Here is a 144179-nt window from a genome sequence, read left to right on the forward strand (position 1 = left end):
TAACTGACTTCTATCCATCTCAACTCTGGCTCTTTCTGCTTCAACTGCAATTGAAGTAGGTTGTAGGGTTTTTCCCTGCACATTATATTAATGTAAAACACTGCACAGGAATTAACCAGCATGTGCAGATTCACTTATACTTTTACATTTTTTTTATGTCGCCTAAAAGCTGGTTCTAGCAGCTCTGTTGTTTTAGTGAGTTAAAGGCAGTGCCCAGTGGGGGATGCAGACTAGAGGATGTCAAGTTCAATCCCCGTCTGTGCTGAGTTGTTGATCTCAGCCTGGATAGCAGTTTTTTTTCTCAAAAATATATTTCATTCATAAAAATTTTGTAAAGGTACATTACAATACAATTCAAATGTTACAATTCCCAGTGCAATACGGATTAAATACAGTTCATGGCACTCTAGCGTGCCTCATTCCAGTTACAGTGCTGTTTACATCTACATTTATATTGCATTAAACATTTTCTGCTGCATACAGCCCGGGGGCAGGGGGGTTCATACTGGTTCAAGCCCCTCGATGTACAATGGCGGGAGGGCCTTAAACTGTGGCCCATTGAGCCTTTATGGTGGCTGCACCAACCTTCAGTGCTGTTCAACTACAGCTGATCTCAATGCCCCTGAGCTCAGGAGGGGCAAAAAAATCATCTGGGCCTCCCTGAGCATTGACTCCAGCCTTAAAGTGCACGTATGTGGGCGTCAGCCGAAAACAGGGTGAATTCAGCTTTGATGTTCTCAAATAGCCTGCCGACACTTGACAAACCAATTCCTCACTGCTACTTACTTTGATGCAGAAACTGCGATCTTAACTTTTTTCCTGCCATTGTTTGCTTGGATTGGCTCGATAGCGACTGTGTCCATGTGGGCACTGCTCTTCCACTCAAGCCACTGAACTGATTACTTTTACATTGTTTGATTTTTATTATTCACACAGTGTCCGATGGATAGGTCCCAGTAAGGTGATATCATGTATCCAGATAACTTATCCTCCATCACTGTCTTTTTTTATTACCAAGTATATTTTTTCTGTTTCCTATTATTTATTAGATTAATTGGGGGGAATTTTAACCCCCCAGGGCAGGCGGGGGAGGTGGGGTTAAATTCTTAAAAATCTGGAACCCGACCTCAGCCCACCTCGATCGTGCCTAATTCTGGTTTAACCAGGGCGGGTTGGGGGTCGGGCGAGTAAGCTATTCTCGAGAGGTAGGTCAGTATTTTAAATATGTTAATGAGGCTGTGCACCTCAGATTTTAGAAGCCTTTAAATTTAACGTCAGTGGGCCATTTTTCCCAGGGCTTGGGAAGCCCAGCAGCTGAAGGGAGGCGAGAACTGCCAGATCCAACAAGTAAGTGCTTTTAATAACAACGCTTGTGGGCCAGGAGGGGCAGAAGTGCTTCCCTCTGGCCGCCCAATGTAACCTGACTCGATCAACCTCCCTCCCTGCGATCCGCCAACACCCCCACGATCCAATGTCTCCCCCTCCATGATCTCCCCCTCCATGATCTCCCCCCCACCCCCCCTATCCCATCCCCTTCCGCCCCCCTACCCCCACGATCTCTCCCTCCCTCTCTCATCTCCGGTCCCTGGCTGCGTCCTTCTACAACAGTCTTTCCCGCCCCGGCAGCTGGCCAACCTCCCAATCTGGCTGAAATGAAGAAAAAAAATGTCAATTGAGTCCTGCCATTAAATTCAGCAGGCCCTCTGCTTTCCCAGCAAGTCTGTCTCGCTTCCACGGAAAAGCGGGGCCATTGTGTCTCTGGGTGACAGCTTGCTATTTTAGGTTTTATGCAAGTTAGTGAGATGTGAAACACTTAGGGCTGGATTTTCATTGAGGAAACGGGTAGGAGGCGGGACTACAACATTCGGGGTTGTAGTCCCGCCTCCATCAAGTTGTGGCCAACCCACACGATTTAGACTTGATTGACCTTGTTGAGCCCACCCAGCGGGCCCAGCAGGCCAATTAAGGGCCACCTGGCAACAGGTGACGTCACAGATTGAAATTTCATCTGTCAAGACCCTTTGACAGATGAAATATCAGCATTTCACAGCTGTTTGAAGCTGTCAAACACTGACAATCTGTGTACTCCAGGTTAATTCCTTTCTCTCTGGATGATTTAGATATCTCCCCGGAACAGAAAGCAGAGGCTGCAGATTTTGACAGCTCGCGGTCATTCTGCTTTCTGTGCTGGTGAGATAAGGGACTCCCGAGACCTGAAGGAAGGAAGGCTGTAAAGGCTGTAAAGGTAAGTAAAGAACTTCTTTAAACACTTTAAACACACCAAACACACTTACCTCTGCACTCATGCACCCATCACTCACCTGAACACCGGACATCTCGACCCCTCCAAGCCCTTCATCCCGATGGCCTGCCTCGCTAACTTCGCGTGGTTTGGAGCTGTCGGGAATCCCACATTTCAACAATGAAAATAGGGATTAGGCTAAAAACTGCCTGTTAACTACCTGTTAACAGGCAGTTAATTGGCACTAATCCCCTTCCCGCCTCGGGGAGGCGGGTCCCAGTGTGGGGCGGGTACCCGCCTCCTTTGAAACTGGCATGGAGGCGGGTTGGGGGCGGGATGGAGTCGGGACCCCCGATTTTGGGATTTTAAACCCCCACACACCTCCAATCCCGACTCCACGGCCCAATGAAAATCCAGCCCTTAGTGGGGAATAAAATACAATAATTTCATGTGTTTTTGAGATTATTTATGATGAGGAAGGAATAAGGACAATGTTAAATTCTGCTTTTATTACATAGAATTCTGGGATTTTTTGCCCCTGTTTTGGGGTTCATGGGGTAGAAATTGGTATTTGTTGCATCCTTCTTTTTTGGCGTGAAACGGTCACTACACTAATACCTTTAGCAAAGGGACAGAGGAGCAGCAAGAGTGCTCCATGACTCCACAGTTGTTACGCAGCCTGTGAGGAAAGTCTAACACTGAACATTTGCAATGAGTCAGCAGTTAATGAGGCCTGAGGCCTAAGTTTGTGCCGACCTTGGAGCTCCTGGGTAGGGCATGTGTTGCCTACGCAGCATCCAGTCTGGGCTCGAAAACAAATTTCTACCTCCGTGTTCTGTGATTCCGTCCATTTTGCCATGAAAAATTCCCGTGGACTTGATGACGAGATCTTGCAAGTGCAATTAAAAGAAACCTTTAAATCAAATTTGTTTTCCCATATGTTGGTTCATTTGAATCTTATACCATGTCCTGACTGTAAATGCTGTACGTTGAAACACAATTAATATAATACTTACAGTAATGATTTAAAATCGTGCTCAACTTACGGTGAATATTTCTATACGGAAAACTGAAAGAGAAAAAGCTGCTGTGGAGGGTATTCTCTGACATTTTGATATTTAATCTGCATGGTAACATCCAATATCTTGCTTGCACTGACCTTGTAAAATGTTTCTGTGTCTGAATGACTTTTGAATAGCTAGAATTTTTTTTTTGAGTGAGCTAAAAGGATTGCAGTCAGCATTAGCGAATCACGTTCTCAGGTACCAAACTGCTTACTAAGCTCTGTATTTTGAATATTTCCCCCCCATTCCAATTCCTAATTTGGACTGGTGGCCACGGAGATAGTTTATCCATGACAGAAGGACTTGGTTAAAAGTGACTCAGACCACATGAAAGGAACCAAATATTAGTCATTACTTTTCAAAGGGTATTTGATAACAGATGAAAATAATTTTCAAAAGCTCTTCCACTTTTAAGATACTTTTTTAATTTATAATTTTGTGTCATCTAACCCTCTAATTAAACCAGTTACCAATATAATTATAACTGGATGGTGGATGGTTCCACATGGTTAGAATTGGCCAGGAAATGTCAATTTATAAATGGGATTGTACACAGCATTCCCCAAAGGTGAAGTTCAAGCTCCATTTACACTTCTCACCCAAACGTAGCGTATATTCTAAATGGCCAATGGTTTCCCACAACAATGACAGCTGTCCCCATTCACACCGTAGTCTCCCATTTTTTTTATTTATGAGAGCAGGGGAGTTATCCCTGGTGTCCTGGCCAATATTTATCCCTCAATCAACATCACTAAAAAACAGATTGTCTGGTCATTATTTCATTGCTGTTTGTGGGAGCTTGCTGTGCCCAAATTGGCTGCCGCATTTCCTACATTACAACAGTGACTACACTTCAAAAAGTACTTAATTGGCTGTAAAATGCTTTGGGATGTCCTGAGGTCGTGAAAGGCGGTATATAAATACAAGTCTTTTTTTTTTACTAAGATTTCTGAGTTGCATGGGTTTTATTGGGCATAGTCTGGGCTGTGCCTGTGTTTTTACATGAACATGAGAACAAAAGAAATAGGAGCAGGAGTAGGCCATTCGGCCCCTCGAGCCTGCTCCGCCATTCAATAAGATCATGGCTGACCTTCGACCTCAATTCCACCTTCCCACACAATCTCCATATCCCTTAAATTCTGGCCTCTTGCTCATCCCCGATTTTTAATTGCTCCACCATTGGCGGCCATGTCTTCAGTTGCCAAGGCCCCAAGCTCTGGAATTCCCTCCCTAAACCTCTCCGCCTCTCTACGTCTCTTTCCTCCTTTAAGACACTCCTTAAAACCTGCCTCTTTGACCAAGCTTTTGGTCATCTGCCGTAATATCTCCGTAATATCTGTTGTGCCCATGTATCCTGATGCTCGGATCACTGTTAAACCAATCACAGTTGTTCAGTTTGAATTAGTTGGGTATACCAAGCAGAATCAGTTCAAGGATGCATTAGCTCTAATTCAACACCTTTCCAATGTTACTGTCAAACATTGAGCAGGTAAATTCTTACATAATATGTAGAGTGATATTTGGAATTGAAGGTAGTGGTGGCAACAGTAAGAAGAGGATACTGTTCTGTCATTATCAGCACTTTATTCTGGTCTACCCCTGCCAGTGCACAAAAGACTTTAAACATGGTTTCTAAATCAGAACAAAATGACACTTCTGATATAGTGAAACCATTATTAGTGAAAATCCAAACATTACTCAAAGAACAATTGAATGTGAAGGATCAATGTAAACCAGGAACTACAACCATAAAGCACCAAATCTTTGTCTGAATAGTGTCTTGATCGTGTTTTGTTATGGAACCACGCCAATCTCCTGCCTCCATCCTGCTGTCTTTGATTTTAAACTGCTCTTCTGCGCAGGAGGCAAAGGCGCCTGCCTGAAACCAGCGGGCTGATGATATAATTGGGCCCTGACCGCGATTTTAACTCTGACCTGAACGGGGGAAGCTGCTGCAGCTTTCCTACCAATGGAACTCAAACCAGAAGAGGATCAGAAGCAAAAAAAAACTCATTCAAGAATAAGTTTTTTTTAACTTTCCTTTGCGGGGCCAGAAGTAGCAGTAGTGCTCCTCGGGGCCCCACAAGGAAGGTTAAGGCCCCTCCCCGTCCTCGTATCATGAGACCCCCCCCCCCCCCACCACCATGTAACCCTAATCCCCACACTTACTACAGGCTAGCAACCCCTTCTTGACTACTTCCTGCCCAGCGACATGTTAATGAGGCCCAGCAGTTAAAATCACCTTGGCCCCATTCTGCCGTGGGCGGGAATCTAGCTGAAACCTAGCAGTTAAAATCCCCCCATACAGTTGGTTTCAGGCCAAACTCATTACCTGAAGGAGTGGAGGATATCGCACCTTAAAGAGTCTTTTGATTTTAAGCCAAGCTGATCAGACACTATTGCTGAACCAGAACTGACTGCTTTCTGTGGTTTAGCAAACCATCGGTAACACTCAGTCAGCTGTTTTCTGATATTGTGAACATTTTTAAAACAAACACAATTTCACTATTAAAGGTTCAACTGCACTTTAAAATAATCATTGTTTACTTTAATCATCATACTCTTTCATCGGCATATGGGGCTTTTCAAGTTTTTGTCCACAGTACTGTGAAGGAATAAGCCATAAAACCTGTTCAGAAAAAGACACCATTCTAGGAAAGAATTCTGGCCTTATTGAAACATGACAAACTGGGTCTGGAAATCGAGAAACCGAACGATGGAGAAGCTGTGATATCATTTTGGCTATTGAGATAAGATAAGTTGTTGACACTGAATCAATAACCTTATTGAAACAGAAGGTTGGAGGCTCCTGATGGTCTGGATATTTGGAAAGGAGACAATGGTGTATCCTGGTTAAGGTGTTCTAAGTTACACCTCGTAAAGAGGCACATAAAATTAAGAAACATATACCTTCATAAAAATGACATCAAGTAAAAGAAACACCTGCTGTCACACCGTTTTTGTGTTAAACTTAGAACACCTACGGAGGAGAGACACGATTCTGTGTTACAACCAGCTGAGGTGACTAAGAATTGCATAGATCACCCTAGTTAAGGTGTTCTAATTGCAAAAGCACAAACAGAAGGCCTTAGTAACAATGACATCAAATAGAAACACCTGCTGTCACACCGTTTTTATGGTAAGCTTGGGACACCTGGGGTAGAGATATAAGTCTGTAATGCTACCAGATGAGGTGACTGTAAGAATAGCAAGGGTCAGCAGAAAAATGACTAGAGATAATTAGCTTACATCAGCAGAAAACTTCAAAGGGAATACCACTGAAAAAGAGTATAAATATTGAACTTTTAAATGGGATAATAGACTCGCTTGAAGGGGCAAAGCAATTCTCAGCTTCATGGTTAGCTCTGTAATTCTTCAACTCTTTGTATCTCGGGGATCAAGGTACTGTATTTGATTTTGGTGGATATCCTGAATAAAACTAAGAACTGTAAAACCTGTAGCGAAGTTAAGATTTGAGAATAAGGATCTCTGATAATAAGATTGAAAAGCTTTCTCTTTTTGGAACTGTTAATGTTGCAATTGACTCACCAACTGTAAAATACATGTCGGTTCTTTAATAAATTTATATATTTTTAGAATTGTCTCACATACTACTTCTGTATCAAACTTGCAAACTCAATCTCTGTACACTCTTTGGTGAGGAGTTGCAGAATTCTGGGGGAGTTTTCCGGACCCTCATAATATCCGGAACGTTACAGTCTAGCTAAACTTATTAAAAGTGCTATCTGGAGGAGGTAACATTTTCAGGTTGTTCCTTTCCTTTAGGGAGAGATAGTCCGGACCTTTAGACCCAATTAAGTGTCTTTAGGATTTGGATACCTCAAACTTTAGTTGAAAGTGAACATCTGAGGAATACGCCTGATTCGGGGTAGCCCTAAAGGGGCTAGGACTAGTAATAATCCTTTCAGTACTTCACTTTTCAATGTCATGCTGTGTATGCAGTTGCCATGTAGTTTGTTTAAATTGCAGTGCATCAGTCAGTATGTTATTGATCTACATGTGCTAACAGTAGCCTCAGTGTACCTTGCTGTAACTCAGCCTTCCACTCTGTTTAAAGTGTTATGCATGATGTGCCTATCTTGGCAAGAAGCTATGCAAATTGGACGTGTAACAGCTTAAATATCACAAATCTCTGCTCCTCATAAATGAACTTCTCTGTATCAGTTTTCTTAAATTTGTATTGACTTCCTAAGATGAGTATATTTGGATTATTGGTATACATTTCACTTGATCAGAAGTATATTCATAAATTACAAACTTAATGTTGAACACATGGTAGAAACCTGCAACAATTACAGAAAACTGCAAACTGAAGGATTAGACACGACCTTTATAAACTGGAAACAGCGTGAGCAATCACTGTACAGTGTGCAGTTTGAGGCTCAGCGTACACAGCATGCAGGTGGAAAAACTGGGCAGCGTACGGAAAGAGCTAGCAGAGCATCAGAGCGGCCCCAGAGCACAGTGGAACCAAGAGCAGGTCATGTCATCTCAGTGAGATCCAAGGGCGTAACTGAGCCAAAAAAGGCACTCAGTTAATCTTATAAAGATCTTACAGAAGTTTATTCAAAGAAAATTAAGCATAGTGAACAGTGAGGAGGATAGTGATAGACTTCAGGAAGACAGAGACAGACTGGTGGAATGCGCGGACACATGGCAGATGAAATTTAATGCAGAAAATTGCGAAGTGATACATTTTGGTAGGAAGAATGAGGAGAGGCAATATAAACTAAAGGGTACAATCATAAAGGGAGTGCATGAACAGAGAGAGCTGAGGGTATATATGCACAAATCGTTGAAGTTGGCAGGGCAGGTTGAGGAAGTGGTTAAAAAAGCATATGGAATCCTGGGCTTTATAAATAGAGGCATAGAGTATAAAAGCAAGGAAGTTATGATGAACCTTTATAAACCACTGGTTTGACCTTAACTGGAGTATTGTGCCCAATTCTGGGCACTGCACTTTAGGAAGGATGTGAAGGCCTTAGAGAGGGTGCAGAAAGGATTTATGAGAATGGTTCCAGGGATGCGGGACTTCAGTTACGTGGCTGGGTTTGTTCTCCTTGGAGCAGAGAAGAGATTTGATAGAGGTGTTTAAAATCATGAGGGGTCTAGACAGAGTAGATAGACAAAATTGTTTCCATTGACGGAAGGGTGGAGAATCAGAGGACACAGGTTTAAGGTGATTGGCTAAAGAACCAAAGGCGACATGAGGAAAAACTTTTTTACGCAGTAAGTGGTTATGATCTGGAATGCACTGCCCGAGAGGGTGGTGGAGGCAGACTCAATCGTGGCTTTCAAAAGGGAATTGGATAAGTACCTGAAGGAAAAAAATTTGCAGGGCTACGGGGAAAGGGCGGGGGAGTGGGACTAGCTGAAGTGCACATGCAGAGAGCCGGCATGGGCGCGACGGGCCAAATGGCCTCCTTATGTGCTGTATCCATTCTATGATTCTACGTCATTTTACCCTAAACAGTTCCAGTCATGCACCTAACTTGAGCACAAATCTAGGCTGACACTCCAGTGCAGTACTGAGGGAGTGCTGCACTGTCGGAGGTGCGTCTTTCAGATGAGATGATAAACCGAGGTCACATCTGCTCTCAGATGGACATAAAAGATCCTACGGCACTATTTTGAAGAAGAGCAGGGAAGTTGTCCCTGGTGTCTTAGCTAATATTTATCCCTCAATCAGCATAACTAAAAAAAAAACAGATTATATGGTCATTATCACATTGCTGTTTGTGGGAGCTCACTGTGCGAAAACTGGTTGCCCCGTTTCCTACAGTATAATAGTGACTACAATTCTAAAAGTATTTCATTGGCTATAAAGCACATTGGGATGTCAGGTGGTCGTGAAAGGTGCTATATAAATCCAAGTCTTTTTTTTAAAAAGAGGCCTTAGTTTATCTCATCCAAGAGTGCACCTGGGACAGAAGAGGGTGCTCCCATTTGCTTTTAGCAGAACAAAATAGAAAATTAGCTGCAAGAGGTCAATGCAATGAAGATTTGAAAATCCTGGGCACAGTTCTACATTTCCGATGCGTACTGTTAGTGTGCAAAAAAAATAACAATGACACTAACAGGACAGTTACAATATTAAAAAAATTGCTGTATTGATTCTGAATTCAGAAGCTGGACATTAAAAAAAAATAAGTCAAAGAATTGATGTTGCTCACAGCTTCAATGGTAACTAAACACCATTTCCTCATAGCCCATTATGAAATATTACACATGGACGATGTGTGCATTTTTCAGGACAGCAGGTGTTTAATACTGTATGAGTAGGAACCATAACTAGCCAAGCATTAGAACACAGATGGTGCTCATTCTATTTACATTAAAACCAAGTGGAACAGTGCCATTCGAAAGCTTAGATATTTTGCCATTGTTCCATACTGTTGTAAAATGTTATAAAAAAAGATGAAGCACAATATCAGATATTTTTTTTTGGGGTGTTGTGTTGTGTGTTTTTCTTTCAAAAGTGTGTTTACAGTTCACTGGATCAAAGATTCTTCAGTGATCTACATAATTCCCAATCGTAATCTCATTGCAGTCCTTTTGCATGGTTATAGCAAATTAATTATGCCTGCGTAATGTAAAATATTGCTATAAGGTTAAATTCAGCACTTTTTCTCAACAATAAGCCAACAGTCACGATTGATGATTCGAAGTGTTAATTAACTATTCAAAGGGCGAGGGGATCATTATGTACAATCGCAAACATTTCAGGCTATTGTGAGAAGAAGACTCCTTGCTGTACCTGAGGGGACCAGATATCCTTCCATTCCATTCACACAGCTGGGGGCTTAGCTAAGGTAGACGTTTGGGAGTCTCCTGCTCACACATCAAAGGGCTGGCATTACCGCTTGATTGCAACTTAGACCGACAGCTGGATGGGCCAAAACCCCCATCTCAGAGGCTCAAAGCAAGTGACAGAGAAGGGATCATTTTAAACTCACCCCCCTCCCCCGCCGCTCCCCCCCCACCCCCAATTGGGGAAACTGAAGGAATCAGGTGGAATGCCGCTTTTAGAACCCCCGCCCAATATTATTCTTCATTGACTTCAATGGAGAGTGAAATCAATCAAGTTGCACCTGATCTCGTCAGTTTCCCGATGGGCAGGTTAGGCTATAATTGCCCCCCTAGAGTGATTTGTGATCTAGCAGGCAGAAGCTGAAAGTTGCCTGCATTTTACAAATGACCGAACCAGCTAACTTTGAATAGCTTATCTGGAGAAATGAGCCTATGTTTACAGAGTCAGTAATTGGGGTTTTTATTATTTTCCATACTGAGGAGCAAAGGATTGTTCACGCTATGAAAGCTGTACTATGGCACGTGTAATAATTCAGTAGCTGGCCTATGGAGCAAGGGTCTCTTTTTATGATCCCTGAGTCATACGGTCATCTATTCAGCTATTGGATGAAAAATGGTGCACCCCAGATTGTAGGGGACACATTGTCCACTTACAGAAGTGACTGGTGACACTGAACCTGAGAGAATATCTAACACAAAAAGATGAAAATTGTGACAATGTTTTATTTTGAGTAACATTACTCTTACAAGCACAGTTACTTCTCTCTAAAGGTTTTATGATGGAATTTGGATAGCAAAATATCTTGCTTACAACTGGACATGATATAATTGGTGATGAGCAACAATTGGTCCTTGGTGAAAATTAGTTTCTCCAGTGCATGAGCATCCTACTTTACTTGTATTACTTCACCTTACTTAATGGTACAAAGTTAGCTTTAACAAATTTAAACCCATTTTAGTTACTTTTTTCTCTCTTCCCTCACCACGAGGCTGTTCTGTAGTGGTGTAAACTAATGGAAGTAGTGAGAAGGCACCAGTGGGTCTATGTCAGTGGGGAGGGTGGGGAGCATTCTTGTTGTATCACCACTTTTAATAATCATTAAATGTAGCAAACTGGAGTTTACTAATTTTACAGAGGCCAATTTTACTGACCTTTGTCCCCTGGGACGCTCAGTTACCAGGCGCAAAAGTCAGAAAAAAAGGGAGGAGACCCATCTCACTCTGCCCCCTTTGTTTTGTCCTGGGATTTCAGGGGCTTGCCCAGGGTTGTGGGGTGGCCCTGTACCTCCAGTAGGTGCAGGCCCATTGCAGACATGTAAATGGGAGGGGGCCTTTTTCTCCATGGCATCACTTTCTTGTCCGCTTGTTGGACACCCAACTGGAAGGACGCCTGAAGAAACCAGGTGTTGGGGCTAATGCAGACCTGCAGACTGGAGGGTCTTATAATGTCAAGTATTTGCTTACAATAAACCTAGATAAGTGATGCCAAATATAATAATGAACAGGAATTTTATGTAGACAGTGATTAAACAGAACAATGATATCTGTATAAAACAGCAGACTCTACCAGTAAACTCATTACATTTGCAAAGGTACTTGAAAATAATTCTAACACAGTTTTGTCGGAACATACAGCTCCTGTCAGGGGAAGAAAATGAGTAAATATGGTCAAACCTAGAACTGGCACAGTGCAGTCAAACCTGTTTTACAGGCTCAGCTTGCAAATAAGGATTTTATACATCCTGACTTACTGTACAAACACTGACATATCATGAAAGAAAGCTCCTATTGTAATCTAATTCTGAGGAGGTTGCAGTAAAGGATATTCATTTGAACACAAACATTTCTAAATAAACTGGCTTTACTGTGGCAAACAATCCCATAATAGTAGGTTTGTTGTATCAACCAGGGAAACATGTGTCAAGAACTAGATTAATTTGTTTGCTGGGAGTGAGAAACAGGCACAAATTATCACGCATAGCTGTGGATATGGAATGAAGCTACGTTGAATTCTATTGAAGCTGCGGTGAATTTTATTTGTGCTGTGTCTTGTAGAGTAAATCCCTTGTACAGCTTAGATCCTTTACAACTGCAGATTTTCTTTTTGAATTCCTGCATTGCCTTCTGATCAAAACCACATTGGTTTTTCTTCCATTCTTTGCAGTTTGAATTAACAGTTTGTTGTACATATAGTGACTAAAACTACTCTATGTAGAATCTATATCTATTTTTATGCCATTTCACATGGTAACTTTGGGTGTCGGTCCCTTTTCTATATGGAAAATGTGCATGGTAAAAATTCTATTAATGTAACAGCAATTTATGTGGGCAGAATGGTGCCTCCATGTGCAGTATGCTTGCACTTACAGTTCCCCATTCAGTGAGGTACTGGTCTAAACAGTGCCGTTGCTGAAAGGCCGACCGAGGGACTATCAGAGAGAGGGGTAGTGGTAGGGAGTTACCTGCTAATAGCCACTTCTAAAACAAGATTGGTTGAGCTGTGAACTAGTCTTGGAGAGACTGCGACAGGGAAGGAGAGAACACCTTGTTAAAAAGGTAATTTATGCACGTTAAAGATGAGGATTTTTGATAGGCTGGGGATGATTTTCATCTTGAGAATATCAGATGGGCAGGGTTATTGCATGGCCCTGCTGAAGTCACCGGCGGGAGGCCCGATCAATTTTGATGATCAACCTTCATTAAAATAAAATCAGCAAGCTGCTAGCGCTAAATGAACGGAATCTGACATCTCTTCCATGGAGCTGAGCTGGGACACCTTGAGGGGAAGTGACAGCAAGGTGGGGGGGTGCAGACAGACTGACAATGGGCAGGATGATTGGCCCCACAAAATCATTAAAAAAAACTTACCTTCAATGTTTCCAGAGCAGTCTCCAATAGTCCCTTGGTGGTGGCGGTAAGATGCAAATTGCCCCAATGTGTTTTTATTGAAAATGACACACACTTCTGTTTTTGTTAGAGCATAGTGGAATTAAGTTAGGTGATAATGATTTGTATGTGTGTGCTTTTTATTTACACTACTAAAATTTACCAGCATTACTATTACATTTATGAAGCAGATGGATTCCAATAAGAATATTCATTGTGAAACATTCTTTTTAAAGTGCTATCATCATTACTGAGCACCCAGTACTGTAGGTAATGAAAGGTGACACTTGTGCCAAGCGGTGTTGCTGGGATTCTCTGTCTCTTTCCTATTGGTGGATTTCTCACAAATAGATTCTAATGTTGATTAGGGCCTAATTATTTTGCACAAACTATTAAAGGTACATTGCTGTCAGGGTGCCTTTATATAGAATAGAAACTCCTATGTAAATACAATGAGCCAGCATTTGGATTCAGTAGTGCGGAAATACAAGCCTCTCCTTTTTTGGAAACACAAGGTTTGAGGAGATTAAACTGTAAAGGTTTGGAACAACCAACCGTAGCCAGATGAAAAAAGACCAAGGTCTAGTTTGCCTTCTATCATCCTGGTAGTTGCATGATACAACGATAATGTCCATCAACATTGTCAATACAGAAGTTGATTTAAAATCAGGTGTTTCTGCTTTATGTTGGAGAGACCTTGTTGACAATGGACTTTTCTAGTGAATATTTATACTCAGCAAGGTCGTGTTGGGGAATGGCTCCCAGTGTTAGCAGCAAGCACTTCCAGGTCATGTACAGCACAGGATAAAGATTACTTTTCTCTAACAATATGCCCTAGTGCCAACCTCTAAAAAGCACTCGCTTTTACTCCAGTGTGAATTTTCTACTTCCCACATCAGGTATTCTAAGTGATTGCTAATTTAGTGCTAAATTACAAGCAGTTTTGTTCTGTGGGCCCCACATCTACAAAAAACGGAATTGAGACTAGTCTAACTCATTTCATATAGAACCATACAGCTATCAGAGAGAGGAGACTTTCATCCCCATCAGTCTGCCTTGGATTCATACCCAGGTCAAGGAACTGAAGGGACAGTGCACTAACTCACAGTACCATTAACTCCCAGACAAAGCAAGATGAAGCCCTATTATCTGCACTTGCTTGAGATTTCCAGTTGATTTCAAATGAAATTTCTTGTTAAAATTCCTCCTCTAAATATCAGATTTATAGTCTGCTGAGTGTGAGGAAATTTATATTATTCTGTTCTGAATGCCTAATGCAAATCTCCTGTGGCCTACTGTGGATAAGAAAAGCAAAAAAACATGCCAGCATGTAATTCAATAAACATAATTGAGTCAGAGATGAATGTCACTGCTGCAAGAACATATTGAGATTGGACCTGAACTGAATATGATCTTGTAGTATAAATACAGCTCCAAGGTAGCAAGTACAGTCAGCTCCAGATTAAAATATGAGCTTTAAAATTGCTGTTGGTGACATTAGAGAATGAACACTCAATACATTTCTTTGCCTGCTATTTTAATACTTATAACCTGTTCATTTTAAATCGGTTAATGCCTCCACTGAAATAGTGGACAAAAGAATGTCATATGAATCTGTTAAGTGTGTGGCTACTAATACCTTTTAATCTTCCTCACTTTCTCCTTTTCTCTTCTGAAGTCGCTGACTCATTCTGAGCTAGGGTTTCATGATTGCAGCAGCTTTTCGATACTATTTCCAAGTAGCCATTCCTCACCTGAATCTAGACAGTGAGCATTGGCAGACTATTGAACAGTTGGCGGGGGGCGGGGAGGAGGGAGGGGGAGGGAGAAGGAGTAGTATTACAACTGAATCTCATCCTATTCTCACCCAATGTCCAGACCAGTAGACTTTCCAGTAGTGGTCATTGAATAGCAATCAGGAGCAGGAAGCCTAGCTGTTTCTCCCCCTTTCAAGCTCAGAGGCACTTGCGACCAATTACAGCAACCCTACTACTGCTTTGGCTGAAATCGGTTAACTCAGCATAGACCACTCCACTTTCCTTATATTTCCTTCAGTGCAATGGATCATCCTCAGCTGGGAGGCTCTGAGGACTTTTTCATCAGCTGATGGTGCTCAAGAGCATCCCAGTGTCACCCTCTCTTTCAGCCTTTCTTGCCTATGGGAAAGTCCCTGGTCTCCACTGGAGTCTCCCCACAATGGCATGGCTGAGATAGGTAACTCATCCTGTGAAGATTCAGTGAGACCCAGTGTCCCTGCATCGTCGAAGTACCTGGATATTAATGCTCAGCACATGCTATTCACTGCCAACTTTCATCAAGAAACAGCAATACATTTTAGGGATCTATTCACTTTTGTGTAAAATGTGTGTTCTTTTTTAAGAATAATTTTTTAGATTGTATTGTTGAATAAATAATTAAATGATCTGTGGTACAAAGATGAGCAAATTGGTTATTTATATCCATGATGTTAAGAAAATTTAATATAGGAATTACCCGATCTAACCATAACAGTCCTGGCAGAGTATGCTGAAAACTTTCTGCAGGTCAGCCACCATTCTTGGAGAGAATAGATCAAGACTTTTTGGATATGGACCTTCCCGAGGAAGGCCCCAGTCCTGTCTGTTCTCTCCACAGATGCTTCCTAACCCAGAGTGTTTCCAGTCATTTCTGTTTTTGTTTCAGATTTCCAATATCTGCAGTGTTTTTCTCTCTGGCACAGTACACATTTGGCAAGATTTTAATAAATACCAAGGAGTTTGAGTGACTGTAATTCTGTAACAGAATGCTGTGTTGCTTGGGTTATGAGATAAAAATACCATCTGCCCACTATTTAGCTTGTGGGTGTAGCTTGGCAGCAGATCCCACGCCTTTGATTTTTGTGCATCTTCTTCAGGTTGATGCAAAATCCTGTACTAGCCTTTCCTCATGGTTCATTATTGATTTTCAGTTGAGTCTGTTTGTCAGGAGATTGGAGGCTTTGCAATAAACAATTTTCTTTGACGTTTCTGTGTGCCCAGCTGTGGATGTAAAATCAGTAGCTGCAGAGTTGCAACTTCGATATCTTGTAAGATGGTCTGATAGATTCCTGGGAGGGAGATTGCTGCTGATGAGAACAAATTGTACAGCATATGGAATCTTGTACAATGCTGGATTTCCTTCGCAGGGAGCCAATCTGTTGCCTGAGATTTGTTTTCAGTGTATCTGGTGCACAGTACTCCTTACCTCGATGAAAGTGAACGCATTTTTCGCATATTGATTTAATTGGTAACCTACCTGATTTAAACTGTGGATCAACCCAACTTGGTTGAATTCTCTTGTGTCTTTACAGCAGTAACCAGGAAGCATATTAATAGTTGTTTAAAGAAAGATTTCATGACCTCAGGGCATCCCAAAAGCATTTTACAACCAATGAAGTACTTTTGAAGTGCGGTCACTGTTATAATGTAGGAAACACGGCAGCCAAATTTGTGCACTGCAAGGTCCCACAAACAACAATGTGATAATGACCAGATAAGCTGTTTTAGTGATGTTGGTTGAGGGAAAAATATTGGCCAGGACACCAGGGAGAACTCCCTTGCTCTTCTACTAAATAGTGCCATGAGATATATTACATCCACCTGAGAGAGCAGCCTCGGTTTAACGCCTCATCCGAAAGATAGCACCTCTGACAGTGCAACACTCCCTCAGTACTACACCGGAGTGTCAGCCTAGATTTAAATGCTGACTGAGCAGTAGTAATGGGCATTGAACCAAACACTCAAAGTGACCCGAAGTGGACCACTTCAGGTTTATTCATGAATATGTGAATTTGACCAACTTCAGACCAGTTTGAGTTTGGGTGCCTATCCCACTGGAAAGTGAAATAGACACCCCTCTCATGCTACCAAAATGTCGGTTGTGGCTCAGTGGGTAGCACACTCGCCTCTGAGTCAGAAGGTTGTGGGTTCAAATTCTACCCCAGTGCAGTATTGAGGGAGTGTTGCACTGTTGGAGGTGCCGTCTTTTGGATGAGACGTTAAACCGAGATCCTGTCTGCTCTCTCAGGTGGATGTAAAAGATCCCATGGCACTACTTCGAAAAAGAGCAGGGGAGTTCTCCCCGGTGTCTTGGCCAATAGTTATCTCTCAATCAACATAACAAAAACAGATTATCTGGTCATTATCACATTGCTGTTTGTGGGAGCTTGCTGTGTGCAAATTGGCTGCTGCTTTTCCTACATTGCAACAGTGACTGCACTCCAAAAGTACTTCATTGGTTGTAAAGCGCTTTGAGACATCCGATGGTCGTGAAAGGCGCTATATAAATGCAAGTCTTTCTTTCTTACCACTTAACAACTTTTGTTTTCTGGGTGTTCTGTTGATAAGAATTTTTTTGCAAATTTGAACTGGAGGCCTATTTCGGAAGGGCAGACTTTGATCCCTGACAGCCTAGTTACAGAATATGCATGTAATCATTAGCCGTTTGACAGTGGAATGTGCATGCGAGCCCTATTGAAAATAAATAAGTAAGAATTATTTTTAGACCTGGTGGTGTAGTAAATGCACATCTGATCTCAGCTGGATTAGTGTGAGTGTGTAACTGAGTATCGTTCTGATACAAGATGGCAGATGGTGTGTATGTGTCCATTCCTAGCCGTTTAGAAGGGAGGGGAGAAATGCACCCTTATTCCTCAGTGGCCTCGTGGTGAGCATATCTCTAATGTCTGGGAGGGGCTGTTGGGGGATGGGCCGGGGGCAATCAGACAAGCTGGTGCATGAGCCTGGAGGCAGTTGCATGAATACCAGCATTTCTCTGCTATAGAAGTCAGAAGCTCTGTGTTGAGTTATCTGACTTTAACCAGGGCAGTAATGAGGCACTACAATTGTCCCAATGGTTGGGTGAGGAAAACAATCAGGCAGGGTTCCCAATCCTGACCTCTGTCCTGTGACCCCTGCTGGAAAAGTGCATATTTGTGATCAGGTTCAGCTGTAATGCCCCATGGTTGTCCAGCCTGCCAACACTCATTGTTTGGCTTCACACTAAGAATGGAGGACAACCAGCATCTGAGGAACCATAGCCCAGCACCTACCCTCAGGGGAAGAGGGGAGAAATCTGGTGGTACTGGGGGAAAAAACATAGGCCTCGATTTTCATTGGGCCGTGAGGCGGACTTTTAGGCGTGCGGGGGGTTAAAATCGCAAAACCTAGGGGTCGCGACCCCCCCGCCTGGTTCCCGCCTCCACGCCATTTTAACCTAGGTGTGTCTGATTGACCTGAAAAAATCCCACCTGCAACAGGCGGGACTGGTCTTTAGGGCCCTTAAACAGCACTGATTGGCCTTTATAATCCCATTTTAACAGGCCCTTGCCTGTTTAACCCTTTTCCCACGTAAAACGCACCTGGTGGGGATGACGCCTGTGAAACCTGGTGTGAACGCTATTGGCTTGCTGACTATCAGCTGCAGGTCCAACATTAAAGAGGATATTTGATCAGTCATCATTTGCAGGTGGCAGGACTTTGTTGTCTCAGGTTTGGGGCAACTTTTACCAGGCCTAACCACAGCTGTGGAAGTTTGGAGCCTGACACCCATCTCCAGTGTGACCTTCTGCGAGATCCCTCTCGCCACCCTCACTCAGCGCTTCCTCAACTGAGGCACCTACCAGAAGCATGGGAGGCCTTTTTTTCCTTCCCCTCTTGGCATTAGAGGACCTCCAGCCCCATTCGCGAAATGACACACGCCACAACTGCAGAATTTGCCATCAGAATTTTTATGAAAAACACACAACTGATGGCATTTCCACAAAATACACAGCATTTCACCCAAGTGACTACCCTTGTGACTATTTGTGCTTTATTTTCCTCTTACGCGTGCTCCTATGTAGTGGTTCCCCTGTGGCTTCAGCAGATGTGGAGGCCCCTTGCTCACTTTCCTGCTGCTCCTGTCTCGACACCGTTGGCGGGCGTCCTCTGGGATGGCGAGCCTGTGAGGGCTCGCCAGCCGTCTGCTGCTCCTGCGGCTGTGCAGGAGTTGAGATGTCTATCTCAGTTGGGTGTGGACTCTGGCGGGGCTCTGACCGAGGGCTCTGCAGTGGCATGGAAGTGTGAACGCTTGGCAAGGAGCCCCCACTTCCTTGAGGTCTGCCACCAACCTCCCTCTCATGGGTCAGGACCCCCTCAGTGCCTGCAAGTGGCTTGAGAGCAGCTTGCTGCACAATTAGGGGGGCCATGGGGACCCGTATCTGCAATGGCAGTCCTACTCAGAAGGACTTCCATGAAGGTCTGGTTTCTCTGTTCAATAGATGCCCATCACTCCTCAAGAGATGTCATTCTATTCTGAACACTCACCATGTTTTCCATACCCTGGCGACTAACCTCCTCCATGGCCGTAGACCTCCTCTCCTCTACCGTACCCAGCCTTACCACGGAGGCAGCAATCATTTCCACGTAGGTAGCCATCCTTTCCGTGTTGATGCGTTCATGCGCCAATGACTCCACAAAGGCTCTGCTCATGTTCGCAATGGACTCCTCCATTCGCTCCACAATCTCAGCGACCCTAGAGACAAAACCTGCCAGAGACTCCTGCATCTGTGCCTGGAGTGCCATCACCTCTGATCTTACGGATGGACCCAGAGGCAAAGGGTCGACATGCAGCTGAGCCGAGCTGGCAGAGTCCTGCGCCCTCCGACGAGGACTCTCCACTGCTGTCCCTGTCTCCACAATCTGCTGATGCTCACTTGTGAGCTGTAATACACCAAGTGACAACTCTACTCTATGTCCCGAAGGTCCCACCGAGGTGTGAGTGTCTGCGCTGGTGCTGGGTGCGCTTATTTTTGCTGACGCTGTGCCCTCAGAGGTTGCAGATTCCTCTGAGGAGTCCGGCTACTCAGGCTCTTCCTCCTGCACCGTGGGGACGGGGACTCTTGATTGTCCTGTGGGGGAGTCAAGGAAAAAGTTAGAGATGTGATGCCAAGGTTACATGCACATTGCATTTTGCAGATGATCATAAGTCCATATGATGTAGCTTCAGAATTATTATCAGTGACTCATGCAATGCCAATGAGAGAGATGGAAAACTATTCTGTCACCAGCTTGCGGGGATGCTCCTGCCTGTCCTTCCCCAACGTCCACATCTCGGTCAGCCCCGGCAATCTCCAGGACGCCTTCCTCCCAGGGGGTGAGCTAGGTTAATGAGGGCCGCCCTCCTCCTGTCCTGGCTCGCTCTCTCCTGTTGTGAGCTCTCTTTTCCTGCAATGAGGGAGACAAGTGGAGGTTGAGTGAGAATGAAGGAGTGAGTGCAGAGATTGCATAGCATAGATACTTAGAAGGAGACAAAGATGGAGTGAGGTTGCAATAACAAGGGCCCTCCCTGTGTGTTGTCAGTTGTGTTCCAAGCATCAGAGTGAGAGGGAGTGTGAGGGCTGCATGGTGGAATAGTTATGTGAATGTGAGCATAGAGAGAGTGGGAATGGGTAAGGGTGCATGGATGTGAGTGTCTAGTGGGATGTGCAGGAAGAGATTGCTAAAGCTGAGTGCTGGTGAAGAAAGGCAATGGGGATCAGATTGAGGGTGATGGAAACATCATACAGTACTTACTTTTCCAGTGCAAAGAAGATCATGGAATCTTTTCCTGCACTGCAGCCACGTTCTTCGTGTTAGCCCCAAGGAGTTGACTTGACCTGCCACCTCTAGCCACACAGCCTTGGTCTGGCTGGGAGGCCTCTTCCTTGGTCTGGCTGGGAGGCCTCTTCCTCCCTGAAGAAGGGAAGAGGACCTCCCTGTGGGCCCTAGCACCATCCAATAATGCCTGTAGTGAAGCCTCATCAAATTTGGGCGCAGATCTGGCCCTCCTGCTGGCCGTTCCTCCTGCAGGCTCCTGTGCCATCTTAATGTTGAAGGTTGGAAGCCTGCAGAGGAAGCAAGGCTTGCTGTGGACCTTAAAAGCAGCAGCAATGATGACGTCATATTCTGCGACTTTCTGGCTGGAAATACTCAATTGCCAAGGCTTCCCACATGCTGGAAATCAATTGGCCAATTGTGTTAAATTTGCATCAATCTCACAGACCCATTTACAATCGTGTCGGAATCACTAAATTCAGGGAACCCGCCAATTCCTCGCACCTGAACTAAAATCGAGCCCATACTCTCTCTTCAATTCCTAGTGGCAAATACTGAAGACAAGCTACACTTTTCAGTATGGAAGTATGTGCAGCTGTCAGGGAGCCTGATGAGAACTTGTCCATGTTAAGGTAGCAGGCCAGAGAAGTCGCATGGAAAATTCAAGCTCAAAATCATCCCCATATGGGTGGATTTCCCAGCATCCCTTGCAAGAACCTCACATACAGTACAGTTCTTCACTTACAACAGTTCCATCCATTCAGCGAGAAGTATCAGCCAACATCTGAGAAAGCTTAAATTCATCCACAAGTAAAATGTTTTCTTTTACTATCTTCCTGTGACGCAATTGCTTTGAATTCCCTCAGTTAATTTCTCACACTCCAAGCATTGCAATATATGCACTTAATCTTTTTTTATTCGTATTTTAACACTACTCCTTTTCTCTTTTTTCATCTCTAATTTGGTGATGGTAGCCTAACCACCCTGACAGGGGAATCAAAAGAATTTAACAAATAGAACAGCATGCAGAAGGTGTAGAGGGGGAAAAGTCAAATTAACCAGTTATGAGCAGGGAAAAGACTGAAATAAAGGAAGGTGTTAGCCTGGACAAGAACTCAAGGGAAACGAAGTAATGCTAAAATACGAACAAAAACAGAAGAAACAAAGTGCATGTATTACAGCGCTCAGAGTGTGAGAAATGAACTGGGGGAGTTAAATGCAATGATGTCACAGGAAAATATAGATTTAATAGATAATACTAAAGTAGGAAGAATAATAAATAATCCTGAGGACCAAAAGGAAAATAACAGCAGAAAACGCTGGAATAACTCAGCAGGCCAGGCAACATCCGTGGAGAGAGAAACAGAGTTAATGTTTCAGGTCGAAACCCTTCTAAAGCTACAAGGGAATATTGATAAGCTGGTGGAATGGACAAAAAGGTGGCAAAAAGAATTCAATGTCAGTAAATGTGAGATGGTTCTTTTTGGTAAAAAAAATGTAAGAATTTACTTTGAATGTGGGAAGAATGTGGAAGAGCAGAGGGATTAAGGGTTTCAGGTTTACCAGGCATTAAATGCAGCACATCAATGACCATAGTCCGTGTAGTCCGTGGCCAGGGTCAGGATGGTGTGACTAGAAGTGAGGCAGGTACGGGGATTCAGGAGGTAGTGTTGGAGGAGCTGCAGCCCTTGCACTTGTCCAACAGGTTCGAGGCTCTTACTCCCTGTGAGGATGGGAACAGGGACTGCGGGGAGGATGAGCAACCTGGCCACAGCACCGTGGAGCGGGGGGCCATTCAAGTGGGGGGAGTTAAAAGAAATGTTGTAGTGGTAGGGGATAGTATCGTTAGGGGGATAGATAGAGTTCTCTGCAGCCGAGAGCGAGAGTCCCGAAGGCTGTGTTGCCTGCCCGGTGCCAGGGTTAAGGACATCTCCTCTGGACTGGAGAGAAACTTGGAGTGGGAGGGGGAGGATCCAGTTGTCGTGGTCCATGTTGGTACCAACGACATAGATAGGACAAGGAAGGAGGTTCTGCTGAGGGAGTTTGAGCAGCTAGGGGCCAAACTAAAAAGCAGAACCACAAGGGTAATAAACCTGAGCCACGAGCGAATTTGGCTAGGACAAATAAAATTAGAGAGTTAAATGCGTGGCTCAAAGACTGGTGTGGGAGAAATGGGTTTTGCTTCCTGGGACACTGGCACCAGTACTGGGGCAGGAGGGAGCTGTTCCGTTGGGACGGGCTTCACTTGACCAGTGCTGGGACTAGAGTCCTGGCGGATCATATAACTAGGGCTGTAGAGAGGGCTTTAAACTAACTAGTGGGGGGGAGGTTCCTAGAGAGCAAATAATACAAATGACAACAGAGAAGGTCATAGACTTAGGTAGCAGTGGGGAAATTAAAAACCAGAGCATGTCAGGAAGGGGCAGAAGGTATGGAGTAAAAGGTAAAGTAATAAAAAGGGCAAAAGCAGGAACAAAGTGTCACAAAACATCTTTGAAAGTTCTCTATCTGAATGCACGTAGCATTCGTAACAAAATAGACGAGTTATTGGCACAAATAACTACATATGGGTATGATCTTGTGGCCATTACAGAAACATGGCTGCAGGGTGACAATGCCTGGGAATTAAACATACCAGGTTATTTAACGATCAGGAAGGACAGGCAGGAAGGAAGGGGAGGTGGGGTGGCTATGTTAATAAAGGAAGGAATCACTGTAATACAGAGAAATGATATTGGGTCAAAAGATCAGGACAATGAAACAGTTTGGGTGGAGGTAAGGAATAATAAGGGGAAAAAAACACTAGTGGGCGTAGTCTATAGGCCTCCGAACTGTGGCAACTCTGTTGGATGGAGTATCAATCAGGAAATAGTTGAGGCTTGTAATAAGGGAACATCTATAATTATGGGGGATTTTAACTATCATATTAATTGGACAAATCAAATTGGGCAGGGCTGCCTTGAGGATGAGTTCATTGAGTGTATTAGGGATGGGTTTCTTGAGCAGTATGTGACTGAACCGACCAGGGGGCAGGCAACCTTAGATCTGGTCATGTGTAACGAGACAGGATTAATTAAAAATGTCCTAGTAAAGGATCCCTTTGGAATGAGTGACCATAACATGGTTGAATTCCATATTCAATTAGAGGTTGAGAAGGTTGGATCTCAAACAAGCATGCAAAGCTTGAATAAAGGAGATTATGAAGGTATGAGAGCGGAAGTGAGTAGAGTGGATTGGTTAAATAGATTAAAGGGTAAGACGATACATGATCAGTGGTGTACATTTAAGGAGTTATTTTACAACTTCCAAAAAATATATATTCCACTGAGAAGAAAAGGGTGTAAAAGAAAAGACAGCCATCCGTGGCTAAGTAAAGAAATTAAGGATAGTATTCGACTAAAAACAAGGGCATATAAGGTAGCCAAATCTAGTGGGAGGATAGAGGATTGGGAAAACTTTAAAAGACAGCAAAAAATAACAAAAAGATTGATTAAGAAAGGGAAGATAGCTTATGAAAGTAAATTAGCAAAAAATATAAAAACAGAGAGTAAGAGTTTTTATAGTTATATAAAAAGAAAAAGGGTGGCTGAAGTAAATGTTGGTCCCTTAGAGGGTGAGACCGGGAAATTAATGGTGGGAAATATGGAGATGGCAAAAACACTGAATGAATATTTTACATCAGTCTTTACAGTAGAAGACACTAAGAATATCCCAACACTGGACAAACAGGGGGCTAAAGGGGGGGAGGAGCTAAACACGATCAAAATCACTAAGGAAGTGGTACTCGGTAAAATAATGGGACGCAAGGCGGATAAATCACCTGGACCTGATGGCTTACATCCTAGGGTCTTGCGGGAAGTGGCGGTAGGGATTGTGGATGCATTGGTAATAATTTTCCCAAACTCCCTGGACTCGGCAATGGTCCTGGCAGACTGGAAAACTGCTAATGTAACACCCTTATTTAAAAAGGGCAGTAGACAGAAGGCTGGAAACTATAGACCGGTTAGCCTAACATCTGTGGTAGGTAAAAGTTTGGAGTCCATTATTAAGGAGACAGTAACAGGACATTTGGATAATCATAATTTAATAGGACAAAGTCAGCATGGTTTTATGAAGGGGAAGTCATGTTTGACAAATTTGCTGGAGTTCTTTGAGGAAGTAACATATAGGGTGGATAAAGGGGAACCAGTGGACGTAGTGTATTTAGACTTCCAAAAGGCATTTGACAAGGTGCCACACAAAAGACTATTGCTTAAGATAAAAAATCACGGGATTGGGGGTAATATTCTGGCATGGATAGAGGATTGGCTATCTAACAGAAGGCAGAGAGTTGGGATAAATGGTTCATTCTCAGACTGGCAATCAGTAACTAGTGGTGTTCTGCAGGGGTCAGTGCTGGGTCCCCAACTCTTTACAATCTATATTAACGATTTGGAGGAGGGGACCGAGTGTAACATATCAAAGTTTGCAGATGATACTAAGATGGGGGGGAAAGTAGTGAGTGAGGAGGACATAAAAAACCTTCAAGGGGACATAGACAGGCTAAGTAAGTGGGCAGAGATTTGGCAGATGGAATACAATACTGGAAAGTGTGAGGTTATGCACTTTGGCAGGAAAAATCGTAGAGCAAGTTATTATCTTAATGGCAAGAAACTGGAAAGTACTGAAGTACAAAGGGATCTGGGTGTCCTGGTGCACGAAACTCAAAAGGTTAGTATGCAGGTGCAGCAAATGGTTAAGAAGGCCAATGGAATGTTGGCTTTCATTGCTGGGGGGATAGAATATAAAAATAGGGAGGTATTGCTTCAGTTGTACAAGGTATTGGTGAGACCGCACCTGGAATACTGCGTACAGTTTTGGTGTCCATACTTAAGAAAGGACATACTTGCTCTCGAGTCAGTACAAAGAAGGTTCACCCGGTTAATCCTGGGGATGAGGGGATGGACATATGAGGAGAGGTTGAGTAGATTGGGACTCTACTCATTGGAGTTCAGAAGAATGAGAGGCGATCTTATTGAAACATATAAGATTGTGAAGGGGTTGGATCGGGTGGATGCAGGGAAGATGTTCCCGATGATGGGTGAAACTAGAACTAGGGGGCATAGTCTTAGAATAAGGGGCTGCTCTTTCAAAACTGAGATGAGGAGGAACTACTTCACTCAGAGGGTGGTAGGTCCATGGAATATGCTGCCCCAAAAAACTGTAGAAGCTGCATCATTACATAAATTTAAAACAGAAATAGACGGTTTCCTAGAAGTAAAGGGAATTAAGGGTTACGGGGAGCGGGCAGGAATTTGGACATGAGTCTAGGTTCGGATCGGTCATGGCCCTGTGGGTAGCGGAGCGGGCCCAGGGGCCGTGTAGCCTGATCCTGCTCCTATTTCGTGTGTCTATTTCTGTTAGATGCAGGAGATGTTTCTGTGATAGTGGATTGGCAGTTAGGATCAGATCAGCCATGATCTTATTGAATGGCGGAGCAGGCTCGAGGGGCCGATTGGCCTACTCCTGCTCCTATTTCTTATGTTCTTATGTTCTTATAAAAAGCTAATGGAATACTGGGTTTTCTGCCAAGCAACGCAGAATATAAAAGTCAAGATGTAATGGTGAATCTATTTATAATCTATATATGAATTTACATAAAACCTTAGTAAGACCATAGTTGGACCACTGTGTCCCATTTTAGAATGAGAAATAAGAATGAGATGTGAGACATAGATATAAGATTAAATGTAAGATTTATGACAGACACCAGGAAAAATATTTATACATAGAGGGTTGTTAGGCTGTGGAATGCACTACTGAAGTTAGTGATTGAAGCAGAGATTGTGTCAGCATTCAAGAATAAGTTAGATAGGCAGTTGAAGGAAAGGGGGATAAAAAGGATACAGGCACATGGGCTTAAGATTACTGCTCATGTGGCAGATAAGCACCAATACAGACTGTTTGATCCGAACTGCCTATTATCATGTCAGAATATCTATGTATGTAATTCTATATGTAAGTCATTAGTGGCTTGATAACAGGGATGGTTCAGGCAGCACAGTTGTTGCCCAACCTTGTAAAAGAAAGCCTTGTTAGTCAGTGACTCAGCAGTCACACATTATCTGCCAGGAAATATTATTCAGTAATCTGTGCATCTGGTGCTGACAAGGGCCTTAATCATACAGTGTGATAAGTCACTCCCCACTTCCTTTCAAAACTCTCCTTTATAGTGACACAAGGAGGAGACCATACTAGTTACAAAATCTATCCTTCGTTTGTCACTATAAGGCACTGGATGGCAGCAGAGTAAGCAAGGACCACCTCGGCTGTAAACATTGGTACATCTCACTACAGTTGCCATTTTAGTTAGGTGTGGACATCTAAAACTGTCAATCAGACTCATGTCCTGAAGGCTTGTTATTCTTGTTCTATCCATGGTTCCACCCCTCCTGCCGTCATATACATCTGCACGCATCAGGTGAGAATTTGTAAAAACATATAACAACATCATAGATTTAAAAACAAAAGTACAAGTCCAGCCATTCATGTTCAGATTGCTGAGACCAGCTCACAGTGCCTGATCTTAGCATAATTATGTGCTTAAATTCAGCCTCAATTCACTTAAGTATGAGCTCCTATCGATAGTTGAATTCTGGAAACCTATGAGAAACCGTCTGAATTGTTCTTTTGAACAACGCAATTATAAAAAGTGTCAATGGTAATCATTGAGGGTATTTTTTGATGCACCAGTCAGCAATTACGTCACTTAGCTGGAAGATAAAATTATTGGGTAAGGAACTTAACAGCACTTTTACATTAAATCTGCAGCACAGGTTTGGGCTATCTTCACTGTCATAAATTTCTATTACATTCGCCATCAAATTAATCCTCTGCACTATGTTTGACAGGAGAGTGAGCTGGGTTTAGCCCCATGATGATCCTTTATCAGCCAAGGAGGTGGCAGACTCGACCGGTTGAAGCACAGGGCTCCCGTGCAAATCTCGCTTCAGCTAAGACTGGAATAACTTAGGGGCTGAAAAACCACTCGCATGTGCTGTGGCACAGGTGCATGCTGGATGCAGACAGAGCAGAGACCGAGATCAGAGTCAGAGGCCTAGAAATTGGATCGCGCAGCGCCCGTTTTTCGGGATCCATTATGACATGCGGCGCGCGCACTCATTCCGCGCCGGGTATATGCCGCACACCGTATTGGTTAGGGCGCCACGTAGTCATCCAGGGTGTCTGCCTGAAATGGTGTAATGCCCTTGAGTTGCATAGGCAATAGACCTAATGCCTATTTCAGGCCCCCTTCTGATATTAGATCACGACCAACCACAGCACGTGCCGTGCATGCTGCAGTCAGTTTGCTCAGGCGAATAGCAGCCAAGCGGGAATAAGTAAAAAAAAAAATGACTTACCTGAATGTAGAGCCAGAAAGAGCAGGCGTGCTCCTCCTGGCTCCATATTAAAACTGCATGCCACTGCTAGCCTCCCCCTGCCCGCCAGCCACCCCTATGATCTCTTCCCCTCCTGGACTCACAGTAGGTCTAATGCTGGCATCCCTGCTGGCCGATCATGACTGCCGCTCTGCCTCTTGGGGCTTGGCTAGTGTCTCCAGCATGCTGGTCTTGCCATGATGCCACAGGAGGACCAATTTTGCGTGGTCCATCCTCTTGCTCATCAGTTCTGGCGTGTCAGTTTGTAGTCCCGTCTGTGGACCAGGAGCACAAAATCACCAGGTAAAATGCTCCAGCACTGCTGATGTGCCAAGAGAATTTCAGCTCCATAGGGCTGGATTTTTATAGCGGAGGCGGGTTGAGGGTGGGCCCGCTGCTCGGCAGCTTTCCGACCCGCTCCCGGATGCCACCGGCCCGCAGTTCCGATTTTTGCTTGATTGGCCTCGTTACGGCCGACGTGCGGGTCCCTCCAGGCAATTGCTTGGAGCATGTCGGTTTATCGCGTCTCATGTCACATTTCTGGAGTAAAAATTTAAAGGGGCCATGTCACCTTTGCAAAAAATGTAACTGGAATGGCTTGGTTCTGTTTATCTTGAAAGGGGAGTTGACAGCGGTTGGTGTGAACACAAATAATTGAATGAAATTGCTGATCATATTATTCCAGAAAGACATTTATGATTTTTTTATCTATCAATGTAGTATATGACTAAGAAATGAAAAATATGCCAGTTATGTTCCAGTCATTTGCTTAGTAAAATTAATGCTTTTTTCTCTGAAAGGTGCTGGCTGCTGCAGGAATGGCAGCCCCAAAAACTAAGGCTGCACCCAGGTACAATGAGGGCTCCCTCCATGCTCTTGTGGAGGGATTGAGTGGACATCAGGAGCTCCTCTTCCCTGAAAACGGAAGGAGGAGGCCATCTCAGCTAACCAAGGCAGCTTGGCTGCAAATTGCTAAGGAGGTGGGTTCGAGGTCTGTGTGCAGACGCACATGGGTTCAGTGTGGAAAAAGGTTTAATGATCTGCTGAGATCACCTAAAGTGTGGCGTCTGTGTTCTGGGAAATGGAAGTTCAAGAGTGAGGGCTCAGGGCGAATGCCATGTAGAATGTTGGTGGTGACACTGAGCGCTTTAGTAGACAGATGATAACTGGGGTTTTGAGGATGTTGGACTTATATTCATCACCATGTGCCAGCCACCTGTGGTTGAAGCATAAGCTTACGCAAATCTGGCATGGATGAGTACATCCCTTGCCTGACAGCCAGCAATGTGTTTACCTGCTGCTGGATTGGCCAAATCCGGCCCCGCAAAACATTGCTCCCCGTCCTCCTCCTCATCCTCTCCCTTTTCCTCATCCTCTTCCTCATCCTCTGAGGAGGCTGTGTGCTGAGCCACTTGTTCATGCGGCAGCACTAAGCCGCGCTGCTGTGCGATGTTGTGCAGGGCACAGCAGACCATGACGATTCTGGACACCCTGGCTGGTGCATACTGCAAGGCTCCTTCAGATCTGTCCAGGCATCAGAAGCGCATTTTGAGCAAGCCGATGGGTTTGCTCGATGAAGCTTCTGGTGGATATGTGGCTCAAATTGTACCGCTCCTCAGCATTGTTTGATGGCCTTCTCATCGGTGTCATAAGCCACTTTTTCAGGGGATAGCCCTTATCACCAAGAAGCCAACTGGAAAGTTGGTTTGGTGGATGGAAGAGCTGAGGCACAGTAGACTGGCGCAGGATGAAGGAGTCATGGCAACTGCCAGGCAACTTGGTGCAAACATGCATGATGTTCTTCTTGTGGTTACACACCAGCTGGACGTTCAGGGAGTGGAATCCCTTGCAGTTGACAAATACAGCTGGGTTGTGATAGGGGGCTCTAATGGCTACATGTGGGCAGTCAATGACGCCCTGCACCATTGGCAAGCCTGCCATATTGGCAAAGCCAACAGCACGCGCCATCACACTTGGGCCATCCGTGGAGAAGTGGATATAATTGTGGGCCTTTGCAAAGAGGGCATCGGTGACCTGCATGATGCAGGTGCGTGTGGCCGACTGGGAGATGCCGCTGATGACTGCAGCTGATCCCTGGAAGGAGCCCGAAGTAAAGAAGTTGAGTGCGGTGGTGACTTTGACAGCCACTGGTGAGGAGTGTCCACACGCTCCAGGTGTTGGTGCAACATTGCGCAGATGTCAGCGACTACGTCTCTCAAAAGTCTCAGCCTCTTTTGGCACTGCTGCTCAGTCATGCTGAGGAAGCTGATCCTCTGCCTGTAAACCCTGTGTTGGCAGTATCTCCTGTGGCAAGGTGCAGCCCTGTGCTAAGGCCTTCTGCCCTGTGCAGCATCAGGTGGGTGAGGAGGAGGATGGCGCCCCTGGTGCTGGTGCTGCTGTTGTGGCTGGTTGTGGTGCTGCCGTGGCTGCTCTTCCTCCGAATCTGATGACCAGGATGAGAGGATATAAATGGTCCCCGTAGCTATAGATCTCACTTGAGGCAAGAAGCTCGCAAGCGCACACTAGAAGTGGCCTGAAATTATTCCAATCAGGTCACATAGAAACATAGAAGATAGGAGCAGAAGTAGGCCATTCGGCCCCTCTAGCCTGCTCCGCCATTTAATGCGATCATGGCTGATCATCCAAATTCCGTACCCTGTCCCTGCTTTCTCCCCATATCCTTTGATCCCTTTAGCCTTAAGAAATATATCTAACTCCTTCTTGAATATATTTAATGAATTGGCCTCAACTGCCTTCTGTGGTAGACAATTCCACAGGTTCACCACTCTCTGGGTGAAAAAATTCCTCCTCATCTCAGTCCTAAATGGCTTACCCCTTATCCTTAACCCATGACCCCTGGTTCTGGACTCTCCTGCCATCGGGAACATTCTTCCTGCATCTAGTCTGTCTAGTCCTGTTAGAATTTTATAAGTTTCAATGAGATCCCCTCTCATTCTTCTAAACTCTAGCGAATATAAGCTTAATTGACCCAATCTCTCTTCATGCGTCATTCCTGCCATCCCAGGTATCAGTCTGGTGACTCTTCACTGCACTCCCTCCATGGCAAGAACATCCTTCCTCAGATAAGGCTGCAGCTCACACTGCAGATGGCTGTCAGCTTGAACAGTCACAAGGTCAGTAGATTTGCAAAATCTTATCCCAAATGTCCAACAAGGAGGTTGTTGCAGTTGAGTGTCAGCCATGTTACAGGAGCGCTTTTCATGTCCTCCAGCAACTCGTCTCCTTGTTTCTGACAAGACGGGAAACAGGAGCCAAAGGCACGAAAATTGGAAACCTCTATCAAAATAGGATTAACAAGGCAGTTAACAGGCTCTTAACTGCCTTAACTCCCTGTCCCACCAGTCGGGTCAGTTAGGGAGCAGCTGAACAGACACTCACGAAAATTGCGTGGGGGCGGGATGGGGGCGGGTTGGGTGTCTGAAGCCATTTTTTCTGATTTTCGCTGCCGGCCCGCTTCCAAATCCGCCTCCTCAGGGCTATTAAAATCGAGCCCATAATGTCTAAGGGAAATCTGAGGGGGGGAAATTTCTCCTATAAATAATTTTAGCGGAAAAGTTGATATGAGTATAATATTGGAAATCCCGTTTAGTATTTTGGCTGAACTTTTTGCTAAAATTATTGACAGTAGAAATTTTTCCGAGTGCGAATGCCAGTTGAGACTGAACTGAATATTAGTCTTCAAGCAGGAATCCAGCATTCTAGCATGGTAGCTGCTGGCTGCCCTCAAATTGTCTTTGTTAATTACTTTAATGATGAAAAACAACCACAAAACAATGCTCAGCTCTGTTTTAGAATCTTATCCTGGAAAACTGGCTTGTGCAACAACAGCAAAGTGAGACTGTGTTCCAACATTCTCATTATCTGGATACATCTGTTTAGCAATATTTCATACTTATCATAGTTAGAACAAAAAAACATAACACTTAGGAAGAGGAAAGGCCATTGGACCCAACAAGCCTGCCCCATTTTGATAGGTCTCCAATCCTGCCTTATCCTCACATTATCCCCAAATCCTTTTCTCTTGAGGAACACCTCTTAAACCCTTTTAATAGTATATCCTTAATGGTCTTTTCTGACATCTCATTTTCCAACATTTTGGGGTTTTTTTTAGATGAAAATGCTCTACCCAACTTCCCTTCTTTCTCAAAACTTCCTAATTTTTAGTTGTGACCCTTAGTATATGAACCCTTTGCCATTGAGAGCAATTTGGATAAGAAATTGGCTGAAGGAGGATGCAGTGTGTACTGGTTAGGGATCAATGCTGGGGTTCCTATCTACATACCAACCTGGATTCAGAAGCAAAATGCAATTTGGTAAAATTTGACCAACCTCAACCTTGAAATAAGACAAATATGAGTGTCCTTATAGAGGAATATAAAATATTAAGCAAAATAAAAAGGTAAGTCGGAGCACTATTTTAATTTAAAGCATCATTGCTGAGAAGAGGACATAGGTATAAACAAGTAAAAGGCCAGTTTTGGACAGATGTCAGGAAGCACCTCTCAACACAATGAGCAATCACTACCTGGAATTATTTTCCAGTTACAGTAGTGTAGTGAAGGCATATCTCAGTTAGATGTGGTGGGGAGACTATAGGTATCTCTGGAGGAATGAGCTAGATGGGCCAAATGGCCTACCTCATCTGTACTTATTTTTGTGAATTTTCTGGATTTACTATGTTGACTCCTTCCATAATCATGAAAACTTCAATTATGGTACCTGAAGTCTTCGCTTTAAACACAATTCTATGTTGTGTCTAACTTCCATCTGAAAGCACACTTGATGAACATTGTGTCCTTTGCACAGATAGGGTTCTTTATTGCACCTTTATGTGGTTAAGGACGGTTTCACTTTCAACAGCTTACTAAGTAAGCAAAGCATCTTCAACCATTTCATCAATGAATTTCCCACCATCATAAGATCAGGAGTGGGCTGGTTCGCTGATGATTCCACAGTGTTCAGCTCCATTTACAACTCTTCCGATAATGAAGCAACCCATGCCCAGCTGACATCCACACTTGACCTGACAAATGGCCACTAACCTTCATGCCACATAAGCGTCAGGTAATGGCCATCTTGAGCAAGAGAATGCCCAGCCATCTTCCCATGACCTTTAATGGTACCACCATCGCCGAGTCCCTCACCATCAACATCTTGGGGTCACCAATGACCAGAAGTTTAATTGGACCAGCCACATCAACACCATAGCGACATGAACAGGACAGAGGCTGGGTACTCTAAGATGAGTGGATTACCTCGTGAACCTCAAAGCATCTCATCAGCTATAACGCTCAAATCAGGAGTGCAATAGAATACTCACCTGGATGGGTGCAGCCACAACAATGCTCAAGAAGCTCGACAACATTCAGGACAGAGCAGATCGCTTGATCGGTATCCCCGCCACTGGATGCAAAATCCACCCCCTCCACCACTGGCACACTATGGCTGCAGTATGCAATATCTATAGGATGTACTGCAGCAACTCACCAAGATTACTTCGGCAGCACCTCCTGTAATGATCAATAACATGTCATTCTATAGTGGACACTAGGTGGAGCCGTAGAGCTGTATATAGCTGTATGTATAAGACTACACTACCCAGCTGTATGTATATTAAGACTACATTACCCATGAGGCACTAGGCTACCCACAAGGCAGCAGTCAAGATGGAAGCCTCTACAGATACTGTACCTAGTCCACATGTGCTCAATAAAAGTGTCTAGCAAAAGCTAGCTGTGTTCATAATAAGAATGTCTATTTATTAATGAACATAAGATGGTACCAGGATGGTGAAGATCTGCTGAAAATTGTGAAAAGCGACATGGAGAATTTGAAGCCACCAGAGCGTTTGAAACTCACAGGAAAAATCAACTACAATTGGCAGACTTTTAAACAACAATTCGAACTCTACATTGCAGCCATCGGATTCGGTATGAAGCCAGACACAAGGAAGATAGCGTTGCTGCTTATGGTTGCAGGCCCACAGGCGATAAAGGTATTTAATACATTTGTATTTAATCCAGAGGAGAACAGAGAAAAATTAGAATATGTGCTAAAAAAATTTGATGCACATTGCTCTCCCAAAAAGAATGAGACCTATGAAAAATACATGTTCTGTTCAAGGACACAGCAGCAAAATGAGACTTTTGATAGCTTTATAACTGATCTGAAACTGAAAGCACAGACATGTAATTTCTCTGAGCTGAAATCATCCATGATTCGTGACTAGATTGTGTTTGGTATTCATGATAAAAAAAGTCAGGGAACGTCTGTTGAGAGAAACTGAACTAAATTTGGAAAATGCAGTGAAAATATGCCAAGCCAGCGAGCTAGCTCAAAAGCACACGAAGACTTTCAGTGAAATCAATAATGATGCGATTGTAATGAGTAATAATGCTGCTGTCGGTGCTGTGTCCTACAAGGTGAAGAAACATGGACAGAACAGAAATGAAAAGCAATCGGAGGATGACATTTTTAATTGTAAACGCTGTGGTTACAAACACCAGTTAAGACAATGCCCAGCGTTTGGAAAAATGTGCACAAAGTGTAATGGAAAGAATCACTTTGCCAAACAATGCTTTTCAAAAGTAAAAACTAAGAAAGGGCAACGAGTTAATGTAATTGAGGACACTGATTTAAGTGAGACATTTTTTGTAGGAATGGTGTCATGTGACAATATCAAAAAGGATACAGAAAATGTGCAGCCCTCAGAAATGGACAATGCTGAACATAAAGTTAATGCAGTAAAAGAGGACAAATGGATGATCCCACTGCAGGTAAATGGAGCATTAGTTACCTTGAAACTAGACACTGGGGCAAAAGCAAACTTAATCAGTATGAGTGACATTAATAATATGAAAGAAAAGCCCAAAATACAGAAAAAGTCAGTACTGCTGAAGGACTATAATGGACAGAAAATAGATAGCTTAGGTGTATGCAGACTCAAAGTGACAGTCAAAGACAAAGTGCATCATCTCATGTTTTCTGTTGTGGCTGAAAGACTTGATTCACTGCTGGGTGACAAAGCTTGTGAGGACTTAGAACTGGTCAAGAGAGTCTACCGTATAAACTGTGCCATAAGCAGACCAGATGACTCGGTGGATTCTGTAGTGAATAATTTCCAGGATGTGTTCAAAGGATTTGGAGTTCTACCATTCACTTACAAGATCCAGCTAAAGGAGGATGCTCAGCCAGTGGTACATGCTCCACGAAGAGTTCCAGCACCCCTGCGTGACCGGCTCAAGAATGAACTGGACAGAATGACCACACTAGGAGTCATCAGGAAAGCCGAAGAGCCAACAGACTGGGTTAACTCCATGGTATGTGTAAAGAAAAAGAACAATGATCTAAGAATATGCATGGATCCAAAGGACTTAAATGCAAACATAAAACGTGAACACTACCAGATTCCCAAGCGAGAAGAAATCACCAGTGAAATGTCAGGTGCCAGATACTTCACAAAGCTCGATGCCTCACAAGGATTTTGGCAACTAAAACTGGATGAAGAGAGCACCAAATACTGTACCTTCAACACGCCATTTGGCAGGTATTGTTTCCTCAGAATGCCTTTCGGGATAATATCTGCATCTGAAATCTTTCATAGAGCGATGGAACACATAATTGAAGGTCTGGAAGGAGTTCGGGTCTATGTTGATGACATCATCATCTGGGGCTCCACACTGAAAGAACACAATGAGAGACTGACTAAAGTGCTACAGAGCATACGCCGGAATGGACTGAAGCTCAACAAAGCCAAGTGTCAGTTTGGCATCTAGGAAGTCACTTTCCTAGGAGATAATCTATCTGGTAAAGGAATAGAGCCAGATATGGAAAAAGTAAACGCCATACTCAAAATGCCCCGACCCACTGACAAAAAAGGAGTGCTACGCATCATGGGGATGATAAACTTCATTGGAAAGTTCATTCCTAACTTGTCAGCCAAGACAGCCTGTCTGCGAGACCTGCTACATAAAACAAATGAGTTCGCATGGACAGAAAGACATGAACAAAAGTGGATCAACCTCAAAACAGTGCTGACTACCACACCTGTACTCACCTTCTTTGACCCAACTGTAGTGTATGTACCCGTCTACCTTTAAGAGAACTATTGTATGTAACCGTTCACCTTTAAGAGAACTACTTTAGGTGTGGCACTACTTGTTTGGCTTCTGTATACTGTAATACCGACGGTGACCACACCGGTATATAAGTGTTGTGGCATGATTCCTTGGGCAGATTCGCCCTGACCTTCGAATAGTAAAGACCTGTTTGTTTGTTATTCCTGAAGTCTGTGTCGCTATTAACTGTACAACCCACAGACTTTACAGTGGCGACGAGTCCGATCGTACCCTGCGGCAAGACTACCAAAGCAACTAAAGAGCGTCGAAGAGAGGCAACCGCCCTCGTCGTTCTGCTGGAAGAAAACACGAGGCTGCAGCAATAGAAAGGAGGAAGACTTTAGCAACAAAAGCTTCCATCAGCAACAGGCACTGACTACCCTTCTACCACGGTGCGGAGTGAGCCGATCAGCAGGAAATAAGGCGGCCGCGGAGACTGTGAGTAGGGAAAAGTGTAACGAAATCCGGAGGATAAGGGCTGTGCACTCGACCACGGTCGAGGGGGAGCAGAGCTGGTCAGGAAGGCGGGTCCAACGGCGTCGTGAGATAGCCGGACCGCGATCGGCGGGAAAAGCCGGGCAGCGACCGAAGCCACGAAGCGCTGAGACCGGGAGCAGGCGCGGGAAGAGAGAAACTCAGCCGCAGCCGGGGAGGGAAGCACCGGACTGCGTGAGGGCTGGGAGACGAACGGGAGCCGGGCGTGTGGGAGAGGCAGAGCCGACCAAAGGAGGCTGCGCGAGAGCCAGTCCAGCGGCTGAACTGTTCTCCACCAACGGGGTACCCAGCGCCGGTAGAGCCGAACGTGGGGGAGAGAGAGACAGAGCCGAGCAAGGGGAGAGAGACTGCGCGAGAGCCAGTCCAGCGGCTGAACTGTTCTCCGTGAACGGGGTACCCAGCGCCGGTAGAGCCGTGCGAGCGGGAGAGAAAGACAGAGCCGAGTAAGGGGAGCTGTGCGGAAGCCAGCCCAGCGGCTGAACCTGTCCACTGTGGGGAAAGCGTACCCCTCCCACCAGGGAAGAAACGCGGGAAGCCGCCATTAGGCGGAGAAGACGACAGACGCGGGAGACCGCCATTGAAGGGGCGGGGAGAGAAGGAAAGAGCGGGAAACCGCCATTTTCGCGGGAAAAACCGCCATCTTAGAAATAAATAAATAATAAATAAGAATTTAAAGAAATACTTGTGCTGCTCCCAAGGAAAGGAAGATGCCTAAGCGAGGGAATATTAACGATTTTAATTCTGAGATAGAAGACTGGGCCACGTACGTGGAACGCATCGAGATCTATTGTGAAGCCAACAAAATAGAGGAAGACGACAAAGCGATAACATTGCTAAACTCGATGGGCGCAAAGACATACGGGCTCTTGAAGCATCTACTAGCACCAGCTAAACCGGCGGATCAGACTTTCGAAGGGATTGTGGCTGTTCTGAAGGACCACTTGAACCCCACACCGTTGATGTTGGCTGAACGATTCAAATTCTATGCAAGAACGCAACGGAAAGACGAAAGCAACGCGGAATATTTGGTCGAACTGCGTAGGCTAGCGAAATGCTGCCAGTTCGGAGGGAATCTGACAGAGGCACTGCGAGACAAGTTCGTATGCGGATTGTCCAAGGAAGGGACACAAAAGCGACTACTCGAAGAGAACAACCTCATACTTGACAGGGCTGTCCTTATAGCCGCATCGCACGAAGCCGCAGCGAAAGGAACGGCGGAAATGCAGCTAAAGGCGGCGGCACTCGGGGTGGACCAAATTACCTCAAGTACAACAAAATGCTATCGTTGTGGGAAGACAACACACGACCAGAATCAATGCTGGTTTAAGAACCAAGAATGTAGGAAATGTGGCAAACTGGGTCACATCGCTAAGGTATGCCGGTCAGGGAAGAAGACCAACAACCAAAGGAAGCCACCACAAGAAAAGTACAACAAGGTACACAAGGTGGCTGAGAAGAGTTCAGACGAACAGAATTCAGACTCAGACCCAAACAGCCAGGAGCTGGGTAGTCTGAGAATTCACAATGTGAGTAAGGAAGCTGACCTACAAACTATCTGGGTCATACTAAAAATAGCTGGAGTCCAAGTAAGAATGGAGTTGGACACTGGATCAGCTCTATCAGTCATAAATCGAAGGGACTACCACCGGCTATTCTCTCACATACCCTTCAGAAATACCAAGTTCATATTGCAGACATACACGGGGCATAAGGTATACCCCATGGGGAAGATAAGAGTCAAGGTGAGAGATAGGGGTAAAGAACACCCAAGAATGAACTTGTACGTATTGTCTGAGGGAGGACCACCACTTCTAGGACGAGAGTGGATCAAGAAAATAGACATGGAATGGCACTATCTAAAAGCCATAATGAGTGAGGACTCGGTGCAAGCTATCAGCTCAGATTCTGAAACGGATGACGATAAGACCAACTCAAATATGGAAGACAAGGCTAAAATGAACTTGCCGACTATGGTGGAGAGAACGAAGACATGCATAAAGGCTTATGCTACCGAGAAGAATAAAGCTTCAGAGCAGAGCTCCAGTTTGACAGAGAATTCTGAGCCTGTTCAAGTTAAGGACTTATCCACGACGGAAGAACACCGAACTCGGACTCAAACTTATTTCAAAGTACGACAACAATTAGAACAGTTGAGTTACCGTCTCGTACAAGAGATGAAAACAATGGAAAAGTTCTGGGACACCGAATGGGAGAACCTGGAAAGACAGCAGAGGCAGCTAGCTCAAGCAAAGAGCGACCATAGAGCCATCGTGACCAATTACCGATCACATCTCCCTTATGATGTTCAGGAGTTAGAATATTTGCATGATCTAGAGATACAGCATAAAGGCAAACCACGCTACACTGAGGATTTTGTTCTGCAATTGGAGACGGAGCTAGTGCAAGCAAGGTTAAGAGAAGCTGAATCGCAGTGTGCACTTAAAGATATGCAGAAAAAAATCTTGGACATGGAAAAGAGAAACGCTTCTTTACCTGATGTGAATAATGTGGCCATGTTGCAAGAGGAGCTTATAGGGGCGAAACTGAAAGAAGCTAAGCAAAGGATGTTGGAACTTGAAACACAGAACCAAATCAGCAGTAACCAGCTATGTCGAGCAGAGAAGGAGTGCTATGGTCTACATGAGAAGGTGCAATATCTCTCAGCCCAGAATAAGGGACTACTCACTCAGTTAAATGAAAGTAATCGGAAAATGGCTGAGATAGACTGCAGGAATAAAGAAGATTTGATGGCAGTGAGACTTCGAGAGGCAGATAGCATAGCAGCCTTGGCTGAACTCCAACAGGAAATTGCGAAAGAAGCAAATGAAGAGGAATCTTCAGGAAGCCAGGATGTTATTCCAGTTCTTCTCTACGACTCCTTACAAGCAGAGTGTGAGAAGTTGAAAGAACAGTATGAACAGGCCCAGGCTACAATTCTGGAGGGGGTTAACTCGGCAACCTCCGAAAAGCTAGTTTCAGTAGAAGCATATGAACAACTAAAGGTTGAACATGAGCAAGAAGTCCAAAGGCTGCAGGAAATTCTTGAGGAGCTCAGGGCCAAGACAGACTCATCGGTAGAAGTTCCATCCATAGATGAGAAATTAGAGGTGAAAGACATGGCAGAACATGAAAGACAAGATGTCCAAGAACTCATAAAAATATTGAAGGAAACCCAAGACAAATATGAGGCGGCAATGTCCGAGGTTCAACAACTTGAAGAACAGATTCAACTGGGAATCCTTTCAGTGGAAGAAAAGGAAACTGTAAGAAACACAGAGACTGTAAGAATGGTCCCTGGACATGAGCTAGAGAGCATCAGGGCGCAACTTTTCCGAGCGCTGGAAGCCAAAGTACAAGAGGAACAGAAGGTGGAAGCATTGGAGGAAAAGGTGGATGAAATGGAGAAGACTCTGATCCACAGTGTTCCCGTGGAAGAGTTAACAGTCAGCCAACTCCTTCATATGCTGAGGGAAAAGACTCTGCAATGGGAACAATCTGAACACGAGCTTCAATCTTCAACGGGAAGGAGTTCGGAGCTCTCAAAAGTTTGGGAAATAGCTGAGGTTGCAAAACAGACTTTACTGGGATGCCAAAAGTACGTTGAATCGCGTCTATGTGAACAACAGAATGTTGAAACAGCTGCTCCAGTAGAAGGATTGAATAGCCCGATCAATCAATCCCCGAGGGAAGGGGAAGTGTTGAAATCACAAATGAGGTCATTAGTGAAGGATTTGCAGGAAACCCAGGAAGAGCGGGATGAAGATGAATGCATGAAGAAGTCTTTTCAAGAAAGATGTCTAGGGAAGGAACCACAGTCAGCTAACGTCCAGATGGGTAAGGAGGAAGTAGAAGGCCCTCTCGCTGGCCTAACTCAGGACGAACCCGAATATTACCATGACCTGTTGAGTGACACTGAATATTACGAGGATGTGGTCTGCCCAGTTTGTGATGAAAACTCCCAAAGTGCCGAAATCAGGATGAAGCACTTAAAGTCGAACGAGCATAGAGAGTTGGTGGCGCTACAGCTGGCAGCTGATAAGGGAGCCCCGAGAGTCTCCAAAAAGCAGAAAAGAAAAAGAAGAAGCAGAAGATGATAACTATCGCAAATATTATCACTTCTACCAGATCATGCGTGGACCCTACGAAAGGAGTTAAATCAGTTGGGAAGTAGGAAAATATCAAGGCAACCCAGTTGTTGTAAAAGTCAGCACTGCTGGTTCAGCAGGACGAAAGTTCAAGCTGTTACGTCAAGAAAAGGATATGGAGGAGTCACGCTAGCAATGTGAACCATCTACACCAAAGAGATGTTGTTCGGACCGAGTCAAGATCAGAGACTGAATCTGTGAACTGTTCCCGCAGAGACTGAACCTGTGAACTGTTTCCCACCGAGACTATGTCTGTAAATTGTTTGATATGAAGTTGAAGATATGTTATGTTTAATGGGGACTCTGTATGTAATAAGCTAAAAAGGGAGGATTGTAGTGTATGTACCCGTCTACCTTTAAGAGAACTATTGTATGTAACCGTTCACCTTTAAGAGAACTACTTTAGGTGTGGCACTACTTGTTTGGCTTCTGTATACTGTAATACCGACGGTGACCACACCGGTATATAAGTGTTGTGGCATGATTCCTTGGGCAGATTCGCCCTGACCTTCGAATAGTAAAGACCTGTTTGTTTGTTATTCCTGAAGTCTGTGTCATTATTAACTGTACAACCCACAGACTTTACACCAACAAAAAGAATCAAAGTGTCAACGGATGCATCAAAAGATGGCCTAGGTGCGGTCTTGCTACAAGCAGAGGGTGAAGATTGGAAGCCTGTTGCCTATGCCTCCAGGTCTATGACTGATACTGAGTGTCGATACGCCCAGATTGAAAAGGAATGTCTAGGCTTGGTAGTTGGACTAGAAAAGTTTCATGGCTACATATATGGACTTCCCACCTTCACAGTTGAGACAGACCACAGCCCTCTGGTTGCCATCATAAAAAAAAACCTGAATGAGATGTCTTCAAGGATTCAACGACTCATGATGAAGCTGCAAAGATATGACTTTGAACTGATCTACACACCAGGCAAATACATAGTGTTAGCAGATGCACTATCCCGAGCACCCACAATGAGTCATGTGAGCTCTACTGAAGAAGACGTGGATGTTCATGTGAGTATGGTCACTGCTGCGCTGCCCGTGTCAGACACAAAATCAAAGCAAATAGCAGAAGAAACAGTAAAAGATACAGTATTACAAACAGTAATAGAGAACATTCATCATGGTTGGCCAAAAGGTTCCTGTCCAAAATATTTTCACATAAGGTCAGAATTGAGTGTCACAAGTGGACTATTACTAAAACAGAACAGAATAGTCATTCCACAGGCTCTACGTCAAGACATGCTCAAAAGGATTCATGAGGGACACCTCGGAATTGAAAAATGCAAAAGGAGGGCAAGAGACACTGTTTATTGGCCTGGCATAAATAAGGACATTGAGAACATGATAGGCAAATGTGAGACATGTCAGAAACACCAAAACAAACAAGCAAAGGAACCAATGATAGTAGCTGACATACCAACAGCACCATGGCAAAAGGTTGGTATGGACCTTTTTCATTTAAATGGTAAAGACTATCTAATAGTGATTGACTACTATTCTAACTATCCTGAGATGGCGCTGCTCTCAAGCACCACAGCAAGCAGTGTCATAATGCATGTGAAATCCATCTTCGCCAGACATGGAGTTCCCAGGATTGCCGTTAGCGACAATGGTCCGTGCTTCAACTGTAAGGAGTGGCAACAGTTTGCAGCACATTATGACTTTCAGCACATCACATCCAGTCCTTTGTATGCTCAGTCAAATGGTAAGGCAGAGAAAGGTGTTCAAGTTCTCAAGCAGCTACTGAAGGAAGCGACAGAAAGCAAGTCTGATCCTTATCTCGCCCTGCTGAGCTACCGAGCCTCACCTTTAGACTGTGGTTCTTCACCTGCTGAACTACTAATGGGTCGCAAGTTGCGCACCACGCTACCCTGCTGTGCAAAAGAACAGCAAAGTGAGGAACTGAGACAGAGACTTCAACTGTTAAAGCTGAAACAGAAATCATACTATGACAAGTCATCCAAAACTCTGAAACCATTGACAAGGGATGATGTTGTCAGGATTGAGGATCCAGATGCATGGAACAGGAAAGCTACAGTTCTTGAGGAAGTAGGACCAAGGTCATACACTGTTAGAACTGAGGAAGGACAGATTCTCAGGAGGAACCGCCGTTCCCTCCTAAAAACACAAGAGACTATTCAAGAGCAGATTGATGACAATGCCGCAACTGCATCTTGTCATTCACCGCCAGAACAATCTCATGAAGACACATCAGACTTACCCGTGTTGAGAAGATCCACACGTGAAGTAAAAAAGCCTGATAGACTTAATCTTTGAGTACAATGTAAAGCTTTGAAAATGTGTTGACTGTTTTGAAAATGTTTATGTTTATAGAGCACTAACAAAAGTGTTACTGATATTATCTTTATTGTTTTCTTGAAAGTTGATTGATATTGATTTTGTTAAACCTCAAAGAAAGGGGGATGTAATGATCAATAACATGTCATTCTATAGTGGACACTAGGTGGAGCCATAGAGCTGTAAATAGCTGTATGTATAAGACTACACTACCCAGCTGTATGTATATTAAGACTACATTACCCATGAGGCACTAAGCTACCCACAAGGCAGCAGTCAAGATGGAAGCCTCTACAGATACTGTACCTAGTCCACATGTGCTCAATAAAAGTGTCTAGCAAAAGCTAGCTGTGTTCATAATAAGAATGTCTATTTATTAATGAACATAAGACCTCCCACCCTGCAACCTCTACCACAAGAGCAGCAATGTTGTGGGAATACCATCACCGCCAAGTTCCCTCCAAGTCACACACCATCCTGGCTTGGACAAATATGGCTGTTCTTTCATCGTCGTTGTGTCAATATCCTGGAACTCCTACCAAAGATGCCTCCGTCTTTTGGAGGAGACGTTAAACCAATGCCATACGTCTGCCCTCTCGCGTGGACATAAAAGATCTCAGGGCACTATTTCAAAGAAGAGTAAGGGAATTCTCCTGAGTGTCCTGGTCAATATTTATTCCTCAACGAACATCACTAAAACAGATTTCTGGTCATTATCACATTGCTGTTTGTGGGATTTGCTGTGTGCAAATTGGCTGCATTTCCTACATTACAATAGTGACTACACTTCAAAAGTACTTCATTGGTTGTAAAGTGCTTTGGGACATCCTGAGGTTGTGAAAGGTGCTGTTTAAATGTAAGTTATTTCTTACTTTCTAACACTATCATGGGAGCACCATCAGTACAAGGACTATGGCAGTTCTCTCAGGGCATTAGAAGTGGGCAATAAATGAAGAGTAGCCAGCCGCACCTATACCCCGAGAACAAACAATAATACAGGAAATCAGATTGTTAGTCCTATCCCGGTAATCAAATTCTAGATTAAAATGTTATTTAATTTAAAATAGCTTCATCTCAATTAACATTTCACAAAACTCAAAACAGACGTCTGAAATGCATGCCTGTGGCGAACAGCACAGTGTGGTAGTATGCAAGTGTAATACTCTCACATACCTCCTGTCAGATGCTTCAAGAGCTGCATTGGCACTAGACCAGGAGCTGGCTGTCTTCCCACCCTCTTGACTAAATAATAGTGTGTGCTGCAAATAAACCTAAAGTGGGGATGGGAGGGATAGGGCAGGAAGGTAAAAATAGTAGGGGCAAAAAATAAACCTTACAGAGTTAACCCTGCTTTTCAAAAATGTAGGTGCCTGCCCACCATCTGTATCCCTTCGGAGCAGGCCTCACAAACCCATTAATCTGGTTGGATTCAAACCCTGGTGCTGGGGGGCAACTTAAGGTTCAGACCCACTATGTCAATTCCCCCATTAAGTAGCACAATTTTTTTTAATGCCAATTTTTCTCCCCTCTCCCATAATCAGTGACTCCTTACTGGGATGTAGATAACAGATGCTGAGGGCTGAATTTTGCCAATGAGGAGCTTTTGGAGGCGGGAGTCCCACTTCAGGTTTTCAGTCCTGCCTCCATCAACTTCTGGCCAACCCACGCTATTTTCCTTTGACTGACCTTGTTAAGCCCGCCCAGCGGGCTTAGCAGGCCAATTAAGGGAAAGCCAGTTACATAGAACGTCAATGTATAACGTTTCATCTGTCAAAGATTTTTGACAGATGAATTGTCATCGTTTGACAGCTCTGTGAAGCTGTCAAACACTGACAATCTCTGTTGTTTGGTGAGTTCTTGAATTCAAGACTCATCAAACCGCTTTCTTTTGCAGAAATTCGATGGTTGTTGCACTGGAGAATGCCATCTGTCATCTCTGCTGCGGAGGTGCGAGACTCTCCGCATCCCCAACTCTTGAAGCCTGCAGGAAGAAACAAAGGTAAGTAAACTTTTTCTAACACTTTCTACAGGAAACTTTGTGATATCCGGCACCGACGGGACCGAGCTGCTGCCGTCCCATCAAAACTGCCGGACAAACCAGCGCTAATGTTAAAACATACGAAGCTTTTGAGCTCCGTATCTAGCAACAAACCCTGTTGCTTAGCAACAGCTTCTAAACAGTCGGCCATAGCTTGCAAGCGTCTCTGTAGCTAAGCAACAGCTTTAGCTAGACCTTGCAGAGCCTGACTGGTGAAAAAAAAGCAACGAAAAGAAAAAAAACTTACTGAACCGACTCCTGAATTTTGCCGGTGGATCGAGCATTCCGGACAGTTAACCTCCGGATAAACCAAAGTTTCCTGTACTTACCTCACATACTCACCTCTACACACTTGCACCCATCACTTACCTTCACAGAATACTTTTGCAACCCCCGACCCCCGCAGACCCACTACTCGCCTCGGTGACCCTGGTGGGATTCGGAGCCTTCGGGAAGCCCGCACTTGTGTGGGCAAAATGGGGATAATCCTCTTATCTGCCTAACAGGCAGTTAAGTGGCACTAATCCCCTTCCCGCCTCATGAGACGGGACCTGGCGTGGGTTGGCTACCCGCCTCCTGGTAAGATGGCACGGAGGCGGGTTGGGCACTCGCCCCCAAATTCTACCATTTTCTCGGCAGTCCCGCCTCCATAACTGCCTCCCCAGGACTGGCAAGATCGCACCCTGAAGATCTCCAGTACCTCACTCAAGTGACTGTTACTCATGTATGAACCTCAATAGTGAGTGTTGGTAGTCTATTTGACTCCAGTGATACATTATAGTCAAGCCTGATCCAGAAGTCCACACACACACATGCACTGTCACCAGAAGTCATTGGATAACAATCAGAAGCAGGAACATCTCCCAATTTTCCCTTCCCAAACCCAGGGCCACTGAGTCCAATTGGAACACCCTTGCTGCTACCCTGGCTGTGACCAGCTAACTCAACAGACTGGAGGACAAACCTGGAGCTTTCCCAGTCTGTATGGCTCAGCTACTCACTCAATAACCCATCAGGAGAATCTACATATTAAAAAAAAATCTGACACTATTGTTTAAATGAAGGCAATGTGTGATCCTGAGGGAAAAAATTACCATTTCTATTTAAATACCAACAAGATTTTGCAGTTTCCAAAAAAATTATTATAATCGTTCTGAGAGCTACAAAATCACCCTTTAATTTTTACCCAAAAAATTATTTGGACTGCAGTGAGGCAATGCTTGATTAGATTTTCTGTCTGAGTGGTTAATAAACATTCCTTGTTGCCTCCAAATCACCATGACCCCAGACTGTGTCTCAGTACATATGTCTAATCTTTGTCTCTCTTATTTGATGATTATTACACTAATTTGGTGCCCAGATCACTGGAGGTGAAGGGCAGTGTCCGACATCTGTACACTAAAGCAATTTATTGCTGCAAGTATATACTGGTAGAGGTCACTATGGCTCAGTTGGTAGCATTCCTGCCTCTTAGTCAGAAGCTCATGGATTCAAGTCCCACTCTAGGACTTGAGCACACAATCTAGGCTGACAGTTCAACAATGCAGCACTCCCTTAGTACTGCACTGGAGGTGCCATCGTTCTGATGCAAATTCAAACTGAGGCCACTGATCGGGTGGATACAGAATATCCTGTGGTACTATTCAAAGAAGAGCAGGAAGTTCTCCCAGTGTTCTGGCCACTATTTGTCCCTCAGCCAAAACCACCAAAACAGATGAAATGGCCAATTGTTTCATTTTCTGAATGGGGTGGGCGGGCAGGGGGTGGTCCTGGCTGTGCAAAAAAATTGCAGCTACATTTGCCTAAATAAACAACAGTGACCATACTTAAAAAAGTAATTAATTGGCTTTAGAGCATAAGCATTTTGGGACATCCTGAGGGTGTAAAAAGGCTTATTTAAATACAAGTTCTTTTGTTTTCTTTTATCAGCAGACGATAGTTAGTGCGGAGATAGTTATTTAGTCCGGCTTTGTTATTTCCCATTGAGGAGGAGCCTACACAGCTGTGACGTACTGTACGTCCTCAGCTAGTTTCACCATGTTAGCACCTGGAACTGGAATCATAAAAACGCAAAGGGAGGAAGTGACTAAAAGGGACAGTCATCATGTAGGAGTATTTGACCAGCCATTTTTATGCAAAGACAATCACACATTGATATAAATTGCAGTGAAATGCATCATCATGTCACTTGCATTATATATCATCATGGTGAAAATAACACAAGGTTCTTCCAGATCTTCTCCCCGTCTGTACAAGGAAAGATTTGTCCCTTTAAATATTTCAATTGTTATCACTCATTTAATTTAGTGTGTGGGTTTGGGAGCGAAAAGCATGGAACAAAGGACTTCCTTTGTGTTAATGGAAACATTGTGATAATCTTGAACTACCTCTTACAGAGCCCTGGCTCAAATCAGAATCAAAGTGTTAACAAGGCTAGGTTTGAAAACTGTGCAAATTGATTAATTTAGTGATCAACTGTTCTAAAGATTAATAAAATCTGTGAGGACCAGAGCCCATCATAAAAATGACACAGGTCACCAGTTAAATGTTTGTTCATTGTATCCTCCACAGTTTTACATTGACGTCAAACTGAACAAACTACACTGCATTCAAATTAGATTTTCCAGCCATCTCATATGTCAGTTGCGTAGCTAATAATTAAACAGCGGAAATCATTTTCATCATCTGTGCTGTTACTGCTGCATTAATGTTGACATTTTTATGTGGAATTGAATTTAAATGACTGGATCAGCTGTCTGCAGGGTATTACATTAGTTGCATCAATGAGAAGTAGATTGATTGCTTCATTTCCTGCTTATTTAAAGACCCCCCTCCCCCAGTTTTCCATGTTTTTTTCTCCCATCTTGGCCATCTTATATAGCATACTAATTCCTGGCTGTGAAGGTGAACGTACACAATCTCATCCCAGGCCACTGCCAGTGCCACTCTTGAGCTTCCTGCTGGGAAATTCTTCCCTTCCACATTGGAAGAGTTTGACCTCTGCTCGCTGCCTCGCTCAGATAGCCTGGCTAGGATTATGAACTTGTCTGAACTGATACCTGCCAAAAAAAGGTTATCGGTTTGACCTGGTTGCTCTAATGATACAGCTAGGTCAAACATCTACTGGATGAAAAACATCTATAGAGAACCAGTTTTCATTCAGAGACCTAGGGCTGGATTTTCCTAAGCCCCTGGAGTCGGGTTGGAGGCGTGCGGGCGATCAAAATCGGAGATCCGGGGGTCCCGACCCCATCCCGCCTCCAACCCGCCTCCATGTCAATTTCATAGGAGTCGGGTTGCCGACAAGTGCTGGAACCCGACTCCCAGAGGCAGGAAGGGATTAAAGGCAATTAAACTGCCTGTTAACAGGTAGTTAACAGGTAGTTTTTTGCCTATTCGCGATTTTTATTGCTGGTTTGTGGGCTTCCCGACAGCTCCAAACCACGAAAAGTTTTCGAGGCGGGACGTGGGTCTGAGGTCTTGGAGGGGTCGAGATGCCCAGTGTTCAGGTGAGTGAGGGGTGCAGGAGTGCAAAGGTAAGTGTTTTGCAAGTGTTTAAAGTGTTTAAATAAGTTTAACTTACTTTTACTTACCTTTACAGGAGTCCTGCATTCCGGTGTCGGGAGTCGGCTGCAAGAACCGCAGAAGCTCCGATTTTTAAAAAAAAAATCAGCTTCTTGGTTTCTGCAGCAAAATGATTTTAAAGTTATCCTGAGAAAGGACTGAGGCTGAATTAGCAGTTTTTCAGTGCTTGACAGCTTCAAACAGCTGTTAAACACTGATATTTCATCTGCCAAAAGCTTTTGACAGATGAAATGTCAATCTCTGACGTCACCTGTTGCCGGGTGGCCCTTAATTGGCCTGCTGAGCCCACAGGGCGGGCTCAACAAGATCAATCAGAGGAAAATCCAGTGGGTTGGCCACATCTCCATGGAGGCGGGACAACAAGCCCGAATGTGGGTTTCCCACCTCCAATCCGCCCCCGTAGCAAAATCCAGCCCCAAATGTTACCAATACAGGTTCCCAACCTCAGGAAGTGGAGAGATTCAGGATTTATCAGGATTTAGTTTTTGGTTTCAGAAGAGGTCAAATTTGGTATTCATGAAGCTGGCGATCTGATCCCAATCCACACGACTTCCTGGACAACCTTGAAAGTGGAATTATTGATAAGCGTATCACCCCTTCTTCACCATGATCTAAAACACATTTCTAAACAGACAGTGGCCAGATGCAGACCCCATTCTCAGAATCGAACAACGAGGAAAACATCACCAAACACTTATGTTTTCCCCACTGGAAGCGCATACACATGAATAGACCACCAAAAAAATGCACCCACAAAGAGTCTCACCTCCCCATTAAACTGGCAGGAAAAACAGACGCATTCTGGTCACTTGGCCAGTTGGAATCTGGTAACACCACTAAACTACTCATTTAAAAATATCTCTCTTGGATAATGAGGCTTCACCCACAGACTATAATCATTCACCTACTGCCTGCCACTCACCATAGCAACAGGAGGTAATTGGAAAGAGATACACAACAGTGCTGCACATGTGAAGAGAGAGATCATTTAAAGGGGTAATTCAATCCAAACCAAAATGATCTAAGTTGACCAAGTTCGAAGATTCACAAAGTAACCAAAACTGATTCAATTTGGATAATTTCATGTCATGAATTCCGTTCAATGGATTTCCCTAATATATTAGATAAAATAACAATGGAATGAGCTCATGTGTGGAGTCAAATGTAGTTCATAAATTGAGTGAAAAAGCAGAGTTTCCCATTTTATGAACATGTCTACTTTTTGCTAAGACTAGTGAGCAGAGGAAAACATAGCGCTAGAAGAGCAAACTTAGGGGCTTTGGGAAGTGTATTGCAGAGGTTTAAGAGGGAAGCAGAATTAGTAAATATAATAGAAACATAGAAACATAGAAGATAGGAGCAGGAGTAGGCCATTCGGCCCCTTGAGTCTGCTCCGCCATTCAATGAGATCATGGCTGATCATCCAAACTCAGTATCCTGTCCCTGCCTTCTCCCCATATCCCTTGATCCCTTTAGCCTTAAGAAATATATCTAACTCCTTCTTGAATATATTTAATGAATTGGCCTCAACTGCCTTCTGTGGTAGAGAATTCCACAGGTTCACCACTCTCTGGGTGAAGAAATTCCTCCTCATCTCTGTCCTAAATGGCTTACCCCTTATTCTTAGACTGTGTCCCCTGGTTCTGGACTCCCCCACCATCGGGAACATCATTCCTGCATCTAGTCTGTCTAGTCCTGTTAGAATTTCATAAGTTTCAATGAGATCCCCTCTCATTCTCCTAAACTCCAGCGAGTATAAGCCCAATCGACCCAATCTCTCCTCATACGTCATTCCTGCCATCCCAGGTATCAGTCTGGTGAATCTTCGCTGCACTCCTTCCATGGCAAGAACATTCTTCCTCAGATAAGGCGACCAAAACTGCACACAATACTCAAGGTGTGGTCTCATCAAGGCCCTGTACAACTGCAGCAAGACATCCTTGTTCCTGTACTCGAATCCTCTCGCTACGAAGGCCAACATACCATTTGCCTTCTTAACCGCCTGCTACACCTGCATGCTTACCTTCAGCGACTGGTGCACAAGGACACCCAGGTCTCGTTGCACATCCCCTTCTCCCAATCTACAGGAAACTTTGTTATATCCGGTACCGACGGGACCGAGCTGTTGCCGATCTATCAAAACTGCCGGACACACCAGCGTTAATGTTGAAGCATACGGAGCTTTTCATCTCCGTATCTGACAACAAACACTGTTGCTTAGCAACAGCTTCAAACAGTTGGCCCGTACCTTGGAAGCGTCTCTGTAGCTTAGCAACAGCTTCAGAGAGACTTTCCAAAGCCTGACTGTTGGAAAAAAAAGCCACGAGAAGAAAAACAACCTAACAGAACGGCTCCTGATTTCTGCCGGTAGATCGAGGTTTCCGGACATACAACCTCCGGATAAACCAAAGTCTCCTGTATTGCCGTTCAGATAATAACCTGCCTTCCTGTTTTTGCCACCAAAGTGGATAACCTCGCATTTATCCACATTATACTGCATCTGGCATACATCTGCCCAATCACCCAACCTGTCCAAATCATACTGGAGTTTCTCGGCATCCTCCTCACAGCACACATGCCCACCCAGCTTTGTGTCATCTGCAAACTTGGAGATATTACATCTAGTTCCCTCGTCTAGATCATTAATATATATTTTGAATAGCTGGGGTCCTAGCACCGATCCCTGCGGTACCCCACTAGTCACTGCCTGCCACTCGGAAAAAGAGCCATTTATTGCAACTCTTTGCTTCCTGCCTGCCAGCCAGTTCTCTATCCAAGTCCCATCCTAATCCCCAATCCCATGTGCTTTAACTTTACATGCTAATCTCTTATGCGAGACCTTATCGAAAGCCTTCTGAAAGTCCAAATACACCACATCCACTGGTTCTCCCTAATCTATTCTACCAGTTACATCCTCAAAAAATTCCAGTAGATTAGTCAAGCACGATTTACCTTTTGTAAATTCATGTTGACTTTGTCCGATCCTGTCACTGTTTTCCAAGTGCTCTGCTATTACATCTTTTATAATGGACTCTAGCATTTTCCCCACTACCGATGTCAGGCTTACTGGTCTATAATTCCCCGTTTTCTCTCTACCACCGTTTTTGAATAGTGGGGTAACATTAGCTACCCTCCAATCCATGGGAACTGTTCCAGAGTCTATAGAATTTTGGAAGATGACCAGCAATGCATCTACTATTTCTAGGGCCACTTCCTTAAGTACCCTAGGATGTAGATTATCAGGCCCTGGGGATTTATCGGCCTTCAATCCCGTCAATTTCCTTAACACCATTTCCCTACAAATACTGATTTCATTCAGTGCCTCATTAGACCCTATGTTCCCCGACATCTCTGGGAGGTTATTTGTGTCCTCCTTTGTGAAGACAGAACCAAAGTATGTAGTTAATTGGTCAGCCATTTCTTTGTTCCCCATTATAAATTCCCCTGATTCTGACTGCAAGGGACCTACGCTTGACTTCACCAATCTTTTTCTCTTCACATAGCTATAGAAGCTTTTAGTCAGTTTTAATGTTCCATGCAAGCTTACTCTCATACTCTATTTCCCCCCTCTTAATTAATCCCTTTGTCCTCCTTTGCTGAAGAAAATGGAATTGTTTTAAACAATACTTTAAGGGGTGTGGAATGGGAGCAATATCTCCGTGAGATTAGCAAGCCCAAGTAGGTCAAAAATAACCTAAAGGTTAAGGAACATTAGATTAAAATATACAAGTGTTATGGCTAGGATGCTCCCTGCAGTTGATAACCAACCAACACTCAGTGCTAGGCTAACATGGGAATAATAGCCACTTAGATGGGGTACCAATGTGCTGTGAAGCTGCACCCCAGCAAGGAGTTGCTGCCTTCGGGAGGGGAGAAATTGGTGAGAAAACCAACTGGGAGTCATACAAAAGTCATATGAGCATAACTATGGGGGTATTAGTTAGGATAAAGGGTTAATAAAATTAGCAACAAGAGGATTCCAAAGATGTTTTTCAAGCTATATACACACTGGACAAAATGTTAAAGGGCAGCTAGGTCTATTTAAGGTACATGTTAAGTAGAAATTTAAGGAAAAGGGCCAATGTGTAAAGGAATTCTTCATGTCAGCGTTCACAGATGGAAACCCTAAACAAATTGCAGATTGAGTTAATTGTCTCAGGAATCTATAATATATGTGGAGGTCAGTAAAGCATGTTATGAAGAAACTTGAAGAATTCAATGTCTATGGGGTACAAGGACCAGACGCGACACAGCCTATAACCCTGAAGGAAATGAGTGAGGAAATAGGTGAGGCTCTTATTATTATTTTCAGCCGTTCCATAAATATAGCATGCCATCTTCAAAAGGTTGTAATGCCTTGGAAAGCGTTCAGAGAAAATGGACAAGGAAGACACAAAGACTTAGAGCTCTGAGTAATGAAGGGAAACTTACAAAACTGAATTTGTTTTTGTTGGATAAAAGACAATTAGGTCAGGGGATGATATGATTCAGGTCTTTAAAATGGAAAATGTAGATTTAAGTCAGCTATTGAACTTTGATGGTGATTGTGAAACTGGAGTACAGGAGTATCAAATGAACAAGCTTCAAGTAAGACAGTAGATTTTTTTCCTCAGAGTAATAAATATTGCGATAATAAAATTAATAGTCTGTCAATTAACTCCTTTAAAAGAAAAGCTGGATAAATACCTAGTTAAGGCAGAATTGAAGGTTGGAAGGATAAGTACACATACATAGAGAGTGGTACTCTGTGGAACATAAAGGCTCATATACTGTTGGGACTGTTGAAATATTTGTGGAATGTAACTAGCTAGAGTTGAATAGACTATTATAATGCCAGATTGATATCCTGGAGTGATAGATTACTTGTGGGGGGGGCGGGGGGTGGGGGGGAACATCAGGAGGAATCTGAGCTTTAATTTTTTGGCAGTTTCTCCTGTAATTATTCACCTCCCTTGGGGGATTAAATAAATGGGTTAGATTGTGCTGCAAGGCAAATTATGTGTGGTCTGGAAAAGCAATGGGTTAAATGCTCTTCTCTGAAAGTTCATGGTGTTACCTGTACTCCTAGATTAGATGACAGCTTTGTAACTCCCATCTATGTGCTTGTTATTCTACATATAATTGTTTAATTGGTGACGGCTCTTGTGAATTTGGAACTCTCTCCAGAATCTAAGTTTTGCAGCTTATTAGTCAGCCTTGAAACAGCCCCAGCTATCCAAATAATAAAAGCTTAGCTGGCCTTGACAGAACTGTAAGTAACAGTCTTTCTGGTTAACTGCTTTTGGTGTAAGTTGCCTGAGATACTATACTCAATGAGTTGGAACCTTTTTCATTGATCTAGATGAAATGGCTTCAAAAGTCTAAATCGGTCCAACTTGCACACCATTCACCATAATGCAGTCTTTTCAAGTCTTCAAAATAGTGATTCTTATGCGAGCCTTGCAAAGGTTTCTATTAGAAATCACAGTGTAGAGCTTTTGTAAGATCCTCTCATTGCTTTCTTCTGCCATTCTCCTGCTTTAATAAAGGGGCGTTGTTTTCATGGAAGAAGTGTTTGGCCAAGCAGATTTTGTAGGGGAGGAGAAATGCCAGAAGAGCTGTACATCATATTTACGACGATGCTTCATTTGCAAGTCATGCAACAATGTATTTTGGCAATTTATGTCATCAAAGTGCATGTTAATAAACCAAGAGAAAAAGTTGTACAAAGTACTTAAAAAAAAAAAGTAAAGTACCTGCCCCATTGAAATATAGTTATAGCACTGCCACCAAAAATGTCAGCAAAGCTGTTCTAAGATTGCAACTGGAAGGCAAATTGACATGAAATAGCTTGATAGGAGAGTTAGAAAATTAAAAAATAAGGAACGATTACAATACTGATGCTGCACTAAATTTGGCATGTCCAAAACAAGTATTGAAAAACCAGATCAATACATTGGGCATTTTATGGCAGGATGAAATGCCCTTGTTCTTGTGTAGATTTTGATTGTATGCGATTGCTTTAGCTTAAAAAGCACCATCGGTGCTTCAGTCTTTGGAAAGGTAGTGAGTAGTTAATATGTACTTCATCACCTCAGTGTTGAGATTACTTTACGAACACTAGTAGACTGACCAGCTTCAGCCTCCACAGCCATGGGACTCGGTGTGAAATGAGTAATCAGTGGGCGCACCCACCTTCATAAGATAAAAGTGCATACCTATGGCTGACCTCCCGATATAGTCCTGATTTCAAACAGATGTGTTGACACCTACCCTACTGCTCACCAATTTGTCCACAGGACCGACTGACTGTTCCAGACAAGGACAGCTTTCAAAGCAAAATTCCTCTTAAAATTATTTTCCAAAAATTGTATATTCCTCAGTTTGTATTAATTTAAAAAAGAATGATTAAATAACTTTGTTTGTTTAGGGCATAATGTGTTGGTTGATGAGTGAGAGTGACTGCAAGATATTAATCTCATCACGAGATTTAATGTCTCTATGACCTAGGAGATCTGACTTTGAGTAGATTGTCATCTCGACACTAAAATATGATTTCCATTACCACCATTCTCTGCAGCCTATTTTTAAGTAACATATATAGCAGTGTTATTTATGACATATAGAGGGCGATTTTGTGAATGGGGGCGCGTTGGAGGCGGGACTGCTGCTTGGCGGGTTAATGTCCCGCCTCCATCGATTTGTGGCCAACCTACGCTATTTTCCCTTGATTGACCTTGTTAAGCCCACCCAGCAGGCTTAGCAGGCCAATTAAGAGAAAGCTGGTTGCAGAGCATGTCAACGTATGACGTTTCATCTGTCAAAAATCTGTGAAGCTATCAAACAGTGACATTCTCTGCAGTTTGATGAGGTCTTGCATACAAGACCTCATCAACCTTCTTTCTTTTACAGAAATAAGATGGTTGTTGCATCTGAGAATGCAATGGCCATCTCTCATCTGCAACACAGAGGTCCGAGACTCTCCGCATACACACCGATTGAAGCCTGCAGGAAGAAACAAAGGTAAGTACACTTTTATAAACACTTTGCACTTACCTCAGATACTCACCTCTACACTCTTGCACCCATCTTCTTCTTAGGCAGTCCCTCGGAACCGAGGATGACTTGCTTCCACATTAAAAATGAGCTCGCAGGTGACTGATGAGTCCAATGCGGGACCTACAGTCTCTGTCACAGGTGGGGCAGACGGTGGTTGAAGGGGTGGGTGGGTGGGGTGCTTGGGTTGACGTGCGCTCCTTGCGCTGCCTGCGCTTGGCTTCCGCTTGCTCCTGGCGAAGAGACTCGAGGTGTTCGGCGCCTTCCCGAATGCTTCTCCTCCACTTTGTGCGGTCTTGGGCCAGGGATTCCCAGGTGTCGGTGGGGATGTTACACTTTTTCAAGGAGGCTTTGAGGGTATCCTTGAACCGTTTCCTCTGCCCACCTGGGGCTCTCTTGCCGTGCCGGAGCTCCGAGTAGAGCGCTTGTTTTGGGAGTCTCGTATCGGGCACGCGGACATCACTTACCTTCACACTACACTTTTGCACCCCCTGACCCCGACCCCCGCAGACCCACTACTCGCCTCGCTGACCTGACGGGTTTCGGAGCCTTCGGGAAGCCCGCACTTATGAGGGCAAAAAGGGGATAATCCTATTTTCTTAACAGGCAGCTAATAGGCTTTAATCCCTTCCCGCCTCCAAGGAGACAGGACCCGGCACGGGACGGCCACCCGCCTCCTGGCAAGATGGCATTGAGGCAGGTTGGGGAGCGGGTTGGGCACCCGCCCCCAAATTCTGCCATTTTCCCGGCAGTCCCGCCTCCATACCCGCCTCCCCAGGGCTGGCAAAATCACGCCCATAATTACTGAATGACCTCAGAAACCTAACCTGAATTGGACTACTCCATAAAAAGTATTATTCTGTATACCACTACTATATGTAATAATTGGCCACTAAATCATTTAGATCTTGGGGATTACTTAGAAAATAATATTCTAGAAGCGATTTAAATATATTCTACAGAAGTGTAGCCCCAGCTGGGAGGCCAGCCATAGACACATTGGGGGAGAAATTGGGGGGAGCCGCAAACGGGGCGCCAAGCTCGCCTGGGCGCCGGATTTAGCGCAGCGTTTGGAGCAGTAGCAACCGCCGCAAATTCAGCTTGAGCGCCCCAAGAGGGACACAGGGCGAGGCTCGAGGCGCTCCGCGTCCCTCTTAGGGCGCTGAAACTGAATATCGCAGCACAATGTGCCGCAGTGCCACACGCTGCGGCATGGCGCGCTGCGGTACTGCAGGCCTTCCTCCCATTCTTAAGGGGGAGGGGCCTGCACCAGCGCGAGCGGAGATCGCGAGTGCCGGCAAAAGAGCCCGGCACCGAGGAGAAGTGCCGGGCTCTCGGAAAACAGCCGGCAATGCCGTGGGGGGTGATCAGGAGGCCGGAGACGGAGGTGCTGGCAGGCGGCCGCCGGAAAAAACGGCCGCCCCGCACCTCCACCTTAATTTGCACCACTGCCACCACAGGAAGGCCCCGTGAACCGGGCGCCATTTGCGAACGGCGCTACAGAGGCGGTCGCTGCCAAATATCGCGATCGGGGTGGTAGCGGGGCGCAGCGCACACCGATGACGTCATCGGAGGCGGCGCAGCGCAACAGGTTAACGTCGCCATTAGCGCCCCAGCTAAATGTCGCGGGAGGTGCGGCCAGTGGCGCTAAAGCCACTGAGTGCCCCCTTTAGGCGCTAACTGGTGGCGCAGCCCACCGAATTTCTAGGCCATTGTTTATCTTTAAACAGAGTTGCGATTTTTAGGGTTAAAATGGCAGGATTAGATCATTGTTGAGCCCTATCCTGGGAATATTCCTTTTAGAATCATTATTAGATTAATCTCTGCAAATAAATACTTTTACTTCCTAAGGGAAGAATAAAAGGAAAATGGACTGAATAATTACAATGAATTCCGAGCGCTGGGGCTTTTGATGCATTTAGTGCCTGCCTTGGTTTATACTTTATATACTGAGCTACACTACTGATAACAATACAGAGCCTGTGCACGTGTATTGTACCTTTTGAGCTTTGTTTGTGTTGTTCCTCATCAGGGCCACAAACCTCCATTTGTAAAACCTAGGAAGTTTCTCCATTTTGCAGGCAGCGTTCTGGGGCCAGTGCTGAGGATTGCTATGCAAGTGAGGAATTCTGAAGGGTTTCCATGACCAGTGCAGCAGCACAGAGCAGTCCCAGCATTAGCAAGTCAGATAGCTGTGCTGAAATTCTCAGCCAGTGCCAGTCACATATACCCATCCATTTTAGTAACAAAAGTGATTTCTAAAAAATTATCAGCTGTGTTTGGCACCTTCATTTCAAACCATGGGTGAGAAATCAGTATTTAGGTTGGGGGATGCGGAGGGGGGTGGGGAGGGGAGTGATGATAGAACAAAATCAAAGAAGCCCCATGGGAGAAAATATGGATTTTAATTTGTCAATGAATATTATTATGGGCCTAATTTTTGGGAGTGAAAACTTGCGTTACAATCCACCAAGAACTTTGTATTTGTGGATAAAGGCCCAGGGTAGTGGAAATATAATTTTCCTTTTTGGGTGGCCTGACTGAAAATGTCATTTTTGCGCCAGGATTGTAGTCACATTACCTGAAACATTACCTGAGAACCTGTTTTAGTTGGACCTATTCTGAGTTTAAAATGCTGACTTGAGTAATAAAAAAATAAACTGAGCAAGTCATGAATCTGCTGGTTGGTTGGACAGTCTCATGTTCTTCAGCAGCAGCACTTTTAAATCAAGTGCCATCTACTGGAGCTCTGTGTATATTGCACAGTGGAGGCTATTTTTTTCCCCGATTGCACATGACGTACGAGATAACCCAAATCCGTACGCACTCGTTGACACAAGTGAATTATTTTTAATGGGAGCAATTGCTGACCCACCAATCCGCCAATGCTTTCTACCATCGCAGTCTGCCTCCCTGACCTAGAGGTCAGAGTGCAGAGGCAGGCAGTGATCTAATGCCTTTGATTGGTTCATGACACTGTCAGTTACTTGACTTGTTGAAAGCTGAGTTCTGCTGTTGCTAATGTAGTGCAAGGCTTTGCAGCAAAATGAAGACCTGTTCCAATTTGCCGTGTTTGGTTGACATTTGGATTTTTTTTAAAGGAAAGGACTGGGTCTAAATTGGACAAAATTAGTGTATTGCTTGCACAGTGACAATTAATTACTGATTATGTAAGGTGCATCTATATTATACATAGGATCTGTACTGCCCCCTAGAGAATTTAGTAGTCATTATCCAAATCTATGAGAGGATTGACAAAGTAACAAACCAATAATAAAAGGTTAGAATAGGCACAACATCACTGCTATCCTTGGCAAAGCCTATCTAAACCTATTGCAATGTGCTTATTTCTGAATGCACCTAGCTTAGGTAAATGATATAAATTTTGCAAGAGAAATGTTGTTTAGAGTAAATCAAATGAACATTGCAACATTCTTAATTACCTTGAATGCTGGAAGTAACTAATACTGTGCTGCAGTGTTCAACTCATTGCCAGAGAGTTTACAATTCACTAATGCAATTCAAAGTCAAGAATGTTAACTATATTCCCAGGGGCCAAAAAAAGAACTGTCAATACTGATTTCAGGGTACCATTGGGCTGTGTACTGTGTGCATCCAGTGTACATTTTGTGCTATGTGCAGACTGTCCACTCCAGACTGAGAAAGAATGGATTTGCTCCAAGTTGGATCACTTGCTAATTGCTGACTACTCAGATGGGAATAAGTTGCAAGAAAGCCAAGTGGCAGTAAGAATTCCACAACACATGAGCAAATAACTGCTGGAAGTGCAGAGATCGACTGAACATATTCCATTTTGAAATTGAAATTCCAACTGTCCAGCCTCTGGCCCTCCATTCACCATGACATTTCTGCAGCTACCGATCTGCTCAACTACACCCTCACCACTATCTTTGATGCCCTAGTCCCTATTAAAACAATTACTCTCTCTCACCCTGGCCGTTCCCCCTGGTACGACCCTCATCTTCACTCCCTTAAGTCCAAGGGTCGCAGACTTGAACGGATATGGCGGACAATTGGTTTAGCCATTCACTGCCAGATCTGGCTGGACCACATAAAGCATTATCGGGTCCTGCTCTCGTCTGCCAAAATTGCTCATTATTCCAGAATCATTCTGGAATGCAAAGATAAACCCCCGCTTCTATTCTCTACTGCTAACTGTCTTCTTAAATCCCTCTCCCCTGTCTCCTCCACCCTCACCTCCGATAATAAGTGTGAGGAGCTCATGGACTTCTTTGTCTCTAAGATTGAGACCACCCATTCAGCTGCATCTGCCTCTTCCCTTCCTTCCCCTAGCTCACTGGGCCAAACTTCCTCTAAGGTTCCCCCCTGCCCTAGCCCTGAACTCACATCTCCAGTTTCTCTCCGATCTCCCCTCTTGACATCTCCGTGCTCAGCTTGCCCATGAGACCCACTTCCTGCTCTCTCGACCCTATTCCCACCAAACTGCTGACCACCCAACTTCCTTTTCTGGCTCCCATGTTAGCTGACATTGTTAACGGTTCTCTCTCCTCAGGTACTGTCCCCCTCCCCCTCAAATCTGCCATCATCACCCCTCTCCTCAAAAAACCAACCCTTGACCCCTTCGTCCTTGCAAACTACCGCCCCATCTCCAACCTCCCTTTCTTCTGCAAGGTCCTTGAACGTGTTGTCGCCTCCCAAATCCGTGCTCATCTTTCCCGCAATTCCATGTTTGAATCCCTCCAATCAGGATTCCGCCCTTGTCACAGTACCGAAACGGCTCTCATCAAAGTCACAAATGACATCCTTTGTGACTGTGACAAAGGTAAACTATCCCTCCTCGTCCTCCTTGACTTGTCTGCAGCCTTTGACACGGTTGACTACTCCATCCTTCTCCAACGCCTCTCCATCGTCGTCCATCTGGTTCCATTCTTATCTATCAAATCGTAGCTAGAGAATCACCTGCAATGGCTACTCTTCCCACACCCGCATCGTTACCTCTGGTGTCCCCCAAGGATCTATCCTTGGCCCCCTCCTGTTTCTCATCTACATGCTGCCCCTTGGCAACATCATCCGAAAACACAGCATCAGTTTACACATGTACACTGACGACACCCAACTCTACCGCTCTACCTTTTCTCTCGACCCCCCACGGTCTCTAAATGGTTAGACTGCTTGTCCGACATACAGTTCTGGATGAGCAGAAATTATCTCCAATTAAATATTGGGAAGACCGAAGCCATTGTTTTCGGTCCCCACCACAAACTCCGTTCCCTAGCCACCGACTCCATCCCTCTCCCTAGCATCTGTCTGAGGCTGAACCACACTGTTCACAACCTTGGTGTCATATTTGACCCTGAAATGAGCTTCCGACCACATATCTGCAGCATAACAAAGACCGCCTATTTCCACCTGTGTAACATCGCCCGTCTCTGCCCTTGCCTCAGCTCATCCGCTGCTGAAATCCTCATCCATGCCTTTGTTACCTCTAGACTTGACTATTCCAACACACTCCTGGCTGGCCTCCCACATTCTACCCTACGTAAACTTGAGGTCATCCAAAACTCGGCTGCCCATGTCCTAACTTACACCAAATCCCGTTCACCCATCATCCCTGTGCTCGCTGACCTACATTGGCACCCGGTTAAGCAGCGCCTCGATTTCAAAATTCTCATCCTGGTTTTCAAATCCCTCCATGCCCCTCCCTATCTCTGTAATCTCCTTCAGCCCCACAACCCCCGAGATATGTGCACTCCTCTAATTCTGCCCTCTTGAGCATCCCTGATTATAATCGCTCAACAATTGGTGGCCGTGCCTTCTCTTGCCTAGGCCCTGAGCTCTGGAATTCCCTGCCTAAACCTCTCCGCCTCTCTACCTCTCTTTCCTCCTTTAAGACGCTCCTTAAAACCTACCTCTTTGACCAAGCTTTTGGTCACCTGCCCTAAGTTATCCTTATGTGGCTCGGTGTCAAAATTTTTTGTCTTAAAATACTCCTGTGAAGCGCCTTGGGACATTTTACTATGTTAAAGGTGCTATATAAATACAAGAAGTTGTTGTTGTTGGAAATAGGTTCTCCTTATTTACTCTATAAAAACCCTTTATGATTTTGAACACCTCTATCAAATCTCCCCTTAAACCTCTCTGCTCTAAGGAGAAAAACCCCAGTTTCTCTAGTCTCTTCACATAACTGAAGTTTTTCACCCCTAATACCATTCTAATAAATCTCCTCTCCACCCTCTTTAAGGCCTTGGCATCCTTCCTATCGTGTGGTGCCCAGAGTTGGCCACAATACTCCATCTGGGGCCTAACAAATGTTTTTTCCTTGCTTTTGTACTCTATACCTGCATTGATAAAACCAAGGGGCCCTTATGCCTTATTAGCAGCCTTCTCAACTTGTCCTGCCACCCTCAAAGACTTGTGTACGTACACCCCCAGGTCTCTCTGTTCCTGCACCCACTTTTAAAATTGTACCATTTAGTTTATATTGTCTCTCCTCATTCTTCCTGCCAAAATGTATGACTTCACACTTCTCTGTGTGAAATTTAATCTGCCATGTATCTGGCCATTTCACCAGTCTGTCCACGTCCTCCTGGAGTGTGTTACTATTCTCCTCACTGTTTATTATGTTTCCGAGTTTTGTGTCAACTTCAAACTTTGAAATTATGCCCTGTATACCCAAGTCCAAGTCATTAATATGTATCAAAAATAGTAGTGGTCCCAACACCAACCTCTGGGGGACACCACTGCATACTTCCCTCTAGTCTGAAAAAAAACTGTTCACCACTACTCTCTGCTTTCCGTCACTTAGCCAATTTTGTATCCATGCAGCCGCTGCCCCTTTAATCCCATGGGCTTCAATTCTGCTAACTAGTCTATTTTGTGGTACTTTATTCAACTCCTTTTGAAAGTCCATATACACAACGTTAACTGCATTACCCTAATCAATCCTCTCCATTACTTCATCAAAGAGCTCAATCAGTTTGTCAAATATGATTTGCCTTTAACAAATCCGTGCTAGCTTTCATTTATCAACTCATATTTTTCCAAGTGTCAATTAATTTTGTCCCGGATTAATATTTCTAAAAGTTTCCCCACCACCAACGTTAGGCTAACTGGCCTGCAGTTGCTGGGTTTATCCCTGTCCCTTTTTTCAACAGGGTCGTTGTAGTGTCCGCGTATCAATAACACACAGACTGCAGGAGAACGGTAATAACAGGTGTTTACTGAACAGAGGGTATGCTGGAACTGAAAGTACAGAAGCCTGCTACAGCTTTATATACAGGTGTGGTCACTGCTGGTACTACAGTATAAAAGCAGTTCTCTCTTAAAGGTACATACACAACAATTCCTCCCCTTTTAGATAAACAGTACATAACATTCATTTAACAATTAAATAATAACTAATTACAATTACAATTTTCTCTGTACAATATACATCAACTGAAGTAATCATTTATAAATTCAGTCTTTGAGGAGGCTTCCTGATCCTGTCTGGATAGCGCCTTTCTCGAGTATCCTGTTCTTGCGGCGGAGTCGATTCTGGCTCATTGTCATTGGTTGGTTCGTCAGCTTCCAATACCACTGATTCTGAGGTAGACGCAATCTGTACTTCGGGTTCATCACCAGGTGCGCATGCTCGTGGTATGGGTTTGACTTGTTCCTGTGACTCTAGAATCTGGTCAGCATGGCATCTCACGATGCTCTCTCCAATGTCCACTGTGTACATTAGTGGTCCCTGCTGTGTGCATATCGTTCCTGTTCGGTAGTCGTGGGCCAAGACTGGTTGCCCTATCTTGAAGTTCCTGGTTGGCTTCTCATTGATGTGCTGGAATTGCTTATCCTCAATGTAGTGTATGTAACTGTTCTACCTTTAAGAGAACTATTGTATGTAACCGTCCACCTTTAAGAGAACTATTTTAGGTGTGGCACTACTTTATCCTGGCTGCTGTATACTGTAATACCGACGGTGACCACACCGGTATATAAGTGCTGTGGCAGAATTTATTGGGCAGATTCGCCCTGACCTTCGAATAGTAAAGTCCTGTTTAAGTTACTCTTGTAGTCTGTGTATTACTTCGCTATACAACCCACAGACTTTACAGTGGCGACGAGTTCGATCTTACCCTGCGGCAACAATACTTCTGAAGAAGTAAACGAGCGTCGAAAAGAGGCACCCGCCCTCGTCGTTTTGCTGAGAGAAAACTCGAGTCTGCAGACCAAGAAAGGAGGAAGATTCAAACACGAAGTCTTCCATCAGCAACAGGCACGGATTGTCCCTTCTGCCACGGTGGCGAGTGAGCCGATCAACACGAGAAGCAAGTCAGCCACGGTGACTGTGAGTAAAGGGAAAATAGAAACAAATAAACGGAGGATAAGGGCGGTGCACTCGACCACGGTCGAGGGGGAAAGGAGCCGGACAGAAGTCGGGCCCAGAGGCGCTGAGACTGGGGCAGCGTGGAGCAGAAGCCGCGGTACAAGCGGGCTGGGGAGCGTCGTGAGACGACTAGACCGCGACGGCGAAAAAGGCCGGACAACTACCGCGACCACGAGGCGCTGCGACCGGGATCGTAAGGCGCGGGAGGATATAAAAATAAATAAGCCATGGAGAACTCAGCCGCAGTCGGGGAGGAAAGCACCGGACTGCGAGAGGGCTGGGAGGCGCGATTGGAGCGAAAAAGGCCGGGCACCTACCAAGGCCGCAAGGCGCTGCGACCGGGATCATAAGGCGCGGAGGCAATAAATAAATAAATGATATACCTATCAATTCATCCAATGAAAAGCGACGAGTTAAGAAAGTAACTATAGGTTTTTATTGGCTAAATAACAGAGCCCACCCTCGTGGGTGATCGGATACAACAAGGAGGAATGCCAGCCAGTCGACTACCTTTATACCTGGGCAGGTAGGTGGAGTCATGGGCGGAGTCAGCAGTGGTCAGCCCAGGTATAACAGCGTGACAAGAGGCGACCTCGTATAGTGATACAACAGTGTGAACAGTGATAACCATAGAGTAACGATATAACAGTGATAACTATAGTGTAATGATAGTGAACGATAAAAGTGGTTTACCACATTCACCCCTTGTTTAGATTTGAGTCCGGCGGGGTGAAGTGTACTACCAGTTCTGGTATGTCAGTCTGTCCGGAGGCCTCGTAAGCCTTTCTGATCGTCGCAGCGGCGGTGTTGCATTATCCGGTGTTAATGCTGGTGTCTGCGTGGTTGGCGGAGGCTCGTGGGGTTCCGGCATGCCGTCTACCTGGTCTGGAATTGGGGGGGTGGTGGGGGGGGGTGAAGGTGGTGTCTCCGGAGTGCCCGAGGGTGCGAGGTCTCGTAAGGAGACTGTGTCCTCCCGCCCGTCTGGGTATGCCACATAGGCGTACTGGGGGTTGGCGTGCAGGAGGTCCACCCTCTCGACCAGGGGGTCCATTTTATGGGCCCTCACGTGCTTTCGCAGCAAGACGGGCCCCGGAGAGGTCAGCCAGGTTGGTAGCGTGGTTCCCGTAGTCGACTTCCTGGGGAAAGCAAACATTCGTTCATGGGGGGTGGCGTTGATGGCAGTGCAAAGTAGTGACCGGGTGGAATGCAGCGCTGCCGGGAGGACTTCCTGCCAGTGGGAGGTTGGAAGGCCCTTAGACTTTAAGGCTAAGAGGACGGCCTTCCATACCGTCGCGTTCTCTCTTTCTACCTGGCCGTTCCCTCGGGGGTTGTAGCTGGTGGTCCTGCTTGCAGCAATACCTCTCGCTAGTAGGAACTGACGGAGTTCCTCGCTCATGAAGGAGGAGCCCCGGTCACTATGTATATAGTTTGGGAACCCGAACAAGGCGAAGAGGTCGTTCAGGCATTTAATGACCGTGGTACTGGTCATGTCTGGGCAGGGGAAGGCAAAGGGGAAACGGGAGTACTCATCAACAATGTTGAGGAAGTACACATTACGGTCAGAGGACGGGAGGGGCCCCTTAAAGTCGATGCTCGGGCGCTCGAAGGGGCGGGTGGCCTTGATCAGGCTTGCTCTGTCCGGCCTAAAGAAGTGCGGTTTGCACTCGGCACAGGTCTGGCAGTTCCTGGTCATGGTCCTGACCTCCTCGATGGAGTAGGGCAGGTTGCGGGCCTTAATGAAGTGGTAAAGTCTGGTGACCCCGGGGTGGCAGAGGTCGTTGTGGAGGGTCTGAAATCTATCACTTTGCGCGCTGGCGCATGTAATTCGTGACAGAGCATCAGGGGGTTCGTTCAGCTTACCTGGCCGGTACAAGATATCATAATCGTAGGTGGAGAGCTCGATTCTCCACCTCAAGATCTTGTCATTCTTGATTTTGCCCCTCAGCTTGTTATTAAACATAAAAGCGACCGAACGTTGGTCGGTAAGGAGGGTAAATCGTTTGCCTGCCAGGTAGTGCCTCCAGCGTCGTACCGCCTCCACAATCGCCTGGGCCTCCTTCTCGACCGACGAGTGTCGGATCTCAGGGCCCTGTAGGGTCCTTGAGAAGAAGGCCACCGGTCTCCCCTCCTGGTTAAGGGTGGCGGCTAGGGCGAAGTCGGATGCATCGCTCTCGACTTGGAAGGGGATGGACTCATCCACTGCGTGCATAGTGGCCTTGGCAATGTCTCCCTTAATGAGGGAGAAGGCTGTGCACGCTTCCTCCGTAAGGGGGAAGGATGTGGACTTCATGAGGGGTCTGGCTTTGTCCGCATAATTGGGCACCCATTGGGCATAGTAGGCAAAGAGCCCCGGGGTTCTCTTCAGTGCCTTTGGACAGTGGGGGAGGGGTAGCTCCATGAGGGGTCACATTCTTTCGGGGTCGGGGCCGATGACTCCGTTCTCTACTACACAGCCGAGGATGGCAAGGCGCGAGGTGTTAAACACACATTTATCCTTATTGTAGGTGAGGTTCAGCCGTTGGGCCGTACGGAGGAATCTCTCCAGATTAACATCGTGGTCCTGCCGGTCGCGGCCGCAGATGGTGACGTTATCTAGATAGGGGAACGTGGCGTGCAGCCCGTTCTGGTCAACCATCCGGTCCATCTCCCTTTGGAAGACTGAAACCCTGTTGGTGACGCCGAAGGGAACCCTAAGGAAGTGGTAGAGGCAGCCGTTCGCCTCGAAGGCTGTATACTGGCGGTCCTCAGGGCGGATAGGGAGTTGGTGATAGGCCGACTTAAGGTCGATGGTGGAGAATACCCGGTACTGCGCAATCTGATTGACCATATCAGATATGCGGGGAAGGGGGTATGCGTCCAGCTGGGTGTACCTGTTTATGGTCTGGCTGTAGTCGATGACCAGGCGGTTTTTATTGCCGGTCTTAACGACCACGACCTGGGCACGCCAGGGGCTGGTGCTCCCCTCGATGATGCCCTCCTTCAGGAGACGCTGCACCTCAGAGCTAATGAAAGCTCTGTCCCCGGCGCTGTACCGCCTGCTCTTGGTAGTGACGGGTTTGCAGTCGGGGGTGAGGTTAGCGAACAGGGAAGGTGGCGGGACCTTGAGGGTGGATAGGCCGCAGGTGTTACGCGGTGGGCGGTTTAAAATCTGCTGGTTGTCGACTGTGAGTGGGGGGAGGGGTCCGCCGTATGCTAGCGTGACGCTTTGGAGGTGGGATTGGAAGTCTAGGCCTAGTAGGACGGCAGCGCATAGCTGGGGCAGGACGAGGAGTTTAAAATTTTTATACTCCGTACCCTTAACCGACAGGGTCACAACACAGTAGCCGCTGATGTCTGTGGCGTGTGACCTCGATGCCATCGAGATCCGGTTGCGCGTTGGCAGGACAGGGAGGGAGTAGTGGCTCACCGTGTCTGGGTGGATGAAGCTCTCCGTGCTTCCGCTGTCGAACAGGCAGGTCGTGGCGTGGCCGTTTACTTTGATGTCCATCATCGACTTGGACAGGTGATGCGGGCGGGCCTGGTCCAGTGTGACGGAGGCTAGTGTATAGCTGAGCGAGTTGTTGTAGTCTGCGGTTGAGGCGGTAGTCGGGTCTAGAGGCACGGTGGCGGTCGGGCGTGGTGGGTAAAATGGCGTCTCCCACGAGGTTGGACAAAATGGCGGAGAAGGTGGCTGCCCCCATAACTCACATGAGGCACTGCTGGTGTCGGTTGCCTGTATCAAAGATGGCCACCCCCATGACTCACATGTGGGGATGCTGGCCTCTGTTGCCTTGAAGGAAGATGGCCGCCCCCACAGCTCGCATGAGGCACTGCTGGCCTCTGATGATCCACCTCTGCAGGCCTTAGCGAAGTGGCCTTTCTTCATGCAGTTTGAGCAGGTAGAGTTCCTGACTGGGCAGCGCGACCTCGGGTGTTTCGCCTGGCCGCAGAAGAAGCAGCCGGCGGCCCGATCGCGGGGGTCCGATGTCGATGCCGGTACCGGGGGTGGCAGTCTCGATCGGGTCCGGGACACCGACGCTGAGGTAGGTCCCAGGGGGGTTGCTGCGGGGGGTATCGCGGTCGGGGTCGGTCCCAAGTCCCAGGGTCGCGAGTTACAGTACCTTGAGTATGCCTCGAGGTCCCGATGGGCCACCTCTAGAGAGAGAGCGAGGGCTGCAGCTTTGTCCAGGTCGAGGTCCCTTGCTTCCAGTAGTCTTTGCCGTGAGTAGTCGGACCGCAGGCCTTTCACGAAGGCATCGCGGACATTGTCTTCAGTATTTTCTGCCGCCGTTACCGCTTTAAAGTTACAGTCTCTGCCGAGTGCTTGTAGCACCCGTAAAAATTCCTCCACGGGCTCTCCTGGCTGTTGCGGGCGGGATCTTAGGAGGTGTCTGGCATACATGGAATTTACCGGGGTTTGGTACTGTCTTTTCAGCCGGTTGATGGCGTCCTCGTATGTTTTAAGGTCCCGGATGAGTGCGAATACTTTAGGGCTCACTTGGGTGTTCAGAACTCTTAGCATGGATTTCTGAGGCACGCCGGATTCTCCCAGGTAGGCTTCGAAGCAGCTCAGCCAGTGTTCGAAGTCGAGGGCTGAGTTTGCTGCCTGTGGGTTTAGATCCAGGTACGGTGGTCTGAGGGCTCGCAGCCAGGCTGGCTGCTGTGGCTGTTGTAGCTGGGCGTCTGGCTGGTCGCTTGGCTGGTCGTTTGACTGCTCAGGTGTCGACATTTTAAAATTTAGCCAATAAAATTGATATACCTATCAATTCATCCAATGAAAAGCGACGAGTTAAGAAAGTAACTATAGGTTTTTATTGGCTAAATAACAGAGCCCATCCTCGTGGGTGATCGGATACAACAAGGAGGAATGCCAGCCAGTCGACTACCTTTATACCTGGGCAGGTAGGTGGAGTCATGGGCGGAGTCAGCAGTGGTCAGCCCAGGTATAGCAGCGTGACAAGAGGCGACCTCGTATAGTGATACAACAGTGTGAACAGTGATAACCATAGAGTAACGATATAACAGTGATAACTATAGTGTAACGATAGTGAATGATAAAAGTGGTTTACCACAATAAATAACTAAATAACCCGCGAAGAATCAGCCGCAGCCGGGGAGGAAAGGACCGGACTGCGGGAGGTCTGGGAGAGGCGTTTAAAGCCGCTGAGGGAGAGCCGCGCGAGCGGGAGAGACAGAGCCCGAGAGAGAGCGAGCGAGAGCCGAGCGAGCGGGAGAGACAGAGCCCGAGAGAGAGCGAGCGAGAGCCGCGCGAGCGGGAGAGACAGAGCCCGAGAGAGAGACCGAGCGAGGTTCCGGCCAGCGGCTTGCAGCAGCTGCCGTGAAGGACCAGGAGCTGGATCTGTCCGACGCCAACTGGTTGTCCCCAGCGCCGGTTGCCCCTGCCGAAAAGAAGAAGGGGGGGGAACAAGCAACGCGATCGGCTTTTCTAGCGCGCGCTTCAGAATAAACTGAAGCCGGCGCACAGGCTACAAACCCCGTAAACCAGCGGTCGTCGCCCGAGGGCAAAGCTTACCCCTCCCACCAGAGGAAGAAGTCAGGAGCGGGAAACCGCCATTTTGCCAGTAGGGGGGAAGAAGACAAGCGCGGGAAACCGCCATTTTGCCAGTAGGCGGGGAAGAAGACAAGCGCGGGAAACCGCCATTTTTGGAAAAAAAAAAGAAAAAGTTAAAAAGTTAAAGAGAAATCCTGTTGTTTCGCAGAAAGATAGTGAGAGATAGTGAAGATGCCTAAGCATGGTAACATCAACAACTTCGATGCCGAGGTGGAAGATTGGGCCACGTACGTAGAACGTATCGAGATATATTGTGAGGCCACTAAAATAGAAGATGATGATAAAGCTATAACCTTGCTAAACTCGATGGGCGCGAAGACATACGGGTTATTGAAGCATCTTCTATCACCAGCTAAACCGACGGATCAGACTTTTGATAATATTGTTGCTGTTCTGAAGGATCACTTGAACCCCACACCGCTGATGTTGGCGGAACGATTCAAATTTTATGCGAGAACGCAACGGAAAGAGGAAAGCAACGCGGAATACTTGGTCGAACTGCGTAGACTAGCGAAATACTGCCAGTTTGGAGGAAATCTGACAGAGGCATTGCGAGACAAGTTCGTGTGCGGGTTGTCGAAGGAAGGAACGCAAAAGCGACTACTCGAAGAGAACGACCTTACACTTGAGAGGGCTGTCCTTATTGCAGCATCGCACGAAGCCGCAGCGAAAGGAACTGCGGAAATGCAGCTAAAGGCAGCGGTACTCAGTGTGGATCAAATTACTTCGGGTACAACGAAATGTTATCGTTGTGGGAAGACAACACACAACCAGAACCAATGCTGGTTTAAAAACCAGGAATGTAGAAAATGTGGCAAACTGGGTCACATAGCTAAAGTATGCCGGTCAGGAAAGAAGACCAACAACCAAAAAAAGCCATCACAGGGAAAGTACAACAAAGTACACAAGGTGGCTGAGAAGAGTTCAGACGAACAGAGTTCGGATTCAGACCCAAACGGCCAGGAACTGGGTAGTCTGAGAATTCACAATGTGAGTAAGAAAGCTGACCTACAAACTATCTGGGTCATGCTAAAAATAGCCGGAGTCCAAGTGAAAATGGAGTTGGACACTGGATCAGCCCTATCAGTCATCAATCGAAGGGATTACAACCGGCTATTCTCACATATACCCTTGAGAGATACCAAGTTCGTATTGCAGACATACATGGGGCATAAAGTATACCCCATGGGGAAGATAAGAGTCAAGGTGAGAGACAGGGGCAAAGAACACCCAGGAATGGATTATATGTACTACCTGAGGGAGGACCACCACTTCTAGGACGGGAGTGGATCAAGAAAATAGACATGGAATGGCACTACCTAAAAGCAATAACGAGTGAGGACTCGGTGCAGACAATCAGCTCAGACTCTGAAACGGATGACGATAAGACCAGCCCAAGTATGAAAGACAAGGCTAAAATGGACTTGCTGACTGAGGTTGGAAAAACGAAGGCGTGCATAAAGGCTTATGCGCCAGAGGAGAACAAAGTTTCAGAACAGAATTCCACTGAACAACAACAACATAGTTTGACAGAGAATTCTGAGTCTGTCCAGTTTACAGACATATACATTACTGAGGAACACCGGGCTCGAACTCAACTTTATTTCAAATTACAACAGCAATTAGAACAATTGAGTCGCCGTCTTGAGCAAGAGACAACAGCAATGAAAAAGTTCTTGGACACAGAGTGGGAGAATCTGGAAAGACAACAGAAGCAGCTGAGGGAGAAAATGGAGCAGGAGCACACAAACCGTCTGCGCGAGGAGGCCAAACGAATCAAAGCTGATTCGGTCTCTGAAGGTGCGTGCTCTAATCTGGTGGAGCAAGATGTTCAGCAACTGAAGGCGCTTGTTAGCAGGTTGCAGGCAGAAAAGGCTGATTTGGTCGCCATGAATTCCGAGCTCCTACTGAAGTCGGGTGCAGCATCACCGGACGATTCAATTGTGGAAATTCGAATGGTGGGGGCTGCGGATGATGGCGAAGTAGAAACAGCAAAGGAGCCCCAGGGCAAGGTTCTAAACAGCCCTGCAGCTAATGGGAAATGGATGATGGCAGAAGAGTTAACAGTCAGCCAACTCCTCCAGGGCAAGGTTATAAACAGCCCTGCAGCGAATGGGAAAGGGATGATGGCAGAAGAGTTAACAGCCAGCCAACTCCTTCATATGCTGAGGGACAAGACTCTGAAATGGGAAAAACTTGAACACGAGCCTCAATCTTCAAAGAAAAGGGGTTCGGAGCTCTCAAAAGTTATTGAAATAGCTGAAGTGGCAACACAGACGGAGAAGACGGCAGCAGAGCAGCCCTTGGATGCCAAAAGTACGCTGACTCACGTCAATGTAGAACAACAGAATGCTGAAACAGCTACTTCAGTAGAGGGATTGAATAGTCCGATCAATCAATCTCCGAAGGAAGTTGAAGTATTGAAATCACAAATGAGGTCATTAGTAAAAGACTTGCTGAAAGCCCAGAAAAAGCTGGATGAAGCGGAACACATGAAGAAGTCTCTTCAGGAAAGATGTCTGGATTTGGAACAAAAGCTGGCTAACGTCCAGCTGGGTAAGGAGGAAATAGAAGACCCTCTCGCTGGCCTAGCTCAGGACGACACCGAATATTACCATGATCTGTTGAGTGACACTGAATATTACGAGGACCTGGTCTGCCCAGCTTGTGCCGAGAACTCCCAAAGTGCCAAAATCAGGATGAATCACTTAAAGTCTAAGGAACATAGGGAGATGGTGGCGTTACAGCTGGCAGCTGACAATGGAGCCCCGAGAGTCTCCAAGAAGCAAAAAAGGAAAAGACGAAGCAGAAGATGATAACCATCTGAACCATTATTACCTCTACCCGATCACACACGTGGTCCCCCGAACGGAGCCAAATCAGTTGGAAAGTAGGAAAATTTCCCAAGGCAATCCAACTGTTTTTTATTTGTTTTAAAAAAGTCAGCAATGCTGGTTCAGAAGTGATGGAAGTAAAGCTGTTAAGTCTAGGGAAGGACTATGGGAGGAGTCCCTCTAGCAAGGTGACCCGACTACACCACGGAGGCGTGGTCCGGACCGAGTCAAGAAGATCAGAGACTGAATCTGTGAACTGTTTCCGCAGAGACTACCTCTGTGAACTGTTGTAACATGAAGTTGGATATGTTATGATGTTATGTTAATGGGGAATAAGTATGTTGTAAGCTAAAAAGGGAGGATTGTAGTGTATGTAACTGTTCTACCTTTAAGAGAACTATTGTATGTAACCGTCCACCTTTAAGAGAACTATTTTAGGTGTGGCACTACTTTATCCTGGCTGCTGTATACTGTAATACCGACGGTGACCACACCGGTATATAAGTGCTGTGGCAGAATTTATTGGGCAGATTCGCCCTGACCTTCGAATAGTAAAGTCCTGTTTAAGTTACTCTTGTAGTCTGTGTATTACTTCGCTATACAACCCACAGACTTTACACTCAACATCTTGTCTTATGTTTGGTTTGAGCAAATCCAGGCGACATCTTAACCTTCGGTTAAAGAACATTATGGCTGGAGCTTGGTTAGTGACTGCATGTGCCGCCTTCCGGTAAGCAAACAAGAAATTATCCACCTTGTGTTGCAGTGGTATGTTGTTGTTATACATCGCCTTTATTGCTTTTTTAAAGGTCTGAACAAACCTCTCAGCCAATCCATTTGTGGCTGGATGATATGGGGCATTTGTGTAATGTTTTACCCCATTATTCCTCAAAAACCTCCGGAAATCCTCGGACACAAACTGTGGTCCATTGTCGGAGCAAATCTGTTCTGGCAAGCCATTCCTGGCGAAGATGGTCCGTAGGACTGCAATAGTTTTCTCCGTGGTGGTGGAGGACATTTTGATGACCTCTGGCCATTTCGAATGTGCATCCACGGCGATTAAAAACATTGAGTCCATAAATGGACCAGCAAAATCAATGTGTACCCGTTGCCATGGAGATGAGGGCCACTCCCATGGGTGTAGTGGGGCCTGTGGTGGAGCGTTTTGGACTTTCTGGCATCCTGTGCATCTCTTGGTCATATCCTCGATTTCTTTATCGATTCCCGGCCACCACACAAACGCCCTGGCTAGGCTCTTCATTTTTACCCCTCCCAGATGACCCCCATGAAGCTCATTGAGCATTCTATCTCTCAACTTGGGTGGAATTACCACTCGGGATCCACACATCAAGGTCCCCCGGCACACTGACAGCTGTTCTCTCCTTGGCGAGAATGCTGGCAACAGTGAGTCGCCATGTGCTGGCCATCCCTTCACCGTCAAATCATAGACCCGAGAGAGTGTCGGGTCATTTCGGGTTTCCTTCTCTATACTTGAGTTTGTAACAGGTAGACATTCGACTATGGTCGCATGGAATATCTCAACAGGGTCCACTGCAGGTGCTTCCTCCACCGTAGGCAATGGTAGGCGCGACAGCCCATCAGCGTTTCCATGCTGTTTCGTACCCTTGTACTCTATGTCGTATTGATGTGCCCCTAGAAAAAGGGACCATCTTTGCAGCCGTTGCGCCGTCATCACCGGAACGCCCTTCTTTGGGTTAAAAATGGAGACAAGAGGCTGGTGATCAGTCAGTAGGGTGAATTTCTGCTCGTGCAGATAGTGATTGAACTTCTTCACCCCCCACACCAGGCTGAGGGCCTCCCTGTCAATCTGGGCGTAGTTACGCTCGGCTGAGGTTAACGAGCGCGACGCAAAGGCTATTGGCCTCTCTGAACCGTCAAGGAATTTGTGTGACAGCACCGCTCCAATGCCGTAGGGAGACGCATCACATGCCAACTGAATCGGTAGTGTTGGATTGTAGTGGGCCAATACTTCTTTTGAAGTGATTAGGCATTTACATTTCTGAAAGGCACGCTTACACTCATCACTCCATTTCCATGCTACTCCAGTTTGCAGCAGGGCATTCAGTGGGTGCAGAATTGTAGATAAATTTGGCAAGAACTTATGGTAGTAGTTCACCAACCCGAGGAACGACCTCAGTTGCGACACATTTTCTGGTGCTGGAGCCTTGACTACTGCCTCAACCTTGTCTGGGGACTTATGTAACCCCTCTTCATCAATCATGTGGCCACAATACGAGATTTTTCCCTGAAAAACTCGCGTTTGGGGCGGTTGGCTTGTAGCCCATATTCTTGTAATCTAGTGAGCACCTGCTCCAGGTTGGCAAGGTGTTCACTGTCATTTTTGCCCGTAACCAGGATTGTTGTGTATGTACCTTTAAGAGAATAACTGGTCTCAGACTGCAATACCAGCAGTGACCACCCCTGTATAAAAGGCGCTAGAGAGCCTCTGTTTTGTTAGATTCGTTTATGCCTTTCACCAGTAAACATCTCTTTGTTTCTCTCCTGCTAGTCCGTGTCTCAATCATTCACGGACTTAACACTGGCGACGAGTTAGAAACGAACTTACCTGCAACTCAGCAGCAGCTCCGACGACGTGTTGAAGGTCGGAGCCAGAAGAAAGAAAAAAAAAAATAGGCCATTGAAACTCGAGAAACGGGCGTCGACCGTCAATCATCGATTTCAAAACTTGCAGGAGAGACTGTCCAGAGCCAGGCTGGGTTCCTCGGTCCGTGGTTTCCCAGCTAATCGGGCTGGTGGCAGGTAGTGCTCTGATCCTTCCTGGGCTGCGGTGGGCTGAAGCTCGATCGGGTGGCCTTTCAACGGGGCCGGGCAGCGAGTCGGGAAGCAAGGAGCGAGAGAGAGAGGGTGGAGCATACAGGGCGCGGCCGGTGTTTCGAAGCTGGGCAGCGTTCGGACCTCAGAAGAGGGAGGGAAGTGTTCCAGAGGGTCCGCTCCACGACGGGAAGATAATAAAAGAAAACAAATTAATATTTAACGTGCAGGAAACCGTGGAAAGCAGCGCTAACAACAGCGGGGAAGAAGGATAAGCGCGGGAGGCGCCATTTTGTTAAATCGGAGAAGAAGGCAAAGCGCGGGAGGCGCCATTTTAGATTTGCAAGATGCCGAAGACTGACTGTATCACTGCTTTTGATAATACATTAGAGGACTGGACCACGTATGTGGAAAGAATCGAGGTATATTTCGAGGCAAATGAAATAGCAGAGGAAAAAAAGGCATCAATATTGCTAAACGTAATGGGCGCTAGAACGTACGGCCTATTGCGGGATCTGATTACTCCAGCCAAACCGAAGGCGAAGAGTTTTAACAGAATTGTTGCTGTTCTACAGGAGCACTTAAACCCTGCACCGCTGTTGATAGCAGAAAGATTTAAATTCCACAGGAGAACTCAGCACAAAGATGAGAGCAATGCTGAGTATCTTACGGAGCTACGCAAGCTATCAAAGCACTGCCAGTTCGGAGCAGGACTGGCAGATACCCTACGGGACAAATTTGTCTGTGGACTCCTGAGTGAAGGAACACAGAAGAAGTTACTCGCAGAAAAAGAGCTGACGCTAGATAAGGCTTTCAGCGTGGCAGTATCGTATGAAGCAGCAGCCAGGGGAGCTGCAGAAATTCAACAAAAAACACAGGAATACGGCACCCACGAAATGACACGGGGATTTGCAAAATGTTATCGCTGCGGCAGAACTAACCATGACCAGAAGGACTGCTGGTCCAAAGACAAAATATGCAGACGATGCGGGAAGATTGGACACATTGCACGAGTTTGTAGGTCTGGGAAGAAGACCAGCGACAACAAAAAGGCTACTAAGGAACCGTACAAGAAAGTACAAAAGATGACGGACAGTAGTTCCGAAGACCAGATGAGCGATAGTGAATCCGAGAACAGGAGATTAAGCTGTCTCAAACTTCACAATGTAATCGCAAAAGAGGATCACCGAACCATTTGGGTCACCCTCACGATAGCAGGGTCCCAAGTTAAAATGGAATTGGATACAGGATCAGCGCTAACCGTCATGAATCGACGAGACTATGAGCGGCTATTTTCACACATACCCTTGAGAGAGACATCCATCGTCTTGACGACGTATACGGGGCAAAAAGTATACCCCAGAGGAAAAATAAGGGTGCCTGTCGAATACAATGGCAAGAAAATACGGAAATTGTATCTCTACATACTGCCAAATGGTGGACCACCGTTATTGGGACGGGAATGGATCAGGAAGATAAACTTAGATTGGCATTCCATTCATGCAATGACGGTGGACGGTAAAAAAGATGAAGACGTCACTCCTGGACGCTTGTCAACAATCTTAGCTAACGCCAAAGAGGTATTTCAACAAGAACTGGGCACGCTTAAAGGCGTAACCGCCTCGTTAAAAATAGAAGAGAATGCAGTTCCCAAGTTTTTCAAAGCGAGACCGGTACCATATGCAATTCGTCCAGCCGTCGAGGCAGAGCTGGAGAATCTGGAGAAGGCGGGTGTGTTGTCTAAGGTCGACTGGAGCGAGTGGGCGACACCCATCGTTCCTGTCGTGAAGAAAACGTTAAGCAATAAGTCCGGAGAGCCAAGGAAGATTCGCATCTGTGGGGATTTCAAGGTGACAGTGAACCCTGTCCTTCACACAGTACAATATCCTCTTCCAAGGATAGAAGACATCTTCGCCTCACTGTCTGGAGGGAAGCGTTTTACAAAAATTGACCTAGCACAAGCATATTTGCAGATGGAGGTTGAAGAGTCCTCTAGAAAGTATCTCACGATAAACACTCACAAAGGTCTTTACCAGTATCATCGATTGGTATTCGGAGTAGCATCGGCTCCGGCGATATGGCAAAGAGCGATGGAACAAGTCCTGCAAGGGATTCCGGGGACTCAGTGTTACTTGGACGACATCCTTGTAACAGGTGACGATGACAGTGAACACCTTAACAACCTAGAACAGGTGCTCACTAGACTACGGGAACATGGGCTGCGAGCCAACCGCCCCAAGTGCGAATTTTTTAAGAAACAGACATCGTATTGTGGCCACGTGATTGATGAAGAGGGGTTACATAAGTCCCCTGACAAAATTGAAGCGGTTGTTAAGGCCCCAGCGCCTGAAAATGTGTCGCAACTGAGGTAATTCCTCGGGTTGGTGAATTACTATCATAAGTTTTTGCCGAATTTGTCGACAATTCTGCATCCACTGAACGCCCTGCTACGAACGGGGGTAGCATGGAAATGGAGCGATGATTGTAAACGGGCTTTTCAGAAGAGTAAGGACTTAATCACTTCGAAGGAAGTATTGGCTCACTACAACCCAGCACTGGCAATCAGGCTGGCGTGTGATGCGTCTCCCTACGGCATTGGGGCGGTACTGTCACATAAATTCCTTGATGGTTTGGAGAGGCCGATAGCTTTTGCGTCACGCTCGTTAACTTCTGCCGAGCGTAACTACGCCCAGATTGACAGAGAGGCCCTCAGCCTAGTGTGGGGGGTGAAGAAGTTCAATCACTATCTGCACGGTCAAAAATTTACTCTACTAACCGATCATCAACCTCTTGTCTCCATTTTCAACCCTCAGAAGGGCGTACCGATAATGACAGCACAACGGCTGCAGAGATGGTCCCTTTTCCTAGGGGCACACCAATATGACATCGAGTACAAAGGAACTAAACAGCATGGAAATGCTGATGGATTGTCACGTCTACCGTTGCCGACGGTGGAAGAAGAAGACCTTGCAGTGGATCCAATGGAGTTATTCCACTCGACCATAGTCGAATGTCTCCCTGTGACGAATGAAAACATAGAAAAGGAAACACGGAATGACCCGACACTATCATGGGTCTATGATTTAACGGTGAAGGGATGGCCAGCACATGGCGAACCACTGCTGCCAGCATTCTCGCCGAGAAGAGAACAGCTGTCAGTGTGCAGAGGAACCTTGATGTGTGGATCCAGAGGAGTAATTCCACCTAAGTTGACGGATAGAGTGCTCAATGAGCTTCATGAGGGTCATCTGGGTGGGGTAAAAATGAAGAGCTTAGCCAGAGCATTTGTGTGGTGGCCGGGAATCGATAGAGAAATCGAAGAGATGACCAAGAGCTGTGCAGGATGCCAGAAGGTCCAAAACGCCCCGCCACAAGCTCCTCTGCATCCATGGGAGTGGCCCTCATCTCCATGGCAAAGGGTGCACATTGATTTTGCTGGTCCCTTCATGGACTCGATGTTTTTAATTGCGGTGGATGCACATTCAAAGTGGCCAGAGGTAATAAAAATGTCCTCAACCACCACGGAAAAAACTATCGCAGTTTTACGAACCATATTCGCCAGGAATGGGCTGCCTGAACAGATTTGCTCTGACAATGGACCACAGTTTGTGTCTGAAGAGTTCCGGAGGTTCTTAAAGAACAATGGTGTTAAGCATTACACATCTGCCCCATATCATCCAGCCACTAATGGATTGGCCGAGAGGTTTGTCCAAACATTCAAGAAGGCTATCAAGGCAATGTGTAATGAAGATATACCCCTACAACACAAGGTGGACAACTTCTTGTTTGCCTCCCGGAATGCGACACATGCGGTTACCAACCAAACTCCAGCCATGATGTTCTTCAATCGAAGACTACGATGCCGCTTGGATTTGGTTAAGCCAAACGTCCGAAGAGATGTGGAGAACAGGCAGTTTCAGAATATGAATGAAAGGCCGACCAGGAGTTTTAAGATAGGTCAACCAGTTTTGGCCCGGGACTACCGCACTGAGAAATGGCAGCCAGGAACGATTTGTACATGACAAGGACCTCTCATGTATACCGTGGACGTTGGGGAGAGCATTGTAAGATGCCATGCTGACCAGATTCTAGAGTCACTGGAAAACGTCAACTCCACACCACGATCTGATACACCTGGTAATGAAATCGACGTTCCAATTGCAGCTACCGCAGAACCGGTAATATTGGAAGCAGATGAACCAAACAACGACATTGATTTCGACTCAACATTGCCAGAAGAACCTGATACTCCAAAGAGGCGTTATCCAGACAGAATCAGGAAGCCTCCTCAAAGACTGAACTTATAATTGCTTAAACTTAACCAATGTATCTAGCAACAGTAATTGTGATTGTAATTCGTTATCATTAGTGTTAAATGAATGTTATGTACTGTTTATCAAAAAGGGGAGGAATTGTTGTGTATGTATCTTTAAGAGAATAACTGGTCTCAGACTGCAATACCGGCAGTGACCACCCCTGCATAAAAGGCGCTAGAGAGCCTCTGTTTTGTTAGATTCGTTTATGCCTTTCACCAGTAAACATCTCTTTGTTTCTCTCCTGCTAGTCCGTGTCTCAATCATTCACGGACTTAACAAGGATGTCGTCCAAATAACACTGGGTCCCCGGGATCCCTTGCAGGACTTGTTCCATCGCCCTCTGCCAAAAAGCCGGAGCTGATGCTACGCCGAATACCAGTCGGTTGTACTGGTAAAGACCTTTGTGAGTGTTTATCGTGAGGTATTTTCTAGATGCTTCTTCTACCTCCATTTGTCGATACGCTTGGACCAGATCAATCTTCGTAAAGCGTTTCCCTCCAGATAGTGAGGCGAAAATATCTTCAATCCGCGGAAGTGGATATTGTACTGTGTGCAGGACTGGGTTCACAGTTACCTTAAAGTCCCCACAGATGCGGACCTTCTTTGGCTCCCCAGGCGTGCTGCTCAATGATTTCTTCATTACAGGAACGATGGGTGTGGCCCACTCGCTCCAGTCCACCTTGGACAGCACACCCGAACGCTCCAGACTCTCCAGCTCTGCTTCGACGGCTGGGCGGATCGCGTACGGTACCGGTCTGGCCTTAAAAAATTTTGGGTTTGCGTTATCCTCAATTTTTATCATTGCCGTTACTCCTTTTAGAGTCCCAAGTCCTTGCTGGAACACCTCTTTCGCGTCAGTTAGAATTTTTGACTGTCGTCCAGGTGTGACGTCGTCATCCTTTTTGTCAGCCACAGTTAGCGCCTGAATGGAATGGCAATCCAATTGTATTTTTCGGATCCATTCACGTCCCAATAATGGTGGTCCTCCATCTTGTAGTATATATAGATGCAGTTTCTGTGTTTCCTTGCCGTTGTATTTAACGAGCACTCTTATTTTCCCTCTGGGGTAGACTTTTTGCCCCGTATATGTCTTCAATACAATGGACGTGTCCTTCAAGGGTATGTGTGAGAATAGCCGCTCATAGTCTCGTCGATTCATGACTGTTAGGGCTGATCCTGTGTCCAATTCCATCTTTACTTGGGACCCTGCTATCATGAGGGTGACCCAAATGTTTCGGTGATCCTCCTTTGCGATCACGTTGTGTAACTTTAGACAACTTAGTCTCCTGCTCCCGGAGTCATTATCACTCTCCTGATCTTCTGAACTACTGTCTGTCATTTTTTTTACTTTCTTGTACTTTTCCCTAGTAGTTCTTTTAGTGTTGGTTTTCTTTCCTGACCTGCAGACTCGTGCTATGTGTCCCACTTTTCCACATTGCCTGCATACTTTGTCCTTAAACCAGCAGTCCTTCTGGTCATGGGTTGTTCTGCCGCAGCGATAGCACTTTTCTGCTCCATATGCCATTTCGTTGGTGCTATATTCTTGCGGTTTCTGTTGTATTTCCGCAGCTCCCCGTGCTGCTGCTTCATAGGATACTGCCACGCTGAAAGCCTCTTCTAGCGTAAGGTCCTTTTCCGAAAGTAGTCGTTTCTGGGTTCCTTCACTCTGGAGCCCGCAGACAAACTTATCCCTTAAGGTATCTGCCAGTCCTGCTCCGAACTGGCAGTGCTTCGATAACTTGCGTAGTTCCGTAAGATAGTCAGCATTACTCTCATCTTTGTGCTGGTTTCTTTTATGGAACTTGAATCTTTCTGCTATCAGTAGTGGTGTAGGGTTTAGATGTTCCTGTAAGATATTAACAATCTCTTCAAAGCTTTTCTCCATTGGTTTAGCTGGGGTAATTAAATTCCGCAATAGGCCGTACGTTCTCGCGCCCATCAAATTTAATAATACCGACGCCTTCTTTTCATCGGCCACCCCATTTTCCTTGCAGTACACTTCAATTCTTTCCACATACGTGGTCCAGTCTTCTATTTCGTTGTCGAAAGCAGTGATACTGCCACTCTTCGGCATCTTGGGTGGTTTAAAATGGCACCTCCCGCGTTTTTCCTTCTTCCCCAATGGATTAAAATGGCGCCTCCCACACTTTTCCTTCTTCCCCTTGCTGCCAATGCTGCTCCTAGCACTCTAAATAGTAATGGCGGCGCCCCACGGCTTCGGCGCATCTCCCTTTTGTTAGTTAAATTCCTTAGTTTTATTCTTCTTCGACGCTGTCCACTGCGTGTCTCTTTTCCTTCCCCTCTTTTATTTTCTCTAACGCTGCCCGGCTCTTGAGCACCGACCACGCCCTGTGCGCTCCACCCTCTCTCTCTCTTTTCCTTCCCGACGACGCTGCACGGCCCCCTTGCAGAGCCGCTCGATCGAGCTCAAGCCCGCCGCAGTCCAGAAGGGTCAGCGCACTACCTGCTACCAGCATGATTTGCTGGAACACCTTGACTGGGGAGCCAAGCCCAGCTCTCCACAGCTTTCCCTGCGATTCACTGCACTCCAATGGATCACTGGGCGGTTGCCCACGGTCGACGCCCGTTGCCCTGGCTTCGACCTCCAAGAAGCTTCTTTTCAGGGATGGATCCCCGTGAGGTGATACAGTACTACAGGTGAGTTCGAACCTGCTCGTCGCCACTGTAGTGTCCGCGTATCAATAACACACGGACTGCAGGAGAACGGTAATAACAGGTGTTTACTGAACAGAGGGTATGCTGGAACTGAAAGTACAGAAGCCTGCTACGGCTTTATATGCAGGTGTGGTCACTGCCGGTACTACAGTATAAAAGCAGTTCTCTCTTAAAGGTACATACACAACAGTTGTAACATTTGCAATCCTCCGGTCCTCTGGCACCAGTATCCCCTGTATCTAAGGAGGATTGGAAGATTGTGTCCAGAGCCTCCGCAATTTCCACCCTGACTTCCTTCGGGAAGCGAGGGTGCATCCCATCCAGACCAGGTGACTTTCCTACTTTGAGGACAGCCAAACTCTTTACATCCCTCCTCTTTATCTATTTTTATCCGATCCAATTGCTCTACTCAGCACAGCCTCAGAAGGCAGAAGCCTTCAGCTGATAAGCAGCATATGATGCTAGCAGTTTCACTGATTTAAAAAAAGAATTGTTTTCACCTTCATTAATAGCCTACCTTTCTGTGTTTCTTATGATAAATAAGTTGCCATTTTTAGTTTTAAGTGGTGCAAAGAGATAAAATGCCAAAGCCACCAGTATCCAGCATGGTGTGGAGATGCCGGTGTTGGACTGGGGTGGACAAATGTAAGAAGTCACACAACACCAGGTTATAGTCCAACAGTTTTATTTGAAATCACAAGCTTTCGGAGCGCTGCTCCTTCGTCAGGTGAAGTGGAGAGATGCATAAAGACACAGCTTATATAGTCAGAGAATAATGCCAGATGATTACAGGTAATCTTTCTAACTGCCATTTATCACACCTCGGCAGAGAGATAATCACAGCAATCAAAGGTGTGAATGGTGTCCAAACAGGTCAGTCAGGAAAACATTACATCAAAGAACAATGAGGTGGGGTCACAAGGGGTCAAATGTTGCAGATGCTGGGGTCTGTATGAAAAACAAAAAACAGACAAAAAAACTTTTTTTTGCTGGAAATCACAGCAGGTCCGGCCGCATCTGTGTAGAGAGAACAAGCCAATGACGACTCGAGTCTGGATGACCCTACGTCAGATGGGGTTACATGTAGCGTGACATGAACCCAAGATCCCGGTTGAGGCTGTCCTCATGAGTGCGGTACTTGGCTATCAGTTTCTGCTCTACGATTTTGCGTTGTCGTGTGTCTCGAAGGCCGCCTTGGAGAATGCTTACCCGAAGATTGGAGGCTGAATGTCCTTGACTGCTGAAGTGTTCCCCGACTGGGAGGGAACACTGCTGCCTGGCGATTGTTGCGCGGTGTCCGTTCATCCGTTGTCGCAGTGTCTGCATGGTCTCGCCAATGTACCATGCTCCGGGGCATCCTTTCCTGCAACGTATGAGGTAGACAATGTTGGCCGAGTCACATGAGTATGTACCATGTACCTGGTGGGTGGTGTCCTCATGTGTGATGATGGTATCTGTGTTGATGATCTGGCATGCCTTGCAGAGGTTGCCGTGGCAGGGTTGAGTGGTGTCGTGGTCGCTGTTCTCCTGAAAGCTGGGTAATTTACTGCGAACGATGGTCTGTTTGAGGTTAGGCAGCTGTTTGAAGGCAAGTAGTGGAGGCGTGGGGATGGCCTTAGCGAGGTATTCGTCATCATCAATGACATGTTGAAGGCTGCGAAGAACATGGCGTAGTTTCTCCGCTCCGGGGAAGTACTGGACAACGAAGGGTACTCTGTTGGTTGTGTCCCATGTTTGTCTTCTGAGGAGGTCTATGCGATTTTTTGCTGTGGCCTGTCGGAACTGTCGATCAATGAGTCGAGCGTCATATCCCGTTCTTACGAGGGCGTCTTTCAGCGTCTGTAGGTGTCCATCGCGTTCCTCCTTGTGTGAGCAGATCCTGTGTATTCGCAGGGCTTGTCCATAGGGGATGGCTTCTTTAACGTGGCTAGGGTGGAAGCTGGAGAAGTGGAGCATCCTGAGGTTGTCCGTGGGCTTGCGGTAGAGTGAAGTGCTGAGGTGTCCATCTTTGATGGAGATTCGTGTGTCCAAGAATGAAACTGATTCTGAGGAGTAGTCCATGGTGAGTATAATGGTGAGATGGAACTTGTTGATGTTATCGTGTAGTCTTTTCAGTGATTCTTCGCCGTGGGTCCATAGGAAGAAAATGTCGTAGATGTATCTGGTGTATAGCGTTGGTTGGAGGGCCTGTGCAGCGACGAAGTCTTGCTTGAACTTGTGCATGAAGATGTTGGCGTATTGGGGTGCGAATTTGGTCCCCATGGCTGTTCCGTGTGTTTGGGTAAAGAACTGGTTGTCGAAGGTGAAGACATTGTGGTCAAGGATGAGTTGTAGGATGGCGTCTGGAGATTGGCTGTTGTTGGTGTTGAGCACTGAGGCTGTCGCAGCGATGCCGTCATCATGGGGGATACTGGTGTAGAGTGCCGAGACATCCATCGTGGCGAGGAGTGTTCCTGGTTCAACTGGTCCGTGGGTGCTGAGTTTCTGTAAGAAGTCTGTAGTGTCGCGACAGAAGCTGGGGGTTCCCTGTACGATGGGTTTCCGGATGCCCTCGACGTATCCAGAGAGGTTCTCACACAGGGTTCCGTTGCTTGATATGATAGGACGTCCGGGTGTGTTGGCTTTGTGTATCTTTGGGAGGCAGTAGAATTCTCCCATGCGGGAAGTACGTGGGGTGAGAGCGCGTAGGATGCTTTGAAGGTCTGCATCGAAGGTCTTGATCAGTCTGTTGAGTTGGCGGGTGTGACAACTCGATGTTCGATTCGTCGATCGACAGTTCTGACGGGCCACAGCAAAAAATCGCATAGACCTCCTCAGAAGACAAACACGGGACATAACCAACAGAGTACCCTTCGTCGTCCAGTACTTCCCGGAGTGGAGAAACTACGCTATGTTCTTCGCAGCCTTCAACATGTCATCGATGATGACGAACACCTCGCTAAGGCCATCCCCACACCTCCACTACTCGCCTTCAAACAGCCGCCTAACCTCAAACAGACCATCGTTCACAGCAAATTACCCAGCTTTCAGGAGAACAGCGACCACGACACCACTCAACCCTGCCACGGCAACCTCTGCAAGACATGCCAGATCATCAACACAGATACCATCATCACACGTGAGGACACAACCCACCAGGTACATGGTACATACTCATGTGACTCGGCCAACGTTGTCTACCTCATACATTGCAGGAAAAGATGCCCCGGAGCATGGTACATCGGCGAGACCATGCAGACACTGCGACAACGGATGAACGGACACTGCGCAACAATCGCCAGGCAGGAGTGTTCCCTCCCAGTCGGGGAACACTTCAGCAGTCAAGGACATTCAGCCTCCGATCTTCGGGTAAGCATTCTCCAAGGCGGCCTTCGAGACACACGACAACGCAAAATCGTAGAGCAGAAACTGATAGCCAAGTTCCGCACTCATGAGGACGGCCTCAACTGGATCTTGGGTTCATGTCATGCTACATGTAACCCCACCTGACGTAGGGTCATCCAGACTCGAGTCGTCATTGGCTTGTTCTCTCTACACAGATGCGGCCAGACCAGCTGTGATTTCCAGCAAAAAAAAATGTTTTTTTGTCTTTTTTGTTTTTCATACAGACCCAGCATCTGCAACATTTGACCCCTTGTGACCCCACCTCATTGTTCTTTGATGTAATGTTTTCCTGACTGACCTGTTTGGACACCATTCACACCTTTGATTGCTGTGATTATCTCTCTGCCGAGGTGTGATAAATGGCAGTTAGAAAGATTACCTGTAATCATCTGGCATTATTCTCTGACTATATAAGCTGTGTCTTTATGCCTCTCTCCACTTCACCTGATGAAGGAGCAGCGCTCCGAAAGCTTGTGATTTCAAATAAAACTGTTGGACTATAACCTGGTGTTGTGTGGTTTCTTACAAGTATCCAGCATGACAGTGTTGCATTAGGAAGCATAATATCCTTCCAGTTTTCTTTTAAAAGAGTAATGATGAGGCCTATTTTCAGGTGCAAAACTGAGATAAAGGCCCAAATTATTTCTTGTTGGGGGCGGGGGGGGGGGGGGGGGTGGTGGGGAAGGGAGGTTAAGGTTGTGGGATGGCAGGAAAGAGAATGTTGCTGCAATTTAGTTTTGTGTAGCAAGCCACAAGCCCTGAACCTAACCAAATACTGTTTGCCTCTTTGAAATAATAATGCTAAAGTTGAAAGCATTAATCTTCTGTGGTCACCAGCTCCTGCAATGAATACTTGACTAAACAGCAGATGTAGGTTTTGTTCCATTGTTGCCCTGTTTCTCAGGAGAGATTCGCATAGAAAGCTCAATATAAATGAGACGAGGAACACCTCGATGGCTTACTACCGTGATGAGATTCTCCTGAAGTGGAATGCTCTGAGCATGCAGAAGGCAATCCTGATGACTTTTGAACAAACAGTGACTATAGAATTGAGTTCCACACCTGGAACATTCTCTTTAGATGTAACAAACAATATAAGAGGATACCCTGGAGAGTATATGCTCCAATGCACTAACTCCCACCAGGGAGCCCGCTAATGTTCAATTAACAATATGAAAATAGAATGCATATTGGGTGCCACCCTGCCTAGTGTGGAATTGGAGCAATATAAATCAGGAAGATTCCAGGTTTGATTTTAGTTCATATGGAGTTTGTTGATATTAATTAGAAGAAGAAGAAGAAGAAGAAGACTTGCATTTATATAGCACCTTTCATGACCACCGGATGTCTCAAAGCGCTTTACAGCCAATGAAGTACTTTTGAAGTGGAGTCACTGTTGTAATGTGGGAAACACAGCAGCCAATTTGCGCACAGCAAGGTTCCACAAACAGCAATGTGATAATGACCAGATAATCTGTTTTTGTTATGTTGGTTGAGGGATAAACATTGGCCAGGACACCGGGGATAACTCCCCTGCTCTTCTTCGAAATAGTGCCATGGGATCTTTTACGTCCACCTGAGAGAGCAGACGGGGCCTCGGTTTAACGTCTCATCCAAAAGACGGCACCTCCAACAGTGCAGCGCTCCCTCAGCACTGCACTGGAGCGTCAGCCTAGCTTTGTGTTTAGGATAACAATAGAGGTGCTACAATTGTCCTTAGCACTCTGGGCTCGGGTAGGGGAAAAGCCAGTGTTCACACTCCTGCTCACCATTGTTGGAAAGTGCATGTGTGTGTACGTGTGTGTGTGTACGTGTGTGTGTGTTTGCATGCGTGTGTACAGGTGAACATCAGGACTGAGCTCACTTGTTCCTATAAAAAGTTGATACTTCCTGCAATGATCAGAATGGAATGCAAGCGCACCGTTCACATAACTAACACATGACTAATGTGCAATTTAAGTACATAAGATATAAAAGCACCTCCCAAACCCGTGACATCTACCACCTAGAAGGACAACGGCAGCAGACGCATGGGAACATCATCACCTGCAAGTTCACCTCCAAGATACACACCATCCTGACTTGGAAATATATCCCCGCTCCTTCCTCGTCGCTGGGTCAAAATCCTGGAACTCCCCCTGCCCCCACCCCTATAAACCCTCCCCCCAAGCCGACATCCCCATCCCCCCCACCACTACACCCCCCTCCCCTACACCCCTTCCCCCTCACCTACACACCCCCTCATCTCCCCCCTCCCCTACACCCCCCCCTCCCCTACACCCCTTCCCCCTCCCCTATACACCCCCTCCCCTCCCCCCTCCCCTACACACCCCCCCCTACACACCCCCTCCCCTACACCTCCTCCCTCACACCCCCCTTCCCTACACCCCCTCCCCTCCCTACACACCACTCTCCCCTACACCTCCTCCCCTCCCCCCTCCCCTACACACTACCCTCCCCTACACACCCCCCTTCCCTATACCCCCTTCCCCACACCCCCCTCCCCTACAACCCTCCCCCACAACACCCTCCCCCACACCCCCTCCCCACCCCTCCCACACACCCCTCTCCCTCTCCCCACCCCCCCTCCCCTACACACCCCCTTCCCCCACAACCCCCCTCCCCCACACCCCTCCCGCACACCCCTCCCCCACATCCGCCTCTCCCCTACATCCCCCTCCCCTACACCCACCTCTCCACCACACCCCCTCCCCTACACCCCTCCCCCACACCCCGCCTCACCCCACACCCCCCTCCACTACACCAGCCTCTCCCCCCACACCCCCCTCCCCCACACCCCCCTCCCCACCCCTCCCCCACACCCCTCTCCTCTCCCTCTCCCCTCCCCCTACCCTACACCCCCCCTCCCCACACCCCCCTCCCCTCCTCCTCCCCCCTCCCCACACCCCCTCCCCAACAACCCCTCTCCCACCACCCTCCCTCCCCCACATCCCCCTTCCCCATACACCCCCTACCCTACACCCCCCTCCCCCACACCCCCCTCCCCTACGCCCCCCTCCCCACATCCCCCCTCCCCTACACCCCCCTCCCCCACACCCCCTTCCCTACACCCCCCTCCACTACAGCCCCTCCCCTACACCCTCCTCCCCTCCTAACACTATCTTCACCACATGGACTGCAGCAGCTCAGCACCACCTTCTCATGGGCAATAAATGCTGGCCTTGCCAGCGACGCCCACATCCCAGGAACAAATGGGAAAAAATTGCAAAATAGCACTTTACAATATAATGGTACATAGACGAGGCTGAGAATACTGTAAGATGCCACGATACAAAAATTGCAGCGAGACCCAGAAGTCTGAGAGTCGTGTTTCTGTTAGATGCTCCTATAATGGTTAGAAAGACTGTACATTATTCAGAAGGTGTCAAATACTTTCTTTTAACTAGGGATTGGCCTTTCTGTGGGGAGGTCTGGCAAAAAGAAATGGGGGATAAATGCAAAATAAATGATCCTGTTCAAACAGAACACCAGGGATTACAGCACAATGCTACAATAAATACCCACTGTTTCAAGTGCCTGAAAACACAAGCTGACCTCAAAAATTGGTTAACAAGCAGAATGCTGATTTAAAAAAATATATTATTGGGATGTGGGCATGGCTGGCAATGTTGCATTTATTGCCCATCCCTAGTTGCCTTTTTACAACTGAGTGGCCTGCTAGGCCACTTCAGAGGGCAGTTAAGTGTCAACCACATGAATGTAGGCCAGACTAAAAGACATTACATAGGATATACGGCACAGAAACAGGCCATTCGGCCCAACCAGTCCATGCCAGCGTTTATGCTCCACTCCGAACCTCCTCCCGTCTTTCCTCATCTAAATCTATCAGTATAACCCTCTATTCCCTTCTCCCTCATATGTTTATCCACCCTCCCCTTAAATGCATTAGTGAACCAGTTGAGTTTTTACAACAATCCGATAGCTTCATGGTCACTCTTACTGGTACCAGCTTTTAATATCCAGATTTTAACTGAATTCAAATTCTCAAACTAGCATGGGTGGCATTCTCTAGATTACTAGTCCAGTAACATATCCACGACACTACTGTACCCTTCATATGGTGCAATTATTCCGTTTTCCAACAAGTAGAATAGTGCTTTTATGGTCGTCTTGAGATTGATATGTTGTTAATATTCTCCTAACATAGCCAAATATCTTCTGATACAATGGACCAGATTTTCAGTGCGCCGTGAGGCGGGCTTTTAGGCGTCCGGGGGGCAAAAATCCTGAATTTGGGGTTCCCGACACCATCCCGCCCAAAACCCGCCTCCACGTAAGTTTCAAAGGAGGCGGGTACCCGCCCCGCACTGGGACCCACCGACCCGAGGCGGGAAGGGATTAGTGCCAATTAACTGCCTGTTAACAGGTAGTTAACAGGCAGTTTTTAGCCTAATCCCTATTTTGAGGGGTGTCGTGTGGGATTCCCGACGGCTCCAAACCACGCCAGGTTAGAGCAGGCGGGCCGTCGGGTTGAAGGACTTGGAGGGGTCGAGATGTCAGTGTACAGGTGAGTGATGGGTGCATGAGTGCAAAGGTAAGTGTGTTTGGTGTGTCTAAAGTGTGTAAAGAAGTTTAAATTACCTGTACTTACCTTAACAGCCTTTCTTCCTCTAGGCTTCGGGAGTCCATCACTCAGCCGGCACTGAAAGCAGAATGGCAGCGATCTGTCAAAAGTGACAACCTTCAGCTTTCAGTGCCGGTGATAGTTCTAACTGAGTCTGTGTAGAAGGACTCAGGTTAGAAGTCAGACTGTCAGTGTTTGACAGCTTCAAACAGCTGTGAAACACTGATATTTCATCTGTCAAAAACTCTTGACAGATGAAATTTCAGTCTGTGACGTCATCTGTTGCTGGGTGGCCCTTAATTGGCCTGCTGAGCCCGCTGGGCGGGCTCAACAAGGTCAATCAAGGGAAAATCGCGTCGATTGGCCAGACGTCGATGGAGGCGTGACTAAAACCCGAAAGTTGTAGTCCCACCTCCTTCCCGACTGCTGAATGAAAATCCAGCCCATGACCAACGTCATGGTATAAAACATGAAAAAACCTGTGTGCCTAGCCCCGCAAGCCTTACAATGGAGAGAGTGCCTCAGCAAAGAGTCTTTTGATGAGGTTGAGCTCCGTCTAAAGTTTCTTTTACATAGCTTTCCCAACATTTTCTGACAATGTTTATTGTTGAATTTTCTTATGATCACTAGTATAAATTCAGTGGTAATTTTCCAAGGGGTCAATTTCATCTCCTTACCGGCCAGTTTTTTTGGAGTGAAACCTGATGGCAGCAGGATGAAAATCACAAAAATAAAGCAAAAAATTCATTGACTTACCACCAGAGGCCTGTTTGTTGTGATTTTCCGCTGGGCCTTGATTTCAGCAGCGAGTACTCCCGCCCGAAACTGCCAGGGGCCTAATTAACATATCAAAATAAAGGCCCAATGATGTTGTTAGGACCCATATACTATTTTGGTATCAATCAATGCTGCCTTTACCCAGCCACAATCTAAGGGTAGTACAGATTGGGAGGCTGTCACGTGCAGCACTACTTAACGGGATCACGGGCTGCAGTCGGGTAAAGCAGGAAGCAGGTCTGGCAATAACTTTTTCTTCATCCCTTATGTAGGGGGTTTTGGTTTGGGGTTTGTGTCTGGCCAGTCAGGCGTATCTGAGCTGCTCCAGCCCCGTGCGGTTCGAATCGCTTCCCCTCTGGTTCTGACCACCAGACTTATTACGAGCAGCGATATAAACAAAACGAGACCAGTGGTTTGGTGCAAAGAAAACCAATGTTTATTAAAAATAGAGAAAAATAAACACTATACAAAGAAAATCACTATGTATGTAACACAATTACACTTAGCGGGGGAGGAGAAACGGACACATTGAGGGAAAATGACTAAAATGACATTTTAACTCCCTTAACTCCCACCCTTTACACCTATCTAAGTTGTCTTGTGATGGGCCAGAAAGTTCATGCTCACCAGTCTCGGATGTTAGAACGCCTGCTCCGTGCCCTGTTGCCTGCCGATGTCTTTAGGGTTTTCACCGCCCAGAGCAGAGATACCCCAGTCATTTAAAATGTAACTGCGGGTATCCTGCTTCCCTTGGACGGGCTCTTCATCGTCGATCTTCTTGATGGTAAGGCAGGGCACCGGAGTCCAGGCGAGAGAGAGAGAGAGGTGGCTTCCCGAGGGACTACTTATACCCTTTTCTGGGAGCCCTTATCACTCGCCAGATCAGCTTGTTTCTTTGTCTGACCTGGACGTGTTGAAGTCTATACAAAGGAAACCGTTCTGGGCCCATCCACCTGGATGGCCGGTTAATCGGTTTTTAAACGTCCCATAAGTGTTTTCCTTTGTGTAACTGGTCTTGTGATGGGGCCATTCCAGTTTTAATGCCCCGTTGATCGTTTCCAAACAGTGTTGAAGTCAACTAACGAAGGTCTGAATGCAACTATTACCCGTTGATTATCTGTGCAAATGGCCTTGATGGGTTTTAATCAGAGGCCCGAATGCCACTGTTTGCTTCTCATACATAAATGCAGAACGCCTGTCTGCCTTCTAATTTCTGGAACATTCCTTCTTTGTCAGTCCAAACCTGGACTTTGCAGGCCTTGGCCATGAGGTTGACCGTAGCCATCTTGTTGGGCCCTGGAGCCCTGGATTTTAAACTCAGTCCAGCCAGGGTTTCTCCAATAAGCCAGAAGTAAATCTTCAAGGGAGACATGAAATTTGCGAATCCTTTCACTTATGATACTTTTAATCCTTAAAGGCTTCCTTGGGTCCAACTGCTTGTTCTACTCTTTATATTTCCTCGCCACTTTAATCTGCTGCTCCGTGACCCCCTTCTCCTCTCCTTTATGGCATTGATACAGATACACTTCAGTCTCTGTAATGCTAGTTTTCCCATAACAATCCCCCCCACCCCCCGCCCGCTGCCAAACAGCGAGCTGCCTATAAGCAGTACAATTAGCGCTGTCAGTTTTCCTCCTGTATTCAAGTGAAGCCTGATTGGGCCTCCTGCCAAACCCATTGGGTGGGCAGAGCGGGCGCCCTGCCTACTGGCTGCCCGGTGCCTGCTACAAACAAGAATCAACACCCGACTGTCTATAAGTTCACTTCCAAGCAGAAAATTGGAATTTTGGCAGTAATCTTTTCTTATCCGTCCAAATTTTTCAACCCATGTTTAGCTGGTGAACTCATCCTGCACAGTGCCTAAAAGCACCAGATTAGCCCATACGAGGGATGTATTGGATCAATTTGAAGGATGACATGATTTTTTGTTTTGTTGTGCTCGTCTTCTTTTTTACTACAGGCTTCCAGGAAGTGTGGTATGAAGACATAATCGCATAAATTTCCTGATTGGTATTATTTTCAACGGGTAACACTGGTGTTAAAACGGCGCCGAGCGGAAAATCTGGGCTGACCAGAACAGGGTTATAATCGAAACACTGTAGGACACAGAGAAAAATATTGAGCTTTGAAGTTTAATGCAAATCTGTGTAATGAAAAGTATTATATTTAATGTGTGTCGGTTACATTTTAGTGCGTTGCAGGCAAAATGTATGTCGCACCAGATTGGCTCAAATATGACATTTATTAAAAAAAGCAACAAATTATTGTTAACTGAACAATGCTGATTGCAGTGGGAGAACCCCCATGGAAACCCCCCTCCTAATGTTTTGTGAGAGATGCAGCATGGGAGTTGTAGTTTTCATCATGCTTGAACTACAATACCCAGAAGGCACTGTAAGAATCCTTAATGCTATTAATGGAAAATTTGACATTCCATAATTATAAAATTAGTTTTTCAGAGCCAGAACAGTTGTTCAGCAGCCAGGACGCCATTTAAAAACCCAGTTACACATCTTTCAACAAGGCTTAAAGTTTTAGGGGGGTTTCAACAGCGATATTCCATCGTAAAATGGGAAGGTTTTGTCCTATTCCATCGTAAAAGGGGATGTTTTTGTTCTTATGTGATTTCAACTGATTGCCGGCTGTGGGGAGTTACACAGCGCAACCTGTGGCGGAGCCGGGAATGACTGACCGCAACGTCAGGATTTCCGCGTTTATCTGCGCAAGCGTTAAATCCTGAAGTTGCGGTCAGTTTCAGAGGAGTAATGACGGTGAATGCTGACAGTTTCGCCGTCATTACCACCGCAAAGTACGGGCCATTATTTTAAAGAGGGACAAAGGAAGAATAAATAAAGTACTTGCACACAGCCTCATTATAATATTTAAATGAGTGACCCACCTCCTGGGAGCGGGTTGGCTGTCTGCCTCCCATCCTGCCTCCATTAAAACCGGAAGTGGGCGGGTTGGGATTGGGGTTCAGTTGTTTAACACTTTAACCTCCCACCTGACCTCAACACAGCCTTTTTTGGGGTTAAAATTCCCCCCAATGAGACTGCAGGGAAACCAATGTAAACATCAAACACTGGCAATATTAAGGGGAAAATGGGAGTGTCAGAAAGCCCTTGATGGGGAAGAGCGAATGACTGCAATCACTGGGTGCAGATGGGAGAGTACTGAAGAGAGATCACAAAAAAACCCTGGATGCAAGAGAGGAAAGGCCTCGGTGTAGAGGTAGGATCGCCCACAAAGAGCCCGGCATGCATGAGAGGAAGAGGCCTTGGTGTAGAGGTAGGATCACCCACAAAGAGCCCTGCATGCAGGAGAGGAAGCGGCCTCGGTGTAGAGGTAGGATCGCCCACAAAGAGCCCTGCATGCAGGAGAGGAAGAGGCCTTAGTGTAGAGGTAGGATCGCCCACAAAGAGCCCGGCATGCAGGAGAGGAAGAGGCCTCGGTGTAGAGGTAGGATCGCCCACAAAGAGCCCGGCATGCAGGAGAGGAAGAGGCCTCGGTGTAGAGGTAGGATCGCCCACAAAGAGCCCTGCATCAGGAGAGGAAGAGGCCTCGGTGTAGAGGTAGGATCACCCACAAAGAGCCCTGCATCAGGAGAGGAAGAGGCCTCGGTGTAGAGGTAGGATCACCCACAAAGAGCCCTGCATCAGGAGAGGAAGAGGCCTCAGTGTAGAGGTAGGATCACCCACAAAAAGCCCTGCATCAGGAGAGGAAGAGGCCTCGGTGTAGAGGTAGGATCGCCCACAAAGAGCCCGGGATGCAGGAGAGGAAGAGACCTCGGTGTAGAGGTAGGATCGCCCACAAAGAGCCCGGCATGCAAGAGAGGAAGAGGCCTCGGTGTAGAGGTAGGATCACCCACAAAGAGCCCGGGATGCAGGAGAGGAAGAGACCTCGGTGTAGAGGTAGGATCGCCCACAAAGAGCCCTGGATGCAAGAGAGGAAGAGGCCTCGGTGTAGCGGTAGGATCGCCCACAAAGAGCCCTGCATGCAGGAGAGGAAGAGGCCTCGGTGTAGAGGTCGGATCGCCCAGAAAGAGCACTGGATGCAGGAGAGGAAGAGGCCTCGGTGTAGCGGTAGGATCGCCCACAAAGAGCCCTGGATGCAGGAAAGTGTGCATGGAAAAGCGGAGGGAGCCTGAAGATTACTGAATGTAGTTGGAGAGCCCAAGTCCTGGGGGCAGGAGAAAGAGGCTGGAAAGGAAGAGCTGCACAAGTGAACTTGGCTGAGTGAGAAACTTAAGACCAAAGAAGAAAGGCTGAATAACAATGCCAGAGCTTGTTTGAGGAAGATGCCAACAATGAAGCTAGGCTACTGCGTCAATGAACGGTAGGCACAGCATGTGCTACTTGAGGCCTACCAATACAAAAGGAGTTTAGTTTGAGCCTGGCACTAAGGTAGAATGTTACTGAACTATGTATATAACATTGTAAAATGTTAGGGTGCATTATATGCCATGAATGTAGACTGTACTATGGTATGCTGAGAGATCAAACTGTTTCTCTAATATTCTGTGTGTGAATAACCTGCTTATCAATTTATTGTTTTGAACATGTTCGCCATGTGATTCTTGAGTGCTAGGTAACAGAGATATTACTAGGCACAGGGGCGACACTGCCCTTGAAGTTGTATCTCACTGCGGATCAGTAATCAGCTGCGATTGTTCTCGACAGTTCATGTAACCGTGCTCGACTAGCTTTTATTTTTGGAAATTGTTTGCCATTCTATTCGATGACCCCTGTATTCCAAACAGTCAAGAATTATTTTCTATCCAAAAATAACTTGCTGCAGTGTGCCCCCAGATATTTCAGTACAACAAAAGAAACCTTTGGCTTTTGCTGCTTCCATGCTGCCTACCACCCATGTGAATTAGAAAAACGCTTGCAAGGGTGAAATAAAAAGAAAAGAAAGACTTGCATTTATATAGCGCCTTTCACGACCACCGGATGTCCCAAAGCGCTTTATAGCCAATTAAGTACTTTTTGAAGTGTCGTCACTCTTGTAATGTGGCTTATTGCCATTATTTAATGGTAGATGTTAATATATATGAAAGAATGCCAACCAAATAGCTTAATGTTTTGCTCAGGGGAATTTACAAATGAGGCTGTGCCAGAAAATGGCAAAAATTACCAGGTGGATAATTTTTTTCCACAAGTGCTTAAATCCACCTGAAGCAGTTTTCACTCAGACAGCTGGACACAGCTCTTTATCTTACACAATAATTAGGTTCTGCCCTTGAGCAAAACATCAATATTAAGACAACCTTTGTTGTATTTCCTCCAGATTACTGCACATATTTCCAATGTAGAATTGTTTGAATTCAAGTAAGACTGTAAGGCCTAGAAATTCAGTATAGCCACGTTTGGGGCGCTACAGCCGGGCGGCCGCTAAAGTTTGCGCATGGCGCAACTTCGCGCCACCTTCGCCGATATTCAGTGGCATCGCCCCAAGAGGTTGCTGCTGCGCTAAAACAGGCGATGCACGACTATCATTAGGCGCTAAGCCGGCGGCCCGGGGCGAAACCCCCCAGGGCGGGCACAGCGCAGGTGCGGCGAGCTGCTGATTGACGGCAGACACTCTGGCGCCGGTGAGCTCTTAAAGGGGGAGGGTGGATTTGTTTTTTTGAAAGGCCGAGACTGGTGTATTTGTGTTTTTTGAAAGGCCGAGACTGCTCGATTTGTGTTTTTGGGGGGGGCTTCTCTCCATTAGTTTGTTATGTGGGAAGGGCACAGAGGTATCAAAGTAATAAATGTTCTTAAATCGCACTGTCCATGCTTTCTTTTGGAAGTCCTGGTTGCCCTGCTCGACTAAGGGCTTGTGGAGCGGCTACATTCATCTTGTGCCATTGGCACAAGCCATTCCCTGAGAGGGGGCCTAGAACCGACGTTCAATAAGCCGCCGACGGGCGGCCCTTGCACTTTCTGCCTCCCTCCTGTGCTGGTCCTCCTCCTCCTCCTCCTCCTCTGGTGGTCCTCCAATGCCTGGTGGCAGTGGCTGAGTCTTGCGGATAGCCAGGTTGTGCAGCATGCAGCACATGACCACGAAATGGGAGACTCACTCAGGCGAGTACTGTAGGGCTCCTCCGGAACGATCCAGACAGCGGAACCGTTGCTTCAGGACGCCGATTGTTTGCTCAATGAGGTTCCTGGTTGCTTGATGGCTGTCATTGTATCCCTCTTCAGCAGGGGTGCTGGGTGCACAGAGCGGGGTCATCAGCCAGGTGCACAAAGGATAGCCTTTGTCCCCGAGAAGCCATCCTCGTGGGTGAGGCTGGGCCTGGAACATGTCTGCCACAGAAGTCTGGCGCAGGATGAAGGCATCGTGGCTGCTGCCTGAAAAGCGGGCATTGACAGCTAGGATGATCTGCCTGTGGTCACACACCAACTGCACGTTGAGCGAATGGTAGCCCTTCCGGTTGCGGTAATCCTCGGCATGCTCTAGAGGTGCCCGCAAAGCCACATGCGTGCAGTCAATGGCGCCCTGCACCATGGGGAAGCCCGCTAATGCTGCAAAGCCCATTGCACGCTGTTGCTGCTTGACAAGGGCCATGGAGAAGGAGATGAACTGACGTCTCCTTCTGAAAAGGGCATTGGTCACCTGGCGGATGCAGCAATGTACGGCAAACTGGGAGATGTTGGAAATGTCCCCAGCAGCGGATTGGAAGGAGCCGGTGGCATAGAAGTTGAGAGACACCGTCACCTTCACTGCCACCGACAGAGACGTCCTGCTCCTCAGCTGTGGCTGCAGATCTCCGCGAAGCAGGTGGCAGATCTCAGTCACCACCGCCCTTCGGAATCGCAGCCTCCGAACACACTGCTCGTCAGACATGTTCAGATATGAGAACTGCTGGCGGTATACCCTGGGTGGGTAAGGCCTCCTTAGCCGACGCCTGTTGCCCCTTCTCCCTCTGGCCATGACTGCCACTCTCTCACGGCGTCTCTGAGCCCTTTGAATGCAATGGAGAAGGCCAACGTTTGCACCCATTGCAGCCCCCATTATATGTTTCCAATCAATGCTATGGCTCTGAAGTTAAAGACAAGTGCAAAGCTGTGGCCTGAAGCCACAAGTACCTGTGCGAGTGTTGAGCCAAACCAGAAAGCTCTCTACCTTTGTCTCTCTGCAAAGATCCGTCTCTCACAAAGAAGGAGTGTTGCAAAATGGCTGCCATTTCTACTGCAGGAGGAGTGCCCTTTAATTAGCGCCCCCCGTGCCCCGCAGCGACTGGGAACCGTTCCCCTCTACCAGTCGCTAGGGGCGCCAGGCGCGCAATAGGCCGGCGCCACTGAATTTCCGGTTTGGGGTGCACAAAGGGCGTTGCACGATGAAATGACGTCAGGATCTGCGCGCGCAGCTGAGCGCGCAGCTGAGCGCGCGCAAAGGCTTTGCGCCACCGCTAAATCTTTACTGAAGTTGGGGAGAGGCGCAGATCGCGCAGCGCCCGGCCGCTAGCCGCCTAGCGCCCCACATCTCCTCCTCCTAAGGCGCTAGCGGCTGGCGCAAACAACTGAATTTCTAGGCCTAATAATTTGCACTTTTATTTTTAAACTGTAAGCTCCAAACTCCTCCAGAAGTTGTAGTTACCTGTAAGATGAAGTGGTGGGAAGATCCAGACCCAGACGTTCAAAGCGCGTTAAACCTTTGTTTGATCTGGGTTCATTCAGACAATAGCGAAAGGGGGAAATTTTGAGTTATTTTTGGCTTGGTTTGCATGTTTATTAAGAGTGAGACCTGAACCAGATTTATAAGCCCAGTGCCTTCACTTTGAATATACTTCCATTAATATCCTGAAATGGTGGGTGAGCAGGTGCAATCTTTAGCTGGATCAACAGTAATAAATATAGGCCCTGAAAATTCCGGGTTGGGGCGGGAGGGGGGAGGTGGGGTGGCGAAGGAGGGTGTACATTGGGATTTTTCTGGAGTTCTGCTGGAGAAATGCTCCAGCAGAAAATCCGTTCAGGAGGCATTGTGGAAATGCCCGCCCTCTCAGTGGCAGCCACTTGTAAATGACGCAGTAAGGACACAATAATGTCACCCATCCTAAACTCTGGGCTTTCCGCCTTCCCATCCACCCACGACAACTTCCGCCACTGCATAGGAACACTGGAATTGCTAGACGCAAAAAGACCACGGCCCATCTAGTTCGCCATCTACCGTGCTGGTAGTCACATGATACAATGATAATGGCGTTGTTGACTAATCATAACAATCAATCTTTTATCAATTGGTCTACAACAGACCCAGAAATGACACAAAGAAAATCCCAGTGATGGAGAGCTTTGGGAACCATATTTTTTATTCGTGTGTGGTCCCTTTAAATTTGCTGAGCGGCCGCTGCATTCACGGTATCTTTTTCAACGGCAACAGCTGGTGAGCACACTGCGCAGGCCCTCCCGCTCGATGCGCGCCCATGCACCTCAGGCGGAACGTTGGTCCAAAGTCACCTTTTTTCCTCCCAAACATGATACACTTTGCCACATATCATGGCAAAAGGAGGGCTGGTACCACCAGAGGCAGGGAATATATTGGTGCTCACTGCGGTACAGCTGCATTGGAAGGAGGACCAACGGGTGGGTCTCAGTCCCTGCAAAGCCAGCAGTGCTGCCTCATTTATCAAAGTCGGAGCTGCACCAGTTGCAACTTCGGAAGGTAAATGCCCCATAAGAGTTATCAGAAAAAAAAACACTCGAGTAAATGATTGGCACGTTATAAGTTGCCAGATTTATGCAGGTGGCCAAACATTTCCACTGCATGCTGAGTGTAATTTAAGGGCGGTAAAAGGAATGCAGACAAGCTGATTTTTTAAGCTGTTGTTGGAAATAAAAATTGAAACTGACTAGCCTAGTTTCTTTGCCAAGTTTCTCTAGCATCACATGATTTAAACAAGCTGCCACATGTCTGGGTACTTTGTACCACTGACAGCATTTTTAACCATAGAATTTCCACAGGTATCACATCCCACAAACTGCTGCAACAGGATACGACTTAACAATTGTGCAATCTGCTATGAAGACTCTCTGGTTGATCGCTGTTGGTTATTCATGTAAACTCATTCTCATTGGAGGGAATATAGAATAGTACAGCACAGCAGGAGGCCATTGAGCCCATCAAGACTGCGCCAGAATAACCAAATAACCTGCCGACACTCACCATCTGCATTTATCCATGAGGAATATCCAGTAAGACAAGGTAGTGGAGAGTTTCCAAGTTCACACCCCATTGAGAAGACTGGATTGAAAAAAAAATCAGACAAATCAAAAAAAAAGAATTTTGGTCTGTCAATATGTTAAAACAAAACCCTGTATTCCTTGCAGTTTTTCAAAACTGAAGCAACTCGTAAACATCTCCACAGTACAATGCCTAAACCGAGACTATTCCACTGCACTCCTGGCCGGCCTTCCACGTTCTACCCTACGTAGACTTGAGGTCAGCCAAAACTTGGCTGCCCGTGGCCTAACTCGCACCAAGTCCCGTTCACCATCTTAAACCATACTTACTATATGATTTGTAGCTATTTATATAAAACAAAGAACTATACAGAAAAACTGTGATTTATACAGCACCTTTCCTGACCTCAGGACATCCCAACGCATTTTACAGCCAATTAAGTACTTTTATTTTGGAAGTGTACACACCATTGTAATGTAGGGAACCAAGGCAGCCAATTTGCACACAGCAAGGACCCACAAACAGCATTAAGACAAATGACCAGATCATCTGTTTTAATGATGTTGGTTGAGGGATAAATATTGGTCAGGAGACCCAGAGAACTCCCCATCTCTTCTTTGAATAGTGCCATGGGATCTTTTACGTCTACCTGAGAGGGTAGAAGGGGCCTCGGTTTAATGTCTCATCCAAATGAAGGCACCTCTGACAGCACAGCACTCCCTCAGGTACTGCACTGGAGTGTCAGCTACAGGGTACAAATATCATTAATATGTAACTGTCCAATGTAGGTGCTGAACTATAATTATCAAACTGATTTGCCTCCCAGGAAGAAATAAAATCTAATCCATGTAACTTTATAAACCCAGCAGTCTGTATGGGAGGAGAATTTCCAATAGAATACAGAGGAAAGTTCCAGTGTCAGAGTTATTTGTTAATTCATACCATCTGGGTAGTAAAGACACAGATACATATACACTCAGTGATTATTGCCACTGGTGGCAGATGATATTGCAAAAGATCAGAAGTGCTGGGTTTCTGCTCCATTTATATTCCGGTCCAAATACTATTTGGGGCGGGGTTGGTGGTGGTCTACATCTTGGGAGTGTCTCTCGGAGAGTTCCCGGGCTATGCAAGGATTCTAGGATACCAGCCCTTTTTAGGCCCAATTGAGCTCCCTTCAGCTGACAGCTGGTGCAAGATCCACTGTGGGCCTACCAAGGATTCCAAAATGCCCCCTCGCAAAAGGTAATCAATTCCAGAGTGGGATGATCACCTACAAAGGCCTGTCCTGGTGTCCATTTGGAGCAAAAAATAGAAAATCGGGCCTCCTCTCCCCCACTAGACCGGCAGGGTGCAGCTCCGATTTTCTGGATGGCATTTGGGTAGACACCTCTGTTGTGCTGTGAAGGTGCAGGCTGCCCACGTCAAATATGGAAATGACCCTGTCCTCACAGTTTGGGATGGAGTCCAGATCTTTACCTGAGGGTGGATGAGAATCCCCATTCCATCATACTTCTGCCAGTGGAGTGGGGACTCTGGAATTTCGGGGCCATTGTTTCTTAATTAATCCCCTTGTAGGGACAGTGCATTTGTTTATTTTCTTTACATTAGGTGGATTCGCTCTCTGAGACATTCCTAAGTATTAATGATCTAACCTGCAAAGAACTAACATAAGAACATAAGAAATAGGAGCAGGAGTAGGTCATTTGGCCCCTCGAGCCTGCTCCGCCATTCAATAAGATCATGGCTGATCTGGTCTTCGCTTCAACTCCACTTTCTTGCCCGCTCCCCATAACCCTTGACTCCCCTGTAGCTCAAATATCTGTCTATCTCCACCTTGAATACATTCACTGATTCAGCCTTTACAGCTCTCTATGGTAGAGAATTCCAAAGATTTACGACCCTCTGAGAGAAGAAATTCCTCCTCATCTCCGTCTTAAATGGGCGACCCCTTATCCTGAAACTATGCCCCCTAGTTCTAGATTCCCCCATGAGGGGAAACATTCTCTCAGCATCTACCCTGTCAAGTCCCCTCAGAATCGCCTCTCATTCTTCTAAACTCCAATGAGCATAGGCCCAACCTGCTCAACCTGATGTCATCATAGATCCATAAATACGTGGATCTGCGAACCTGCAAAGAAAGCGCCTCTTGTTACACAAAGGCCGGGAGCTGGTGCATCTGTCTGCACTCCCTTTGCAATCAGGTCTTCCTATCACGCAGCAGAGACCAGCTGTCCCAATGGAGACATGCACCTGATGGCAAATCTAAATGAAAGCGAATAGCACATGGGAGGTCATTCTTCCCCGACAGCAACAAAAAAAGTTAGGTATAAAAGCGTCTTTGTGGAGCTTCTGAACATTTGCAGGCAATGAGATTGGTCTGTTTACTAACTGACAACAGGATTACTTTTGCAATCTTCATTTAGTATTTGTATTTTGGATTGTAAACAGATTTATTCAATAGATTTGTTGACTATGATGTTATGACTGAAAATATAATTGTGAATCTCTGCAAACCTGTGTACGAACAGGAAGCACCATGATCAAATTGTCAAAATAGATCTTAATAGCAGCAATTTAAAAATGTAGATACACCTTCACCTTCACGTCCTTCCCCGCCCCTCCACCACACACCCTCCATCACTACAATAAATGGTTTGGCATGGAGCTGGCAAGGTGCAAACAATGAAAGTAGACATCAAGGGGGAGAAATTCGGTATCGCCCCGTTTGGGGCGCTAGTATTGGCGGTGCGCAAAGCTTAGCGCCAGGCGCAATTTATCGCCACCTCGAGTGATATTGGGTTGCAGCGCCCCTGAAGGTGATTGCGGCGCTAAATCAGGCGCTGCACAATAGTCTTAAGGCGCTAACCTGGCGGCGCGAAGCAATTTCTCCGCGGGTGGGCGCAGCGCAGGTGCTGTCAATTATCGATTTCACCCAGACACGCTGGCGCCGGCCAGCTCTTAAAGGGACAGATCGATTATCATCTGCAGCCACACTCTGCGCCCTGTAGGCCTCAAAATCGGTGGCAACCTACCTGTGGCGGCCAAAACTTCACCCACATGGAGAGGGCCAGGGAGAGAGTGCAGCGCTTCAGCGAGGGGGCATTGGATGCTTTGGTTGACGCGGTGGAGCGCCGGCGATCTGTGCTGTACCCGGAGAATGGCAGGAGGCCTCAACACACCACCGAATACCGCAGAGCTTGGAGGGAGGTTTCCCAAAGAGTCACCTCCAGCAGCATGGTTCCGAGGACTCCTGTGCAATGCAGGAAGAAGCTCAACGACCTCACTCGGGTCGTCAGGGTGAGTGCCTTTTTCAGAATCATCTTCATCCCTCCATCTGCACCTCACTTTATGGCCAGAGGGTGTGCAAAGCCCCAATGGCCAGCTGTCATCCAGCACCCATGGCCCTTTCTGGAAACACACATGCACATTCAGCTCAGTGCATAATGTAAGGGCTATTCGACCATGGGAGGCATGTGATGCCAGATCAGGGCAGCATAATGTAAGGGCTATTCGACCATGGGAGGCATGTGATGCCAGATCAGGGCAGCATAATGTAAGGGCTATTCTACCATGGGAGGCATGTGATACCAGATCAGGGCAGCATGTTTCATCACACCCCGTCCTTTCTCTTGCAAGCCAAGCTGGCGAGTAACCGCAGGCAACAGCTTCGGACCGGAGGAGGCCGGCCTCACCTGCAGACCCTTACAGGCCTGGAGGAGCGAGTCCACCAGATCGTCGCAAGCCGGATGAGTGGCCCCGTCGCCTCTGGAGATGCCGACCCCATTGTGGACAGCGATGGTAAGGTCATCACCTTTTCCCCTCTCTCCTTCCACTTGTTCCCCACACCAGCATGCTTTCTCACTCTCGACCCAATTCAGAGCATTGCAGCACTCATGCATCCCTTGCTGCCACCCTGTCCTTTCGCTAAAGCCACTCTTGAACCTCCCTGCTTTCAGATGCTGCATCACCAGCTCGGGAGGCGGGCCCTCAAGCTGCCACTGCGACTGACTCCGGAGGCAACGAGGAGGAGGAAGCCGGACCATCCGTTCAACCCTCAGGCGAGCCAGCCCATCTCCAGACTGGGGAGACTCCTTCCCTGGAGGGGAGCGGGGGGGAATGCTCTGAGGAGGATCCAGCTCCAGGACCCAGCGGCCTGCAGCAACGCGAGGCGGGTAGGGAAGCTCGGGGGCTGTCTCACCGGAGGGCGAGTCAGGCCGCGAGTGCTGCTGCACAGAACGCAGAAGAGGTGCGTGCCCTCGCTGAAATGAGCGCCCAGGCTGGGCTGAGGCACACTGAGCTCATGGCTGCAGTGGGAAGGATGCCCGAATCCATTGAGACACTGGCAAGGAGTGTCCAAGACTTCGGTGCAGCACAGGCAAGGAGTGTGCAGGACTTCGGCACAGCACTGGCAAGGATTGTCCAGGGCTTCAGCGAAGCAATGGCACCTGCCACACAAGTGCTGAGTGCTGCCACGCAGTCACTCGCTGGTCTCATGCAGACGCAGATTGAGGCCACGCGAGCACTGACTGCTGCCACCCTCGCTGGATCGGGCAGGATTCCCCGGGGCCCTTGCCGCACCACAGCAGGCCAGCAATCTGTGAACTAGCCGATTGCTGCGCATGCTGCGGTGCTGCCCCGTCAGAGTGCCAGTGTGTCGGCCGACCAGGGAGCTGCTGTCCGCTCTCAGGATGACAGCATTCCTGATGCCACCACTGGCACTTCTCCACTGCAGCTGCCACCACCTGTAGGACAGACTGCTTCCGCCCATGCAGAGTTGGAGCAGTCAGCAGCCGGGCCCTCCAGGCCCAGAGCTCGTCCAGGCTGTCCCTCAGGGGCATCTGCGGTTTCGGACAGTCAGCAGGCCTCCCCCAGCCTTGTTGCAGCCACTGGGGTCCCATTACGGAGGAGCTGCAGGGCGGGAAGGGGCCAATGCCGAAAGGGAAGCAGATCACCATCGAGGGGGAAAAAGTAGAAGGTGCTGCTGATTCCTGTTATTTGTATCATTCAAGGCCGAGGATGCTGGTCTGAATGTTAGTTATGTTTTGGACAGTCTCCCGGGTATGAGAGTCAGTTATGTTTTGGACAGTCTCCCGGGTGTGAGAGCCAGTTATGTGGCAGTCTGTTTGTTTTGCTTTTTGTTGCCATTGCTTTGTCATGCGGGAAGGAAGCACATTTTGTTAAATAAACAACTTTCTTTATTCACAATGGCCATGTCTGTTCTTTGCACAAATTTTGCCCTTGACCGGCTTAGGGGTAGCAGAACGTTTCCATTCATGTTCTTGGAATGGCAGCAAGCATTCCCTGAGAGGGGCCTAGAAGCGACTTGCTATAAGCCTCTGACGGACAGCCCTTGCAGTTTGTGCCTCCCACCCGTCTTGGTGCTGTTGCTCCTCCTCCTCCTCCTCCTCCTCTGCTGGTGCTTCAATGTCTGGTGGCATTGGCTGGGTCCTGAGGATTGCCAGGTTATGCAGCATGCAACACACAACCACGAAGTGGGAGACTCGCTTAGGTGAGTACTGAAGGGCTCCTCCGGAATGGTCCAGACAGCGGAACCGTTGCTTCAGCACGCCGATTGTGTGCTCAATGGTGTTCCTGGTCGCTTGATGGCTCTCATTGTAACGTTCTTCAGCAGGGGTGCTGGGCGAACGGAGCGGGGTCATCAGCCAGGGGCACAGAGGATAGCCCTTGTCCCCGGGAAGCCAGCCTCCTGGGTGAGCTGGGGCCTCAAAAAGGTCTGCCACAGAAGTCTGGCGCAGGATGAAGGCGTCGTGGCTGCTGCCTGGAAAGTGGGCATTCACAGCGAGTATCAGCTGTCGGTGGTCACAGACCAGCTGCACATTCAAAGAATGGAACCCCTTTTGGTTGCGGAAATCCTCCGCATTCTCTAGAGGCACCCGCAAAGCCACATGCATGCAGTCAATGGCGCCCTGCACCATGGGGAAGCCCGCTATCCTTGCGAAGCCCTCTGCGCGCTCTCGCTGCTTGTCTGGGGTCATCGGGAAGGAGATGTACTGCAGTCTCCTTTTAAAGAGGGCATTAGTCACTTGACGGATGCAGCAATGCACCGCGAACTGTGAGATGTTGGCAATGTCCCCAGTAGCGGCCTGAAAGGAGCCGCTTGCATAGAAGTTTAGAGCCACAGTGATCCTCACAGCCATCGACAGAGATGTCCTGCACCTTAGTTGAGGCTGCAGATCTGGCTGAAGCAGGTGGCAGAGCTCAGTGACCACCTCCTTACTGAAGCGCAGCCTTCGCAAACACTGCTCCTCCGACATGTTGATATATGAAAACTGCTGGCGGAAAACCCTGGCAGCGTAAGGTCTCGTGTGGCGACGTCTGTAGGCCCTCCTCCGTCTGGCCATGCCTGCCACTCTATCCCTGCGTCTCTGTGCCCTGTCAATATGATTGAGAAGCACGATGTTCCCATCCAATGCAGCCCCCATAGTAAGTGCGCACTGAAAGTTATGCCGTTTGAGAAGCTCACCAACTGCAAAGTGATGTTCAGAAGGCTAAAGTTCCTCTGCCAGCGCTGGCTCATTGCAGAAATGGCTCTCCGTGTGTAGCTGAGCAACTCTCTCTCTCAAAGAAGTTGTGGTCCAAAAATGGCTGCCATTAAGAATCCAGAACAGTCCCCTTTAAAGAGCGCCCCCCGAGCCCGACAGCGACTGGGAAACGTTCCAGGTAACCTGTCCTTGTTAGCGCCAGGCGGAACGGAGGGGGGCGTTCCTGAATTTCTGGTCCGGGGCGCCCCAAAGGCGTTGCACACTGAAATGATGTCATGATCTGTGTGCGCCAGTGAGCGGGCGCTACAGTTTAGCGCCGGCGCTAAATGTCTGCTCAATATGGGAAGAGGCGCAGGGTTAACTGCGCCCGGGCGCTAGTTGGTTAGCGCCCCACTTCTCGACCTCTTTAGGCGCTAATGGGTGGCACAACCAACCGAATTTTCCCCCCTTCAAGTGAGAACAGGTATGGGCTGCATGGGAAGAGAGGATTATAAATAATTCAAACCTCTTATGCCAGTACAAACTGCAAATCAGGTTCTTAAAATACATTTTGGTCTTTAGAAAACTCACCTAGATTTCCTGCTGGGACTAGTTTGGAGGCAATGCAAGGTAAACAATTACTGGATTCACCGCTGTATTCTCTCCTTAACCCTTACTCCATATTTCCTCCTTTCTAACCAATTTTTAATCCAATTTGCTACCTTTTCCCTAATTCCAACACCCTTAATCTTCTCCAATAATCTCTTACATGGTAACTTTTCCAAGGCTCTCTGAAAGTCCATGCACACCACATTGAGTGCAATTTCCCCATTCACCATATCTGTCACCTCCTCAAAGAATTCTCATCAGCTTTGTCAAGCACCATCTTCCTTTCTGAAATCCATGTTGGCTGCTTCTAATTATTTTCTCTTCATTTAGATAACATAGTAAGGGATTGGTACAGACAGAAATGATCACTGCTGGAACGGGGACAATTTTACATAGAAACGGCGAGCCGGGGTTGAATAGTGGAGATGTGGATCAAATCAATATTCTGGATTTTGTGCAATAACCCTTTGAGTAGGTTGTACTCCCTGCATGAATTGCTTCAATTAACTCTCCGGCCTGACCACAGCACCAAAGTGGCCCGAACCAAAGTCACAAATGACATTTTTGGTCACTGTGAACAAGGTGCATTATCACTCATCCTCCTCAACCTCTCTGGTGCTGTTGACACAGTCGATCACACCGTCCTCCTACAGCGCCTCTCCTCCGTTGCCCAGTTTGGTGGGGCTGCTCTTACTTGGTCCCAATTTTACCTATCTGATTGTAGCCAGATCATCTTCAGCAATAGCTTCTCTTCCCACCATTGCACCATTACCTCTGGAACACCCAAATGATCTATGCTTGGCCCCATCCATTTCCTCATCTGCCTCACGGTGACACCATGCACACACATGGGCCGTGGAGACGGGATTGGAGGCATGTGGGGGGTTAATATCCCGAAATCGGGGGGCACGAACCCACCCCGCCCCCAACCCATCTCCATGCCAGATTCAAAGGAGGCGGGAACCCGACCCGCACTGGGACCCGCCTCCCCGAGGCGGGAAGGGGATTAGTGCCAATTAACTGCCTGTTAACAGGTAGTTAACAGGCAGTTTTTAGCCTAATCCCTATCTTTAATGTTGAAGTGTGGGATTCCCGACGGCTCCAAACCACGCCAAGTTAGAGGAGGCGGACCGTCGGGATGAAGGGCTTGGAGGGGTCGAGATGTCCGGTGTTCAGGTGAGTGATGGGTGCATAGGTGCAAAGGTAAGTGTGTTTGGTGTGTGTAAAGTGTTTAAAGAAGTTCTACTAACCTTTACTTACCTTTACAGCCTTCCTTCCTTCAGGTTTCGGGAGTCCCTCATCTCACTGGCACAGAAAGCAGAATGGCTGCGAGCTGTCAAAAATTGCAGCATTCAACTTTCTGTTCTGGGGAGATCTCTAAATCATCCTGAGAGGAAGGAATTAACTTAGAATACAGATTGTCAGTGTTTGACAGCTTCAAACAGCTGTGAAACGCTGATATTTCATCTGTCAAAAGGTCTTGACAGATGAAATATCAATCTGTGATGTCACTTGTTGACAGCGGGCTCAACAAGGTCAATCAAGTCAAAATCGCATGGGTTGGCTAGAACTCGATGGAGGCGGGACTACAACCCCGAAAGTTGTAGTCCCGCTTCCTACCCGACTCCTCAATGAAAATCCAGCCCAAGGGGTCAGCTTCCACATCTACACTGACAATACCTGCTTATCCACTGGGCAAAGAAGATTTGAATTGTGCAAATGTCCATATAACAATATTTAGCATGAGTCAGCCTTCAGGAGATAACTGGGGAGAAAAAGTTGTGGGTGATGTATGGATAATTGACATGACACCCCAGCTAATGTTCTTAGTATCACATGGCTGCACACTTCACAACAACAGACCACCAGGGACATACCATATTAACCAGGGATGAGCACCTGGATTAGGGAAGGCAAAAAAACAGCCAGTGTTTCCACACCTGATTGCTAACCATCAGCCCATGTTGGATGTTAAATGTGTGCGTGTGCCTGAGCGTACTTTGGGAGAGTGCTAGGTTGTGATTCCCTCCATAGTTGAATAGCCTGCCAGGCCTCACTGTTAAGGCTTACACGTGAGTAATGGTCACTTGAATGAGGTACTGGAGAGCACCCACTGCCCATCAAACTGTATCCCAGTAAAGGTCAGGGTCTTCAGAGAGGATAGGAGGGGAGAAAATGTGGTAAGAACACATGCACACAATAAACACTATTATCTTTGTCCCTATTGGATTTTCTGTAGATCTTCTATTCACACAGAACTTTGTGTTTTGTAAATGGCCTTGGTCTTTACCGAAGCATTTAACAAGCCATTTTGTGTGGTTGCCAAACACTTGAATAAATGAGGCAGTTCACAATGAAACAATTGAATCACAATTTCTTTTATTGCATCTCTTACTTATGACATGTGATGAAAATACCGTTCACATGTTTTTTTCCCTGGTCCTCACAAACCTGCAGTACGGGAAGTTTGATGCTTTCATGAAACAAGCTGAAATCTAAACTATTTTTAACATTTGTTTAGTCATTTCCTACCCGCAGCCCCCACCCCACCCCCCACCTCCCCCTTCATTTTTTCGTCTGAGGAGAATTATCTAATAAAGGGTCTCGCGATCTAGATTGTTCAGGAAGGTCTCATAACTGCAGTCACTTGTATTTGTTGCTGGAGTGTGGGAGGCCGGTGCTAAAGTAGTGATGTGTGAGTTCCTGGTGCAGCACACTGCTTATACTTGTGTGTCACAGGCTCTAATGGAGTGCCTGTGGTTTCTGAGCTTCCAGTAATCACTTTGGGGACCCCTGAAAAGGTGGGTGTTGGGATGATATTGGAAGCATTGAGTTTTCCTCCTTGTTTACATTACAGTGGCAGTACAGGCTTGCTAAATCACAGACTAAAACGTCCAGCAGATCTTTCGACTTGTTTCAAGTGTCAAGTGTTGGCTCAGCAGTAGCACCCTTGCATTTGAGTCAGAAGGTCATGGGTTCAAGCTCCACCTCAGGGTTTGAGCATATTCATCTATGCGGACACTACAGTGCAGTTCTGAGGCAGTGCTGCAGTGTTGGAGATGCCGTCTTTCAGATGAAATGTTAAACTGAGGCCCCCTCTGCCTTCTCAGGTGGACATAGAGGAAGCCGTAGCAATATTCAAAGAAGAGCAGGGGAACTCACTTGGTGTCCTGTCCAACATTTGTTCCTCAACCAAAACAGGTTATCTGGTCATTCATCTTGCTGGGTTTTTTTGGGACCTTGCTGTGTGAAAATCAGCTGCACATTTTGTAATTTGGCTCCTGCCTTCATCATTTTCTCTGTGTTGTATGCATAATAAATTCTATATCATAGAATCATAGAATGGTTACAGCACAGAAGGAGGCCATTTGGCCCACTGAGCCCACGCTGGCTCCCTGCAAGAGCACATGAGCTAGTCCCACTCCCTCGCCCTTTCCCCGTAGCCCTGCAAATTGTTTTCCTTCAGCCATTTATCCAATTCCCTTTTGAAAGCCACGATTGAGCCTGCCTCCACCACCCTTTCAGGCAGTTCCTAACCACTCGCTGCATACATTTTTTTCCCCTCATGTCGCCTTTGGTTCTTTTGCCAATCACCTTAAATCTGTGTCCTCTGGTTCTCGAACCTTCCGACAATGGGAACAGTTTCTCTCTATCTACTTTGTCTGGACCCCTCATGATTTTGAACACATCTATCAAATCTCCTCTCAACCTTCTCTGCTCCAAGGAGAACAACCTCAGTTTCTCCAGTCTATCCATGTAACTGAAGTCCCTCATCCCTGGGTTCATTCTCGTAAATCTACATAGAGAGAGATTTTTGTGTGTAGACTTAAAGGAATACAATCTTAGAAAAAGATCTTGCAAAATATTTTCTAACTGTATTCGCCAAACACTCTGCAACAGGATGACTCTGATCAGGTTACATTATTAAAATATCACTGCGAAGCATTTGCATGTTGTCGTCATGGTGAGAATAACGTGTGGCTCTTCGCGTGTTCTCCTTCCCCAGCAGCCAACACAGTATCTCTTTCAGCAATTAAGTCCTGTAATCTGATGTCCTGACCATCATTGTGCAGCATCTCCACATTAATCTTATAAAGGTCTTTTGCCAGGATACCCAAATGCTCCCATATTTGTTTAACATAGGATTATTTACCACAAACCATCACTAAATACCGTTGAAGTGCACTACAGTTAGGCCCTGAATATGCCATTTTCACTGTTGGCATTCTATTTCCATTTATTATAAACCGTTGATTTTACTAGCAAAACCAGGCATGGCTTTTTGTTAATTTTTTGTAACCATTCATAAAGGTCAAGTGTCAAATGGTTCATTAATGGTCATTTAAGGAGATAAATTACCATAAATTCAACTAAGCTTAATCTGCCAAATTATCGAGCGTGAATGTCAGACCTACCAAGCCTCCTGCATTCATAATACATGGGATCACAATCTCATACCATCGCACCTGAAGGTTGGCCATGGAGTGCAGGGGAGGGATACGCTGAGCGGAAATGTTAAAAGTCAAAGAAAAATGAGAAGGCAAAAGTGCAGGGTAGCGATAGGGGTAATGATAACCAGAGTGTGACAGGAAGGGACAGAGCGTATACACATAAGAGTGCATCAGAAAGAGGGGTCAGAGTAGGGAAAAATAGTAAAAAGACAAACTTAAAAGCTCTATATCTGAATGCACGCAGCATTCGTAACAAGATATATGAGTTGACAGCACAAATAGAAATAAATGGGTATGATCTGATAGCCATTACAGAGACGTGGTTGCAAGGTGACCAAGGCTGGGAACTGAATATTCAGGGGTATTTGCCATTTCGTAAGGATAGGCAGAAAGGAAAAGGAGGTAGTGTAGCTCTGTTAATAAGGGATGAGATTAGTGCAGTAATGAGAAATGATATTGGCTTAGAAGATCAAGACGTAGAATCAGTTTGGGTAGAGATAAGAAATAATAAGGGTAAAAAGTCACTGGTGGGAGTGATCTACAGGCCCCCAAACAGTAGCCACACTGTAGGACAGAGAATAAATCAAAAAATAATAGTGGCTTGTAAGAAAGGTACAGTTATAATCATAGGAGATTTTAATCTTCATATTGATTGGACAAAGCAAATTGGCAGAGGTAGACTTGAGGAAGAGTTCTTAGAGTGTATACGGGATGGTTTCTTGGAACAATATATTGTGGAACCAACCAGGGAGAAGACTATTTTAGATCTGGTAATGTGTAACAAGACTGGATTATCTCGAAGTGAAGGATCCTCTTGGGAAGAGTGATCATAGCATGGTAGAATTTCAAATTCAGTTTGAGGGTGAGAAAGCTAGGTCTCAAACTAGTGCCCTGAACTTAAACAAAGATAATTACAAAGGTATGAAGGCAGACTTGGTTAAAGTGGACTGGGAAAATATATTACAAGGTAAGACTGTAGAAAAGCAGTGGCAAACATTTAAGGAGATATTTCATAACTCTCAGCAAAGATATATTCCAGTGAGAAGGAAAGACTCTAAGAGAAGGATGAACCATCCGTGGCTAACTAAGGAAGTAAAGGATGGTATCAAATTGAAAACAAAAGCATACAATGTTGCGAAGAATAGTGAAAGGCCAGAGTATTGGGAAATTTAAAAAAAGCAGCAAAGGATGACTAAAAAAATGATAAAGAGAGAGAAGATAGCTTATGAGAGTAAGTTAGCAAGAAATATAAAAACAGACTGTAAGAGCTTCTACAGGTATATAAAAAGGAAGAGAGTAGCTAAAGTAAACGTTGGTCCCCTAGAGGATGAGACTGGGGAATTAATAATGGGAAACAGAGAAATGGCAGAGACCTTGAACAAATATTTTGTATCGGTCTTCACGGTAGAAGACACTAAAAGCAACCCAATAATGGATAATCAAGGGGCTAATGGGGTGCGGGGGGGGGGGGGGGGCTTAAAATAATCAGTATCACTAGAGAGAAAGTACTAGGCAAACTAATGGGACTAAAGATGGACAAGTCCCCTGGACCCCATGGCCTGCATCCTAGAGTCTTAAAAGAGGTGGCTGCACAGATAGTAGATGCATTGGTTGTAATCTACCAAAACTCCCTGGATTCTGGAGAGGTCCCAGCGGACTGGAAAACTGCAAATGTAATGCACCTATTTAAGAAAGGAGGGAGACAGAAAGCAGGCAACTATTGACCAGTTAGCCTAACATCTGTCATTGGGAAAATGCTGGAGTCCATCATTAAGGAAGTGATAGTAGGACATTTAAAAAAAATCATAATATAGTCAAGCAGAGTCAGTATGGTTTTATGAAAGGGAAATCATGTTTGACAAATTTGCTGGAGTTCTTTGAGGATGTAACAAGCAGGGTGGATAAAGGGGAACCAGTAGATATCGTGTATTTGGATTTCCAGAAGGCATTCGATAAGGTGCCACATAAAAGGTTACTACACAAGATAAGAGCTCACGGGGTTGGGGGTAATATATTAGCATGGATAGAGGATTGGCTAACTAACAGAAAACAGAGAGTCAGGATAAATGGGCAATTTTCAGGTTGGCAAACTGTAACTAGTGGGGTGCCGCAGAGATCAGTGCTGGGGCCTCAACTATTTACAATCTATATTAATGACCTGGATGAAGGGACTGAGTGTAATGTGGCCAAATTTGCTGATGATACAAAGATAGGTGGGAAAGCAAATTGTGTGGAGGACGCAAAGAGTCTCCAACGGGATATAGATAGGCTAAGTGAATGGGCAAAAATCTGGTAGATGGAGTTTAATGAGGTTATCCACTTTGGTAGGAAAAATAAAAGAGCAAATTATTATTTAAATGGAGAGAGATTACAAAATGCTGAGGTACAGAGGGATCTGGGGGTCCTTGTGCATGAATGACAAAAAGTCAGCATGCAGGTACAGCAAGTAATTAGGAAGGCAAATGGAATGCTGGCCTTTATTTCAAAGGGAATGGAGTATAAAAGTAGGGAAGTCCTGTTACAACTGTACAGGGTGTTGGTGAGACCACACCTGGAGTACTGTGTACAGTTTGGTCTCCTTATTTAAGGAAGGATATACTTGCATTGGAGGCAGTTCAGAGAAGGTTCACGAGGTTGATTCCAGAGATGAAGGGGTTGTCTTATGAAGAAAGGATGAGCAGGTTGGGCCTATACTCATTGGAGTTTAGAAGAATGAGAGGGGATCTTATTGAAACATATAAGATTCTGAAGGGGCTTGACAGGGTAGATGCAATGAGGATGTTTCCCCTCCTGGGGGAATCTAGAACTAGGGGGCATAATTTCAGAATAAGGGGGCACCCATTTAAATCAGAAATGAGGAGGAAATTCTTCTCTTAGAGGGTCTTGAATCTTTGGAATTTTCTTCCCCAGAGAGCTGTGGAGGCTGGGTCATTGAATATATTTAAGGTGGAGATAGACAGATTTTTGAACGATAATGGAGTCAAGGGTTATGGGGAACGGGCAGGGAAGTGGAGTTGAGGCCAAGATCAGATCAGTTATGATCTTATTGAATGGCGGAGCAGGCTCGAGGGGCCAAATGACCTACTCCTGCTCCTACGTCTTATGTTCTTATGTTCCCACAGTGCAGAGTGGCAGGGAAAAGACCCAGCACTGTGGCGAAAATTTTGCTTTGCACGTATGCTTGGCAACCCACAGAAAGAACTTTGGCAGAAGTGGTAGTGCAGCAGTAAGGTGGAGGTGCATCCATGATGAATAGCCACATATTGCCGTCTTGTCCTGATCCTGTGTTGCTGAGGCCAGTTTCTATCCTCATTCAACATGTGACAGGATGCAGGTGTACTTTTGCGACGGAAAGGTAAATAGTTGCTGTCTGCATATTGTTACCACCAAAAATGCCTTCCGAGCTACCCAAGGATATTGTTTGCTTTCTTCAACTCACCGGAACTTCCCAGACCACTTGTTCTATTGCTGAGGTGACTTTACTTTCACTTCTTGGCTCCACCTTTAAAAAGAAGTGTTTTTCATACCGTTGTCAATTTATAAGTACAATTTCAAAATCGTATGGGAAAACAGAGATTGGAATAATTGATATATCATTTTCAGAATATGTTGGTTTTATTCAAGTCTGCCAGCACCCGTTGGGGGCAGTTATGAAACAGAAATCCATGTAGATTACTGCAATCTGCTTTACATCATAGGATTCTGACCCGAGGACACAACATGCCCAATAAAAATCAAATTTCTACCCTCTGACGAGGAACCAGATTCTAAGCCTCTGAAACAATGGCTTATATGTGAGAGGAAATTGAGATTTACTTTAAATGAAACAGGTTTTTTTTTCCTCCCGCTTTCTTTAGCGCACTAGCCTAAGCACACAGGTTTCCCTAATAACACATCAGTGGAGTACAACTGAGCAGCCAATTGGAAAAACTGCAATAATAGTGCAAAATGACCTGTTAACGCTCATCATCGGCTTATAAAGACTAATACACAGTGCGCCAATTCAGCTGTGCAGTGTGCAAATTACAGCACTGATGGGAGGAGTAAGCTGCAGAAAGGCCAGTTTTCCTGATGAGACCCTTATTGCAGATGGTGTGAGGGAATGGAAAAATGCCCTCTATGGGTCAAAAGGCAATTTGCCACTAAACATGCATAGGAAGCGATCAGTCAGTTTATACAATCTCACTGACTTACCTGGGGAAAGCAGTCAATTACTTGGCAATGAGACATGTGCCAATTATCCTACGTTCTAATAGGTTACAGAAACATTGCTAACCTGAATGAGGCATTGTTAATCTGAATATAGCTAATCGTGCTTGAAGTGAAGTACAAAAGAGGGGTATGAAAATATTTTTTAACTATTACAATAGGCTAGAAATGAGCTGCTGAGAAATGTTTTCACTAACCATTCTTAGGCACAGATAGAACTGTGTAAAGAAAAGTATTCAATCTGGTTCCTCATCTTCAGTTGGTAAGGTATTTTACATTTCGTTCTACTAGACCTATCAATATGGACACTTTTGTTTCTATCTGCAAAATCACATCTTAAACAATACTCTTTTCTAAAGAGGATGGGGTTGATTTTCAGTGTGCCGTGGAGTCGGGATTGGAGGTGTGCGGGGGCTTAAATTCCCGAATTCGGGGGTCCCGACACCATCCCGCCCAAAACCTGCCTCCATGTAAGTTTCAAAGGAGGCGGGTACCCGCCCCGCACTGGGACCCGCCAACCCGAGGCGGGAAGGGATTAGTGCCAATTAACTGCCTGTTCACAGGTAGTTAACAGGCAGTTTTTAGCCTAATCCCTATTTTGAAGGTTGTTGTGTGAGATTCCCGATGGCTCCAAACCACGCCAAGTTAGAGGAGTCAGGCCGTCGGGTTGAAGGACTTGGAGGGGTCGAGATGTCAGTGTTCAGGTGAGTGATGTGTGCATGAGTGCAAAGGTAAGTGTGTTTGGTGTGTCTAAAGTGTGTAAAGAAGTTTAAATTACCTGTACTTACCTTTACAGCCTTCCTTCCTCTAGGTTTCGGGAGTCCATCATTCAGCCGGCACAGAAAGCAGAATGGCTGCGATCTGTCAAAAGTGACAGCCTGCAGCTTTCAGTGCCGGTGAGATTTCTAACTGAGTCTGCATAGAAGGACTCAGGTTAGAAGTAAGACTGTCAGTGTTTGACAGCTTCAAACAACTGTGAAACATTGATATTTCATCTGTCAATACCACTTGACAGATGAAATTTCAGTCTGTGACGTCACCTGTTGCCGGGTGGCCCTTAATTGGCCTGCTGAGCCCGCTGGGCGGGCTCAACAAGGTCAATCAAGTTAAAATCACGTGGATTGGCCGCATCTCAATGGAGGCAGGACTACAACCCCGAAAGTTGTAGTCCCGCCTCCTTCCTGACTTCTGAATGAAAATCACCCCCGATGGCCTTCAACAGGCATCACTGTGCTGGGACAGGTTACCCTCTACAAGAATACCAATATGGAGATCATTGGCTGGCAGGCCATACAGCGCCTGGAGGATATTGAAGATTTTGGGGATGGCAATCCGGTTACACAATGATAATTCAATATGTTCACTGCGGCAATGAAAGTAGTGTTGTGTTTCACCAAAAGACAGCAGATACTGTCACTGCAACAATAATATGCATAACAATGCCCATGTACTCATCCTGTCACACCCACATTACTTGAAACAGACACACACACACACCAGTCATTGTGAGGTTGGAACATATTGGCCCGTATTTTGCAGTAAAAATAATGGCGAGGCAATCAGTGCTCACCGTTATTAAAGAGTAAATCAGACAGCAACTTCCGGTGACCACACATGCACAGTTAAATGTGTGAATCAGGAAGTTGCTGTCCGAGTTGCCCTGCTCCTCCAGAAGCGTCACTATAACAATATCTCGCCAAGAGACTCGGCATTGAAATACATGGATGGCGTGAAGTTGTTTTACTTGCATAATATATACCCATTAAACTCACCAGAAAAAGTTAGGGCTTGTCCATTCCACATTTTTAACGGCGTGATAAGTCTGAATTACTGTCAAACAACATCTCTGGCACTGAAAATTAACTTTACAAGTGTGGAGTCTCATTCCTTCAGATTTTAATTATTGTTGGAGATTTTAAAAATTAAAAATTTATTTTTGTCTCTTATCTCTCTCTTTTAATCCCATCTTTCTTTCCTTCTCTTTATTTCGCTTTCTGTAGCTAATTTTACATTGAATTAAATATTCTGACTGACACTTCCTGGTTCAGACTCTGCGCTGTTTAGTAACAATTCTTCAATCTGATTGGTTAAGGAGATACACAGTTGCTTATCCTGTTCACACAGGTCCAAGATCCCCTGTAGAGGGCGCTGTGCCAAAATGGCTTTCTAATCACCGCACGCTCCAGTGCAACTACGCATAGAGAGTCTGTGGCAAGTATAAGCGTAATGAACGGCTGGCACCGTTCATTCACTGCTGACCACAAAATCTGGCCCAATGTAAATCATTGATCTTGGGTGCAGAAGGGACAGACGAGCTAGGCAGCTGGTGGAATTGTAAACAGGCCTGCGGGAGACTGAGAATCCTTGGTGTTGACCTGCTCCTTTTCTTCTACTAGGCTCCTGCGCCACTTTGCCAGTTGTACATGCTCCCCTTTCAGCATTACAGCTGGGCCTGATCCTGTCATCAACTTCCAGGAGGCGTTGCTGGATAGTTGTCAGACACACAAACCCATCAGTGGGGACAGCTGCAGTGCTGTAACTTCTGGCCTGTCCGAGATTACCTTTCAGATCTAATTAGGGGTTGAACCTGAAACCTTACTGGTCTATGTGGCTTAGAGGTACTAACTGGTTAAACTGTCTGAGCCATCAGGATAGTCTAGCAGAAATTAATGATCAAAACCTTCTCTGAATAATTACAAACACCGAGACATAGGAACTTGCCTGCACCCCACTTTAAAAGAGATAACAACAACAATAACAAGTTGCATTTATATAGCGCCGTAATGTAGTAATACGTCCGACTCCCAAGGCGCTTCACAGGAGTGTTATCAAACAAAATTTGACACTGAGCCACATAAGGAGATAGTAGGACAGTGAGGTAGGTTTTAAGGAGCATCTTAAAGGAAGAGAGAGAGGTAGAGTGGTGGAGAGGTTTAGGGAGGAAATTCCAAAGGTTAGGGCCTAGGCAGCTGAAGGCACGGCCGCCAGTGTTGTAGCGATTAAAATCAGGGATGCACAAGTGGCCAGAATTGGAGGAACACAGAGATCTCGGAGGGTTGTAGGGCTGGAGGAGGTTACAGAGACAGGGAGGGGTGAGGCCATGAAGGGATTTGAAAAGAAGGATCAGAATTTTTAAATTGCAGCATTGCCGGACTGGGAGCCAATGTGGGTCAGCAAGCACAGGGGTGAGGAGTAAATGAGACTTGGTGCGCGTTAGGACACGGGTAGCAGAGTTTTGGATGAGCTCAAATTTAAGTAGCATGGAAAGTGGGAGGCCGGCCATTGGAATAGTCAAGTTTAGAGGTAATGAGAGTTTCAGCAGCAGATGAGCTGAGGCAGGGTTGGAGCCGGCGATGTTACAGAGGTGGTAGTAGGCGGTCTTGGTGATGGAGCGGATATGTGGTTGGAACCTCAACTCAGGGTCAAATAGGACACCAAGGTTGCGAATGGTCTGGTTCAGCCTCAGACAGTGGCCGGGGAGAGGAATGCAGTTGGTGGCTAGGGAACGGAGTTTGTGGCAGGGACCGAAGACAATGGCCTCGATTTTCCTGGAGCCATCAGGCAGGGTTTCAGGCATGCAGGGGTGGACAATCGCAGAAATTGGGGGTCGCAACCCCCCCACCTGATTCCCCGCCCCGTCCGACTTTCGCCCCGGCATTTCAAAGCGACTCGAATCAGTCCCGCCCGCCACAGGCGGGACTGGTCGTCGGGAGCCTAATCAGCAATAATTGGCATCTATAATGCCATTTTAAGGGGCCCTTGCAATTTTCAGCCTTTCCCCACGTAAACCATGCCTGGTGGGAACACCGCTGATGAAACCTGGCGTGAACAATATCGGCTTGCTTGCTTTCAGCTGCAGGTCAATCAGGAAAGAAGAGATTTAATCAGACAGCATTTGTAGGTTGCAGGACCTTTTTGTTTCAGGTTTGGGGCAACTTGTTGAAGGCTTAGGCACAGCTGTGGAAGGTTGGAGCCTCACACACTTCTCCAGTGTGAGCTCCTGGGAAGCCCCTCTCACCACCCTAACTCAGCGCTTCCTCAACGGAGGCATCTGCCAGAAGCATGGGAGGCCTTTTGTTCCTTCCCTTCTTGGCATTAGAGGATCTCCAACAGCAGAGGAGGCTGCAGCAGATCCAGCAACAACAGCACCAGCAACAGCAGCACCAGCAACAGCAGCAGCAGCAGGAGCGACAGGCTGCGGCTCAGCCACCTGAGGCAGCACAGGGCAGAAGGGGCCAGCGCATGGAAGGCCGTCGGCGCAGGAGATACCCCCCAAACAGGGTCTACAGACACAGGGTGAGCTACCTCAACATGACTGAGCAGCAGTGCCAAAGGCGGCTCCGACTTTCGCGAGAGGTAGTGACTGACATCTGCGCAATGCTACAGCAAGACCTGGAGCCCAGAGCACCAGGTCGACACTCCTTACCAGTGGCCATCAAAGTCACCACCGCACTCAACTTTTTTGCCTCAGGCTCCTTCCAGGGATCAGCAGCAGACATCAGCAGCATCTCCCAGGCGGCCGCACACACTTGCATCACTCAGGTCACCGATGCCCTCTTTGCCCTCGCGCACAATCACATCCATTTCACCAGGGATTGCGCAAGTGTGAGGGCGCGAGCGCTTGGATTAGCTCAGCTGGCAGACTTTCCAAGGGTGCAGGGCGTCATTGACTGCACACATGTGGCCCTTAGGGCACCCTGTTGTGTATGTACCTTTAAGGGAATAACTGGTCTTAGACTGCAGTACCGGCAGTGACCACCCCTGTATAAAAGGCCCTAGCAGGCTTCTGTAGTTTCAGTTTCAAGCTGCCTCTTGTTCAGTAAAGTACCTGTTAAACTGTTCTCCCGAAGTCCGTGTATTATTGAGGCACGGACTTTACAGTGGCGACGAGTAAGTTCGAACTCACCTGCAGTGTGGCATCATCTCACGGGGATCTCGCCTGAAAGGAAGGTCTGAGCAATGGGCGTCGACCGAGGGCAACCATCCAAAGAATCCATCGGTGTTTGGAGAATTGCGGGAGAGACTGTGGTTCCAGCAAATCGTGCTGGTAGCAGGTAGCGCGTTGACCCTTCCGGACTGCGGCGGGCTCAAGCTCGATCGAGCGGCTCTACAAATCAGGCCGCGCAGCGTCGCCGGGAAAAGAAAACAAGAGAGAGAGGGTGGAGCGCACAGGGCGTGGTCGGTGCTCAAGAACAGGACAGCGGAGAGAAACTAAACGGGGGGGAAGGAAAGCGAGGCGCGCCGAAGCTGCGGGTCGCCGCCATTACCCCGTAGAATGCTAGGAGCAGCGTGGCAGTAAGGGGAAGAAGCAAAATCGCGGGAGGCGCCATTTTATCCCGTTGGGGGAAGAAGCAAAAGCGCAGGAGGCGCCATTTTATTCCATTGGGGAAGAAGCAAAAGCGTGGGAGGTGCCATTTTAAATCGCCCAAGATGCCGAAAAGTGGCAGTATCACTGCTTTCGACAACGAGGTAGAAGACTGGACCATGTATGTGGAAAGAATTGAAGTGTACTGCAAGGCAAATGAGGTGGCTGATGGAAAGAGGGCGTCGGTATTATTAAATCTGATGGGTGCGAGTACGTACGGCCTATTGCGGAATTTAATTACCCCAGCTAAACCAATGGAGAAAAGTTTTGAGGAGATTGTTCATATCTTACAGGAACACCTAAGCCCTACACCACTGCTGATAGCAGAAAGATTCAAGTTCCATAGAAGAAACCAGCACAAAGATGAGAGCAATGCTGACTATCTTACGGAACTACGCAAGTTATCGAAGCACTGCCAGTTCGGAGCAGGACTGGCAGACACCTTACGGGATAAGTTTGTCTGCGGGCTCCAGAGTGAAGGAACCCAGAAACGACTACTTTCAAAAAAGGACCTGACGCTAGAACAGGCTTTCAGCGTGGCAGTATCCTACGAAGCAGCAGCACGGGGAGCTGCGGAAATACAACAGAAACCACAAGAATACAGCGCTAACGAAATGGCGTATGGAGCCGAAAAGTGCTATCGCTGCGGCAGAACAACGCATGAGCAGAAGGACTGCTGGTTTAAAGACAAAATATGCAGGCAATGCGGGAAAATGGGACATATAGCAAGAGTCTGCAGGTCGGGAAAGAAGACCAACGTGACAAGAACTACTAAGGAACGGTACAGGAAAGTAAAGAAACTGACAGATAGTAGTTCAGAAGATCAGGAGAGTGATAAGGACTCCGGGAGCAGGCGACTAAGTTGTTTAAAGTTACACAACGTGATCGCAAAAGAAGATCACCGAACCATTTGGGTCACCCGCATGATAGCAGGGTCCCCAGTGAAGATGGAATTGGACACAGGATCAGCCCTAACTGTCATGAATCGATGAGACTATGAGCGGCTATTCTCACACATACCCTTAAAGGACACGTCCATTGTATTGAAGACATACACGGGGCAAAAGGTCTACCCCAGAGGAAAAATAAGGGTGCCAGTTGAATATAACGGAAAGGAAACACAGAAACGATACATGTATATACTACGAGATGGAGGACCACCATTATTGGGACGTGAATGGATCCGAAGACTACAATTGGATTGGCATTCCATTCTGGCATTAACTGTGACTGACGAAAAAGATGATGACGTCGCACCTGGACGTCTGTCACAAATTCTATCTGACGCGGAAGAGGTGTTCCAACAAGGACTTGGGACTCTAAAAGGAGTAAAGGCAACCATAAAGATTGAGGATAACGCAACCCCAAAATTTTTCAAGGCCAGACTGGTGCCATACGCGATACGCCCAGCTGTGGAAGCTGAACTGGAGAGTCTGGAGCGTTCGGGGGTGCTGTCTAAGGTGGACTGGAGCGAGTGGGCCACACCCATCGTTCCTGTAATGAAGAAAGCATTGAGCAGCACGCCTGGGGAGCCAAGGAAGGTTCGCATCTGTGGGGACTTCAAGGTGACTGTGAACCCAGTCCTGCACACAGTACAGTATCCGCTTCCACGGATAGAAGATATTTTCGCCTCACTATCTGGAGGGAAACATTTTACAAAGATTGACCTGGCTCAAGCGTATCTACAAATGGAGGTGGAAGAAGCATCTAGGAAATACCTCACGATAAACACTCACAAAGGCCTTTACCAGTACAATCGACTGGTATTTGGGGTAGCATCGGCCCCGGCTATGTGGCAGAGGGCAATGGAACAAGTCCTGCACGGGATCCCGGGGACCTAGTGTTATTTGGACGACATCCTGGTTACGGGCAAAAATGACAATGAACACCTTGCCAACCTGGAACAGGTGCTCACGAGATTGCAGGAATATGGGCTACGAGCCAACCGTCCCAAATGCGAGTTCTTCAGGAGACAAATCTCGTATTGTGGCCACGTGATTGATGAGGAAGGGTCGCATAAGTCGCCGGACAAGATTGAGGCTGTAGTCAAGGCTCCAGCACCAGAAAATGTGTCGCAACTGAGGTCGTTCCTCGGGTTGGTGAACTACTACCATAAGTTCTTGCCGAATTTATCTACAATTCTGCACCCACTGAACGCCTTCCTTCAAACTGGTGTAACATGGACATGGAGTGATGAGTGTAAGCGTGCCTTTCAGGAATGTAAATGCCAAATCACTTCAAAAGAAGTATTGGCCCACTACAACCCAACACTACCAATTCGGTTGGCATGTGATGCGTCACCTTACGGCATTGGAGCGGTGCTGTCACACAAATTCCGTGACGGTTCAGAGAGGCCAATAGCCTTTGCATCATGCTCGCCAACCTCAGCCGAGCGTAACTACGCCCAGATTGACAGGGAGGCCCTCAGCCTGGTGTGGGGGGTGAGGAAGTTCAATCACTATCTGCACGGGCAGAAATTCACCCTACTGACTGATCATCAACCCATGGTCTCAATTTTTAACCCAAAGAAGGGCGTTCCGGTGATGACGGCGCAACGGCTGCAAAGATGGTCACTTTTTCTAGGGGCACATCAGTATGACATAGAGTACAAAGGTACGAAACAACATGGAAACGCTGATGGGCTGTCGCGCCTACCGTTGCCTACGGCGGAAGAAGCACCTGCAGTGGACCCTGTGGAGATATTCCATGCGACCATAGTCGAATGTTTGCCTGTTACAAACGCAAGTATTGAGAAGGAAACCCGAAATGACCCGACACTCTCTCGGGTCTATGATTTGACGGTGAAGGGATGGCCAGCATATGGTGACTCACTGTTGCCAGCATTCTCGCCAAGGAGGGAACAGCTGCCAGTGTGCCAGGGAACCTTGATGTGTGGATCCCGAGTGGTAATCCCACCCAAGTTGAGAGATAGAGTACTCAATGAGCTTCACGAGGGTCATCTGGGAGGGGTAAAAATGAAAAGCCTAGCCAGGGCGTTTGTGTGGTGGCCGGGAATCGATAAAGAAATCGAGGATATGACCAAGAGATGCACAGGATGCCAGAAGGTCCAAAACGCTCCACCACAGGCCCTGCTACATCCATGGGAGTGGCCCTCATCTCCATGGCAACGGGTACACATTGATTTTGCTGGTCCATTTATGGACTCAATGTTTCTAATCGCTGTGGACGCCCATTCGAAATGGCCAGAGGTCATTAAAATGTCCTCCACCACCACGGAGAAAACTATTGCAGTCCTAAGGACCATCTTCACCAGGAATGGGTTGCCAGAACAGATCTGTTCCGACAATGGCCCACAGTTTGTGTCTGAGGATTTCCAGAGGTTCCTGAAGAATAATGGGGTGAAACATTACACATCTGCCCCATATCATCCAGCCACAAATGGATTGGCTGAGAGGTTTGTTCAGACCTTTAAAAAGGCCATAAAGGCAATGTATAATGACGACATACCACTGCAACACAAGGTGGATAACTTCCTGTTTGCTTACCGGAATGCGACACATGCAGTAACCAACCAAACTCCAGCCATACTGTTTTTCAACTGGAGACTAAGATGTCGCTTGGATTTGCTCAAACCAAACATAAGACGAGATGTTGAGGATAAGCAGTTGCAGCACATAAATGAGAAGCCAACCAGGAGCTTCAAGATAGGGCAACCAGCCTTGGCCCGCGACTACTGAACAGAAAAATGGCAGCCAGGCACGATATGCACACAGCAGGGACCACTAATGTACACAGTGGACGTTGGAGAGAGCATCGTGAGACGCCATGCTGACCAGATTCTAGAGTCACAGAAACAAGCCAAACCTATACCACAAGCATGTGCACCTGGTAATGAGCCCGAAGTACAGATTGCGTCTACCTCAGAAGCAGGGGTATTGGAAGCTGCCGAACCAACCAATGACAATGAACCAGAATTGACTCCACCGCCAGAACAGGATATTCGAGAAAGGCGCTATCCAGTCCGGATCAGGAAGCCTCCTCAAAGACTGAACTTATAAATGACTATTTCAGTTGATGTATATATTACTGAGAAAATTGTAATTGTAATTAGTTATTATTTAGTTGTTAAATGAATGTTATGTACTGTTTATCTAAAAAGGGGAGGAATTGTTGTGTATGTACCTTTAAGGTATTAACTGGTCTTAGACTGCAGTACCGGCAGTGACCACCCCTGTATAAAAGGCCCTAGCAGGCTTCTGTATTTTCAGTTTCAAGCTGCCTCTTGTTCAGTAAAGTACCTGTTAAACTGTTCTCCCGAAGTCCGTGTATTATTGAGGCGCGGACTTTACACACCCCATCGCAATCCAGGAGTTTTTGTCAACCGCAAGGGCTTCCACTCCCTTAACGTTCAGCTGGTGTGTGACCACAAGAAGGTGATTTTGCATGTTTGTGCCAAGTACCCTGGCAGCTGCCATGACTCCCTCATACTGCGCCAGTCTACTGTGCCTCCGCTATTCAGTCCGCCAAACGAACTTCAGGGATGGCTACTTGGAGACAAGGGATATCCCCTGCGGTCTTGGCTAATGACGCCGTTGAGGAGACCAGCCAACGAAGCTGAGGAGCGCTACAATTCCAGCCACATTTCCACCAGATGCATTATCGAGCAAGCCATCGGATTGCTAAAGATGCGCTTCAGATGCCTCGATAGATCAGGTGGAGCCCCACAGTACTCATCAGCCAGGGTCTCCAAAATCGGCGTGGTATGCTGTGTGCTTCACAACATGGCACAGCGTCGTGGTTTGCCGATTCCGCAGGACCAAGAGGCTCCTCACAGAGCCGCCTCAGATGAGGATGATGCTGAGGATGATGCTGAGAAGGAGGAGGAGGAGAACGGAAACGAGCATCCTGCAGAGGCCCGTCAACCAGCGGCAGCAGTGCGCGAGAACATTGCTGGACGGAATGCAAGGAACGCACTCATCCTGGCCAGATTTGCGTAGCCTGGTACATCAAACACTGTAGCCTCGCTGCTTCTTAACTGACCATGGACAGTGGCCCATGCCTGCGCATTTCTACCTATTTGACCAGCTTGCTGACATCTGCAAGTAATCCTAAGGCCTCAATGTGAAATCCCCATTCGCCAAATGACAGATGCCACAACTGCAGCAGTTGGCAGCAGATTTTTTATGTACAAGAAACTGATGGCATTAAAACTATATACAAAACTTTTCACCCAAGTGTCTACCCTTGTGATTAGTGGTGCTTTATTTTTCTCTTATGCGTGCTCCTACGTAGTGGTACCCCTGTGGCTTCAGCAGGTGTGGAGGCCCCTTGCTCACTTTCCTGCTGCTCCTGTTTCGACACCTTTGGCGGGTGTCCTCTGGGGTTGCGAGCCTGTGATGGCTCGCCAGCAGTCTGCTGCTCCTGCGGCTGTGCAGGAGTTGAGACGCCTATCTCACTTGGGTGTGGACACCGGCGGGGCTCTGACCGAGGGCTCTGAAGTGGCATGGAAGTGTGAGCGCGTGGAGAGGAGCCCCCACTTCCTTGAGGTGTGCCAACAACCTCCCTCTCATGGGTCAGCTCCCCCTCAGCACCTGCAAGTGGCTGGAGAGCACCTTGCTGCACATCAGGGGGGCCATGGGGACCCGTATCTGCACTGGAAGTCCTGCTCAGAAGGACTTCCATGAAGGTCTGGTTTCGGTGCTCAATAGATGCCCATCGCTCCTCAAGAGATGTCATTCTATTCTGAGCACTCACCATGTTTTCCATACCCTGGCGACTAAGCTCCTCCATGGCCGTAGCCCTCCTCTCCTCGGCCGTAGCCCTCCTCTCCTTGGCCGCAGCCCTCCTCTCCTCGGCCGCAGCCCTCCTCTCCTCGGCGGTAGCCAGCCTCCCCACCGAGGTAGCCATCCTTTCTGTGGTGATGCTTTCATGCGCCAATGACTCCAATAAGGCTCTGCTCATGTTCGCCATGAACTCCTCCATTCGCTCCACACTCGCAGCGACCCTGGAGACAAAACCTGCCAGAGACTCCTGCATCTGTGCATGGAGATCCATCACCTCCTCTCTTGCGGATGGACCCAGAGGCATAGGGTTTACATGCAGCTTAGCTGAGCTGGCAGAGGCCTGCACCCTCCGACGAGGACTCTCCACTGCTGTCCCTGTCTCCACAATCTGCTGATGCTCACTTGTGGGCTGTGAAACACCAGGTGACAACACTACTCTATATCCGAAGGCCCCCCTGAGGTGTGAGTGTCTGCGCTGTTGCTGGGTGCACTTACTTCTGCTGACGTTGCGCCCTCAGAGGTTGGAGCTTCCTCTGAGGAGTCTGGCTGCACAGCCTCTTCCTCCTCGACAGTGGGGACGGGGGCTCTGAATGGTCCTGTGGGGGAGTAAAGGAAAGAGTTAGAGATGTGCTGCCAAGGCTACTTGCACATTGGATTTTGCAGATGCTCATAAGTTCAAATGATGTAGCTTCAGAATCATAACAGCGACTCATGCTATGTCAATGAGAGAGATGGAAAACTATTCTGTCACCAGCTTGCGGGCTTGCTCCTGTCTCTCCTGCCCCAGCTTCCGGAGCGACATCAGCCCAACAATTTCCATCACTCCTTCCTCCCAGGGGGTCAGGTGCGCGATTGAGGGTGGGCCTCCTCCAGTCCTGGCTCGCTCTCTCCTGTTGTGAGCTCTCTTTTCCTGCAATGAGGGAGACAAGTGGAGTTTGAGTGAGAGTGCAGGAGTGAGTGTAGAGATTGCATAGCATAGATACTTAGAAGGAGACAAAGATGGTGTGAGGCTGCAAGACCAAGGGCCCTCCCTGTGTGTTGTCAGTTGTGTTCCAAGCATCAGAGTGAGAGGCAGTGTGAGGGCTGCATGGTGGAATAATTCTGTGAATGTGAGCATAGAGAGAGAGGGAATGGGTAAGGGTGCATGGATGTGACTGTGAAGTGGGATGTGGAGGAAGAGTGCTGAAGCTGAGTGCTGTTGGGGAAAGGCAATGGGGATCAGGTTGAGGGTGATGGAAACTTCATACTTACTTTTCCTGTACGGTGAAGGTCATGGAAGCGCTTCCTGCACTGCATCAAGGTCCTTCTGGTGTCTCCCTGAGAATTCACCTCTGCTGCCACCTCCATCCAAGCAGCCCTGGTCTCATTGGGAGGCTTCTTCCTCCCTGAGCTATGGAAGAGGACCTCCCTGTGGGCCCTAACCCCATCCACTAATGTCTGTAGTGAGGTTTCATCAAATTTGGCGGCAGCTCGGGCTCTGCCATTGGCATACTGGACGGCTCGTTGGGAAGCCTGCAGAGGTTGAAAAGCTTGCTGTAGACTTTTAAAGCACCACGAATGATGACATCATACTGTGGGGCTTTCTGACTGGAAATAGACAATTAGCAAGGGTGCCCACACACTGGAAATTAATTAGCCAATTGTGCGAAAATTGCATCCAGCTGGCAGACCCATTTAGATTTGTGTCGAAACCCGACATTTGGAGAACCCGACAATTCCCCACACCTTCAGGAAAATCGGCCCCAATGGCTTCGGTCTTCCAAGTATTTGGCTGGAGGAAGTTTTTGCTCATCCAGTACTGGGTGTCGGTTAAGCAGTGTGACAAATCAGAGACAGTGGATGTTGGATCCGTGGTTCAGTGGATATGCTGTTATTAAATAATCACACGGATGCTGTACATTAACAATAAACAGGTCTTTGCTGGAGGAGGGTAGTCTCAAGACTGGGGGTACAGAGGCATGCGCAAAGCTTATATACAGGTGTGGTCACTGCCGGTACTACAGTATACAGGAGCTGTAAAAGTAGTTCTGACTTAAAGGCACATACACTACAATTCCTCCCCTTTTAGATTAGTAGTACCCCTAATATTCAAATAACAATTAACATTTCAACATGTACATTAAACAACAAAAGTCCATTTATAGATTCAGTCTTTGGGGCGGCTTCCTGACCCTTTCGGGATAGCGCCTTTCCGGAGGTTCTTGTTCTTGCTGCAGAGGCGATTCTGACCCCTTTTCATCGGGTAGTTCATCGGGCTCCACTGCTACTGGGTCTGAGGTAGATGTTGGGTTCATCCCCAGGTACTCGAGACATGGGGTTGACGCGTTCCTGTGACGCTAAGATCTGATCGACGTGGCGTCTCACAATGTTCTCCCTGACATCCACTGTGTACATTAATGGCCCCTGCCTTGTACATATCGTTCCGGGTTGCCATTTCTCTGTTCGATAGTCACGGGCCAAGACTGGTTGCCCCACATTGAAGCTCCTTGTCGGCTTCTCATTGATGTGCTGGAATTGTTTGTCCTCAACATTTCTTCGCACATTTGGTCTGAGCAAGTCCAGACGAGATCTCAACCTTCGGTTAAAGAACATCATGGCCGGGGTCTGGTTGGTAACTGCATGTGTCGCGTTTCGGTAGGCTAATAAGAAATTGTCCATCTTATGCTGTGGTGGAATTTCATCATCGCACATGGCCTTTATCGCCTTCTTAAAGGTTTGTACGAACCTCTCAGCCAATCCATTTGTGGCTGGATGATACGGGGCGGATGTGTAATGCCTTACCCCATTCCTTCTCATAAATTTTTGGAACTCGTCGGACACAAACTGTGGTCCATTATCAGAGCAAATCTGCTCTGGCAAACCATTTCTGGCAAATATGGTTCGTAGGACTGCAATCATTTTCTCTGTAGTGGTTGAAGACATTTTTATCACCTCAGGCCACTTTGAATGAGCATCCACTGCTATTAAGAACATTGAGTCCATGAATGGACCAGCGAAATCAATATGCACCCGTTGCCATGGAGAGGAGGGCCACTTCCATGGGTGTAGAGGGGCATGTGGTGGTGCATTTTGGACCTTCTGGCATCCTAAGCAGCTCTTAGTTAGGTCTTCGATTTGTTGATCGATTCCCGGCCACCACACATAAGCCCTAGCAAGGCTTTTCATTTTCACTCCCCCCAGATGACCTTCATGTAGCTCATTTAGCACTCTCTCCCTTAACTTGGGTGGAATCACCACTCTGGATCCACACATCACTGTCCCCTGGCATACTGACAGCTGTTCTCTTCTGGATGAGAATGCTGGCAACAGTGAGTCGCCATGAGTTGGCCATCCCCTCACCGTCAATTCATATACCCGAGACAGCGTCGGATCATTGCGGGTCTCCTTCTCTATATCCGCGTTCGTTACTGGCAATCGTTCAATTATTGACGAATAAAATATCTCGATAGGGTCCACTGCTGGTGCTTCCTCCACAGTGGGCAGTGGCAGGCGCGATAGCCCATCAGCGTTCCCATGCTGTTTTGTGCCTTTATATTCTATTTCATATTGATTCGCCCCTAGAAACAGGGACCATCTTTGTAACCGCTGTGCAGTCATCACTGGAACGCCCTTCTTAGGATTAAAGATGGAGACAAGTGGTTGGTGGTCAGTCAGCAAGGTGAACTTCTGCCCATGCAGATAGTGGTTGAATTTTTTTACTCCCCATGCTAGGCTGAGGGCCTCCCTGTCAATCTGGGCATAGTTGCGCTCGGCTGAGGTTAGTGACCGAGACGCAAAGGCTACTGGCCTCTCCAACCCGTCAGGGAATTTGTGCGACAGCACCGCTCCAATACCATAGGGTGATGCATCACATGCCAAACGAATTGGTAGTGCTGGGTTGAAATGGGCCAACACCTCTTTTGATGTGATCAATTCTTTACACTTCTGGAAAGCTCGTCTACGTTCGTCATCCCACTTCCATGGTACCCCTGTTTGCAGTAGGGTGTTCAGTGGGTGCAATACCGTAGACAAATTTGGTAAGAACTTGTGGTAGTAGTTTACCAGCCCGAGGAACGACCTCAGTTGCGACACATTTTCCGGTGCTGGAGCCTTGACTACTGCCTCAATCTTGTCAGGGGACTTATGTAACCCCTCTTCATCAATAACGTGGCCACAATACGAGATCTGTTTCTGGAAAAACTCGCACTTGTGGCGATTAGCTCGTAGCCCATACTCCTTTAATCTGGTGAGCACCTTCTCCAAGTTGGCGAGGTGATCACCGTCATTTTCGCCCGTGACCAAGATGTCGTCCAAATAACACTGGGTCCCTGGAATCCCTTGCAGGACCTGATCCATTGCCCTTTGCCAGATAGCCGGAGCCGAGGCTACTCCAAACACCAGCCGGTTGTATTGATAGAGACCTTTATGAGTGTTGATCGTAAGGTATTGTTTCGAAGCTTCTTCTACCTCCATTTGCAAGTACGCCTGGGCTAGATCAATTTTGGTGAAGCGTTTACCTCCAGATAACGAGGCGAAAATATCCTCAATTCGTGGAAGCGGATATTGTACCGTGTGAAGGACTGGGTTCACTGTCACCTTAAAATCCCCACAGATGCGGACCTTCTTTGGTTCCCCAGGCGTATTACTCAACGACCTCTTCATTACAGGGACGATGGGTGTAGCCCACTCGCTCCAGTCCACTTTGGACAGTACTCCTGAACATTCCAACCCTTCCAGCTCTACTTCAACAGCTGGTCTGATCGCATAAGGCACTGGTCTGGCCTTCAGAAACTTTGGGCTTGCATTTTCCTCTATTTTAATCGTTGCTGTTATTCCTTTTAGTGTTCCTAGTCCCTCCTGGAACACTTCTTTTGCATCAGTTAGCATTTTTGACAGTCGTCCAGGTGTGACGTCGTCATCCTTTTTGGCCTCAACCTTCAGTGCCTGTATGGAATGCCAATCTAATTGTATCTTCCGGATCCATTCCCGTCCTAGCAGTGGTGGTCCTCCATCTGGCAATACATATATATCCATTTTAGGTATTTCCTGGCCTTTATATGTCACTTTCACCCTTATTTTTCCTTTGGGGTAGACTTTTTGCCCCGTATATGTCTTCAAGACAATCTCTGTAGCTTTCAAGGGTATGTGTGAAAATAGCCGCTTGTAATCTCTTTGATTTATGATTGTTAGTGCTGACCCTGTGTCCAATTCCATTTTCACTTGGACTCTGTCTATCTTGAGTGTAACCCAGATAGTCTGGTGATCCTCCATTTTGGTTACCTTATGTCGTTTCAGACAACCCAGCTCCTTGATTCCGGAGTCTGTGTCACTTTTCTGTTCGTCTGAACCACTGTCCATCACCTGGTGTACCTTTTTGTACTTCTCCTGTGGAGATTTCTTACTGTTGGTTTTCTTCCCAGACCTGCAGACTCTTGCTATGTGTCCTGCTTTCCCACACTGTCTGCACACTTGGTCCTTGAACCAACAATCTTTCTGGTCATGTGTTGTTCTGCCGCAGCGATAGCACTTCCCTGTTCCATAGGACATTTCATTGGTGCCATATTCTTGCGGTCTCCGTTGTATCTCTGCAGCGCCCCTTGCGGCTGCTTCGTGTGATACTGCCATACTGAAAGCTTTGTCCAGCGTAAGGTCCTTTTCTGATAGAAGCCGTTTCTGGGTTCCTTCACTCTGTAGCCCACACACAAACTTGTCCCTTAACGTATCTGCTAGTCCCGCTCCAAACTGGCAGTGTTTCGATAGCTTGCGCAGTTCCGTTAGATACTCAGCATTGCTTTCGTCTTTGTGTTGGTTCCTTTTATGGAACTTAAATCGTTCTGCTATCAGCAGCGGTGTGGGGTTTAAGTGGTCCTGTAGGATTTCTACTATGCTTTCAAAATTCTTGTTTACCGGCTTCTCTGGGGTTATTAGATTTCGCAGTAACCCATAAGTTTTTGCACCCATGGAATTTAACAGAACCAGTGTTTTATTAGCATCTGGCACTTCATTCACCCTGCAGTACACCTCAATACATTCCACATATGTCGCCCAATCTTCGACTTCATTGTCGAACGTAGAGATACTGCCACTCTTCGGCATCCTTGGGTGTGAGTTAACTGTCAAAAATGGCGCCTCCCGCGCTTCCCCTTCTTCTCCGCTGGCACAAAATGGCGTCTCCCGCGCTTTCCTTCCTTCCCGCGCTCACCCTTCTTCTCCGCTGCGGCTTCTAAAAATGGTGTCTCCCGCGCTCCTTCTTCTTCTCTGCGGTTCAATGGCGTCTCCCGTGCACCCCTTTCTTCGCCCCGCGGACCCTGTTCAGCCCGTGAGCACTGGCTGTGCTCTGCGCGTTCTTCTTTTTATATTTTTCGACGCCGCTCAGTCTAGAACCCGGCTGTTTCTCTACCCTCTCTCTCTCCGGTTTGTTTTCTTTTTCTCAACGCCGCTCGGTGTCCAACCCCCGGCTGCGCCCTGCGCTCTTCACCCTCTGTCTTACCCCGTCGACGCTGCTCGGCTTTCTCTCCGCCGTCGGTCGGCTCCAGCCGCCGCTGCTCGGGAAGGGTCTGCGCTGGACCTGTCGACGGTCTCTTGCTGCTCGTCGTGGCTGGGGAACCAAGCCCGGCTCTCCACAGCCTCCCCTGCGAAGTTCAATCTCTGCCTGACTGCTGGGCGGTTGCTCGTGGTCGACGCCCGTGTTCCTGGCCTCGACTATTTTTTTTTTTATGTTGCAGGTAGATTCGAATCGACACTCATCGCCACTGTTGGATCCGTGGTTCAGTGGATATGCTGTTATTAAATAATAACACGGATGCTGTACATTAACAATAAACAGGTCTTTACTGGAGGAGGGTAGTCTCAAGACTGGGGGTACAGAGGCATGCGCAAAGCTTATATACAAGTGTGGTCACTGCCGGTACTACAGTATACAGGAGCTGTAAAAGTAGTTCTGACTTAAAGGCACATACACTACAGTGGAGGGGTCGAGAGAGCTGTTGGTGAGGTAGAGCTGGGTGTCGTCAGCATACATGTGGAACCTAACATGTTTTCGGATGTTGTTGCCAAGGGGCAGCAAGTAGATGAGAAATAGGAGGGGGCCAAGGATAGATCCTTGGGGGACTCTGGAGGCAAAGGTGTGAGAGCGGGAATAGAAGCCATTTTGCATTGATTCTCTAGCTATGAGTGGACAGATTAGAATGGAACCAGGCAAGTGCAGTCCCACCCAGCTGGACAACAGAGGAGAGGTGCTGGAGGAGGGTGGTGTGGTCAACTGTGTCAAAAACTGCAGACAGGTCGAGAAGGATGTGGAGGGATAGTTTGCCACAGTCACTGTCACATAGGATGTCGTCTTTTACTTTGATAAGAGCCAATTCAGTGCCGTGGCCGGGGCAGAAACCTGATTGGAGGGGTTCAATCATGGAGTTGCTGGAAAGATGGCCACAGATTTGGGAGGTGACAACACGTTCAAGGACTTTGGAGAGGAAAGGGAGGTAGGAGACGGGATGGTAGTTTGCAAGGACGGAGGGGTCAGGGGTGGGTTTCTGAGGAGAGGGGTGATGACAGTTGAAGGTGAGGGGGACAGTATCTGAAGAGAGGAAACCTTTAAAAATATTAGCTAACATGGTGACCAGGAAAGGAAGTTGGGTGGTCAGCAGTTTAGTGGGAATAGGGTTGAGGGAGCAGGAAGTGGGTCTCATGGACAAGATGAGGTCAGAGAGAAACTAGAGAAGGATGTGAATTCAGGGTTAGGGCATGGGGAAGCCTTGGGGGAAGTTTGGGTTGGTGGAGATGGGGAAGGGAGGGAAGCGGCAGAGGCAGCTGATGGATGGTCTCAATGTTAGTGACAAAGAAGTCCATGAGCTCCTTGCACGTTGTTGGAGGTGAGGGTGGAGGAGGCAGGGGAGAGGGGTAGAGGTGGGGTAGAGAAGCCGGAGGTTATCTTTGCATTCTAGAATGATCCTGGAATAGTCAGCAGTTTTGGCAGAGGAGAGCAGGACCCGTTCGTGTTTTATGTGGTCCAGCCAGATCTGGCGATAAATGGCTAAACCAGTTATCCGCCATAAATGTTCAAGTCTGCATCCCTTGAACGTAATCAAATCAAATCAAATCAAATCAACTTTTATTGTCATTGTTAGTGCACAAGTGCAGTACAACGAAATGTAGGCTTGTGGCTCCCGAGAGTGTACATGTAGATTAAGACATTTAAACATTCAACATACATTTGGCTTGTAATACATTAACATAAACATAACCATAATAAAGTGCATTGGCAGATGTGCAGGCTTTAGAGTTTATTTGTGGAGTTCAGTAGGATGACAGCCCTGGGAAAGAAGCTGTTCCTAAATCTGGTCGTACGGGTGCGAATGCATCTGTAGCGTCTTCCAGATGGCAGGAGGGCGAACAGACTGTGGCTGGGGTGGGTAGGGTCTTTGATGATGGACCGTGACCTCCGTAAACAGCGTTTCTGGTATATGTGCTCTATGGTCGGTAGCCGGGTGCCGGTAATGCGTTGGGCAGTTTTGACTACCCGCTGCAGGGCTTTCCGGTCATAGTAGCTACAGCTGCCATACCATACTGTGATACAGTTTGTCAGGATGCTCTCTATTGTGCAGCGGTAAAAGTTAGAGAGGATCAGGGGTAACAGGTTACATCCCTTCAGCCTCCTTAGGAAATATAGGCGCTGCTGGGCCTTCTTCACCAGAGAGGAGGTATTGAGGGACCAGGAGAGGTCTTCCGTGATGTGGACTTCGAGGAACTTAAAGCTGTCCACCCTTTCCACCACAGCCCCATGGATGTGGATGGGGGTGTGACTTCCGCCTTTAGACTTCCTGAAGTCCACAATGATTTCTTTGGTTTTCTTGATATTAAGGGCCAGGTTGTTATCAGCGCACCACTTCACGAGATGCTGGACCTCCTCCCTGTAGGCTGACTCATCGTTGTTGGTGATCTGGCCTACTACCGTGGTATCATCCGCAAACTTGATGATGGTGTTGGAACCATGAACAGCCACACAGTCGTGGGTGAAGAGGGAGTAGAGGAGGGGGCTCAGCACACATCCTTGTGGGGCCCCCGTGTTCAGGGTCGGGGGGGGGGAGGTGTGGTTACCTAATTTGACAGACTGGGGTCTGTTTGTTAGGAAGTCCAGGGTCCAGTTGCAGAGGGAAGTGTTCAGGCCAAGAGTTTGGAGTTTGGTGGCCAGCTTGTTGGGGACGATAGTGTTGAATGCTGAGCTGTAGTCTATGAACAGCATTCTGATGTAGGTCTCCTTACCATCTAAGTGATTCAGAGCCGAGTGTAGAGCAGTTGTGATTGCATCCTCCGTTGATCTGTTTGCACGATAGGCAAACTGGTGTTGGTCAAGAGAGGCGGGAACACTGGCTTTGATGTGAGCCAGGACCAGTCTCTCGAAACACTTCATTATGATGGGTGTGAGTGCGACAGGTCGATAGTCGTCCAGGCACGTCACAGCCGTTTGTTTTGGCACAGGAATAATGGTAGCGGTCTTGAAGCATGTAGGGACTACTGCCTGGGCCAATGACAGATTGAAGATGGCGGTGAAGACATCAGCCAGCTGATCAGCACATTCCTTGAGTACCCGTCCAGGGATGCTATCCGGTCCAGCAGCCTTTCGTGTGTTCATTCCGTGTAGAACACCCCTTACGTCGGAGGTCGACAGAGTGAGCACCTGGTCTTCCGGGGGTGGCAAGGCTTTGGTAGCCGGCTCCCTGTTGTCCCTGTCGAAGCGAGCGTAGAAGTTGTTAAGCTCCTCCGGAAGGGAGGCATTGCTAACCGGGGGGCTGGTGTTTTTGCCCTTGTAGTCAGTGATGGACTGGATGCCTTGCCACATGTGCCGGGGGTCCGAGTTGTTGTGGAAATGATCCTCTATCCGCAGTGTCTGTTTCCTTTTGGCAGTCCTGATACCCTTTTTTAGGTTGGTCCTAGCTGCACTGTAAGCCGCCGCGTCGCCAGATTTAAATGCTGCGTCGCGTGCTTTCAACAGTGAGTGGACCTCTCTGTTCATCCAGGGTTTCTGGTTGGGGTATGTCCTGATATTTTTATGGGTCGTGACGACCTCGACGCAGCTGTTAATGTAGAATAACACTGTGGATGCGTATTCCTTGATGTCATTATGGGCAAACATGCCCCAATCAGTGCGTTCGAAGCAATCCTGAAGCTCCGATACTGCCCCCTCTGGCCATACTTTCACTGCTCTCACTGATGTCCTCCCTCTTTTGATGAGCGGTTTGTATGCCGGGGCTAGAAACAGGGAGAGGTGGTCAGACTTCCCAAGGTGGGGGCAGGGAATGGCCTTATAAGCATCTCCAATGCTCATGTAGACTTGATCCAGTGTGTTCTCCCCTCTTGTGGGGCAGGAAACAGTTTGGTGGAATTTCGGTAGTACAGTTTTTAGGTTTATGTGATTGAAGTCCCCCGCGACGATAAAAGCTCCATCTGGGTGCGCAGTTTGTTGTTCGCTGATGGCCCTGTAGAGGTCCTTCAGTGCTAGTTTGGCATTAGCGTGTGGTGGGATGTAGATCGCAGTGATGATAACAGCCGTGAATTCCCGAGGCAGGTAGAAGGGTCTGCACCTTACCATGAGGAATTCCAAATCAGCCGAGCAGGATCTATCGATTATGTCCGTGTTAGTGCACCAGGCATTGTTAGTGTAAATGCACAAACCGCCTCCCTTGCTCTTACCGGAGTCTGCAGTTCTGTCGGCGCGGAAGACCGTGCATCCTTCTAGTTGGATGGTGGTGTCAGGGATGCCGTTGTTCAACCAGGTCTCTGTGAAGATCATGGCGCAGCATTCCTTTGTCCTTTTCTGTGAGGAAAGATCAAGTTTGATCTCATCCATTTTGTTTTCTAGTGACCGGACGTTGGCCAGGAAAATACTTGGGAGGGAGGGTTTGTGTGGGGCCCTCTTCAGCCTGTTTTGGATACCGGCCCTCTTACCCCGCTTCTGCTTGCGTTCCCTGCGCGGTCTGCGCCGACTTCCGGCTGGGGAAGGACGCCACGCTGGTCCCGGGGGTCGGGCGATGTCGGGAGGCAGATCGATGTCGGCGAATGTGAGCCGCACGCAGTCGGCCCCGATGTCTAGGAGCGTCTGCCGGCTGTACAGTAGGTCTGCCCTCAATTCCCGTATCAGCAGAGTCCAGAAGAGACTCAGAAGGAGGGTGAAAATGCTCAGTCTCGGGAGAGACAAAGCCGCTGCGTCCGTGCGCGCCGCCAGTAAGGGAGTGGCGATGAGGGCCGTACCAGGGTGGGGCAGCCAGGGTGAGAGAGAGTAATGGTTTTAATCTATTTAATATTATTCCATAAGCTTAGACAGCTGCCATCCCCAATGACCTGCTGCAATATATCTATCTCTGGGGTGCAGTTCACACACACGAGAAAGGGCAGGTAGAATGTTGTTTACAGTCCACAGGTTTATTCCTCTAATATGGTGGTTAGAGGCCAAGCTTTTTCTTTTGAACCTGTCTCTGTTCATTTTTTTTGTAAAACTTATGTTTTACTGTGACAAGATTGTTTTAAATCCTGCCACTGCTGCACCCCGTCATTTAGAATAACCATCGGAGCGTGCATTTCACTGCCAGATACTGCTCGAGAGTACCACAGTGCCCTCTAGTGGTGAGAGTACAGTAAGCAACACTGTGCCCATCTGGGTGGACTGTTTCTGTGGGAGATTGATAGTGGGTAAACAGTGAGAAAGAGATTACCTGAATACTGTTTTTGGACTCAGATTCTAACACCACATTGCACGGATCTAAAAGGAACATTCTCGGGGTCATTTTGACTCTATGCGATAGTGTAAAACAGGTGATAGCGATTCAGCAGCCCGTCTTGCAGCTCGGTCGATTTTTTATTTCCATTGACTTCACATGAAGTCAAAATGGCTCTCTCTAAATTTGTATTTGTCTGAGCTGGCTTCATGTGCCACGTGTGTCAGCTCAGAGCCAATGAGGAATTTATTGTCTGGTCGGGTTTGGGTAGATATTTTTGATTAGCCGAATGTGAAATATTGGTTAGAGGTTCAGATCGGTTTTTAAGTGATTTAAACGCTTGAAGTTTGTGTAAAGTTCCTTGTTTGAGCCAGTGAGCTGCACAGAGATCACAATAAGATGACAGAGGAGCAAGGTTTCAATACACCTGCTAATGTTGACAAACACAGTGAAGCACTGGACAGTGACAACTTCTTGTACGGCTCCACTCCCGTTCTTATCAGTGCAAGCACGAATTATTGACACAACATGATAATAGAAATAATCAGAACCCAAACCAAACCGTATCACGATAGGTTAGAAAAGCATCATTGGCTAGAGTGGAGGCAAGAGACCTTGAATGATCCCAGTAAAACCTGACAGTGCTCAAGTGCTCATCCCATATTCCTGCGATGTACTGGCAGAGGTTGAAAAGCTTGCTGTAGACTTTAAAAGCACCACCTCATCACAGCCTTGGTCCAAACATGGACAAAAGAGCTGAATTCTAGAGGTGAGGTGAGGTGAGAGTGACTGCCCTTGACATCAAAGCAGCCTTTGACTGAGTGTGGCATTAAGGAGCCCTAGTAAAATTGAAGTCAAAGGGAATCGGGGGGAAAACTCTCCACTGGCTGGAGTCATACCTAGCACAAAGGAAGATGGTTTTGGTTGTTGGAGGCCAATCATCTCAGCCCCAGGACATCGCTGCAGGAGTTCCTCAGAGCAGTGTCCTAGGCCCAACTATTTCAGCTGCTTCATCAATGACCTTCCCTCCATCATAAGGTCAGCAGTGGGGATGTTCGCTGATGATTGTACAGTGTTCAGTTCCATTCGCAACTCCTCAGATAATGAAGTAGTCCATGCCCGAATGCAGTAAGACCTGGATGACATTCAGGCTTGGGCTGATAAGTAGCAAGTAACATTCGTGCCACACAAGTGCCAGGCACATATGACCATCTCCAACAAGAGTGAGTCTAGCCACCTCCCCTCGACATTCAACGGCATTACCATCACCGAATTCCCCACCATCAACTTCCTGGGGGTCATCATTGACCGGAAACTTAACTAGACCAGCCACATAAATACTATGGCTACAAGAATGGGTATTCTGCTGCGAGTGACTCACTTCCTGACTCTCCAAAGCATTTCCACCACTTACAAGTTACAAGTCAGGAGTGTGAAGGAATACCCTCCACTTGCCTGGATGAGTGCAGCTCCAACAACACTCAAGAAGCTCGACACCATCCAGAACAAAGCAGCCCGCTTGATTGGCAACCCATCTACCACCTTAAACATTCACTCCCTTCACCACCAGCGCACCGTGGCTGCAGTGTGTACCATCAGAAGATGCACTGCAGCAACTCTCCAAGGCTTCTTCGACTGCACCTCCCAAACCAGTGAGCTCTACCACCTAGATGGACAAGGGCAGCAGGTGCATGGCAACACCAGCACCTGCAAGTTCCCCTCCAAGTCACACACCAACCTGACTTGGAAATATATCGCCGTTCCTTCATTGTCGCTGGTTCAAAATCCTGGAACTTCCTCCCTAACAGCACTGTGGGAGTACTTTCACCACACGGACTGCAGCAGTTCAAGAAGGCAGCTCACCACCACCTTCTCAAGGGCAATTAGGGATGGGCACATCCCATGAATAAATATAAAAAATCACAAAATTAGGCCAATCAGCCTCTCGAGTCTGTTCCACCATTCAATTAGATCATGGTTGATATGTAACTCAACTCCATTTACCTGCTTTTAAGTCAATTCTACAACTGCTTACTGATTGAGGAAAGCACAGAGAGAATGGAGCACTGACGCAAATGATTTGTGGATCCCAATGAAACCATCATTCCTCCTTTCCTTCCAGTGTTTTCAACTAGCTATGGAAAACCTTCCCATTGATTATGGTCTACTCATGCTGCAAGAAATAGTTTCAACTATCAACTCGTTAAAGTGTCGCAAACAGCGTGCTGGTGCATTTAGTCCCTCTACAGTTCTGACACACGTGGGAAGATTCATACCTGACAGAGTCTGATTCTACTTCTATTTGTTAAAGTGCCGAATTACACGATTAAAACAGCTCAGGTGCAAATAAATCCAGTCTTGCATAACCACGAAGTTAGATATTATAAATGGAATAATTGTACAACACTTCAGAGTTCTGAGAAATGGCTGGTGAAGATCTTACTGAAGAATTCAAGGTTACCAATGTTATATTTCATAGAGATTTTCTGTCTACGTTCCCATTTGTCATCACCAACCGTGTCTTGCTAAAGGTTCAGACCAACCATTGATTATTATCATGCTTCAATAGATCAAACTGCTCTTAAATAACCGAGAGTTTTCCTGTGATGTAGCTCTAATTCAGCTGGACATTGACAGTGAGCAAGAACTGTGTATTGGTCGTGGCATATTAAGTCTCCTTGAAGGTAAGTAACATTATTTCTACGTGCATTACAAACAGTCAAGCAACAAATGACCCAAGAACACTGCTCGGGATGGACTTTCAGCGTCTCACGTCAGTGATCAGATCAAGGATTTTCAGAAGTTGTATACCTCATTGCTTGGACTGTGTTTTTGAAACTATATTTTTAAAAAATTAGAAATTTAGTATACTTCCAATCATTGTGACTGTTCATCCTGTTCAACGTATCGACGCGGATCCTGACACAAGCACTTGCAGCTTTACTACAAATTTGAAAGGATTGCAATCCAACAACAGTCAAGGGGCCACATTGCGTGGGATACTATGCATTCTGCAACAGCGAGGAACTGGGCACAGCAGGTAACGTGAGCCCAGCTCATCAATATCATTAGAATAAGCTCTCTGTACTGTGGTTGCCTTGTGCAGGGAGTGTGACTATGTGGGGGCATGTGCATGCAGTCTTCAAAGGGCTGCTTGCTCAAAATAAAGGGTTTATACTGCTGCTTCCAAAATGTATTTGTAGTTTTGAGGTGGAATAAATACAAAATGCCAAAATAAAGGTTCTGACTTTGTAATTATAAACCAAATACAGACTCGAGCGTCCTTGCCACCTCAGGTCAAACAACAGCCGTGAATTTCAAATATTTTGGGTTTGTGCAAAAGGTGTGTTTATTTATATTTAAGGGCCAATAAAGGGGATTACAATTGTAGAATATTCACAAGGGTTTTCACAAGGGTTTTCACAAGAGTGAAAGCACCACACAGCATCCTCCGTTCTTCTCATTGAAAGTTTGCAAGCACCAATACACAGCTCCACACCCTGGAGGATGCACTTACTCAGCAATGAGGAGGTAGCACTGGTTTAGCGGCAGTGCACAGGTGAGGAGGAGCAATAACCCGCTGCCCAGAATGCTACATGGATGCCATCTGCGATGCCCTGCGCTCTTGGGATCCCTTGTCACCGGGTAAAAGTTCTGTGCCCTGTCAGGCTGATGTTTCCTTTCCACAGGGAAATGGGGAAGTCGATGAATGTGTTATAGGGCAGTCAAACATCGATGAGCCCAATTTATATGGACAAGCAGTGCCTTCTTCCATTCACCCCCATGATACTACTTACTGGCTGACATTAGACCGTCTGTTCCAAGGATTCTGCAGTAAAAAAAATGAAACAAATCAAAAGTAGCAAAAAAAGAGGAAGACAGATTTTTATTGTTATTTTCACTTACAGGTGAACCTGGGAGCTTGATAAAACCAATAGTCTGGCCTGTGTGTGTGTGTGTGTGTGTGTGTGTGTTTTGGGGGAATTGGGAGAGGGATTGGCAATAAAATGACTTTGTGAACAGCAGTGTGTGGAGGGAAAAGAATAGAGGAAGAGCGAGAGAGAAGAAGAGCAATGTTTGGGCTGATCAGAAGTTTTGTGACACTACCATCAGAAGATTATTTGCACCATTGATGGCCTCAGAAAAAGGTCTAGAAATTCGGTGCATTTGTGCCTCTCATTAGCGCCCCCTGGGGGACGCCAATGGGGCGCAAATTACTTTTCGCCCGGGCACTGTGCCGCTAACGACTCCTGCTAAATTCAGCGGGAGTTTAGCGGCGGCAGTAACCGGTAGCGTCTTGCTCCGCTGTGCAGGCGATGTGCGCAGCGCCCTGTTTTTGCCCTGCCTGCGAAATTGGCCCGCGCCCCCTGAATCTGTGCTGGACGATGACAGCGACTGATTCAGAGGGCAGGAATGGAGCGGCAGGAGGCTCGCGGGTCGGTAACTAAAGGGGAGGAGGCGGGCAGGGGGGGAAAAAAAATCGTCCGACTTACTTGTCACAGCCCGTTGCGTCTTTGAACGCGGGGTCCATGCTGCGATCTGGCAGCCCGGCACTCCTCTTGAGTGCTGGGCCGCTGGCACAGCACCCCGCTCCCCGGTGGTCCAGGTAGGGTCCCGCAGAGTTGTGCGCTTGGGCCCTCTGCTTTAATGAGGAGAAGAGCCCTTCCATGTGGCAGTGCTACGTGGCCCAGTGCGTAACGCTGCAGAACGCACCGTCCTGTTATTGGGGGTTAGCGCTCTAAGAAGGAAGTAGAGCGCTTGAATTAGCGCTCCACCCCCATCTTGGGGCCCTAAAACTGAAGTTCGCGATCACCGGTGCTATTTTTCGCCGGATGCTAAATTTAGCGCCCAGGCGATGTTAGCGCCCTATGAATTTTTCCCCCATAGTTTTTTGTTGGCAAAGAAATATTGAGAATGGGACTAAGTCACAAAACAATCATTGTGTGTCAAAACCTTTGGGAATAATAGTTAATATAAATGTCAGTTGTCAAATAAATAACGAATTTAAGGAGGAATTATTTAAAAAAAGATTGAGGAACAATCGAACTGAAATGAAAACAAGGTTTTAAAAAAAATCATGGATACATAATCAGTTTGTGATTAAATTGCTTGAAACACAAGAACAGCCATTGAGTAAGATGCAATGTGTAATTGGAACAGTTGGTCTTTATTAATGAATAGCTGATGGATCTTCAGAATCTACTTTGCTCTCCACTGTTTCTAATATTTCCAACAAATAAACAGTGATTGGATCAAATCATTTCACCACTTGCTCATTCATTTCAAGGCATTAGTCTGGCACAAGCTTTGGATTTCACTCTTTGAAGAAACTCATTTGGTTAGCAAAAATCAGACAAAACAGTGGCAGGCTGTGGAGAGCACCCAAAGGAAAAGGGCCTTCTCGTGTCATTTTG

Source organism: Somniosus microcephalus, chromosome 8 (assembly GCF_052327205.1).
Source record: "Somniosus microcephalus isolate GS21.2 chromosome 8, FLI_Smic_1.0, whole genome shotgun sequence".
Taxonomy (NCBI): Eukaryota; Metazoa; Chordata; class Chondrichthyes; order Squaliformes; family Somniosidae; genus Somniosus; species Somniosus microcephalus.